This window comes from Dendrobates tinctorius, unplaced genomic scaffold (assembly GCF_039654945.1).
Source record: "Dendrobates tinctorius isolate UK_male_01 unplaced genomic scaffold, ASM3965494v1 ptg000270l, whole genome shotgun sequence".
NCBI lineage: Eukaryota > Metazoa > Chordata > Amphibia > Anura > Dendrobatidae > Dendrobates > Dendrobates tinctorius.
In genome coordinates this window covers 9,204,983-9,349,161 of record NW_027361937.1, presented here as the reverse complement: position 1 = coordinate 9,349,161, position 144,179 = coordinate 9,204,983, and the positions used below count along the sequence as shown (strand labels likewise).

The following is a 144,179-nucleotide window of genomic DNA, read 5'->3' as shown; positions in this document are numbered from 1 at the left end:
AGTCCTCAGCCTGTGAGGGGCAGAAACTTCGAGAGAGAGCATCAGCCCTCACATTTTTGGTACCAGGACGAAAGGTTATTAAGAAGTCAAACCTAGAGAAGAACAAGGCCCACCTCGCTTGTCTAGGATTTAATCTTTTAGCTGACTCCAGGTAAGTCAGATTCTTGTGATCTGTAATCACAGTGATCTTATGTTTGGCGCCTTCGAGGAAGTGGCGCCATTCCTCGAAGGCCCATTTGATCGCCAATAACTCCCGATTACCTATATCGTAATTTTTCTCAGTGGGAGAGAATTTGCGGGAGAAAAAGGCACATGGGCGAAGCTGAGTGAGTGATGCAGTGCCTTGCGACAGCACTGCTCCCACTCCGACCTCAGAGGCGTCCACCTCTACAATAAACGGGTGGTCCAGATCAGGCTGAACCAAAACTGGGTTGGCTACAAAGCACTCTTTTAACAAAGCAAAAGCCTGAATTGCCTCAGGGTTCCAATTGGTCACGTCTGCCCCTTTTCGGGTCAAATCCGTGAGTGGTTTAGCAATTTCGGAGAAACCCCTGATGAATTTTCGGTAATAATTTGCAAACCCTAAAAATCGCTGCAGCGCTTTTAGCGACTTGGGTTGCACCCAAGTTTTAATAGGTTGGATCTTGGCAGGATCCATACGGAAGCCTGTGCTTGAAACCACATATCCTAAAAATTGTACCTCCTCTGCAAAAAAAACACATTTCTCCAGTTTAGCGAACAGGGAGTGTTCTCGCAGTCTCTGCAGTACGGAGCGAACGTGCTGAGCATGTGTCACAGGGTCAGCAGAATAAATCAAAATGTCATCTAAATACACGACGACATACACCCCACAAATGTCCCTGAAAATGTCATTTACAAAGTGCTGGAACACGGCAGGTGCGTTACTGAGTCCGAAGGGCATTACCAGGTACTCAAAGTGGCCAAGAGGGGTATTAAAGGCTGTTTTCCACTCATCCCCGTCTCTTATGCGGACTAGATTGTATGCCCCCCGGAGGTCCAGTTTAGTAAACCAACGGGCTCCCATTAGCTGATTAAAAAGATCAGGGATGAGTGGAAGCGGATACTGGTTCTTAATGGTGATTGCATTCAATTCCCGGTAATCTATGCAGGGTCTGAGACCACCATCTTTCTTTTCTACAAAGAAGAAGCCAGCTCCAACTGGTGAAATGGACGGTCTAATAAACCCCTTTTTTAAGCTATCTGCTATGTACTCGTTCATAGCCTGACGCTCTGGACCTGAGAGATTAAATATTCTCCCTTTTGGGAGACGGGCATCTGGAATCAGATCTATAGGGAAATCATACTTTCTGTGAGGGGGTAGCTTTTCAGATTTTGCAATAGAGAAGACATCCTCAAAATCTCTGAAGGCAAACGGTATGTGGAGGGGTTTAACTTTAACTTGATTTACTGTTAGCGACATGCAGTTTTCCTGACAGTGTGAACTCCAGCGTAAAACATCGCCTAGGTGCCAGTCGATGACTGGATTATGCTGGCGTAGCCATGGCATCCCCAATATGACTGCAGCAGACAAATTATCCATCACAAAAAATGACATAACCTCGGTATGCAATGCTCCCACCGACATAGTGATTTTGTCAGTAACAAATTTAACCCCCTCCTGGACAATAGATGTGCCATTAATAGCCGTAGTTTTTATAGGGGCATTAAGTTTTAATAGGGGTACACCGAGACTTTTAGCAACCAAAGAATCCATAAAATTCCCTTCAGATCCACAATCCACATATGCGTTCACACACTGAGATTTCTGACCAAAAGAAAGGGCAATAGGCAATAAAACTTTAGCCGCATCTGCGGGCAATACCTGTGCCCCTGGGCAACCATAGCCAGAGTTGCCCAGAGGCCGATGTCTCAGTAGTATGGATCTCTGACGCTCAGCTCTCTCTCTGAAGGCTCCAGACTGCAGCATACTGGTGCAGGAAGATGAAAGTGCTCCTTCAGGCTGTGCACTGAACCAGGTGTTTAGGCCAGAAATCAGCTCAATCAGAAGAAGGGAGAGAAAAAAAAAAAAAAAAAAGTTCAGGGAGACTGCTTTTGTATATGGTGGATATATACACAAGAAGCAGTTTTTTTGTATGTGGCCGGATATAATGTGACGTCTGCCTGCGGGTCTGGGCTGCAGCCAGGCAACACCCCGAGAAACACTGATACCCTTTACCCCTATACAGGGATCTGGATTTATAGCAGAGCCCAGGAGGCGCTGTCTGAATAGGAGCAGTGACCAGAGCAGGACAGTCGCCAGAAAGGTGTTCCAATACGGGACACAAACGTGGAGATATGCGAGTCTAAACCAGTCGGACAGCAATGGTACAAAAACGGTAGACAGAAGCAGAGTCAGATTCAGGCCGAGAGTCATAAACCAGGAGAGTAGCAGAGGTACAGAATCGTTAGGCAGAGGCAGAGTCAGATTCAGGCCGAAAGTCATAAACCAGAAGAGTAGCAGAGGTACAGAATCGTTAGGCAGAAGGAGAGTCAGAAGTCCAGGTCAAAGTCAGAGTCAGTCAGAAAGTAATTCACACAGTAACACACAGGGGGAACCAAGAATATATCCAGCGGCTTGCAAGACCAGTCCCAAGGTATTTCAGGGATCAGGTCACCCCTCATAGGTTCCTGAACTGATGATGTCATCAGTACCGCCCCCAGGACCAGGCCAGATGGAGATGCAGTAACCTCTTGATGACTGACAGAGGGGCGGAGCCTGCGTCCACCAGATGCCTGCGCAGGTGCCCTTACTCTGTCAGCACCATAACTCCCGGGCGAGCCATAGCGCCTCCTAGTGACCACGACAGGAGTAGCAGACCCAGAATTTAACGGCGACGTGACAGACCGGCGCCTCCTAGAGGCTAAAGCCGGGACAGTAGGCTCTGAGCCTGACGTGACAGAACCACGGCCCCTTCCAGTGGCCGAGGCAGGAACAGCCGTCCCTGAGTCTGACGATAAAGTGGCGGTACGGCGCCTCCTAGTGGCCGCGACCGGAACAGCAGGCCCTAAGTCTGGCGGAAACGTGACACTTCCTAAGCATTTAAAAAGGTCCCTTAGTCTGTTTCAGTAGGCTCCACCATCATGGGGAAGGCTGCTGGCTTGACAGATGCCCAGAAGGCAGTCATTCATGCACTCCACAAGCTGGCTGTTCACAGAGTGCTGTATCCATGCATATTATTGGACAGTTGAGTGGAAGGAAAAAGTGTGGAGGAAAAAGGTGCACAAGCAATCGGGATAACCACAGCCTTGAAAGGATTAAGAAAAGACCATTCAAATATTTGGGGGAGATTCACAAGGCGTGGACTGCTGCTGGAGTCATTGCTTCAAGAGCCACTACACACAGACGTATCCAGGACATGGGCTACAAGTGTCGTATTCCTTGTGTCAAGGCACTCATGACCAACGCACAACGCCAGAAGCGTCTTTCCTGGGTCAAGGAGAAAACGAACTAAACTGTTGCTCAGTGTCCAAGGTGCTTTAAATTTGGAAATCAAGGTTCCAGAGTCTGGAGGAAGAGTGGAGAGACACACAATCCAGGTTGCTTGAGTGAAGTTTCCACAATCAGTGATGGTTTGGGGAGCCATGTCATCTGCGGGTGTAGGTTCAATGTGTTTTATCAAGACCAAAGTCATCGCAGCCGTCTACCAGGAAATTTTAGAGCACTTCTGCTTCCCTCTGCTGACAAGCTTTTTGGAGTTAGAAATTTCATTCTCCAGCAGGACTTGGTACCTGTCCACACTGCCAAAAGTATCAATACCTGGTTTCAAAACAACTGTATCACTGTGCTTGATTGGCCAGCAAACTCACCTGACCTTAACCCCACAGAGAATTTATGGGTTACTGTCAAGAGGAAGAAGAGAGGCACCAGACCCAACAATGCAGACGAGCTGAAGGCTGCTATCAAAGTAACCTGGGCTTCCATAACACCTCAGCAGTGCCACAGGCTGATCGTCTCCATGCCATGCCGCATTGATGCAGTAATTCATGCAAAAGGAGCCCCGACCAAGTATTTAGTGCATTTACTGAACATACATTTCAGGAGGCCAACATTTCATATTTTAAAATCATTTTTTCAAGCTGGTGTTATAAAGTATTCTAATTTACTGAGATAATGACTTTTGGGTTTTCATTGGCTGTAAGCCATAATCATTAACAGAAATAAAGACATGAAATAGATCACTCTGTTTGTAATGACTCTATGTAATAAATGAGTTTCACTTTTTGTATTGAAGAACTGAAATAAATTAACTTTTGGTGATATTATATTTTTCTAAGAAGCACCTGTATATACAAGAGTGCACCTACATTATAAATGAGTGCAGCAGTGATATATATATATATATATATATATATATATATATATATAATGTCATATGTAAAAGTTTGGGCACCCCTATTTAATGTTAACCTTTTTTCTTTATAGCAATTTTGGTTTTTGCAACAGCTATTTCAGTTTCATATATCTAATAACTGATGGACTCAGTTATATTTCTGGATTCAAATGAGGTTTATTGTACTAACAGAAAATGTGCAATCTGCATTTAAACAAAATTTGACCAGTGCAAAAGTATGGGCACCCTTATCATTTTCTTGATTTGAACACTCCTAACTACTTTAACTGACTTCCTGAAGCACTAAATTGGTTTTGTAACCTCATTGAGCTTTGAACTTCATAGCCAGGTGTATCAGATCATGAGAAAAGGTATTTAAGGTGGCCACTTGCAAGTAGTTCTCCTATTTGATTCTCCTATGAAGAGTGGCATCATGGGCTCCTCAAAACAACTCTCAAATGATCTGAAAACAAAGATTATTCAACATAGCTTTTCAGGGGAAGGATACAAAAAGTTGTCTCAGAGATTTAACCTGTCAGTTTCCACTGTGAGGAACATAGTAAGGAAATGGAAGAACTCAGGTACAGTTCTTGTTAAGCCCAGAACTGGCAGGCCAAGAAAAATATCAGAAAGGCAGAGAAGAAGAATGGTGAGAACAGTCAAGGACAATCCACAGACCACCTCCAAAGACCTGCAGCATCATCTTGCTGCAGATGGTGTCACTGTGCATCAGTCAACAATACAGCGCACTTCGCACAAGGAGAAGCTGTATGGGAGAGTGATGCGAAAGAAGCCGTTTCTGCAAGCACGCCACAAACAGTCGCCTGAGGTATGCAAAAGCACATTTGGACAAGCCAGTTACATTTTGGAAGAAGGTCCTGTGGACTGATGAAACAAAGATTGAGTTGTTTGGTCATACAAAAAGGCGTTATGCATGGAGGCTAAAAAACACAGCGTTCCAAGAAAAACACTTGCTACCCACAGTAAAATTTGGTGGAGGTTCCATCATGCTTTGGGGCTGTGTGGCCAATGCCGGCATCGGGAATCTTGTTAAAGTTGAGGGTCGCATGGATTCAACTCAGTATCAGCAGATTCTTGACAATAATGTGCAAGAATCAGTGACGAAGTTGAAGTTACGCAGGGGATGAATATTTCAGCAAGACAATGATCCAAAACACCGCTCCAAATCTACTCAGGCATTCATGCAGAGGAACAATTACAATGTTCTGGAATGGCCATCCCAGTCCCCAGACCTGAATATCATTGAACATCTGTGGGATGATTTGAAGCGGGCTGTCCATGCTCGGCGACCATCAAACTTAACTGAACTGGAATTGTTTTGTAAACAGGAATGGTCACAAATACCTTCATCCAGGATCCAGGAACTCATTAATAGCTACAGGAAGCGACTAGAGGCTATTTTTGCAAAATGAGGATCTACGAAATATTAATGTCACTTTTATGTTTAGGTGCCCATACTTTTGCACCGGTCAAATTTTGTTTAAATGCAGATTGCACGTTTTCTGTTAGTACAATAAACCTCATTTGAATCCAGAAATATAACTGAGTCCATCAGTTATTAGATATATGAAACTGAAATAGCTGTTGCAAAAACCAAAATTGTTATAAAGAAAAAAGGTTAGCATTAATAGGGGTGCCCAAACTTTTACATATGACTGTGTATATATATATATATATATATATATATATATATATATACACGAGTACAGCTGCGTTATATATACACACACACGAGTACAGCTGCGTTATATATACACACACACGAGTGCAGCTGCGTTATATATACACACCCACATGAGTGCAGCTGCATTATACACACACACACACACACACACACACACATGCAGCTGTGTTATATATATACACACACAAGTGCATCTGCATTATATATACCAGTGCAACTGGTCCAACCTCAACCCCTACCCTACCTCTTATCGAAAACATAATAATCTTATTAACATTACTTGCAGTCCCTCATCTCCATCTTTTAATTGTGCCCTCTGGAATCCACGGTCTATTTGTAACAAGCATCCTTTCCTGCACTAATACTTTCTGAACAACTCTCTTAATCTGTTGGCCCTCACTGAAACCTTGGATTCAGGATTCTGACACTGTCTCTCCTGCTGCCATTTCCTATGGTGGCTTACAATTCTCTCATTCCCCGAAACCCACAAACAGACATGGTGGTGGAGTCGGTATACTCCTGACCCCACAATGCACTTTCCAGGTCATCCCCCCAGTTCCATCACTCATATTCCCTTCTTTTGATGTCCACACCATCAGGTTCTTCCGTCCCCTCTTCCTCAGAGTAGCGGTCACCCACCCACTTCCTTGACCACTTTTCAGCCTGGCTACCGCACTTCATGTCCTCAGAACTTCCAACCCTTATCCTGGGAGACTTCAACATCCCCATTAACAGCCCTATTTCCACATCTGCATCCCAGCTTCTATCACTAACCACCTCTCTAGGCCTCTCGCAGCTTTCAACCTCTGAGACACACAAGGACGGTAACACCCTTGATCTGGTCTTCGTCCGGCTCTGTTCAATCTCCCACCTAAATAACTCACCGCTTCCACTCTCTGACCACAACATTCTCTCTTTCATGCTCACAAATCCTCGCCCACCCCAGCTCACTCCTACCTACCACACAGTCAGAAATCTACAAGCCATCAACCCTCAGACACTTTCAGATTCCCTACACTCATCACTGTCCCAAATCTCCTCTTTTTCCTGTCCTAATCTGGATGTTCATCACTACAAGGACACTCTTAGAAGCACCCTTGACCAAGTAGCTCCCCTCAGCTGCATTATATATACCAGTGAAGCTGCATATATATATATATATATATATATATACATATGAGTACAGCTGCGATATATATATATATATATATATATATACACACACACACACACACACACACACACACACGTGCAGCTGCATTATATATACACACGAGTGCAGCTGCATTATACTGTATATATATATATATACACGAGTGCAGCTGCAGTATATATATACACAAGCGAAACTGCGTTATATACACACAGACCCACACAGGAGTGCAGCTGCGTGATATACACACACACACACACGTGCAGCTGCGTTATATATACACACGAGTGCAGCTGCGTTATATATACACACGAGTGCAGCTGTGTGTGTTATATATATATATATATATATATATATATATATATATACACACACACACACACACACGTGCAATTGCAATGATTCTCCGGTGTGCCCTGGCACTGACACCTGCTGGCATACTGGCCAGCAAGTGCCTAGGGCCCCCACTGCTCCAAGGGCCCCCACTGCTCGAGGGGCCCCAAGTCAGTGGGTATGGGGCCCCTGAGTCAAGGGGGCTCGCCCTGTGCCAGCTAGCAGAAGCGGGAGACAAGTTCCTGTCCCCGCTGCTAAAGCGAAATGAATATTCACGCTTCTCCACGCCCATATGGTGATACGGTGCTGTGTGTGTGTGATGAGTTGCTATGTGAGTGAGTGATGCGGACCGGTGCTGTGTGTGTGAGGGGTGGTGCAAGGCAATGATGGAGGTGATGGGCAATGATATTGGTGGGGGAAGCAATGATGGAGGTGATGGGCAATGATGGCAGTGGGGGAGACAATAATGAAGGTGATGGGCAATGATGGCAGTGGGGGAGACAATGATGGAGGTGATGGGCAATGATATTGGTGGGGGAGGCAATGATGGCAGTGGGGAAGACAATGATGGAAGTGATGGACAATGATATTGATGGGGGAGGCAATAATGGAGATGATGGACAATGGTGGTGGTGGGAGGCAATAATGGAGGTGATGGGCAATGATGGCGGTGGGGAGGCAATGATGGAGGTGATGAAATGGACAATGATGGTGGGGAGGAGGCAATGATGGAGGTAATGGGCAATGATGGCAGTGGGGGAGACAATGATGGAGGTGATGGGTAATGATATTGGTGGGGGAATCAATAATGGAGGTGATAGGCAATGATGGCGGTGGGGATGCAATGATGGAGGTGATGGGTAATGATGGAGGTGATGGACAGTGATGGAGGTATTGGGCAATGATGGCAGTGGGGGAGACAATGATGGAGGTGATGGGCAATGATTGGTGGGGAGGCAATGATGGAGGTGATGGGCAATGATGGAGGTGGGGGAGGCAATGATTGAGGTGAGGGGAGGCAATAATGGAGGTGATGGGCAATGATGGTGGTGGGGGGAGGCAATGATGGAGGTGATGAAATGGACAATGATGGTGGGGAGGAGGCAATGATTGAGGTGATGGAATGGGCAGTGATGGGGTGGTGGGGGAGAATAATAGGGGTGGTGGGGGAGAAGGCAATGATGGAGGGGTGATGAGGACAATGATGGGGGTGGAGAGGGACTGCATTATACTTTGAGGGGGCTACATTATATTCTGATGGGGACTGCATTATTTTCAGGGGACTACATTATATTCTGGGGCGGCTACATCATACTATATGAGGGGGCTGCACTATATTCTGTGGTGGGGCTGCATTATTCTCTCAGGGGACATTATATTTTGGCTACATCATACTATAAGAAGGGGCAGCATTATGCCCTATTAGGGGGCTACAGTATACTCTATGGAGAGGCTGCATTATATTCTGAGGTGGGGCTGCATTATACTATATGATGTGGGCTGCATTATGCCCTATGAGGGTGCTACATTATATTCTATGGTGAGGACTGTTATACCTTATGAGGGGTTGCATTATATTTTGTGGGGTCCTGCATTATACCCTATGAGGTGGGCTGCATTATATTTTATGAGGGAGGCTACATTATAATCTATGAGAGAGGCTACATTATATTCTATGAGGTGGCTACCCCTCTATGATTCTACCCCAACCCCTGCTACATAATTAAGACGTGTACTACCCTATATTATACCCTGGTATTAGTGTGTTTTACCACACAATTGGTTGTCTTGTATTTATTTCTATGTAGCTACATAGTGGACCCCAAGAATGATTTTCTCTCGTGGGCCCAAGGTGCTCCAGTCTGACGCTGTGCACACACACACGAGTGCAGCTGCGTTATATATGAGTGCAGCTGCGTTATATAGAGTGGGGAAAAAAGTATTTAGTCAGCCATCAATTGTGCTAGTTCTCCCACTTAAAAACATGAGATGCCTGTAATTGACATCCTAGGTAGACAACAACTATGGCTAGTTTCACACTAGCGTATGGCAGAGCTGTGGAGGGATGCGGACTTCCTCCGTGAAGCTTCGCCCTACATCTGCATGCGTCCTGCGCACCCTATCTTTAGCATTGGGTACGCAGGCCATGCCGATGTTTGCGGATACCTCTGCATGCGTCGTTTTGATGGTGCGGCGACCGCAACAAAATCCAATATGTTGCGTTTGGCGCAGGTCGCCACACAGTCAAAACGACGCATGCGTAGGCATCCGCATACATCTATATGACCTGCATACTTTTATTCACTTAGTCCATTCAAAGATGAGGTTAGAAGGCCAGCATAGAAAAACAAGGCTTGCGTCTCAACGCGTTTCTGGTGACTTCGCACCCTTAGTTATGATGCAGTTGGGTTCTGTTTTTGTGACTGTATATAGATTGATCTCTCTGTCTGCCTACCCTATCTGCTGCTCGGTCTGATTGATCGTGTTAAAGGTCTCTACGGATGGTAGTTGTTATATGCACAAATTGTTACATGCACAATGCACATTTTTGTGTAGACAATGAATGATTATTTAGTGCAATATAGAGTATAAGTTCCCTATGAGGGGTAAAAACTTTATACATGCACCAAGCACTTTGAGACCCAAAAAAGGGCATATATATTAATCTTGGTGGCCACAATGCAGGTGTGTGGCAATAATCACATCTTGCTCCAATGAGAGTTATAAACAAATAAGGTACCCAAGTGATATATATTATACCTGACTGAACATACGCCATACCGCTTGAAAAGGAGGACTTATACCCAACATTGAACAGGTGTTGCCTGTGGGTATTTTTACTTGTCTTATGCTTTTTTGTGGTTTTTGATTTTGTCACAAGGGTGATGTTTGTTTTGTGTATAAATTTTTAAATCTTTTTGATTAAAAGTTATATTTTATCCATTTGCTCAACTGTCTCTCTCACTGCAGTCTGTACTCTGTACTTATGTTTTCCTTTCTGTTCCTTTTAGACTGTGCCGTGTTCCTGTCCCAGATTTCTCCTGTCTGGAGGTGTGGTACTGGCCATCTCAGCTGTTACTTAATGTAAGTGTGAGTGTCTGTACTTTTCAATTACTATGTTGCTCTGCCCAGTCTCACACTCTTCATCACTTTGTGTCTTATGTTTTACTTTCTGTTCCTTGTAGACTGTGTGGTGCTACTGTCCTGGATTAGTTCTGTCCCTGATTTCTCCTGTCCAGCGGTGTGGTACTGGCCCTCTCAGCTGCTACTGTCCTGGATTTCTCCTGTGCTGGATTAGTCCTGTCCTGATTTCTCCTGTCCGGTGTTGTGCTGCTGTCCCAGTGCTGTGCTGCTGCCCCGGTTCTGTGCTGCCTGACTGCTGTGCTGTTGGACTACTGCCTGTAATGTAAAGGCCCCTTTACATTTAGCGATGCACCAGCGATCCCGACAACGATACGACCCGGTCAGGATCGCTGGTGCATCGCTAAATGGTCGCTAGTGAGCTGCCACACAGGCCAATCTCACAGCGATGCAGCAGCGATACAGCGGTCGTTACTTACCTTTCAGACGAGGCGATCCTGACGTCCTGACGTCCGTGTCCACGCATCGCTCGTCGGTGCCAGCAGGAAGCCCAGCAGGAAGCGCCCGACGAGAAATGGAGCTGCGCGATCAGCGACAGACAGCGGGGGAGCCGGTCGGAGGTAAGTATCACACATAGCAATATCGTTAGCGATATCGCTGCTGCGTCACCAAATCGGTGATGCTTTAGCGATATTGCTAGCGATATCGCTATGTGTAAAACCCCCATAAGTCTTGGCGTCCATTGTGTTTTTAATTTTGCCTTTTTTCCTTTGGCTACATTGCTGTCAGCTCTTTACAAGTTTAACTTTTCTTATCTGTCCTTTTCTGTTATCTAGTGTTTCACTTGACTGCTGCCTGCTATTCCAACATGTCCTCCAGTGAAGACCAGAATGCTTCCCAGAGTGCACATGGCACTGATAAAGTAATCACATTTGCTATACTGATTGGTATGTATTGACTGTCAGTCCTACACTTATGGTAAATAATCATGTATTTTCTTTACAGGAACCTCCCAGTGTGGAAGAACAGGAGCAGTCGAGTGGAAATGAATCTTCCCAGGGTTGTCAGGCTCAAGTTCCTGAGGAGGAAAGATGGTGTGTAAATAGTCTTTTCATTACCATAGTTGTAATTGAATTTGGTTTAAGATTTGTATCTTTAAAACTATATGACTTAAAATTTATTTTTTACTTTTTTTTTTTTTGTTTCTTTGATGAATAGGTTACACAATGTGAGGATAACAAACCATTCATTGACAATGACCAACTGATTCCTCTTGTGCAAGAGTGAGTAGCGTTGTGGGACACCCGTGATCGTCAGAATTCCAACTCACGATTGATTCGACTCTGGGAACAAGTGGTCAGATTGCTGTTGGCTGATTGGGACCATGCCACCCCATAAGAAAGGATTTTCGTAAGTATTGCTATGTGGTCTGATGCGTCACTGAATCTGTAAATGTAGGTGCCTTGTTTAAAAAAAAAAAAAAAAAAAAAAATTTCTTCACCCTTCAGTGAAGAGAGTAAAAGTCTGTTGCTGTTCGATGAAGGATCGCTTCAATTAGGATATGAAAGAGGAGATTCGGGTTCAAAGTGGTGGTGCTCCAAAGATATTGAAATGCAAATACCATCGCATGCTGCCTTTCCTGAGGCCTGTGGTTGCTCGGCGAACATGAGTATCTTTTGTGTTGTATTACTATAAACTGTATGCATGGCCATATTGTTTTTACTATAGAAACATTTTTTTTTGGGTAATGTTTTTAATTTATTTTCCACACAGAACCTGGAGCAACACCACAGAACCTGGATCGTCCTCCGTTGTAGCGGCCCCTCATCGACCAGCCAACGAACAGTCCCAATCATCCACCAGCGATGGAGCAACCAGGCAGGCTTCACAGGCTGAGTAACAGGCAGCCCGTCCATCAGGTTTTCCCCTCTCCCAGCCCTCTGGCACTGGTTTTGTTGGGTCTTCTCGCCAGCGGCAGAGGGCCTGGGAGAGGTGAATCATACTCGAGTTTATTCACATACGCTTGATCTTCCAGGACGGGATGAGGTCGGTTGTAGAAAGACTGGATAGTGGGTTCTCTCAGGTGAACACACTTTTCCAGGAAGTCCACAGACACCTTGACCGCCTGGATGAAGACCTTCAGAGACCGGCACAACCTTTTTTTCCCACAACAGAGCGAGGCGTGTCGGAGAACCTGCTGGCTGCTTACAGCGAGGCCATGCAGCAGACACAAACCTACCACCCGCAGTCAGGATATCACCAGCAGGCACACCTTTATTTGCTTACACGGCAACAAGGGCCAGGACAGAATCAGTGGCAGAAGACGCCAGCATCACTGCACACTCTCAAGGACTTGGATACACGTCAGCCCAACAACTGATAACAGCACAAGTCAACTATCCTCCACCACCACAGCTGGACATTACGGCAGTTCCTCCAGTTCCCAGCTACACCACGGTACCGAGTGCAGAACCCCTGCAACATGCAGCTTCCACCACGCAGCTGAGTGCAGCAACCCAGCAACAAGCAGCTTTTACCACGCAGCCGAGTGCAGCACCCCTGCAACATGCAAGAAACAAACGCAGAGGGAACGCCAAAATACAGGTGCCCAGTACTGGCTCTGCTCAGCCTTAGCACCCGAAAGATTGGGAGAAGAAAAGGTCAACAAAAAAGAACCCACCACCTCCCAATGTTTCTCTGCATTCAAGCCTGTCTCTACCTTTTCTTGGGTCTCTTCTTCCAATGTGTATATCCCTTCCAATTTATATTCAACTCCTAATGTGTCATCTTCCCCCAATGTTCCATCTGCTCCCAATGTGTCATCTGCCGCATTATTTAGCCCCATCCATGACATTGTAGACCACAACATCCATGACCCAATCCTACATTTTATTGCTGCTTCCCCTGTAACCTCTCCATCACCAACTCATACCCAATCATCCCAGCCTGACACCCCCATGTCCAAAATGTCACACCATCGGAGATACCCTTAACCTAATACCAATTCAAGTTTATTGTTCAAATTAATATATGTAAAAGAAACAATTTTTTGTATTTTTGTTAGTAAAAACTGACTTTTTTCATAATCCCTGTGGTAAGTTTATCTCTATTTGAAAACACACGTGTGTAATGTATTTTTGAGTCAAGAAGTAACGGGTGTTTTAGAGGAGGTGTTATTATTAAAGTCAGCAAACATTACAGATACATTTTCTTAAAAGTGGCTTAAACCATTTTGTCTTGCCATGCCACACATCCAATATCTGAAACAAAGTAAGCAGAAAAGTTATCCCTCATTTGGAGAACTTCCACTGTAGTCCTCAGAGGGTGATCTTGGTAATCATCAGGAAAACACCAAAAACAGGCAGAGATGCTTACCTGAAGAACAGGCCTCAATACATCTGCACTAAACAGGGTGCAGCGGACCCAAGTAAAATGGAAACTGCACAGGTGCAAAATACCAAATGAGACAGCCAGTCTACAATCAGGGATTGGCCGTGTGGCACACCAGTGCATAAAAATAATCCGTATGTGGCAGTGTTCATACAGGGAATGTTACTAAGAGGCTGTGAACCACCTGATGCTCTGCATTCTCTGTGTCAACACTGCCACATACGGATGATTTTTATGCACTGGTGTGCCACACGGCCAATCCCTGATGGTAGGCTGGCTGTCTCATTTGGTATTTTGCACCTGTGCAGTTGCCATTTTACTTGCATCCGCTGCACCCTGTTTAGTGCAGATGTATTGAGGCCTGTTCATACAGGTAAGCATCTCTCCCTGTTTTTGCTGTTTTCCTGAATATTGGAGGATTTTTTCCTCTTTCTGTGGTTTTCATGATCTTGGTAATCATGCAATGTGCTAGCAACAGGTTCATCAAGTTCTAAGGGGTGTCGCTCTTTTGCCAGGATGTAATTGTGCAGAACAACACACGCTTTGACAACCTCATCAATTGTCTTAGTTTTTAGATTGATGGCTGTTCCCAAAATGCTCCATTTAGATGCCAGCAAACCAAAAGGCACACTCCACAGTTCATCGTCGCCTTGTCAGTCGGTAGTTTTAAATCCTTTTGGTGTGATTCAAGTCCCGACTCGAGAACAGTTTTAGGAGGTTGGCACACATTTGAAACGCCTCATCCCCAATCACAACAAACGGCATGTGTTCGGATGAAGTCATGGCGTTGGAAAATTGAAATTATTCCCATATAAACGTTGGCCCATGTCAGAGTCTTTGAAAGTCTGAAAGTAATTTCCTTGTCCAAATGAGCCAACATCAATAGCAACAAATCGACACTCAGCATCTGCAATCACCATAAGAACAATCGAAAAGTATTCTATGTAATTGTAATACTCAGATCCACTTCCAGCAGGTTTCATTATCCAAATGTGTTTGCCATCCACAGCCCCCAAAACAGTTTGGAAAATTACAAATGTCCTGGAACTTTGCAGCATTTTCCAGCCAGAGTTCAGTTGTGGTTTGGGGGAGGAATTCTTCAAGTAGAACTTCACATAAAGTATGACTGGTGTCTGCAACTATCCCAGAAAGGGTGGACACTCCAATCCAGAATTGAAAATGTAAAGATGATAAGGTCTCTCCGGTAGTCCGGAATCTGCCGAACAGAAAATGGAAAAAAAAATCAGTACATGGCTTTTTTAACAATACTACTAATGACATACGTTTCTTTTTCAAAATTACTTACCTCAGGGTCACCAACAGACGTTCCTCAGCAGGAATTGCTTGACGTAGTTGTGTGTCCTGCCTGGTGATGGATCCTCGGACACATAGCAGCAAGTCATTGAAGCTCTGTTCCGACATCCTCGTGTAGTCGAAAAACTTCTCCAGGTTTTCACGCAGCTCGGTGTACAATGAGTAGTTGACTCCATGGCTCTCTCGGACTTTAACGATGGGGTTTTGCCAATATCGACAACGACATTTTCTTCGTCTTTCTCTTCTTCACAAGCCACAGCAAAGGCAAAAGCCTATTTCAATGACAAATCAAGATTAAGGGTGTGTGCACATGCTGCGGATTTTGCTGCGGGTCCGCAGCAGAATCTGCTGCGTTGTACAGTACCATTTTACTCTATGTAAAATGGAAACCGCTGTGCACATGCTGCGGAATTTTCCGCGCGGTTTTTCTGCGGTTTCAAATCCGCAGAAAGAAATGACATGTCACTACTTTTCTGCGGATTCCGCTGCGGTTTACCATCTCCTCCATTGTAGAGGTGATAAACCGCAGGGCAAAATCGCAGCCTAATCCACAGTTAAACCGCAGGTCTTTTGACCTGAAATTTACCTGCGGATTTTACAGAATCCGAGGGGAGAAATCCGCAGCACCTAAAAACTGTGTGCACATACCCTAAGGCTGAGTTCACACGTGGCGTTTAATTCACGTTTCCGTGGCGGTTTTAACCGCGCGATTTTGCCACGAAAATGTGAAAAATAAGCATCCCATGCATTCCTATGGGATTCCGCAATGCTGTGCTAATGCTGCGGTTTTTACAGCGGCGGAATCTCTTCGCGGTAAAAAACACAGCATGCTCATTAATTTTGCGGAATCGCGGCGATCCCGCACCCATAGGAATGCATTTTTCTGCTTACTTTCCGCATGTGGCTGTGCACACCATGCGAAAAGTAAGCAGAACATTTGCGGATGGTAGCCACTGTCCGGAGGAGAGGAGACTGTCCTCCGGGCTTTGGGTACCATATCCCTGTAAAAAATAGAATTTAAAATAAAAAATATTGTTATTCTCACCTTCCGACGTCCCGCGCAGCCTTCCCGCCTCTCTCCACACTCCCGGTCCCAGTAAGCCTTTGCGAGCGATGACTTCTGTTCTCGCGGGATCGCGAAGTCTCGCGGTCATTCGCGCGACGTCATCGCGAATGACCGCGAGATGTCGTGATCCCGCGAGAACAGACATCATCGTGGTAATTGTCGCAAAGGATTACTGGGACCGGGAGCGTGGAGAGAGGCGGGAAGGCTGCGCGGGACGTCGGAAGGTGAGAATAACATTTTTTTTTATTTTTACATTCTATCTTTTTTACTATTGATGCCGCATAGGCGGCCTCAATAGTAAAATGTTGGTCACACTCGTCAAACACTATGTTTGACGAGTGTGACCAACCTGTCAATCAGTTCTCCAAGCGATGCTCCAGATCGCTTGGAAAACGCTAACAATTCTGCAAGCTAATTACACTTGCAAAATGCTAGTTTTTCCGTGGGAAAATCGCGGGAATTTAAAATGCGATTTATCCCGCGGAATGGAATTCCGGAATTCCGCGAGAGTTCAGCTACGTGTGAACCCAGCCTAAGATTGAAGCTCTCCACACTAAGATCCATCTTGCAGCTGGATACAGCAGCAAAAGATGAGGATTTCAGCTCTGCAGAGTCTATATATAGAATTCCCATGAGACACGCCCATTGTGTGTGGCTTACATCAAGAAAATTCTACTGGAAAAGCATTGTCCGCATACCCAAATTCTCCTAGAAATAACCAACACATGCGCATAAACAATGCAAATGCATGCAAAAACGCATTGCACACGCATTTTTTGGCATCATGCGTAAGCTTATGCGGATAAAAACGCAGCGTTGGCATGCATTTTGGCATGCGTCTGCGCATGCAGATGATACGCTGCGCACACAAACGCTAAAGTGCACATAGCCTAACTCTGCATTTTCTGCCTGCTGGGACACGTAAGCTCGGACTGCTACAGCTAATCTTGTTTGGTATCCGGTGCCAGTTTATTTGAATGTTTCTGGACTCGTAGCTCAGCACTGCTTCCGGACTCTCTTCTAGTTACTGCCAGCCCTGGTATGAACTGTGTCTTCTGACCTGCATTTCCCCAGTGAGTGCTACGCCCCTAAGACTTTGCCCACAGCAGAGCTGCAAATGAACTACTCCTAAGAGCACCCTGTTTGCTGTTCACTTAAATTGTTGTGCATGTGCTGCACCCACGTTTATTCATAGAAATACTGACTGCCTGCAGCGGAGCTGCAAAGGAACTTCTCCTGATATCACCTTATTTGCGGTGTTCTTGAACTTGCCCACATGTCTCACCTGTGTTTGTTTTGAATAATAAACACTTTATACTGCACTCTGGTTCAGCTGCCTTATTTGTCTCAAGCCCACAGATTCCTGAGTGTAACCCTATAATTGTTACAGGATTCACTAGCCATATAAGGAATCTGCTGAGACAAGGGCTACTGACCCTAAAGCCACGTCACACTAAGCAAGATCGCTGCTGAGTCATAAGTTTTGTGACGCAACAGCAACCTCGGCAGCGATCTCGCTGTGTGTGACACCTATCAGTGACCGCCCGCTGGCCAGCACGCATCGCTGTGGCAGCAGGAGACCATCGATCAGCGAGCTCTAAGCGCTGTAAGCAGACGCTGGGAGCTGGAATCCAAGGTAAACAGCGTGTAACTAAGCATGTGCGTCGCTTAGTTACCCGCTGTGTACCCTGGATACCAGCGTGCTCGCACTGGGAGCTGGTATCCAAGGTAAACAGCGGGTAACTAAGCGCCGTGTGGACAGGAACAAAAAAAGGTTAAATACCCCTTCCTATAATCACCAGGGTTTTTTGTGGACACATTAGCATGCATAGTTACCAAGAAAGAGTAGGAATCATCCATAAAAATCAGGTAGGGAGGGAAATTAGTGCTGTCGTGGAAGGTTCCTAGAAACCGAATTACTGGTAAGACTAATTCTATTTTCTACAGTAACCTTCCACGACAGCAACATCGACGTAATACCAACAGCTAATTTCTTTAGGGAAGGACCACAGCCTGCAGAAATCGTCTGCCAAATGTTAAATCCCTATTGAAACTTAGTCTGTAGTGTCTGGTGAACGTGTGGACAGACGACCAGGTGGCGGCTCTGCATATCTGCTCAGAAGATGCGTTCCCTCTCTCTACCTGTGCAGTTTCTACATCATGTGTAGAGTGAGCTTTCAGTGAGGTAGGAGGAGACAGATTCTGTGATGAATACGGCAGACACATAGCTTGCTTGATCCAGTTGGCAATCGTATTCTTTGCTGCCTTCCTGCCTTTATTCTGTCCGGCGGACTGGATGAATATATTTTGGTTGATCCACCAATCTTCAGTCTGTTGGAGATAAAAGAGAACCACCCTGCGGACGTCAAGGGTGTGAAAGACTTCTTCCTTAGAGCTGGAAGGATTTGGGCAGAATGAGGGTAGCACAATATCCTGATCTCTGTGAAAGTCTGAGACTACCTTAGGCATAAGGAGGGATCTAACTTAAGAATAATACTGTCTGAAGTGATAGTTAGATAGGGTTCCTGTACTGACAGGGCCTGCAACTCTCCTATGCGCCTGGCTGTAGTAATCGCAACTAAAAAGATGGTTTTGAAGGTCCAAACCCTTTTGCAGAAAGTCTAAAATTTGTGCTATATTGGGATGAAAAGGATCAGGGGTGTTTGGGGAACACCAAGATGAAATTCTTTTCCAGACTTTGGCATAGATGGCATTAGTTACTGGCTTTCTACTTCTCTGGAGGGTTTGGATTACTTTATCTGAGAGCCCTTTTGCATTCAAGAATCCAGCTTCAGTAACAGGCCGCCAGGTTCAATTTACGTAGGTCCGGATATAGTAGGGGGACCTTGGTGAAGGAGGTCGATCTTCTGAGGTAGAAGCAAGGGGCCATCCTGAGCCATGTCCAGTAGAGCACTGTATCAGCTTCTCCCTGGCCACATGGGAGTGATTAAGATTGTGGGGACTCAGTCTGTTCGAATCTTTTGTAGTGTTCTCGTCAGCATTGGTATGGGTGGGAATGCATATGCCAGGCCAAAGTTCCAAGGATGGGAGAAGCTATCTATTCCTTGTGTTCCATCTGCATGACAGAGGGAGAAGAATGTCTTCACTTTTGCATTTTGTCCATTGGCAAATAGGTCTACATCGGGACTCCCCCCATCTTGAAGTCAGAGACAAGAAGACCGCTTGGTCCAGGCACCACTCCCCCGGATGGATGTCTTTCCTTCTGAGGAAGTCTGCCTGGATATTGTCTGATCCTTTCAGATGTACTGCCGAGATGAATAATAGATGTTTTTCTGTCCAAGAAAAAATCCTTGCCGCAATTAATTTTAGACGGGCGTATTTCGTGCCCCCCATGGTGTCAGAGATAGGCCACTGTGGTCATGTTGTCTGAATAGATACGCACATGGTGATCTTGGATCAGGGCTGATCCGGCTTTTAATGCTTCCTCCACTGCTCTCTCAAATTTGAGGAGCTGGTGCTGATGTTTGGGGGCCACAGCCCCTGGAAGTAAGATCCCTCTACTACTACACCCCAACAACCTCTCCGACTGGAATCTGAAAGGAGTATCTTCAGGAGAAGCTGATCCTAGCGGACCCCCCCTCTGAAGATTTCGGTAGTCTAGCCACCACAGCAGGGCCGATTTCACATGTCTGGGAAATGGAATTTTCTTGGTCAGTGCACTTTGATGTCTTCTTGAGTATAGAAGCACATAAGTTCGTAGGACTTGTGTATGGGCTTAAGCCCAGGAGACCACCTGGATACACACAGTCAGGGATCCCAGGACGGACATTGACTCTCTTAAGGTTGGTGACCTCTGGTCTCTGAATCTGGTGGTCCTGTGGACAAGGGCGATTTGACGATCCCTGGGTAGGAAGGATGTCCTCTTCCCTGAATCCGAAAGAATCCCCAGAAACTTCTTCCTTGTGGAAAGATGAAGATCCGATTTTTCTAAGTTCGGGATCGAGCCCAGGGATTTCAGTATTTCCAGGGTCTTTGCCACATCTATGTTCAGAAGAGGGATAGACGGTGCAACGATAAGAAAGTCGTCCAGATATGGGATAATGCACACTCCCTGGCGTCGGATGAAGATTACTGCTTACGCCATGACTTTGGTCAACACCCGCGGTGCCGATGAAATGCCGAAGGGCAGGACATTGAACTGAAAATAGCTGACCCGATGAATGTGGGAAACTGCAAATCTGAGGTATTTCCTGTGGTCCGGACAAAATTGGCACATAATATGCATCCTTCAGATCTATTGTAGCCATTACCCAATTTCGTCCGATGAGCGGGATTGGCTGACTTGATTGATTCCATTTTGAATCGTCTATATTGGACCACCTGGTTTAGGGATTTCAGATTTATGATGGCCCTGTGCTTCCCCGAGGGTTTTGTTATCAAAAACAGACGACAATAATGGTCTCTTCCTATCTCCTGTTGTGGTACTTAAGAGATCACCTTTGTACGAAGTAGATCCTGTAGATCTTTTAGTAGGGAAATTTGGAGATGTGGTGACTGTAGGGAGGTGACTCTCAGGCATTGAGGGGGAGGACTCTCGAATTCTAACCTCAGTCCGTCCCATATCGTACGGAGAGCCCATTGGTTTGTGGAGATGGATTGCCACTGGTTGAGGAAGCGCGAGTCGACTCCCGACCGGAGGGCAGTCATTGTTTGTCTGGGGTTTGTTGGTGGTATGGGACAAGAATGTTTTTACCATTGCCTCCCTTGGGATAACTCCATCGCTCCGTTTTTTCCTTTCCCCTAAACTCTCTCTGAGAGGGATGGTCATGGGGGGGAGGGGAGGAGGAAAAAACGTTTCTTAGGATTTTTCTGCTCGGGAAGAAATTTCTTTTTATCCGTAGCCTTATCTAGGATATCATCCAGGACTGCACCAAACACATAGTGGCCCTGAAAGGGATATCATCCAGGACTGGACCGAACACAGTGGCCCTGAAAGGGAATAGCACATAGTTTAGATTTGGAGGTAAAGTTGCCCCCCATGATTTCAGCCATAGCGCTCACCTAGATGAATTGGAGAGGACAGTGGATCTTGCTGCTACCCGGATGGACTCAGCGGAGGCGTCGGCCAGGAAACCTGTTGCCTTTGAAGGAGGGGAAGGGAGTCAAGTATTTCCTCTCTGGAAGTACCCTGTGTAAGGTGATCTTCCAATGTGCGCAGCCAAAGGAATAGAGATCTGGCGACGCACGTTGAGGCCATATTCTAAGTAGATTGGTGGAGGTGTCCCAGGATTTCCTTAACGAGCTCTCAATTTTTCGATCCATAGAATCTTTGAGCTGGGATGAATCCTCAAAGGGAAGAGGATTTTTTGGCTACCCTGGACACCTGTACATCCACTTTCGGGATTTCCCATGAGGAACTATCGCTGTCCAGGGGAAATCGATTTTTTAGGTCTGAAGAGACGCTAAGACCTTTTTCAGGGAGGCCCCACTTGTGAAGGATAAGGTTCTGTACGTTTTCATGTATGGGAAACCCTCTCTGATCTTTGGGTTTCAGCCCCACAAACATTTCGCCCTGCACAGAGTATCTTACGTCCTCTTCCTCAACCCCCATGGTGCTTCTCACCATGCTAATCAGTTCTTCCATGTCTTTGGAAGAAAAGTAATATTTTTTGTTTTCAGATTTGGGGGCGGACGTGGAACCCGCATTCTCCCAAATGTCCTCCGAACCCGAGGAACGGATCTTGCCCGAGTCTGAGTCAGAATCCTTTTTCTAGAAGGATGGGGTTGTGGCACTGGGGCCTGGGAGAAGGTAGCCATAGAGGATTGAAACTCTGGTTTTATGAGGGTCTTGATGCTATCCAGGAGAGAGGGCTGTTCAGAACGTAATACCTTATCCGTGCAAGGCTGACAAAGCTTTTTCTTGTATGTGGAGGGGAGCCTGGAAGCGCATATCCTACATTTGCGGCTGGGTGTCTAATCCTTCTTAAGGGCAGGGACATTTTCTCTCTAGCAAGAGAGAGAAGGTATACTAAGCCACCTATAGGCTACAAGAACCTGGAAAGCAAGGGACCATCACCTGCTACTTACAGTAGGAGGGGGAACGCTGGGCTCTGCAGATGCAGAAAGGGAAAGTTTGTCGCCGTCCATGTCAGTGTGTCCACAGTCACTGCATCAGACAATGTCTTACCTGATGGCTCCCTCTACCATGATTTAAAGAAATCGAGGTTCCAGGGTAATTCTGTGCCTCCCCCTCTGGTCCGGTGGGGGGAAACGACGCCCCATAGAATGGCTGCCGATTCTGGGTATGCAGGCACCTGGCAGCTCTTGCCAGCGTGCGCTCCAGCGTGGAACGCACAGGAGGTGAATAGGAAGTTCAGTTGTGTCACATCCATTGCGCGCAAACTACCCGGAATCAGCACCACGGGGGGAGGAGGATGCCAGGGAGCTACAGGAAGACCCTGGCTGCACATCACTGCCCACGCTTTACCCCCCCCGAGGGAGCGCAGGAGAGGCGGGAAAGTCCCGAGTTCCGCATGACGCGCAGAGATGGGAGCAGCCACCAGAGAAGGAGAGCGGAGCCCCTTACCTCGGCTGCCTGGCATTTGTGAAGGTAACGTGGGGTGCCACAGATCGCCGGCAACGGCAGCACCATCAGAGACCTCTTCATGCCCCATAGAGGACAGGAGAAACACTGGTGATTATAGGAAGGGGGGATATTTAACCTCTTTGGGGAGATATCCTCCGATGCTGCTGTCGTGGAAGGTGACTGGAGAAATTAATGTTTGTCTTTCTTCTAAGTATTACCCTGAGACGAATGGTCAGACCGAGCGAACCAATCAGACTTTGGAGCAATATCTACGGTGCTACATCTACCATCTTCAGGATTATTGGTTGGAACTACTTCCTTTAGCAGAATTCTCTTACAATAATTCTCAGAAATGCCTCCACTATGGTAACGCCTTTCTTCGCTAATCTAGGTTATCATCCAAGCATCTTTCCTAGATCGCTGATGAATGTTCTGGCAGTGGAGGAGAGGTTGACTGCTATGAGGGAGAATCTAGAAGTCCTTAAGGAATCTTTAGCGTCGGCTCAAGAATGTTACAATAAATCGGCTAATAGGTTCCGGAAGCCAGCACCCATGTTTAAGATAAGAGACTCAGTGTGGTTATCCACTAAGAATCTAAGACTGAACGTTCCTTCACAGAAACTGGGACAGAAGTTCATCGGTCCTTTCAAGATCAGCGGTATCGTGAGTTCTGTGGCCTGCAGTAAAGCTGCCAAGAACTATGAAGGTACACCCAGTACTTCATGTCTCTCTATTGAAGCCCGTTTCTCCTAAAAAATTCCAGAGACGCAGTGTGCCCCTCCACAACCCATACTGGTAGATGGGCAGGAGCAATTCTTGGTGGAAGAGATTATTGATTCCAGGATCTGCAGAAATCGACTTCAGTATCTTATAAGATGGCAGGAGTATCCACCTGAGGACTCTTGGGAACCCGTGGCTAACATCTGTGCCCCGCAGAAGATTGCTCAGTTCCATCAATGATACCCTGAGAAACTAGGTCAGAGATCGTACTGAGGCCACTGTTAAGGAGGGAGTAATGTCAGGACTCTGGATTCCCTGCTTCATCTGTGGTACTTTTTGTCCTTTTCCAAGATGGGGTCTCATGCCTCGCTTCTGCTCATGTGATCCGCCTTCCCTGTCTTTATAACCCTGATTCCCCTCCCAATCCTTGCTTGTGTATTCTGCTTGAATTCTTGGCTTATGCTGCAAAAGACTTTTTCTTCTCCAGATGCTCTGGCTCCGCCTTCTCAGCAAACCTTCCCAGCTTGCAGTGGTGTCCATGTTACAAGCTGTTTTGCCTGTGTTAAGGGCACGTTACACATAGTGATATCGCTAGCAATATCGCTGTAACGTCACTGGTTTTGTGACGCAGCAGTGATATTGCTAGCGATATCGCTACATGTGATACTTGCCTCCGACCGGCTCCCCTGCTGATTATCGCTGATCACGCGAGAACGTCCTGGACCATTTCTCGTCGGGCACTTCCTGCGGCGCTTCCTGCTGTGACGACGAGCGACGCGTGGACGCGGGCAGGAGGACGTCAGGATCGCCTCGTCTGACAGGTAAGTAGCGACCCCCGACCGCTGCAATGTCGCTGGTGAGATCTGCCTGTGTGGCAGCTCACTAGCGACCACTTAGCGATGCACCAGTGATACATATCGTTGTCGGGATCGCTGTTGCATCGCTAAGTGTAACGGTACCCTTACTCTGCATTCTTCTCCTGCCTGCTAGGACACGTAAGCTCAGCCTGCTACAGCTAATCTTGTTTGGTATCCGGTGCCAGTTTTACTGTTTCTGGACTTGTAGCTCTGCACTGCTTCTAGACTCTTTTCTAGTTACAGCTAGCCCTGGTATGAACTGTGTCTTCTGATCTGCATTTCCCCAGTGAGTGCTATGACCATAAGACTTTGCTCACAGCAGAGCTACAAATGAACTACTCCTAAAAGCACCGTTTGCTGTTCACTTGAACTGTTGTGCATGTGCTGCACCCACGTTTATTCATATAAATACTGATTCTGCCTGCAGCGGAGCTGCAAAGGAACTTCTCCTGATATCACCTTATTTGCGGTGTTCTTGAGCTTGCCCACGCGTCACACCTGTTTGTTTTGAATAAGGCCGGTTTCACATTAGCGTCTTTGTGCGCTGCATTTGCGGTACATCTATGCGCATGCGTCATCCGCCCTATCTTTAACATGGGGGGCGCATGGACATGCGTATGTATGCGTTCGCATGCGTTTTCGAACGCGTGTCGTGTGGGTGTGTGCGTCTGGGCGTGGCTAACGCAACATGTTGCATTTTTCTGGCGTCGAAGTTCCGTCAAACGCATGGGCACGCTTGCGCACGGAATGCGTCAAAAGAACGCATTACAGTCTATGGGAACACATATGTGCGCAAGCACATGCGTTTGACTGCGTTCGCATGCGTTGTCTGAGTAAACAAATCCAGGAACTTGTTTAAAGCCATCCCCCAAAAAAACACATATAAAAATATGGGGTGGGCATTGCTAGTTCACTTCTCTACTGTACAGACTATTGTGAGGCAAGCTGCAAGAGGAGACCAGGAGACTACATTTTGAAATGTGAGTATACAAGCTAATGGATGTCTGCCTGTTTTTATCCCTGCAGTCTGTAATTATTTTTTGTCTCTTTCTGGCAGAATTCATCACCAACAGGAGGATGGCATCTGACTCCAATTCAAGTGGACATGAGAGTGAAGGGAGTACATTTTCTACTGTTGGTAAGTATTTACTGTCACGTCTACACATGTGGCATTTTTTTTTTTTATTCACAGAATTCTTCACGTGGAAAGGAAGACCAGCAGGAGCAGGCAACTCAGGGCCAAGAGTCGGTGGCAACACGGCGTGTAAGTATTTTTTTTTTATTTTCTTTTCAAAACTGTTTTATCTTTCAAACATTGAGGCTGTGTGCCCACGATGCAATTTTTAAGCGTTTTTGCCACGATTTTCGGCGCGAAAACGTTTAAAAGACTCGTACAGAACGCACCCCATGCATTCCTATGGCATTCCGCACATGCTGTGCTAACGCTGCGCTTTTTTCCGCGGCAGAATCGCATCGCGGAAAAAAACGCAGGATGTTCATTCTTTTTTGCGGAATCGCAAAGAATTGCCGCGATTCCGCACCCATAAGAATGCATGAGAACCGCTTACTTCCCGAATGTGGATATGCCCACCATCCGCGAAGTTAAGCGCCTCATGTGCGGTTGGTACCCACGGTGTGGAGGAGAGGAGACTGTCCTCCAGGCCCTGGGTACCATACCCCTGTAAAAAAAAAAAAAAGAATAACAAAAATCGGGATATATTTACCTTCCGGTGTCGCCCGGGCCTCCGCGTTCCCAGTAATGCCTTGCGGCAAGGCCCTGTGATGACGTAGTCTCACGTTACTCTAGTGGTCTCGTGAGATCGCTATAGCAACGCGAGACCAACGTCATCACAGGTCTCGCAAGGCATCGCTGGGAACGGGAGCGTTGCTGAGACTGCACGGGACGTCGGAAGGTAAATATACCCCGATTTTTTTTAAAATTTTTTTATCATTCTATCTTTTACTATTGATGCCGCATAGGCAGCCTCAATAGTAAAAAGTTGGTCACACTCGTCAAACACTATGTTTGACGAGTGTGACCAACCTGTCAATCACTTTCCAAGCGATGCTTCAAATCGCTTGGAAAGTGCTTGAATATTGCACGTGAAAATCGCGGCAAAATCGCGAACATAATCGTGGTAAAGTCGCACGGAAAAAAACGCGCGATTTCTGGGAAGGAGTCCGGTTTAAAACGCAACGTGGGCACATAGCCTAATGTGTTTCTTTCACTTCTAGGTTCCACAACGGGACCAGGAGGAGGAGGTCAATAACGACCTCCTCATCACATCTGTCCAGGAGAGGGTTCCGTTGTGGGATACACGGGATCCGCAGCACTTAGACCATGTGGTGATACGTCGGCTGTGGAATGAGGTGGCCAAAGCGATGTGGGATGGCTGGGACAACGCCCCAGCTAGGGCTCAAAAGGACTTTCGTAAGTATTGCAACTACGTGCCAGTGAACCTGTAGGCTGGGATTACACAACCGTGTGTGATGCGATAAACTCCTGCGAGTTTCTTGCATCACACACTGTTGTGTTATCCCGGCCTAAAGTGCATTTTTTTAATTTTTTTTTTCTCCTTACACAGTGAAGAAAGTCAAAATGGGGAGGGTGCAGCTGTGCTGTGGAGAAAATGGCTAGAAGGTTGGAGGAGTGTTTAAACTAGGGACGGGGGGGAGGGTATTCCTTTTATAGGAGGGGAAGACAGTGCAGATAGAGACCTGGGCACAAATAATGACATTGGGGGTGGGGGTGGCATGGGGATGGGGTTAGAACAGTTAATAATTTAAGAAAGAATAGAGGTACAGAGAGATACATAAAGTGCATGTATACTAATGCCAGAAGCCTCGCCAACAAAATGGAGGAATTGGAGTTAATGTTGTTGGAACATAATTATGACATGGTGGGGATATCTGAGACATGGCTGGACGAGAGCCATGACTGGGCGGTTAGTTTACAGGGCTATAGTCTGTTCAGAAATGACCGAACAAATAAGCGAGAGGGAGGCGTGTGTTTATATGTAAAATCATCCTTAAAACCCATCCTTTGTGATAATATATATGAGTCTAATGAAAATGTAGAGTCCCTGTGGGTAGAGATAAGGGGAGGGGGAAAATAAATTACTGATAGGGGTTTGTTATAAGTCTCCAAAAATAATGGAAGCAACAGAGAATATCCTCATAAAGCAAATAGATGAAGCGGCGACTCAAGGAGAAGTCATTATTATGGGGGACTTCAACTACCCTGAAATACATTGGGGAACCGAAACCTGCAGTTCCAGCAAAGGTAATAGGTTTTTGACAACTATGAGAGACCATTACCTTTCACAACTGGTTCAGGACACAACAAGAGGGGGGGGGGCACTGCTAGACCTAATATTAACCAACAGGCTAGACCGCATATCAAAAGTAAGGGTTGAGGGTCACTTGGGTAATAGTGATCACAAATTAATAGGTTTTCATGTATCCTTTAATAAGATGTGTAGTAGAGGTGTTACAAGGACACTAAACTTCAAGAAAGCAAATCTCCAATGGATGAGAGATGATCTTGGTGCAATTAACTGGGACGATATCCTGACACATAAAAGTACACAAAGAAAATGGGAGACGTTTATTCGCATCCTGAATAGGACCTGTGCACATTATATACCGTATGGGAATATGGGTTGAACTAGATGGACTTAAAGTCTTCCTCCAACCTTAATAACTATGTTACTATGTTACTAGATGGCGTTCAATGAAGGACCGCTACAATAGGGACCTGAGGCAGGAGGGCCAGGTTCGAATCGGTGCTGGAGCAAGTACCAGGAAGTAGAAGTACCATCGTCACCTCAGCTTTCTGAGACCGGTCCTTGCCCGTAGAACGTAAGTATTTCTTTGTTCTATTCCACTGTGTTGTTACCTGATCTGAATTTTTATATTCCACAGGAGTTGGTGAATGTAAAATTGTAATTGTGGGATACTAATTTTTTCCTTTTCTTTTCACAGAACCTGGAGCAGCACTGTAGAACTTGGATGAAGGACCGCTCCTGAGGCCGGTCCAACGCCATCGGACCCATCCCAGCCATCCCACATCGAAGCGGTAAGTGGGCCTGCAGCACAGTCTGGAGAACCGGCAGCCGGTCCACCAGGTTTTCCTCTGCCGCAACTTTATTTGGCTCTTCCTGCCAGCGGCAGTGGGGCTCGGACAGGCCACTTCATGCCCGAGTTCGTTCATTTGAGCTCAGCTTTCCAGAATGGCTTCAAGGCGCTCGGTGACAGAATGGAAAGTGGGTTTTCCCAGATTACCTCACGTTTCCAGGATGTCAACTGACACTTTGACATCCTGGAAGCCGAGCTCTAGAGACCGGCAAAACACTTTTTTTAGTGCCATAGAGAAGGGCATGGCGGAAAACCTTATGCCAGAACTCCAGCTGTCTGTGATGTGTACAGGCTATGCGGCAGGCTCGGTATGTGCAGACAATTACAGTATCTGCAGTTCCAACCATACCACCGCTTACACAGTTTAGCATACCGAGTTCTGCTGCATATCCGTGTATGGCCCACAGCTGCTCAACACCAATCCACCACCACAGGTGCTGCGGACCGCCACCACAACGTGCCGCCGAGTCCTGCTCCTGTGATGTCCACAGCAGCTAACGGCTGCTCGAGCCTCCACCATGACGAGTACAAGCACCTCAAGGAGGTCCACACACTGGCGGATCCCCCCAAAAAAAAATGAAAAAAAGCTGGACTGTCCAGCTTTCTCCACCCTCACCTCCCAATGTTTTGTCTAATTTTTCTTTCCCATCCCAGGTTTACCCTGACAATGTGTCCACCTCCAGAATCCCTGACCTTCCCTCGTTTACTCGTCCCTTCCCCTGTCACCACCGCTTCGCCCACCCCAACCCAATCGTCACAGGCCCAATTCCACTTTGTCCATATTATTTCCCCTTTGTACCGTCCACCAACTTAACATTTATTTTTACCAAAAAAAAAATTATTTTGATTTTCCCCAACGATTGGTCTTTGTGTCGTTTCGTCGCCGGCAACACACACCGTGCGCCATCTACACACAATGTTTTTGACACCTCATATCTCCATGTCAGATACAATCTGATCATCCTTTCTGTGTCTTTCATGGAGCTATGAGGTGTAAAAAACACAAAGAGGAGAGAAAATACTCTTAAAAAATTGTTAAAAAAAAGTCAGGTGAGGTGTCCGCAATGCTCATGTGGCCAGGTGTCAGCACTATTGGCCTCAGCATGAGATACAGTATCCTCGTCCTCATCTTTCCTTCCTGTCGTGGCTCTGGTGCAGGCGCACTGCTCTACCCTGACCTCTCCCGGCACCTGCGCACTTCAGGACTCTAATCTGCCCTCAACAGTGCAGAGCAGTGCACCGGAGCCACTACAGGAAGGGGGGAAGAAGAGGATGACATCGTATGAAGATGGGAGGCGTCGGACTGGACCGCGACGCCCATCGGACCGGATCGCCCCCCCCCCAGGTGAGTATAATCTAACGTGTTTTTCTTATCTTTCAGGTTACATGGGGGGGCTGATCTACAGCATTACAGAATGCTGTAGATAAGCCCCTGATGTCAATGCCGGCAGCTGATAGTCAAAAAAAAGGGTGACAGATTCCCTTTAAATGTGCGGGAGTCATTACCACGGCCAAATGCTCCGATGTCCACGGGTACAAAGCTGCAATGGCCATGAGCACTGTAGAAAAATATTTCTTATAATTAAAGTACTCGGCTCCAGTGTTAGCAGGTTTTGTAATCCTGATACGTTTGCCATCCACTGCTTCAATACAGTTGGGGAAATCGCAAACTTCCTTGAATTTGGCAGCTTTTTCCTTCCATAATTCCGTGGTGGGTACGGGTAAAAATTCCTCACGAAGAACGTCCCACAACGCCCTGCAGGTGACTGCAACAATTCCGGAAAGTGATGTTAAGGTCTCTCTGGTACCCAGGAATGTTGCAAACAGGGAAAGAAAAAAAAAAATAAGTACATTGCAGGACAATAAGAAATATGAGAGGCGTTTAGTTTGAAATATTACGTACCATAGTGTCACCAGCAGACGTTCCTCAGCAGGAATCGCTCTCTGGAGCTGGGTGTCCTGCCTGCTGATGGCTCCTTCAACGCGATGAAGCAGATAGTAGAAGCTGTCTTGAGACAACCTCGTATAGTTGAAATATTTGTCCGGGTTGTCAATGAGCTCTGTGAATAAGGAGTGGTAGGCTCCACGGCTCTCTCGGACTTACACGATAGGGTGTCGCCAAAAGCGCCCATGCCGTCTTCTCCATCTTTCTTCCGTTCTTCATCACAAGCAACAGCGAAAGCAAGAAACAAGGCGAGATCCAAATCCAGATTGCGGTAAAACGGTCCATCTGAAGATCCATCTTGACGCAGGATACAGTACAGGAGCAAAATGGGGGGATTTCATCTCTGCAAGGGTATATATACAGAAATCTAAATAGCAAAGCTACTAAAGAAGACTCAAGGTCTCCAAAAATTCATTTTTAAACAGCAGACAAAAAGACAGCAACATTTTCCTGCCCACATCTAGGAACAAATGCACTACAGGGTGCAGCCAGCCCATAAAGCAAGATGTTAGCAACACAGGTGCAAAATACCAGATTAACAGCCACTCTCCACCTACCCATTCCTGGAGGGGGTGACTGCCCAGTATAAAATTGCACAATAAAGGCCCGCATAGGGTGCTTTTCACACAAGGGAACTGCATAGTGTCTGGTTCACAGCCTATTAGTCACGCCCCTACTATTCGATTAGGCGGGCTAGCCAGCACACCCTCAATGCATCCCAGTGTGAACACCCCTCATACGGGACCAGACATGTCTGGGCTCGGCTACACCCTGAAAAATACAGTGCAAAAAGTAGAAAATTAGTGAGGTATTAGCTGATATTTTGGCCAAAATACGTGAGCCCGTAACCTGTGCCATAGGTCCCCACGCTTACGGGTCCCTACACTAAACTGAATAGCAAAGCCACTAAAGAAGACTCAAGGTCTCCAAAAATGCAGTGCATTTGTTCCTAGATCTGGGCAGGTAAGTATTGCTGCCTTTTTGTCTGCTGTTTAACTATATATACAGAAATCCCATGAGACACGCCCACTTGCGTCCCATTGGTTATCATTGAATTTCTTCTGGATTTTCTTTTTTTCAAACAAACGCATGTATCCGCGTCTTCAATGTTTCATGCAGAAACATTGAGACCCTCGGTCCTCCGATCCTGGGGTTAACCATTAGTACCCCCATGCCCACAAGCTCACATAATACCAAGACGTGTCCTGCAATTCTCACAAGGATTCCTTGAATCCACATACATTTAATCAGTCTATAATTGATAAAGGCCGGATGTCGCCGAAACATTTTATTTTGGACTGCAATAAAAAATCAACAAAATTTCTTCATAAGTTGAGTGCCTTGTTTTCTATTATATGCTATATGGTGTGGGAGATCTGCATGGAGGAATGGGCCAACATACCACCAACAGTGTGTACCAGCCTTGTGAAGACTTACAGAAAACGTTTGACCTCTGTCATTGCCAACAAAGGATATATAGCAAAATATTGAGATGAACTTTTGTTATTGACCAACTACTTATTTTCCACCATAATTTACAAAATAAATCTTGCCAAATCAGACAATGTGATTTTCTGGATTTGTTTTCTCATTTTGTCTCCCATAGTTGTGGTCTACCTATGATGTCAATTACAGGCCTCTCTCATCTTTTTAAGTGGGAGAACTTGCACAATTGCTGGCTGACTAAATACTTTTCCCACTGTATACCAGTGCAGCTGTATTATATACATGACTGCAGCTGTGTTATATATACACACACCTGCAGCCGCGTTATATATACACGAGTGCAGCCGCGTTATATGTACACGAGTGCAGCCGCGTTATACGTACACGAGTGCAGCCGCGTTACACGTACACGAGTGCAGCCTCGTTATATATACACGAATGCAGCCGCGTTATACATACACGAGTGCAGCCGCGTTATACATACACGAGTGCAGCCGCGTTACACATACACGAGTGCAGCCGCGTTACACATACACGAGTGCAGCCGCGTTACACATACACGAGTGCAGCCGCGTTACACATACACGAGTGCAGCCGCGTTACACATACACGAGTGCAGCCGCGTTACACATACACGAGTGCAGCCGCGTTACACATACACGAGTGCAGCCGCGTTACACATACACGAGTGCAGCCGCGTTACACATACACGAGTGCAGCCGTGTTATATATACACGAGCGCAGCCACTATACATACACGAGTGCAGCCACGATTGGGTATGTGCACACGTAGTTTTTTGGGTGTGTGGATTTTGGAGATAAAACCGCAGGTAAATCCTATCTGCGGTTTTGCCCTGCGGTTTTACACCTCCTAATGGATGAGGTGTGAAACTGCAGCGTTTCTGCACCAAACAATTGACATGCTGCGGATTGTAAACCGCAGCAAATCCGTGCTGAAAAATCTGCAGCATGTGCACAACGTTTTTTTTCCATTGAAAATAAAGGTACTGTACAACGCAGCAGAATCTGCTGCGTTTCCGCGGAGCCAAAACCGCTGCGGAAAAGAAGCAGATTTCACTACGTGTGCACATAGCCTTATACATACACGAGTGCAGCCGCGTTATACATACACGAGTGCAGTCGCATTATATATACACGAATGCAGCCGCGTTGTCTGTACAAAGCAGCTGCACTCGTATATATGAGTGCAGCTGCTTTGTACTGACGAGTGCAGATGTGTCGCACAAAGCAAATGGTTTCCCCACATGTACCAAGACGTGTAGGAGCCGCCGCTGCCATCAGCTCCCAGTTACCTCAGAGAGAGGCGGGCGCCGTCTCCCAGACAACTGGTGACGACTGACGAGCAGCTCTGCTGTTAGCCACGCCTCTCTGCCATCGTCATGCTGCCCCTGGTTTGTCGGGTTGGAAACCCCGTGCTAGTGTAAGGAGACTGCTGGCGGCCGCCATTTCGGGGAGTCGCAGGTTTGCCATTACACGGTCGGCATCTTCCCGCCCCGCAGGTCCCGTTATAGCTGTGCGCTCCCGGCGGCGCCCTCCCTTTTTGTCCTCCTGTGTCCCCTCTTCGTCCTGTGTACACGCGTTGTTCGCCAGTAACGACGCCCTGTTCTCTTGTAGATTCGACGCCATTTCTTTCTCAGCACAAACAAGGCCGCGGCCTAGGATCGATCAGCCCTAAGAGCATCCGGGGCTCTCCTGAGGTAAGTCCGCACTTCCCTGTACCGTCTGTGTGAGGCGTCTCCTGTGTCGCCGGTACGTTATGTGGAGAGGACAGCCGCGGCCACTGGTGATAACGTGCGGAGGGGGGTCGCCGGCCTCGCTGGTGGGGCGGGAGGTGGAGGTCGCCGGCCTCACTGGTGGGGCAGGGCGGGAGGTGGAGGTCGCTGGGCGGGAGGTGGAGGTCGCCGGCCTCGCTGGTGAGGCAGGGCGGGAGGTGGAGGTCGCTGGGGAGGCAGGGCGGGAGGTGGAGGTCGCCGGCCTCGCTGGTGAGGCAGGGCGGGAGGTGGAGGTCGCTGGGGAGGCAGGGCGGGAGGTGGAGGTCGCCCGGCCTCACCGGGGAGGCTACCGGTGTATGGTGGAGCCTATAAAGAGGTGAATACTGGCTTTAGAGTTGGCTTTTCTGTTTGCTATGTAAAGGTTTCAAAGTAACTGGCATGGTGACTTTTCAGAACGGGATAGTACCCAGAGGGTTCTTACATTGGCTCTAACCCTATTCACGCCACGCTCACATGTGCCCTGTCTTGATCGGCTGCCTGCCATCTCCTCTTTCAGAGCACGCTCTCTGCCAAGCGTGCATGTATATGGGGCAGTGGAAAGAAACAGCCGTTTATGGCTGGCTTTACTGTAGCGCATACATAAGGCTGGCTCTTTCTGGTTTCCATATGTTAACTAAAGCGTCTCCGTGCAGCCTAAGGCTATGTGCACACGCTGCGGATTCTGCTGCGTTGTACAGTACCTTTATTTCCTATGGAAATAAAAAACCGCAGTGCACATGCTGCGGATTTTTCCGTGCGGATTTGCTGCGGGTTACAATCCGCAGCATGTCAATTCTTTGTGCGGATTCCGCTGCTGTTTCACACCTAAGGCTGTGTGCACACGCTGCGGATTCATCCGCGCGGATTTTGTAAAATCCGCAGGTGAAACCGCAGGTCAAAATACCTGCGGATTGCTCTGCGGTTTTGCCCTGCGGTTTTTCATCTCCTCAATGGAGGAGATGGCAAACCGCAGGAGAATCCGCAGAAAGAATTGACATGTCAATTCTTTCTGCGGATTGAAAACCGCAGATTATCCGCGCGGAAAATTCCGCACCGTCTGCATTGCGGTTTTTGATTCCCATAGGGAATCATGGTACTGTACACCGCAGTAGAAACTGCTGCGGGTCCACAGCGGCCAAAACCGCTGCGGAACCGCAGCAAAATCCGCAGCGTGTGCACACAGCCTTATCATTATGAGGTGTAAAACCGCAGGCTAATCCGCAGATAAACCGCAGGACTTTTGTCCTGCAGATTTTACAACAAAATCCGCACAACCTAAAAACTACGTGGGCACATAGCCTAACAGGGCGCTGTGTATTATACAAAGAACCTTCAGCGCAAGTCATTTTTAAACATGTATGCTAAAAGCTATTGCAAGGTCAAAGTACAGCGTAGTGTGTGCTCGCTTGGAAAATATTGCTCAAGTCAGAAGACTTGAAGAGGGTTCTGTAAGTGGATGGACTTATAACATATGTTTTAAAGTGCCTTTGCTGGAAGGAGTAGGTTTACATGTAAATAATACCTGGTGTCAGAATGCAGTGCAGCTGTGAGCACTTTACTTCAGGAGCTCAGCTAATCTGTAGGGTTATCTGTGGACTTAGTCTGCTTTTTCTAGTAATAAACGGCAAAATTGGTATAGCGGCCGTTGACTATTACTCAATTTTCAAGTACCTGTGAGGGTATGTTCACAAGTAGCGTCTTTAAAGTTGTTGTTTTTTTTTGTTCCATGAAACTATTGGCAGGAAAAATGCTGCATGTGTAACACGTGTTTTTTTTTTTTGTGTGTCTGTCTTTAAGGCTGGGTTCACATAGCGTTATGGCAGTCCGTTTAACTCATGCGTTAAACAGACTGCGCTAACGCTACTCTTGTTTCTTATCGCGTTATACGATCGCGTTAGTGCAGCTGCTCCATCTGCGCTAGCCGTGACGGACCCTCGAACGCAGCAGACTGCGTCTGAGGGTCCGTCACAGCATGACGGCACATTGCAAACACATGCCGATTATGACATGTGTTAGCGATGCGCTACGTTATGGCAGTCTATGGATGCGTTACATCGCGTTAATGCCGCTTTGTAACGCAATCCGTTAAACGGACTGCAATAACGCAATGTGAACCAAGTCATTCCCCCCAAATCTGGATGATGCAGTGTCCTCTTTAATTCCATCGGCGTCTGTTGGCTATAGCAGCCTGATCAGAAGCTAGCAACATTTATGTGGTAAAATAACATTTTTCTTTCCTGTCATGCTGCTTTTTCTTAATTCCTGAAAAACAACCAAAGGGTATGTGCACACGCTGCGGATTCACCTGCGGGTATTTTCCCGTGGAAACGCAGGTAAAGTGACCTGCGGTTTGGCCTGCGGTTTCACACCTCTACTATGTTAAAGGTGTGAAACCGCAGCAGAATCCGCAGAAACAATTGACATGCTGCGGAAAAAAAAACGCAGCTTTTCCGCAGGTAAAAAACCGCAGCGTGAGCACTGCGGTTTTGAAAACCCATAGGCTAACATGGTGAAGTACCATGTCTGCGGAACTGCTGCAGTTCTGCAGGGCCAAAACCGCAGCGTGTGCACATGGCCAAATGGTTAATAAACTACCTGACAGCAGTTTTTAATATGTTGAGGGGTGCTGTTTTTAAAATGGTTTCACTATTGGGATTTGGATTTTACGCCATATATGTCCGGCAAAACTGAATAGGTCCCTAAAAAAAAAAAAAAAAAAAAAAAAGAGTGAATTTCCTTAAAAAATATGAAATTTCTGCCACAATTTTTAAATTTTAAACCTTCCATCATCCTAACAAAATAAAAAAAATAATTTAAAAATGGTGCTGATGTAAAGCAGATATGAGGGAAATGTTATTTTATGGCTATTTTGTGTGGTATGACTGTCTGATTTAAAGGGAATCTGTCACCCTTTTTTTTGCCCTATCAGCTGCCGGCACTGACACCAGGGGCTTATCTACAGCATTCTGTAATGCTGTAGATAAGCCCCCGATGTAACCTAAAAGATAAAAAAAACCCGTTAGATTATACTCACTGGAGGGGGCGGTCCGGTCCGATGGGTGTCACCGTCCAGTCCGGCTCCTCCCATCTTCATACCATGCCGTCCTCTTCTTCCCTTCCTGTAGTAGCTTTGGCGCAGGTGCACTGCTCTGCCCTGTTGAGGGCAGAGCAGAATACTGCAATGCGCAGGCGCCAGACCTCTCCCGACGCCTGCGCACTGCAGGACTCTGCTCAGCCCTCAACAGGGCAGAGCAGTGCGCCTGCGCCGGAACTACTACAGGAAGGGAAGAGGACGACATCATATGAAGATGAGAGGCGCCGGACCGCGACACCCATCTGACCGGACCGCCCCCTCCAGTGAGTATAGTCTAATGTGTTTTTCTTATCTTTCAGGTTACATCGGGGGGGGGGGGGGGGGGGGGCGGCTTATCTACAGCATTACAGAATGCTGTACATAAGCCCCTGATGTCAATGCCGGCAGCTGATATGGCAAAAAAAGGTGACAGATTCCCTTTAAAGGGATAATCAAAGTTTTAAAATGGGACATTTTTAGAATTTTTTGACAAATTTCGGATATCTTTATAAATAAACGCAGAAAATATTGTCATAAATTTGCCATAAACAAAGTACAATCTCAAAATTAATGACATATGTTAAAGCGTTCTAGAGTTATTACCACATAAAGTGAAACTGGTCAGATTTGGCACAGTCACGAAAGGGTTAATGCCCCAATTTCAATGGGTAGAAAATGAAGCAAATGTGCTGAAAATTTTAACATACTTTAAAGGGAATCTGTCATCAATTTTTTTTTTTTTTTGCTTATCAGCTGCGGCCCAGATGAAAGAGAAGAAAAATGTGTTATATTCACCAGGGGGTGGTCTGGTCCGATTGGTGTCGCGGTCCGGCGCCTCCCATCTTGCAGCGATGATGTCCTTTTCATTCCTGGCTGTCGCGGCACAGGCGCATTGTTCTTCCCTGTTGAGGGCAGAGCTGAGTCCTGCAGTGCGCAGGACCTCTTCTGGCGCCTGCGCACTGCATTAATCTGCTCTGCCCTCAACAGGGCAGAGCAATGCGCCTGGCCCGGAGCCGCGACGGCCAGGAATGAAGAGGACGTCATTGCTGCAAGATGGGAGGCACCGGACCACGACTTTCTCTGGACCGCCCCTGGGCGAGTATAATCTAAAGGGGGTTTTACACATAGCGATATCGCTAGCGATATCACTATAACGTCACCGATTTTGTGACGTTATAGCGATATCGCTATGTGTGATACTTACCTCCGACCGGCTCCCCCGCTGTCCCTCGCTGATCGCGCGAGAACGTCCGGCTCCATTTCTCGTCGTCTGCTTCCTGCTGTGACGACGAGCGACGCGTGGGCGGGAGGACGTCAGGATCGCTGTGTGTGAAAGGTGAGTATCGTGCGCTGCGTCGCTGCTGCATCACTGTGAGGTCTGCCTGTGTGCAGCTCACTAGCGATCATTTAGCGATGCACCAGCGATCCTGACCGGGTCGGATCGCTGGTGCATCGCTAAATGTAAAGGGGCCTTAACTCTTCTCTTTCAGGTAACATGGGGGGGCTTATCTACAGCATTACAGAATTCTGTTAGATAAGCCCCTGATGCCGGTGGCTGCAGCTGATAGGCAAAAAAATTGATGACAGATTCCCTTAAAAAGAAAATTAAAAACACAGTACCTCAGGCAAGAAAAAAATACAAATTAGCATGAGATTTTAGAAATCTAACATTGTGCTGCTACTGTAAAACACTAGTTTCACACACACACACACACACACATGCAGCAAAAACATTCTTACCATATGCTACTTGTGAGCAAGGTCCTTGGTTTCTAAGGTTGAATCTTACAACTAAAAACATGATTAATGCGCCAAATTTCTGCCCACAATGCATTTAGTGTTACCCAATTTCAGGATCTGGAAAATCTGTGTGGCAAAGTGTTGACTAAAGATTTGAGTTCTCGGCATATTTATTACTGTTGTAGATTCCAAAGAGAAAAGATATAGGTTTGTTTCAATAGGTTAATCCTAATGTGGACCTACGGGGTAAATCCATGTCAGAAATAGGAGTTTTTGACTTCTGCTGAGAATTTTTTGCGGAATCCGTTGTGGATTTGTGTATATCGAAGCTCCCGTACATTGCTTAATATAGGCTGGAGCGCAACTAATACTTAAATACAAATATTTCATTGCAGTATTAAACTTTATGTAGATGGAAGGGGTTTTCCTTAATTACTGTATCGCTGGGACAGGTTATCAATTTCAGATGTTTTCAGCTATTTCAGAAACCGGATATTAACTTCATGACATCCGGACATGTACGGTGCAAGTCTAAAGCGGTGGTGGGTGATTGCTGTATGTTACAGCCAGTGCCTGTCACTAACCATTGCGAGTGGAGCCGTGCTTCACTCCCGATTAGTCTGACAGCGGCATTTAACATGTGCCAGCTTGTGTCATTCTCTGTCCATCGGCGTGCCTGTGATTTGATTATGGTTCGCTGATAAGTTGTCATGACAGCCGGGGCTCAATGATGACAAACGTGCCTGTCCTTTACGTAGCTCCTTGGAAACCTTCCCTTTAGCCAGGCTTCAAAGGCGACCGTGGTTTCCGCTATATGCAGCGATGCTGTAGAGTCTGTAAGCCAATCCTCCGACCCTACCGCACTAGCTCACTGTGGAGCATGTCCATAAAGTGCAGTACAGATTCATCTCAACTAAAAACTTAGATCAATGAAAGAACAGACATCTAAAGGACAATTCATAACTCTCCAAAATCATGAGAGAATTTACAGCAAATACTGCATAGAACTATGTGGTGTCGCTGTATATAGCACAAGCTATCGGATGATCTCATCTTCAAGTCCTCCAAGGAGGCCAAGAGTGAAACAAAGTTTTAAGCATATAAGCCAAGAAAAAAAACTTCAAATCGCCCCTTTGGGAAGAAAGATATTCAGTATATATTAAAAATACACATGATATTGCTGCGTTCATAAGTCTGATCTATCAATATCTGAAAACAATTAACTCGATCGGCAAACACCGTAAGCAGGGAAAAAAATCAAGAACACGAAAATTCCTCTTTTTTTGTTTGCCACAATTCCACAAAATGCTGGAACAATCGATTAAAAAGTCAAGTCTATCCCAAAATGGCATTCATAAAAACGTTTTTTTCACCTTATTCAAAGGAGAAAGAGATGCGGCACTCACCTGATTAGCAATGCAGGGTTACTTTATTCGACCATTACAGGTCACACAATAAAGGACGAACATGAGGCATGCGGGGAAAAGACGGACGACAGCCGTTTCGCGTACACAGACGCTTCAACAAGTCCAGGCGTTTTTAAGTAAGAGCCACCTTGTGCACTACTAATGCTGCATTCTGTCAAGTTGACTTTTATTTAGGGTACCTTCCACCGCAGAAATAATCGTTATTAAAATTGGTCAGACATACCTGATATTTGACAGGGGTGCAGGTCTTTCCCCATCTGACAGACGCCTCACATCCATCACTCATGTCTTCCTACATTGTTTGCTCTGCCTCCACATCGTTCTTTTCAAATCCTGGAGCCTGCGCTGTACTATGTATTCTTGGGCTACTGCGCATGCCCAAGATTCCCATCCCCGCAGTGTGAATAAATCATAAGCGACTGCGGGGCGGAATCTCTGGCCGCGCGTCCACGCAGGCGCGATAGGAAGGCCAGGAAGTCATGAGAGAGGACGGGCAGCGGTAACTGCGCATGCCCAAGAATACATAGTAGAGCGCAGGCACCAGGATTTGAAAAGAACGACGTGGAGGCGGAGCAAACAATGTAGGAAGACATGAGTCATGGATGTGAGGCGTCTGTCAGATGGGAAAAGACCTGCCCCCCTATCAAATATCAGGTATGTCTGACCAATTTTAAAAACTATTATTTCTGCGGTGGAAGGTACCCTAAATAAAAGAGCCACCTTGACAGAATGCAGCATTAGTGCTGCACAAGGTGGCTCTTTTACTTGAAAACGCCTGGAGGGGGTGACAGGTTTCCTTTAATGAAAGAGTAGACTGCAACAGACAGCAATTAAGTAAATATGACAAAAACAGACAAATCGTGCTGTTTCCACAGTTGGGTCTAAACTTCTGCGTTCTAGGATTCTTTTATGCAGAGCAGGATCCCACATCCCTCCGGGGCCCACTCCATTTCGAAAGCAAAAGGTATTGTTATTGCAATATTTTGCTCTTTGAACTAAATCAGTGTTGTCATATTTACTAAGCAGTTACTGATGAATAACCTCATTAGAGCAGTTACCGATATCGATCTGTATAGTCATGGCCAAAAGTTTTGAGAATGACACAAATATTAATTTTTACAGTCTACTGCTTCATTTTTTCTAATGGCAATTTGCATATACTCCAGAATGTTATAAAGAGTGATCAGCTTAACAGCAATTACTTGCAAAGTCAATATTTGCCTAGAAAATTAACTTTATCCCCCAAAACACATTTCAACATCATTGCAGCCCCGCCTTAAAAGGACCAGCTAACATCGTTTCAGTGATTGCTCCATTAACACAGGTGTGGGTGTTGATGAGGACAGGGCCGGAGATCAATCTGTCATGATTAAGTAAGAATGACACCACTGGACACTTTAAAAGGAGGCTGGTGCTTGGCATCATTGTTTCTCTTCTGTTAACCATGGTTATCTCTAAAGAAACACGTGCAGTCATCATTGCACTGCACAAAAATGGCCTAACAGGGAAGATTATCGCAGCTAGAAAGATTGCACCTCAGTCAACAATCTATCGCATCATCAATAACTTCATGGAGAGAGGTTCCCTTTTTGCCAAAAAGGCTCCAGGGCACCCAAGAAAGACCAGCAAGCGCCAGGACCGTCTCTTAAAAGTGTTTCAGCTGCGGATCGGGCTACCAGCAGTGCAGAGCTTGCTCAGGAATGGCAGCAGGCAGGTGTGAGTGCATCTGCATGCACTGTGAGGCTGAGACTCTTGGAGCAAGGCCTGGTCTCAAGGAGGGCAGCAAAGAAGCCACTTCTCTCCAGAAAAAAACATCATGGACAGACTGATATTCTGCAAGAGGTACAGGGAGTGGACTGCTAAGGACTAGGGTAAAGTTATTTTCTCTGATGAATCCCCTTTTCGATTGTTTGGGACATCTGGAAAACGGCTTATTCGGAGAAGACCAGGTGAGCGCTACCACCAGTCTTGTCTCATGCCAACTGTCAAGCATCCTGAAACCATTCATGTGTGGGGTTGCTTCTCAGCCAAGGGAATGGGCTCTCTCTGTCTTGCCTAAAAACACAGCCATGAATAAAGAATGGTACCAGAATGTCCTCCAAGAGCAACTTCTCCCAACCGTCCAAGAGCAGTTTGGCGATCAACAATGCCTTTTTCAAAATGATGGAGCACCTTGCCATAAAGCAAAGGTGATAACTAAATGGCTCAGGGAACAAAACAGATTTTGGGACCATGGCCTGGAAACTCCCCAGATCTTAATCCCATTGAGAACTTGTGGTCAATCATCAGGAGACGGGTGGACAAACAAAAACCTTCAAATTCAGACAAAATAAAAGCATTGATTTTGCAAGAATGGACTGCTATCAGTCAGGATTTGATCCGGAAGTTGATTGAGAGCATGCCAGGGAGAATTACTGAGGTCCTGAAGAAGAAGGGTCAACACTGCAAATATTGACTTGCTGCATTAACTCATTCTAAGGCTAAGTGCACACGTACCGGAACTGTCGCGGAAATTACCGCGAGAATTCCGGAATTCCAGTCCGCGGGAAAATCGCATTTTAAATTCCCGCGATTTTCCCGCGGAAAAACTAGCATTTTGCAAGCGTATTTAGCTTGCAAAATGCTAGCGTTTTCCAAGCGATCTGGAGCATCGCTTGGAGAACTGATTGACAGGTTGGTCACACTCGTCAAACAGTGTTTGACGAGTGTGACCAACTTTTTACTACTGAGGCCGCCTATGCAGCATCAGTAGTAAAAGATAGAATGTAAAAAAAAAAATAGTGTTATTCTAACCCTCCGACGTCCCGCGCATCCGTTCCCAGTAATCCTTTGCGAAAATGCCCGCGATGACGTCAGTTCTCGCGGGATCGCGACGTCTCGCGAATGACCGCGAGACTTCGCGATCCCACGAGAAGGGACGTCATCGCGAGCATTTTCGCAAAGGACTACTGGGAACGGGAGCGTGGAGAGAAGCGGGAATGCTGCGCGGGACGCCGGAGGGTGAGAATAACAATATTTTTTATTTTTAAATTCTATTTTTTACAGGGATATGGTACCCAAAGCCCGGAGGACAGTCTCCTCTCCTCCGGACCATGGGTACCATCCGCAATTGTTCTGCTTACTTTCCGCATGGTGTGCACAGCCACATGCGGGAAATAAGCGGAACAATGCATTTCTATGGGTGCGGGATCGCCGCGATTCCGCAAATTAATGAGCATGCTGCGGTTTTTACCGCAAAGCGATTCCGCCGCGGTAAAAACCGCAGCATTAGCACAGCATTGCGGAATCCCATAGGAATGCATGGGATGCTTATTTTCCGCGGCAAAATCGCGCGGTTAAAACCGCCGCGGAAACGCGAAAAAAACGCCACGTGTGAACTCAGCCTGTCAATATAACCTTTTGTTACTCATAATATGATTGCAATTATATTTCTGTATGTGATAAAAACATCTGACAAACACACATAAAAACCAGAGGGCAGCAGATCATGTGAAAATATAATTGTGTCATTCTCAAAACTTTTGGCCATGACTGTACAGATCTGAAATTGCTTAGTGAAAGAGGAGGCAGTGCTGGTTTAGTTCAGAGCGTGAGATCTTGTTATATACAATGTCTTGCGCTTTCGCAATGTGTGCGCTTTAAGTCTGCACATAGCAAGTTTTATTAAAACCAGCTAAACTTGCAATTAAAATCTGTTTTGTCAAGTATTTAAGCATTTAAAGTGTTTGTCCAGGTTTGAAACCGAAGTCTTAAGACATTGTACAGGTTATCACGTGCAGTCACAATGTTTTGAGTGGGGCTGCTCTCGTCTAGTTGGAATGTGGGCAGAATTATATATTGCCTACTTGCAGTCACATTACCACTCTCACACCAATACCTGAGAATCCTTGCTGCGAGCTACAGTTGTGGCCAAAAGTATTGACACCCCTGCAATTCTGTCAGATAATACTCAGTTTCTTCCTGAAAATGATTGCAAACACATTCTTAGGTATTATCTTCATTTAATTTGTCTTAAATTAAAAAACACAAGAAGAATTGTCCTAAAGCCAAATTGGATATAATTCCACACCAAACATAAAAAAGAGGGTGGACAAAAGTATTGGCACTGTTCGAAAAATCATGTGATGCTTCTCTAATTTGTGTAATTGACAGCACCTGTAACCTACCTGTGGCACCTAACAGGTGTTGGCCATAACTAAATCACACTTGTAGCCAGTTGACATGGATTAAAGTTTACTCAACCTCTGTCCTGTGTCCTTGTGTGTACCACATTTAGCATGGAGAAATGAAAGAAGACCAAAGAACTGTCTGAGGACGTGAGAAACCAAATTGTGAGGAAGCATGAGCAGTCTCAAGGCTACAAGTCCATCTCCAAAGACCTGAATGTTACTGTGGCTAACCTCCCTAGATGTGGACGGAAAAGAAAAATTGACAAGAGATTTCAACGCAAGATTGTGCGGCTGTTGGATAAAGAACCTCGACTAACAGCCAAACAAGTTCAAGCTGCCCTGCAGTCCGAGGGTACAACGGTGTCAACCCGTACTATCCGTCGGCATCTGAATGAAAAGGGACTGTATGGTAGGAGACCCAGGAAGACCCCCCCGAGACATAAAAAAGCCAGGCTGGAGTTTGCCAAAACTTTCCTGAAAAAGCCTAAAACGTTTTGGAAGAATGTTCTCTGGTCAGATGAGACAAAAGTAGAGCTTTTTGGGCAAAGGCATCAACATAGAGTTTACAGGAGAAAAAAAGAGGCATTCAAAGAAAAGAACACGGTCCCTACAGTCAAACATGGCGGAGGTTCCCTGATGTTTTGGGGTTGCTTTGCTGCCTCTGGCACTGGACTGCTTGACCGTGTGCATGGTGTTATGAAGTCTGAAGACTACCAACAAATTTTGCAACATAATGTAGGGCCCAGTGTGAGAAAGCTGGGTCTCCCTCAGGTCATGGGTCTTCCAGCAGGGCAATGACCCAAAACACACTTCAAAAAGCACTAGAAAATGGTTTGAGAGAAAGCGCTGGAGACTTCTAAGGTGGCCAGCAATGAGTCCAGACCTGAATCCCGTAGAACACCTGTGGAGAGATCTAAAAATGGCAGTTTGGAGAAGGCATCCTTCAAATATCAGGGACCTGGAGCAGTTTGCCAAAGAAGAGTCTAAAATTCCAGCAGAGCATTGTAAGTAACCCATTGATGGTTACCGGAAGCGGTTGGTCGCAGTTATTTTGGCTAAAGGTTGTGCAACCAAGAATTAGGCTGAGGGTGCCAATACTTTTGTCTGGCCCATTTTTGGAGTTTTGTGTGAAATGATCAATGTTTTGCTTCATTCTCGTGTTTTTTCATTTAAGACAAATTAAATGAAGATAATACCAAAGAATTTGTGTTTGCAATCATTTTCAGGAGGAAACTGAGTATTATCTGACAGAATTGCAGGGGTGTCAATACTTTTGGCCACAACTGTATGTGCATTCTCAGCACGTGACTGCAGACTTTCATGGTAAACCTGCACAACTGCTTTAGTTTGGCAGCATGAAAATACAGTAAGTTCGCAATTGACTTGCCTTTATCTGTAGTCATTGTTCTGCATTGAGTGCTTTTCTTTCATAGTGTGAAGTTGATATTCATGGAGCTTGGCTACTAGCACCTGTCCAGACCTTGGCCAAGTGTGGGCAGTAGTTACATTCTAGGAGATGGGTTAACTTAACATTCCAGTCGCCTCTCCAGCCAATTTATTCCTATACAGCCATTAGCTGCTCACTATTGATGAGTGAGCATGCTCGAGTCCTAATCGAGTATTTTTGTCATGATTTTTGACATGCTCAAAAAAATGTTCTAGCCGCCGCTGTCTGTCTCTCAGCGGTCAAGCATTTTTATTTTTTTTTGAGCATGCCGAAATTACTTGATTCGGACATGAGCGTGCTCTATCATCACTACTGCTCATTTCCAGATAAGCTGCTGTTATAAATCTAGCAAAATAACCAGTCTGGAGCAGGTCTCCTAATCATGGGGTCTCAATTTCCTGAACCCTGTACTTCAAATGCTTGGTTATCTATATATGTAAATACAGTGATGATAGTTGTGTACAGTTCAGAACAAAGCTCTAGAAGCTGAATGTTACAGCAGAACTTGTGCAGGGATGCTACTTGGTACAGGGATGCTATTCAAAAGAACATTTGCTGAAGGCAAAGAGACTGCATAGCACTGAGCCTCAAGAGGCAACTTGAGAATACCCCATTATAAAGGAAATCTGTACCAAATGATATGTGCATGTTGCTTTTTCAAATACAAGTCCCGCAATATCTTTATATGGCCCATCCGTTCCTCCTTTATTAAAAAATCAATGGAATGATTAAAGTGAGGCTGTAGACTTAAATATTCTTTCAGTCCAGCACTATTCCCCTGCCAATGCCAATTCCTCCAGTATGACTGGCTTTTTTGCTTGACGTCACACACCATCAGTCAGAGTAAGTGGAGACGCTCGGTAAGAAATTAGTTGAAGTGACAGCCTTCAGCTTTACCAAGCTCTTTCGCCTCAGTAATGGAGGAACAGACTAGACATCTAAAGCAGGGTTCCCCAACTCCAGTCCTCAGGGCCCACCAACAGATCATGTTTTCAGGATTTCCTTTGTATTGTACAGGTGATGCAATAATAAGGAAATCCTGAAAACATGATCTGTTGGTGGGCCCTGAGGACTGGAGTTGGGGAACCCTGATGTAAAGGTATTGCTGGGCTTGTTTTTGAAAAAACTACATGCTCATATAAATAGTTTGGGAGGGAAGGTGGGCGACATCCTGCTGACAATTCTCTTTAAGTTACCACACATTCTGCAATCTCTGGAGATGTATATGTAAACTTGCATATCTCCTGGTACAGTACAATACCCTTGTACTTTTCTGGTGTAACACATGAGTGATCATTAAAATTGGTTATTTGTAATATCTTTAAGAAAAGAAAAATCTAAACCCCAACACTTGTCCAGCGGAAGTATCATGTAATGATTGAATTGCAGAACTTTTGGTAGATAAACTTGGTTTTCACCTGTGGAGTAAATGGGCCTGTATGTATTTTGTCTTAAAGGCAATCTGTCAGTTGGGTCAACCTTTTTAAGCCATGTAAATGAGTTTTTGAGAACTAATGGACCAGAGACAGCGCTCACTGAGAATCTGCCGAGAGAGATTTTTACCAGTGTGATACATGTAATAGACAGTCTGCTCTTCTGATCTATATGTCTCACACTGACTGCCACAAATACCAGCAATCCATGTTCAATCTTCCTTGGCTTAAAACATATCTAAATTTTGGAATTCTAAAACACCTGACTTTACATAATCTGTGATTTCTGCTTCTGTGCAATTTCAAAGACTTTCGACTTTTCTTTTCAGATTGACCAAAATGGCTGATGACTTTGATATAGAAGCTATGCTCGAAGCGCCCTACCGGAAGGTGAGAAAGATCTGTCACATGGTTTTATTTTTCAAGCTTAGTTAATTTTTGAAACGCGTGCAACAAATGTTAAACTAACACCACTGGAGCTCTCGTGACTTATCCCTTGGAGATGTTACATAACGTGAAAAATAAATATTTACTGTTGATGTGATGATTTTGTGCAGTAGTTTGACTTCAGCGTGATAAATAAATGCCCATCTATCTCTTTTTGTAGACTTGCCTAACGATATATCACCTCTACTCCCATGAATTCACCTTTGATTCCAGTGTGAACTGTCAATCATAAGGTAGTAATTGAGTGACGTATCGCTGTACCGTGGTCCCCTAGGTAAAAAGACTTGCCTATGAACTGCCGAGCTTCGGTTTGGCTTTGCAACAAGGTGAATAGAGTGGTTTTGGGAAAGATATGGGGTTCCAAGAAAAGAATATCCTCTTTCACCAGCCAAGATGAGGGCAGTTCAAGCAGATTTTACTCTGCACATTTTACTATATTTTGTAAATCTATATATATTTATTTTTTTTTTTTTTGTTAAAAGTGGGGGAAAAAACAGGTTGGAAGTTTCCAGCCTTACAGTAAATAAACCTGACCAGATTCTTGGATTTCCCACTAAAGCATTTTTTCCCCCTTTATCCCTTTTTTGTGAAATGACTAGGCTGTTATGCTGATCTGTACTTGAGGTTCAGCAAAGTTTTGTAACACAGATTTCATGTATTGTGCATTTTGTTTGTGTTGCATTAATGCAAGTTTCAATTTTGGAAATGTAAAATCTCCCTATCCTCACAATGTCTGGGGAATTAACCAGTAATGTGCATGCAAAAGCATATAAAAGCTCAGTATGACTGAGACCTCATTTGAAATATCCAAGTTTGAACTTGGATTGTGGCTCATTTACGACATAATTTCTCTACGCTTGTTTATGTATTGACAGTTATCCCCTCATAATGAAGATACTGGTCATAGTGTAAAGGCTTCCTCAGCCTTAATTAAGCATGGATATTTCCATGTTGCTAGGCATGGAAGTAGGAAAATGTTAGGTTTGACAGGTACATATTTGATGAATTTTTTTTCTTGGGAGTCAACGTTACTAAAGCAGTGTGAATCCCTGTTTGCTTCAGGGCGAGATGTGTGACAGAGGTGGCATCAAGCTCTTACAGTCCCAACCCACGAACGAAAATGGGCGAAGATCACAGGAATGGCATCGATCACAGGAATTGGATAGTGGTTGCTGCTAGCGTGGCCACTTTGGGCTTAGGCAAACGATAGCCTTGGTACTGACCAGAAGGACCACAGCACCTAAGCAATGTTTAAATCAATACAATTTTCCACATGTAGGCAAAACTACAGCATTTGCATTTTACAGTCACAGGATGCTCTACGACATGAACTGTTTTAAGTACAGACTACTAAACCAAATTGCACTAGTTAATTTTAGCATTTATAGACTTATTGACATTGTAGTGGAACTCTTAAACAAGTTCCCATGTATATATTTTTTTTTTTTTTTTAGCCTTACACACATTTTTTAGTAATTTAGTCATTAAATTTTTGTTTATTCTCTCATTCCAATCCCCTTTACCCTTTGCCCACTTGAATTATTTCCTCTTCGCCCTCATGATGTTCTTCTATCAACCCTGCTTAGGACGAGAACAAACTGAACAGTGCAAATGGACATGAAGAGCGTAGTAAGAAGTAGGTGTCACTGTATATTCTAATATTCTCTGTATCTTGCTATTATTGTTCATGTGTTTCCATTAAGTTGTTTGCCTCTTATTGACAGTATATACATTACACAACTTCTTATTAGAAATTGTAAATTATGTAAAAGTCAGTGATTGACCAGACTTCCATTATCTGCTCTGAAATCTTGTGATTCTCCTGCATATGATTATAGTGAATCTTATCGTTCACCTAAAGGTGCATGTTAGTTAAAGTTGGCCAGACCGGTCGATAATGTTTACGGAGGTCTCCTGACTCTTCTGCAACACATGTCAGGAAGAGGAATGAACTGCTAGTCCTTTTGTACCCCAGGAGATAAGCTGCTTGAGTATCTATTGTGTATTGTGATGTCTTAAAATTTAGTTTGACCATGTTTTGGTAAAACTGCAATGTGTTAAAGGTTTGTAGGAATATTTTTCTTCCTCTTTTAATTCCCTGTTTTGCATAGCGTAAAAATGTTTTTATATGTAATATTTATTGTACTGTGCTGCTGCCATTTTTGTTTGACTGGGAGTGGTGAGGATTCTAATTCTGCTTTTGTGAGGTTGTGGACTCAGTAAGCCAAACCTCTGACTCCTCAGTTTCCCAGACTCCACAGCACTGATTCACTACTGAGCATGTCCCTAAAGTTCAGCACAGATTCATCTCAACTAAAAGCCGAGATCCTTAGAACAGACATTTATAGAACATTTCTGAACTTTCCCAAATTCTTGTGAAAAAATTTACAGCGCATACTGCATTGTACCCAAATTATTATATATTTTCGGAGTCTGTCCATTTTATACCGACTTGACAAAAATGACTTCACAGCCCTGACTGTTCTAGCCTGTTACTGGACTTGGCAGTCTTGTACCGAATACCTTGGCATCAGTGTAGAGCAGTGATTGGCTGCAGCGGTTGTTTATTACAGTCGGGTCATAACTGGGAATGAAAAATCCTAGTGAATCATAAGAAACAAATACCAACATTTACATAACATGTATAGGCAATGTATGTGGTAGGCACTGTTGCTCAGCCAGCTCCATACTTGGTGGGTGTAGGCTGATATTAGCCTACAGCTGCTGTGATAACAATGTTTAAAGGGTAACAATCATTTTTATTAAACAGTACATATGAAAATAATTAAGAAATCTGCTTTCTCTGCCAGGACTGATCTTTCACTTTCAAAATTGTCAATTCACAGGTAAAATCTATATTCAGTGAAGAGCTACTTTCCAACTACTGAGATGGATGACCGATGCTACTGAAAAGATTCTAACTAGATAGAAGGCAGAGGAGGGAGGAGCTGGACCTAGAGTTCCTCCTCTTTCCCCTCGTCTGCATAGAATCTTACCGATAGCAGCTGCCATCTCCATCTTAAAATGCGAAAGTCTTGAATTCAGAATTTTAACAATGGTAGATCTGGGCAGAGAAAATAATTTCCCTGATATGTTACAAAGTTGCTTAATTATACATTTTTACAGCGCCATTTATTCCATGGCGCTTTACATGTGAGAAAGAGACAAATATAGACAAGTACAATAAACAAGAGCAAAACAAGGCACACAAGTATAGAAGGAGTGATGACCCTGCTTGTGAGGGCTCCGTCTGCAGAGGATGGAAGTGGATACACTAGGAGAGGGTATTTCTGATTGTGTGGTGGTTCAGTAGACTGAGGATCACTGCAGGTTGTAGGCTTGTCGGAAGAGGTGGGTCTTCAGGATCTTTTTGAAGGTTTCCATGGTAGGTGTCTGCTGTGTTGGGGTAGAGAAGTCTTGTATGTGGTTGTGGGAACAAGAGATAAGAGGGGAGTAGAGAAGGAAATCTTGAGAGGATCGAAGGTTGTGTGTGGGTGAGTACCGGGAGACCATGTCATAGATGTATGGAGGAGACAGGTTGTAGATGGCTTTTTGTATGTCATAGTTAGGGTTTTGAACTGGAGCGTCAGGACGATAGGAAGCAAGTGAAGGGCTTGGCATAGGGGAGAGGCTGGGGAATAACGGGGAGACAGGTAAATCAGTTGGACAGCAGAGTGTAGGATGGATTGGAGTGGTTCCATAGTAGGAGATTGCAGTAGTTGAGGCAGGAGATAAGGAAATGCACTAGTGTTTTTGTGGGGTCCATGGCCAAGGAATGCACGGATGTGGGAAATATTTTTGAGTTTGAGACTGCAGGAGGAGGCAAGGGCTTGGATATGTGGCTTAAGAGAGGGCAGAGTCGAAGATCACCCCGAGGCACCGAGCATGGGGGACTGGGGAAAGTGAGCAGCCATTGGCATTGATGGATAGGTCTGGTGGGAGGGGTAGAGTGAGATGGGGGAAAGATGATGAATTCTGTTTTGTCCATGTTCAGTTTGCTTATTTTAATGTGTACTATTGATTTATGGAAAAAAAAGACTTGTTTAACATCTTAAAAATTACCCATCAAAAAATCACCCTCTTTTCTAATATCTTGTTAAAGGCATTTGCATTCCATGGGAAGTGCGCGCAAATGGTATGCAATTTGCCAGCTTTCTGCTGAAAGCCGCCATCAGTCATCTGGAATAAGTTTCCAGCATGCAAAGCAGTGCTACATAGCTCTGCAGCACGGAAGTGATCTATCTGCCCTCAGCACATAGCTCATTTTTTTTGTTCTGTAGCATCATAATACATGCCCTGCTATTGGGACCATAGTTTTACTTTTTTAGTTTCTGCTGCCGCTCAGCAAATCTTCACTGTTCATGGCTGTTTTTTGTTCTAATCAGTGTTTTTGCATCAATAAGTGTGATTGTGATGGATTTTAAAGTGCTGCCATGTTGCAGAGAAAACTCGTCTAATAAAGTAAATATATGGCCCGACAGCAGCTTGCACATTTATCAGTCACTTGATATTACTGAACTATTCTCTCTGCACCAAGTGGTGAGAATCGCACAAACTTGGTGTTTAGTGAGGAGAGAATGTGGTATGAACGTGCTGCTGCTGTTGGGACAGTTATTTCGTTAAAAGCGTTCATTGCTGCTACACTACTTGCACCATACTCTGCAGATATTGGCTGTGTGTTACAATATTTGTGCACATAGCAACTTATGGCATTTATACACCAGTTGTGGCAGGATGGGGCCTGCTCATCAAACAATTCATAAGTTACACCACTAAAATGTGCTTCATCAAGACTGGGTGCACTACACCAGTATTAATGAATCGCCTTCGTTGTACAACAGCAGTGCGCTTCCTTTTTCTCCAGCTTCTGCATGTGTTTTGGATCGTGGGGTCGATGGCAGCGTGTGTTCTTTTAAAAAAAAAAAAAAAAAAAAAAAAAAAAAAAGCTAAACACCAGTATCTATAAAAACCCTTGATTTATACAAAGCACAGTAAATAAGTAAACATAAATATCTTTTGTTCTTGTATGTTTGCGTTGATGGGTATTCTTCTTATAGGTCTTGAGCAATCTTTCTCGTTGGCAAAAAACTGTCAATCATCAAGTTGGACTGCCCACTAGATTCCTAAGCAGAAGATGAGAAGGAATTGTAATGCAAAATTGCAAGTTTTGTAGGAAAGACTTAAATAATTCTGCCAGCTCCTAATTTTTATACCATGCTTTACACAAATTAGACTATGGTAAATGTACAGGATTTGTAAAAAAAAAAAAAATCTCTCTCAAACTTGCTGAAAACTGACAGTTATCTCATCATAGATCTTGTCACATCATTAGGATATGTCACCATGGTCCAATTGGCCCAGGGGCTGAGAAAACTTCCCTCCTAATGTCAGCGGTTTTTTTTTTAATTATTTTTTATCTATTACAATGCAATGGTAAATACATTTTAATTAATAATAAAGTGTCTGAAATTGCGCACTTTTTAAATTTTGTTTGCTATTTTAAGGCGAAAGAAAAGTAAAAGCAGAAGCCGCAGCCGCGAAAGGAAGCGTAGCAAGAGCAAGGAGAAGAAACGCAGCAGGGAGCGAGAGAGGAAAAGAAGTAAAAGCAGAGAAAAGAAGCGTAGTCGCAGTAAAGAACGGAGGAGGAGTCGGTCAAGAAGCAGAGATCGGAGGTTCAGAGGCAGATATAGAAGTCCATAGTACGTATATATACCTGTGTAGTATGTCCTAATTTCATTGAAGTAAGAAATTATCCGTAATTCCCTCTGCATCACTCTTCTAACATAGATTGATACTTGCTGGATTCTATTGCCATGGATGAAGCCGCTGTAAGACTATTGTACCAGATAATGGTCTGTCATCATAATTTAAAGTGCACCTCCTAAACAAATGGTTTTGGCATTCTGTTTCTGTACTATGGAGCACCAACTCTTTCACCCCCCCTGTCCCCTTTCAGAAGTTAGGCCGATACAGGTGCACTTGTACTGCAGTCACTTGAAACTTCTTGAATGCAGGTGATCTGCATTTGAATTGTTACTTCTAAAACACATTGACCGATCCAGTGATGATTTAGGTGTGTCATAGTAACAGGGGTGAGTAGTAATATATTTGATTACTTAATGTTCATGTATTTAGAGGTCGCATTGACATTTGTTATGCATTTGGCACTAAAGTCTAAATAAAGCTCGAGTGGTGCTACTTGCAAATGCACTGGCTTATGAAACCGTCCAAGAACTCATCACATTTTATAGGCATTGCATATTTGTTGTCCGTGCTTAGTGTTTTACAGGTAATTGCCAGTCAGAACAATGCGTTTTAAGTATTCACGCATTGGGTATTTAAGCTTTCAGTTTTAGATTTCCCTTTTATACTAAAGTCAACTTGTGATTGATGTCACTAGGTTAAAAAAAAAAAAAAAAGCTGTACAAACAATTTAAGGCCCTGTGCACACGGGGCAGATTCTGCTGTGGAATTTTCCACGCAGATTTTGCTAAATCTGCAGGTAAAATGACCTGCGTTTTACCTGCAGTTTTAGTGCGGATTTCCCCTGCAGTTTTCACCTGCAGATTTCTATAATGGAGCAGGTGGAAAACTGCAGCAAAACCGCGCAAAAGAAGCAACATGCTGCTTCTTTTATTCTGCACCAAATCTGAGCGGAAAAATCTGCAGCATGTGCACAGCGTTTTTTGTTTTACATAGCCTTAAATGGTACTGTACATCACGTGCAGTTCTGCAGGGCCAAATCTGCTGCAGAACTGCACAGAATCTGCACCGTGTGCACAGGGCCTTAAAGATTGTGGCTGCAACACTAGCCGAATTGGCTTTGCAATTAAATACAATTATAGATAAGAGTCGTAATTCTTTGCCAATTTTAGCAACTTTGCATTCTTTCTTTTTTTTTTTTTCTCACTTTCCTTAAAGCATGAATTATCACAGTGGATGTTTCTCAAAGTTAAAACTATAGTTTTTTTGTTTTTAACTAATGTGATTTTAATCTGTTTATAGTTCTGGACCAAAATTTGGTAGTTCCATGCGTGGTAAAATGGGAGTACAGCACAACTTGAAGATAAGGTAAGCAAACTGTTCTGTTATAATGTTTGGCCTTAAGAGTACCTTTAGGGTGTGTGCACACGCTGCGGCTTCTGCGGTTCCGATGTAATCTGAAAGAGAAGAAAAACACGTTATATTATACTCACCGAGGTGGGCGGTCCGTTCCGGTGGGTGTTGCGATCTGGCGCCTCCCTTCATGCGATGATGCCCTCTCCTCCCGTCCTGAAATGGCTCCGGCGCTGGTGCATTGCTCTGCCCTGTTGAGTGCAGGCATCGGTAGAGGTCTGGCACCTGCGCACTGCAGAATTCTGCTCTGCCCTCAACAGGGCAGAGCAATGCACCGGAGCCATTTCAGGACGGGAGAAGAGGGCGTCATCGCATGAAGGGAGGCACCGGACCGCAACACCCATCGGACCGGACCACCCATCGGACCGGACCGCCCACCTCGGTGAGTATAATATAACGTGTTTTTCTTCTCTTTCAGATTACATCGGGGGCTTATCTACACCATTACAGAATGCTGTAGATAAGCCCCTGATGTCTATGCCGGCAGCTAATATGCCAAAAAAAAGGTTTTCCTTTAAAGGTTTTCCTTTAAAGGGAATCTGTCACCCAGCCTTTGGCGGGCGATGAAAATGAGGTCGATCCGATGGGTGGTGTTCCCGATGTGTGCCACCTCCCCATCCTTGCCCGCCGTCCGCAGGTTATTGCTGAATTGGAGTAGATGTACGCCATTTTTTGCACGTGCGCTAAGCATTCATAGCTAGCGCACGCGCAGTATGCTTTGCCCAACTGCGGGCAAAGCCGGACTGCGCATGCGCCGGTTAACTAAGCCCCGGAAGTATTTTGCTGTGTTCCGGTGCTTAGATAACCGGCGCATAGGCAGTCCGGCTAAACGGCTTTGCCCGCAGTTGGGCAAAGCATACTGCGCGTGCGCTAGCTATGAATGCTTAGCGCACGCGCAAAAAAAAAAAAAAAGCGTACACCTACTCCAATTCAGCAATAACCTGCAGACGGCGGGCAAGGATGGGGAGGCGGCACACATCGGGAACACCGCCCATCGGACCGGACCGACCTCGTTTTCATCGCCCGCCAAAGGGTAGGTGACTGATTCCCTTTAAGTTGAGACAGCATCTGTACTTAGGATTAGCATTTTGCATGGATTAATGTGGAGAGTTTAATGAAGTGTGGATGTCCAGTATTGTAATTTGTTTATTTTGTAAGACACAATGTGTACACTGTTAACGCTATTTATTTATTTTTTAAAAGGCGTCGTTCAAAGAGCAGAAGCCCACAGAAGAGAGAAAAAAGCCCTGTAAGGTATGAAACTTTTTGTGCTTCAAATTCCTTCTGATTTGGTGAGGTGTATGGCAGGAATCATAAAGCCTCAGTGGGACCCATATTAAGTAAATGGGGCTCATAAGACCTAATTGGTATAAACCATGGCTTCTGATCCAAACCATGATTCATAAATATACAGTGCCCAAGGGCCATAATAGTATGTTTTTTGTTTTGTACAGACTGGTTCAAAAAGGATAGTGCAAAATTAGAGCATCCATATTCATAACCATTATAACATAACACAATTTTATTAATATGAAAAGACACACTGTCTTACCTATATACTACAAATGTTCAAAGTGATTTCCTTGGCATGGCAAGGTGCAAGTCCAGTTCTGTCCAGACACGTGCCACCATATCCTCAAATATGGACTCTATTATTTTAGTGATGGCTTGTTTCAGGTCAATTCACCATTCATGATCACTAAAATTTGCACCATACTTCTTGAATCTTCCTGTATTATACTAGGCTAAACAACTATAAAATGAAATGGTCTCTCTCAAACAAACTGATTAATATTTTCTCCCTTTTTGCCAACTTTCTATTTTTTTTATTTTTTTTTTAGAGGACCAATTGATAATCTATCACCAGAAGAAAGAGATGCCCGCACTGTATTTTGTATGCAGCTGGCAGCAAGGATCCGCCCAAGAGACTTAGAAGAATTTTTTTCAACAGTTGGCAAGGTAAGCAATATCAGCTTTAAGCATAATTTCTTGCCATGTCATTAGTGATGAGCGAGTATACTCGTTACTTGAGATTTCCCGAGCATGCCCGGGTGATCTCCCAAATATTTGGATATGTTCGTAGATTTAGTTTGTCGCCATAGCTGTGTTATGCGCGGCTGCTAGTCAGCCTGAATGCATGTGGGGATTGCCTGTTAGGAAATCACCACATGTATTCAGGCTGTCTAGCAACCGCAAATCATGCAGGTACGGCAACAGAAACTAAATCTCCAAGCACATCCAAATACTGAGATCACCCGAGCATGCTTTGGAAATCTCGAGTAACGAGTACAGTCATGGCCAAAAGTTTAGAGAATGACACAAATATTATATTTTCACATGATCTGCTGCCCTCTGGTTTTTATGTGTGTTTGTCAGATGTTTTTATCACATACTCATAATATGATTGCAATTATATTTCTGTAACAGAAGGTTATATTGACAGCTAGAATGAGTTAATGCAGCAAGTCAATATTTGCAGTGTTGACCCTTCTTCTTCAGGACCTCAGCAATTCTCCCTGGCATGCTCTCAATCAACTTCTGGATCAAATCCTGACTGATAGCAGTCCATTCTTGCAAAATCAATGCTTTTATTTTGTCTGAATTTGAAGGTTTTTGTTTGTCCACCCGTCTCTTGATGATTGACCACAAGTTCTCAATGGGATTAAGATCTGGGGAGTTTCCAGGCCATGGTCCCAAAATCTGTTTTGTTCCCTGAGCCATTTAGTTATCACCTTTGCTTTATGGCAAGGTGCACCATCATGTTGAAAAAAGCATTGTTGATCGCCAAACTGCTCTTGGACGGTTGGGAGAAGTTGCTCTTGGAGGACATTCTGGTACCATTCTTTATTCATGGCTGTGTTTTTAGGCAAGACTGAGAGAGAGCCCATTCCCTTGGCTGAGAAGCCACCCCACACATGAATGGTTTCAGGATGCTTGACAGTTGGCATGAGACAAGACTGGTGGTAGCGCTCACCTGGTCTTCTCCGAATAAGCCATTTTCCAGATGTCCCAAACAATCGAAAAGGGGATTCATCAGAGAAAATGATTTTACCCCAACCCTCAGCAGTCCACTCCCTGTACCTCTTGCAGAATATCAGTCTGTCCATGATGTTTTTTTCTGGAGAGAAGTGGCTTCTTTGCTGCCCTCCTTGAGACCAGGCCTTGTTCCAAGAGTCTCCGCCTCACAGTGCGTGCAGATGCACTCACACCTGCCTGCTGCCATTCCTGAGCAAGCTCTGCACTGCTGGTAGCCCGATCCGGCAGCTGAAACACTTTTACGAGACGGTCCTGGCACTTGCTGGTCTTTCTTGGGCGCCCTGGAGCCTTTTTGGCAACAAGGGAACCTCTCTCCTTGAAGTTCTTGATGATGCAATAGATTGTTGACTGAGGTGCAATCTTTCTAGCTGCGATACTCTTCCCTGTTAGGCCATTTTTGTGCAGTGCAATGATGACTGCATGTGTTTCTTTAGAGATATCCATGGTTAACAGAAGAGAAACAATGATGCCAAGCACCAGCCTCCTTATAAAGTGTCCAGTGGTGTCATTCTTACTTAATCATGACAGATTGATCTCCAGCCCTGTCCTCATCAACACCCACACCTGTTAATGGAGCAATCACTGAAACGATGTTAGCTGGTCCTTTTTAAGGCAGGGCTGCAATGATGTTGAAATGTGTTTTGGGGGATAAAGTTAATTTTCTAGGCAAATATTGACTTTGCAAGTAATTGCTGTTAAGCTGATCACTCTTTATAACATTCTGCAGTATATGCAAATTGCCATTAGAAAAAATGAAGCAGTAGACTTTGTAAAAATTAATATTTGTGTAATTCTCTAAACTTTTGGCCATGACTGTATACTCGCTCAACACTACATGTCATACTTTGTAAAATCAGTAATATTTATATATATATATCTTTTTCTTAGGTCCGTGATGTAAGGATGATTTCTGACAGAAATTCCAGGCGTTCTAAGGGGATAGCTTATGTTGAGTTTGTTGAAGTTGGCTCTGTACCTCTGGCAATCGGTTTAACAGGACAGAGAGTCTTGGGTGTTCCTATAATAGTGCAGGCTTCTCAGGTAAGTTACTATGCATGCAGTATGGTTTCGCTGAACTTTGTATTTGACTACATATGTATCCAAATGAAGCAAACGAGTTGGAGTTGACTAAAATAGTTCTACAACTGGATAATGACACAAATTCATAAAGGGCTTTTAAATAAATAATGTTAAATACTTGGTAGAAGACTTCTGAAAAACAATGAATTTTTTAAATACAATTCATCTTCAAAGTTGCATCTTTTTTATATTGCAGAATTACTTAAATAGCCTGATCCCTGAACTTATTTGCACAAACACATATTTCATCCAGCAGCAAGTGGCTCTTCTGGGTGAGCATCTGTGGATGTGAGTTGTGTGCAGGTACTGGGGAGCCCACACATAATTTTAAGTAGTGCTCCCAACACTGCAAAAAAGGCAAATGAAAACATTCATGAGACAGGCATAGTTGTTCTATGCAGCTGTCTCCCTGAAATTCCAGTTATGTTGAGCATTCCCATCTCATGCTTCTGTATCATTGCTTGCCTGCACTATATGGCTGAGACCCCACAGTGACAAGTGAGCATTCCTGCCGCACAGTTCTATATAGCTGTCTGCCTGCACTATAGCTGTGATCCCATAGTAACATTGAGCATTTCTGCCACACGGTTCTATATAGCTGTCTGCCTGCACTATGGCTGAGAACCCACAGTGATAGTGAGCAATCCTACCGCCGCCACACTTTTCTATATAGCTGTCTGGCTGTGCGGTATAGGCCAGGAATCACAGAAGTCACAACTGTAACTCTTTGCCATAGTGCTGGCAGATGGCTGCATAGAACTACATCTTCCAGACTCTTGAACCTTCCTATTTACACCCTAGTGTTATGAGCACTACTCAAAATGTGCTCACTGCTCTCAAAATGCAGTACAACTTGTTCAATTTGATGTAGCTGCTGCAGATCATTTCAGATCTGCTTATATCCTCTACATTAGACTATATACACTTTTTAGAAAGGACATCCTACACTTTCTTGATAAGCATCAATTAGTGACAACTAGAAGTGAGCACATTTGGAGAGAAACGTGACAATATTTTTAATTGTGTGGGGGGTTTTGTCTTACAGGCTGAAAAGAACAGAGCTGCTGCAATGGCCAATAACTTGCAGAAAGGCACTGCAGGACCAATGAGATTGTATGTTGGATCTCTTCATTTTAACATAACAGAAGACATGCTGCGTGGAATATTTGAACCATTTGGCAGAGTGAGTGTAAAAGTAAACAAATTGTCACAAATGTTTTTTTTTTCTATATTGCTATCTTTTCTGATTGTAACTTTTTTTTGTGTAAAGATTGATAGTATTCAGCTGATGATGGATAGTGAAACTGGCCGCTCAAAGGGATACGGATTTATTACTGTAAGTACTACTTTTACCGGGTTTTAGAATAGCAAGTTAAAGCATTCAGATAGATAATTTTAATTTTTCCTTATCACTTTTAGTTTTCTGATTCTGAATGTGCCAAAAAAGCTCTGGAGCAGCTGAATGGATTTGAACTGGCTGGTCGTCCCATGAAGGTTGGACATGTGACAGAACGCACTGATGCTTCAAATGCTAGTTCATTTTTGGATAGTGATGAGCTTGAGCGAACTGGAATAGACCTTGGTACTACTGGTAGACTTCAGCTGATGGCAAGGCTTGCAGAAGGTATGAATTATCAGAAATTTACTTTAGCCGTCACTTGTTTTATACATTTTTATTAAAAACCCATATCGGTTTTACTTTGACTTTATTACAAGCAATACTTTATGCAAATTGTGATGTTTCAATATTAAGTTAATGTATAGCCAAAAAGTCACCACTGTTTTTCTTTACATAATAAGATAAGTGTAAGGTTATGCACATGGGAAGGAGAAACAGATGCTACAATTACTAAATGGGAAACTGCTGGGGAAATCAGACATGGAAAAAGACTTGGGCATCTTAGTCAAATAAGTTTGGGAAGTTTGGTACGGATAGGTGGGATACATAGTATGGAAATGACAGCAGGGCGAGTTCTGTCCATACAGTGAGGTATATAATCTGCATGACACTCTTGGCAGTAGTCAAGTTAGGACTTCATTCAGTTTTGGAGAGAACGTAGTCATCTGTTCAATCTGGGGGGGTGGGAGGGGGCAAGGATGATGCCGCTAGGTAAACCTGGATATGTCGCACTGAAGAGCTAGAAGAACTTCTAGAAATTTCACTGTTTGTCAGACACGCCACTGTTGCATGCAATTTTCTAACTGGATTAAAAGCTTGCTGCTATGCATATTGGTGCAAGTCTCAGCGGTGTGACAGCCCCCCCCCCCCATTGATTAACAAATTATTTCCTGACCGCACTTTTAAGACTGTCGATCATGCTGCTCTTGCCTTTGCGGTTTGTTATGCGATTTATAGTAAGGTAGCTCGGAAACTGGTACTTTCCATTATATCCATAAGTGTGTAGCCTTCTCCTTTGCCTCATTGGGGGTCACAGGACCATGTGTGTATGCTGCTGCCGCTAGGAGGCTGACACTACGTGAATGCAAAAAAAAGTTAACTCCTCCTTTGCAGTATACACCTATTACTGGCTCCAACTCGAACTAGTTCATGCTTAGTGTCCGTAGGAGGCACTTAAAGGGGTTGTCCGGGCTTTTCACATGTCAGTGCATATCTGGGCTGCAGAATTATGACAATAAGTAATTTACTTTGTCACTAGTTTGCACGGCTTTCTAGATATTCTGAACAGAACTTCCAAGGGGGGGGGGCTGTTATGGCATTGAAATGAGAACTAGTCGTAACCTCCTACTCTACTCCAAACATGCCCTCTATAGCAACAACCCCACCCTCCATAGCTACAGGCCCTCCCCGACCACATGAAGAAGCCCTCATCACACAATAACGAATTCTTCCCCTCCAGCAGCCTCAGTGCAGAGAGCTGCTCCTCCCCCAGACACACGCTGAACAGTGTTCTATGGAAAGTGAAAGTAGTGAGGAGTGATAATCGTCCTGTATTCTGGGCCACTCCATGATTACAATACATAACTCATTATCAGTAATTCCTTCCCTCACTGTCCCAGGCTCCTGGCAGCAGTGAGAACAGACTGTGTGATGGGGGTCTGCAGCTTCTAATCTGCACAGGGGATGGCAGTCACTGATGAAATCTGTTGTGTGAATGAGACAGCTGTGTGTCACTGATATCTTCACACAGCAGCAGATTTGGTGCAGTGTATGTGCGAAGCTCCACCAAGCTCCAGTTACCAGCACCACCCACTGCCCACTCATTGGCTGGCAGTAAACTGCACCTGCACTCATCTCTATCATCATTCCAGCATTGGAAAGAACACGGCAGTGATCCTGTATTTGTGAAAGCAGCACAATACATACATACACCCCCCAACACTTCACACTGTTACAGCTGCTGATTGGACAGGCTGCTCCCATCAGTATTTGTGTCATTAGAGACACAGTGCTCACACATACACTGCACCAAATCTGCTGTGTGAAGACATCAGTGACAGAGAGCTGTCTCATTCACACAGCAGAGGCTTTGTCATACAACAGATTACATCGGTGACTGCCATCCCCTGTGCAGATTAGAAGCTGCAGACCCCCATCATTGGCCATCACACAGTCTGTTCTCACTGCTGCCAGCAGCCTGGGACAGTGAGGGAAGGTATTACTGATGAGTTATGTATTGTAATCATGGAGTGGCCCAGAATACAGGACGATTCTCCCTCCTCACTAGTTTCACTTTCCATAGATAACTGTTCAGTGTGTGTCTGGGGGAGAAGCAGCTCTCTGCACTGAGGCTGCTGGAGGGGAAGAATTTGTTACTGTGTGATGAGGGCTGCTTCATGTGGACGGGGAGGGCTTGTAGCTATGAAGGGTGTGGTTGTTGCTATAGAGGGCATGTTTGGAGTAGAGTAGGAGGTTACAACTAGTTCTCATATCAATGCCATAACACCCCCCCCCCCCCCCCTTGGACGTTCTGTTCTGAATATCTAGAAGACCGTGCAAACTAGTGACAGAAAGTAAATTACTTATTGTCATAATTCTGCAGCCCAGATATGTGCTGAGATTATGTGAAAAACTCGGAGAGCCCCTTTAAGTCTGGTCTTCAGACCATAATTTTTTTTTTTTTTATTCCATGTTTTACTTTCAAGGGTCCGACCTCCCCAAACCAACAGGCGGGAACGTGTATTGTCGCCCCCACGTACCCTCTCCTGCACCGTGGATAGGAGGGGGTACATGGGGATTTCTCGTTCGCCTTATTGGGGGACACAGAGACCATGGGTGTACGCTGCTGCCACTAGGAGGCTGACACTATGCACAAAAAAAGGGTTAGCTCCTTCTCCGCAGTGTTCACCCCACCGACCGGCAGGAAATTCCTCAGTTTAGCTTAGTGTCAGTAGGAGGTGGACACGAGTCTTTCATTAGACCCATATCTACCTCGATGTGCGTCGTTCCTTTTCAGGTTTCCGGAGGGATACAGTGTGAATGGTCACTACTGTACTCCCACAAAGAGACTGAGTACGGCGTGTACTGCCACCCCGTATCCTCATAGCTCTCAGTGGCGGGACCACAGCTTAGCACGGGTTGGTGCCAGCGATCAGGAGAGTCCTCGCCCCCCGCCTTCCACCCACTCGCCTACCAGAGCCTGTCGGTCGGATGAGGCGCGGATACCACAAAGACGCAGACAGCGTGGGATATATCAGGTACCTTTATTGCAAACGGAGGTGAGTATGCAGTCCAAGACGCGGCCCCCTGGCGGTTTCAGGATTCTTGGGAGCGGTCGCCGAGGGAGTACTGTGGAGTCTCTGCGCCGCCCGCGCCTCCCGGCGGCCGCCGCATTCGTACGGGCCCCGGCTGTTGCGCGGGCCTTGTTCTATGCTTCTCCACCTCCTTCTTTCTTCGGCGTTCGGCAGGGGATCCAGGTGATAGGTAGGGAGGTGGCTGCGGCGACGCTGCGAGACCTCCGCGCCGCCCCGCGCTGACAGGCGGCCGTCGCCATTAATTTAGTCCCCGACTTCATTTCGGGCCTTCTGACTTCGCGGCCACGCCCCCCGCTCTCTCTCTCATAGGCGGGCTTCTCTCCCGCCCGTTCTAGGACCACCCACCGCCTCTCAGAGCCTGCGGTGGGCAGCGGGCGGTACCATCTTTGCCTCAGCAGCTAGCTCCGCCCATCTTCGTTTGAAGGCGCGCGTTTATCCTGGTTCCCTCAGGCTGCCGCCATTTTATCAGCCTGTTAACCGGACACAGAGGGATTCTACGTTCTCCTCTGCTGGGGCCCTGCATCTTCAGACGAGCCGTGTATCAGCACCTTTGGGGACACCACATCGTGAGAAGCTCTGCAACTGCAGACTGACACCCTTCTCTGCCTTCTGTCCCCCAACCTTCCAGCATTTCCGCAGGTTTTTCTCCTTCATTATCCTAACTCTAAGGCTGAGCATGGCCGTCCGCCTGCCCCCACCCCTCTGCCTGGACTGCAGCAATCCCATTCAGCATGACTCCGTCCAGGAGCCACCTATTGCGCCACGTGAAAGCGAACCCCCCCATTCCTGGTTGGGCCTCGTCTTTCACAATCTGTGGCAGGCCTCACCAGGGTGTCTTAGTCCATAGTAGCCGTCCTTGATAAGTTGCCCCTGGACACTTCTGCAGGGTCCAGCAGGTCACATGAAGCTCCCTCTGAGCCAGCCAGCAGAAGCCGCAAAGGCCCAGACAGGATCTCCGGCCGGGATCCCCTCCTGGCCTCACATCCCCACATAGTCCTTCCCAGCAGTCGCCCTCCCGTGCCTCCTGACCCAAGTCAGGTGAAGCGTTCTCGGATGTGTCATCCGAAGGGATCTTAGAGCTGGACGCGGACATGAAGGTTACGGTACAGAACCTCATTGCTGCGATTAACCACACCTTCGAAATCTCCCGACTCCCCTGCGAAATCCTCAGAACAGGAGGTTTCGTTCAGACGGGCAGAAACACCTTCCAGGGTCTTCGCCTCCCTCTCTGAGTTTGGCAAGATCCTTACCAGGGAAAGAGAAAATCCGACCAGGCGCCTTCAAACAGGGAAGTGCCTCGGCGTGCTGTACCTGTTTGCCAAGGAGCTCACCAACAACTGGTCTGCTTCCCCCTCGGTAGACGCACCCGTGTCCAGACTCTAACAGCACGGTCCTCCCGATTTCAGGTGTGGCGTCACTAAAGGATTCGGATGATAGGATTATAGAATCCTTAGCAAAGCATACGAAGCGGCGGCTGCAGCGGTGCTAAGCCCAGCCTTCGCTTCCTCTTGGGTAGCGAAGGCCATAGCCACTTGGGCAGAGGATCTCTGCAAGGGCATCCTAGGTAAGGCCCAACCAGAGCAATTGGCCGAACTGGCCAACCAGATCTCCCATGCAGGGGATTATCTGCTCTCTGCCTCCTTGGATGCCGCGTCTTGCGCAGTTCAGGCGTCAAGCAGCGTTGTGGCAATCCGACGTACAATTTGGCTCAAGGCTTGGCAGGCGGATTTGAATTCAAATAAGTCTCTTACCAATCTGCCTTTTCAGGGAGCGCGTCTCTTCGGATCCCAGATGGATCAGATTATTAAGGACGCCACTGGAGGCACGAGTTCCCTCCTCCCTCAGTCCAAGCCTCGCAGACCTCCGCTAAAACGTCAGTTTCGGCCCTTTCGGACATTCCACCATTTCAATACAGCAGACAGCTTCTCTAACCAACAGAGAACGCAGGCACGCCAGGATAGTAAAAAGGTGTCTTTCAGACCCACTCCCTCCTGGCGATCTCGCTCCTCCCAGGGCAGATCCTCCAGATCTGGACAGTCCACATCAGCATGACTATCAACGAACCCCCGAGAGTCCTTCCCAATTGGGAGGTCGACGTCTTTTCTTCAGAGATGGCTGGCTTGCCTCAGTAGAGGACGCTTGGGTCAGGGAGGTGGTATCATCAGGATACAAGATAGAGTTCATTTCTCGTCCCCGGGACAGTTTCTTCGAGTCCCAACCTCCAAAAGATCCTGCCTTAGTTCTGGGGTTCTTTGCGTCCATCGCCTCTCTCCTCACTTCCGGAGTGATCGTGCCCGTCCCTGCGTCAGAACGGTTCACAGGGTTTTACTCAAACCTGTTTGTGGTACCGAAAAAAGGGCGGTACAGTTCGCCCCATCTTGGGCCTCAAGTTACTCAACAAGACAGTCCGACTGCGTCATTTCCGAATGGAGTCTCTGGTCGGTAATCGCTTCCATGGAGACGCAGGAGTTCATGTGTTAAATAGACATTCAAGATGCCTATCTACATGTTCACATATTCTCCGGCCATCAGAAATTCCTGCGATTCGCCAGGAACATTACCAATTCGTTGCACTGCCGTTCGATCTCGCCACCGCACCCAGAGAATTTACGAAGATCATGGCAGCGTTGATGGCCTTGTTGAGAATCAAAGGTCTCGTTCTTTTTCCGTACCTCGACGACATTCTGATCGAAGCTCCATCCTTTCATCAAGCTCGCAAAAGTTTTACCATCGTCCTCGACACCCTGTCCAATTTCGGGTGGCTCATCAACAAAAGGAAGTCCTCCCTTTTTCCGACACGTCTTGTGTTTCTGGGTCTATTGTTCGGCACACGTCTATCGAAGGTTTTCTCCCACAAGAAAAGATTTGCTCCCTGCAGCGGGATGTGCGAGCGCTGCATATCTTACGACTTCCATCTCTCCGGACAACCATGAAAGTCCTGGGAAAGATGGTGGCAGCGACATAGGCGGTTCCCTTTGCCCAATTTCACTGTAGACCCCTCCAACACGCCATACTGTCTCGGTGGAACAGGTCTGTTCTTTCCCTGGACCGCCCATTTCGTCTTTCATACCGGGTCAAGCAGTCCCTCAATTGGTGGCTAATGTCTCCTCTCATCTCCCTAGGACGGCCATTCCTTCCCATTCACTGGCAGATTGTGACAACAGATGCCAGCCTCCTCGGCCGGGGGCAGTGTTCCGCAGTCACACTGTTCAGGGTCGATGGTCGATTCAGGAGTCAGCTCTGCCGATCAACGTCCTCGAGATACGAGCGATTTATCTGTCTCTTGTTCACTGGGAGAGGCTTCTCAAGGGCCTGCCTATCCGGATTCAGACACAGTGCCACAGCGGTGGCATATGTCAACCGCCAGGGGGGGACACGGAGTGTCTCAGCCCTGGCAGAAGTGTCCAAGATTCTTCATTGGGCAGAGCTTTCAGTCCCGGCAATATCCGCGGTGCACATTCCCAGCGTGGACAACTGGGCCGCCGATTTTCTCAGCCGCGAGGGTCTCGTGGCGGGAGAGTGGTCCCTACGTCCGGAGGTATTTCTTCAGCTTTGCCGTCGTTGGGGAACCCCGGACGTAGACCTGCTAGCTTCTCGCCTCAACAGGAAAGTCCCACAGTTTGTATCCAGGGCTCGAGATCCTCTCGCAGTGGGCGCCAGCACTCTGGCCATTCCTTGGTCGCAGTTCAAGCTCCCCTACCTATTCCCTCCTCTGCCTCTTCTTCCCAGGCTGTTGAAGAAAATCAAGGCGGAAGGAATTCCAGTCACTCATCGCCCCGAATTGGCCCAGAAGGGCTTGGTTCACGGACATCGTCAACCTTCTCGCGGACGCCCCCTGGAAGCTTCCAGACAGGGCAGATCTGCTGTCTCAAGGTCCGATTTGCCACTCCAAATGTCGGCCACTCAATTTAGCGGCGTGGCTTTTTGAAACCGAGGTTTTGAAACGATCAGGCTTTTCGGATCGAGTTATTCATACTATGATCCGGGCCAGAAAGCCATCGTCTTCCAAAGTTTATTACCGTACCTGGAAGGCCTATTTCACTTGGTGCGAGTCCACCGACTTTCTGCCCATGCATTTTTCGCTCCCTTCTGTCCTGGCGTTTCTTCAGGCAGGGCTTGATGCAGGCCTTGCCCTCAGCTCTTTAAAAGGTCAAGTTTCGGCGCTGTCCATTTTATTTCAGAAGACGTTGGCCTCCCGTCCTCAGGTCAAAACCTTCCTTCAAGGAGTGGCTCATACGGCTCCTCCGTACCGAGCGCCCGTAGATCCTTGGGATCTTAATCTGGTTCTTGAGGCTCTGCAAGGTCCTCCCTTTGAACCTCTCAGGGAACTTTCCCCTATCCCTCCTTTCATGGAAAGTAGCCTTCCTAGTGACCATCACCTCCATCCGGCGCGTGTCGGAATTGGCGGCCCTCTCTTGCCGCTCTCCTTTCTTGGTACTCCTCTAGGACAAGGTAGTTCTGCGGCCTCCGCCCGCTTTCCTTAAAGTGCTGTCCACTTTCCACCTGAATGAGGATACTGTTCTCCCGTCCTTTTGTCCGGGTCCAGCTCGTCCTCGGGACCGCTCCATGAACAAGCTGGACTTGGTCAGGGCGATGAAGGTCTACCTAGCTAGGACGACTTCTTTGCGGAAGACAGACTCTCTCTTCATCCTTCCAGATGGAGTGCAGAGAGGTCAGCCGGCCTCCAAAGCTACTATTGCTCGCTGGATCAGATTGGCAATTTTGGAGGCCTACCGGGTCATACATCGATTGACCCCTCCGGGAATTAGAGCTCACTCTACCCGGGCAGTGGGTACCTCCTGGACGGTGCGCCACAGAGCTTCCGCGCTGCAGCTTGCAAAGCTGCAACCTGGTCATCGGTTCACACATTTGTGAAATTCTACAAGGTCCACACCTACGCTTCGGCGGATGCCAGCCTAGGTAGAAGGATTCTGCTGGCAGCGGTGGTGAGTCCGCAGGCCTGATGGAAGTTTGCTTTCCCGCCCCAGGGACTGCTTTGGGACATCCCATGGTCTCTGTGTCCCCCAATAAGGCGAACGAGAAAACAGTATTTTTGGGTTGCTTACCGTAAAATCTGTTTCTCGGAGCCTTCATTGGGGGACACAGCACCCTCTCATGTTCTGCAGCTCCTGTTCTTATGTTTGTTGGTTATTTACAGTTGAGTTGTCTGTTCTGTTTTTCAATCTATTCTGTTACTTCTCCTACTGCTTTCTCACTAACTGAGGAATTTCCTGCCGGTCGGTGGGGTGTACACTGCGGAGGAGGAGCTAACCCTTTTTTTGTGCATAGTGTCAGCCTCCTAGTGGCAGCAGCGTACACCCATGGACTCTGTGTCCCCCAATGAAGGCTCCGAGAAACAGATTTTACGGTAAGCAACACAAAAATCCTGTTTTTAGGGGCGACTGTTCCCTTCAGGGCGCCGATCTCCCCGCACCAGCAATAGATGGGAACATGGAGTGTCGCCTCCACGTATCCCCTTCTGAAGCCAGGCTACAGCCGGACAACAGCCCTGTCTCATCCTAGGGGAGCAAACTCCTGGGATGTACAGAGGCTCCAATGGCGTCTGGGTGGCCCCCACTGCATCACCACTGATAAGACCAGATAGATAAAGGGAGGATGGATTGAGGGTGCCTGCACTGTCTGTTCTGCAGTCCCCTGACCTGCAGTCAGTGCGGTAGCTCTGTTTCTTCTCCCCTTCCACTGTGCTTCTTCTCGGCAGTGAGTATATGAATCAGATGGGGGGGCTGGGAGGGCTCCTGCAGTGTGCGCCGCGGCTCTGGTGTTCGTCCCTGGCCTGCGCCGGAAATTTAGTCCCCGGCATCGGCCCGTTGTAGGCCGAAAGCCGGTAGCTCCGCCCCCAAGAGGGCATCACGACAGCGGCTCCGTCCACCTGATTGGTGCTTCTCACTCAGGGCTTATTTTTTGTGGGACGAGTTTTACTTTTAAACGACACCATTGGTTTTACCTTGTCGTGTACTCGAAAACGTGAAAAAAATTCCAAGTGCCCTGAAATTGCAAAAAAAGTGCAATCCCATATTTGTTTTTTGCTTGGCTTTTTTACTAGGTTCACTAGATGCTAAATCTAACCTGCCATTATGATTCTCCAGGTCATTACGAGTTCATAGACACCAAACGTGTGTCGGAGCCCACCTCAAAGCGGGGATCCTTACCGATGACGTACTATTCCGTCATCGGTAAGGAAGGGGTTAAGCAGAGCTACACTGCTATATACTCTTGGCCGTTTTGCTCTGCAGAGCCTTATGCAGCTGCGCTTCTATATATCATAGCCTTTCCCTGCAGTATTCATTTGAACATTAGCCATTTATTGTCCCCTATTGGACAGGGATACAGCATGTCTCTCCCTAAAGTATCTGAGAAGGCCAACAAAACAGTGTTCACCTCATGTACCACCTGTCAGGCTGCATTGCCACGGGCACAGAATACTCCACTATGTGAAGCCTGTGACCCCGAATGTGCTCAGGAGCCCCGCCGCAACCTATCCCTGTCCTACTTCCCCTGAGTGGGTTTCGTCACGGTCCTATCTTTACCAGATGGATCCTCCGTTAAAGATCCCACAGCCCACCTGATAGTCTTGCCCGTTTGGTTTTTGAACCTTCGGGCTTGGCACTCTCCCCCCTCCTTGGCCCCAACATGGGTAGCTAAAGCCATGGTGTCCTGGGCAGATTATCTGAATAGAGCCATACAGGGTAGTGATCCCCCCCACCCCCGGTGGCCAGATCCGCTGCTTATCAGATCTTTTGCCAGGGACTATTGTGTAAACACATCCCTGGACGTGGCTAAGGCTAGTTTCACACTAGTGTATGGAGGAGCTGCAGAGGGATGCAGACTTCCTCTGTGAAGCTCCGCCCCGTCCCGCCTCTGTCGGCATGCGGCCTTCGTACACATCTTTAGCATTAGGTACGCAGGCCATGCCGCTGCAGCTTACTGAAAGAGACCTTTCTCTTTCCTTGTCTCAGTAACATCAATCAGGCAGGTTTCGGAGTTGGCTGCTCTGTCCTGCCGAGCTCCCTTTCTGAATTTTCACCAAGACAAGGTAGTTCTCAGGCTGTCCCCGCCCTTCTTGCCAAAGGTAGTTTCCTCCTTTCACCTTAACGAGGACATTGTTCTACCCTCGTTTTTCCCGGCTCCGGTACACCGTATGGAGAAGGCTCTTCACACTTTGGATCTAGTGAGAGCTCTCAGAAGGTACTGTATGTCTCGCGGACGGCACCCTTTTGTCAGATGGACGCGCTGTTCGTTCTCTCTGAGGGTCACAGGAATGGACTTTACGCTTCAAAGTCGACAATAGCCAGGTGGATTCATTTGGCTATTCAGGAATCTTACCGTGTCACAGGCAAGCCTATCCCAGCGCGGATCAAGGCACACTCCACTCGGTCGGTGGGCGCTTCTTGGGCCATTTGGCACCAAGCGTTTGCAGAACAGGTTTGCAAAGCTGCGACCTGGTCCAGCCTACACACATTCTCGAAGCCCTACAGTGACCACACTCAGGCTTCAGCAGATGCGGGCCTGGGCAGACTGACTCGTAAAATTCTTTTCTCCGAGCCACTCATTGGGGGACACAGCACCCACCCTGTTGGCCTGATGGTTATGTTTGATCTTAGGTTTGACATGTTGTATATTTTATGGTTATGATCTCCTACTGTTTGGTCACTGAACTGGTTTGAGTTGGAGCCAGTGATAGATGCGTACTGCAGAGGAGGAGCTAACTTCTTTTTGTATGTCAGCCTCATACACCCATGGTCCTGTGTCATCCAATGAGTAGCTCTGAGAAAGATTTTACGGTGAGTACACAAAAATGCCGGTTTACATTTTTATTTTTTTATTTTTTTTTCTCTTGACAGGCACTGGATTGCAGATACCTCCTGCTGCACAGCAGGCATTGCAGATGAGTGGGTCTTTGGCTTTCGGTGCTGTTGCAGGTATGGTCTCTTTTAGTCACTTTGGCTTTTAAAGTGTACCTTAAGTTGCATAGAAGCAACAAACTTCAATTTTGTTTTGCATACTTGTTTTTTTTTTTTTTTTTGTACTGGGCTATCTGGTTCTAAACTGCGGCACAGACTGGCCACGGTTTTTGAGGGCTACATATTACCCTGCCAGTAGATGGTTGCCCATACAGGAGCCTGCTCTGTTGCATAATCTTCCACTAACGATGGCCGTGCAGACTAGCCTATATTTTTTTTTTTTTCTTTTACAAAACTGAAGTCACTTTAATTTAACTTTTGCATTCCCTTGCAAATTTCTTTTGTGGGTTTTTTTTTCTCTCACCCACCCATCCACCTCAACCCCTTTTTTCAAGAGCCCATAACTTAGCTTTCACAGACCTAGCCAGGCGATGGCTTGTCTCATATGGGGATGAATTGCATTTTTGAATGTTCATTTTGCCATATAATGTACTGAAAATATGAGAAATTCCATGTGTTGTAAAATGGTAAAGAAAAGGCAATTCTGCTTTTGTTTTTATGGCTTTCATAGTTTAATAATGCCAAGTCATTTTTTTTCCAGGTGATTTTGGTGATCCCAAACTTCTTAATTATGGAGCGGTGGATTTTATAAATAAAGGTACAGAATGGCTTAACTAAAAAAAAAGCTACGTGGCCATATAAGTATTTTGAGTGAGGGGAAGGGTGATAATAATCCCTGAAAAATATGCTTATTTTACGTTGTGATGTAGCTTTTGTGTTTATAATTGTGGGTTTTTTTACATACAGATCTTCAATCAAGAATTTCACAACAAAGTGAAGGTTTGTATTTTCCTGCCTTGTCCCCCTCTGTTTACTCTCCACGATCAGTTGTAGTTTGTTGCGTGCACTATATGGCTACTTTTTGTTGTCAGACCTGTAGGATGCTTGAAAAAATAAGTCTTTTAGCACCAAATACTCACATAATGGATTTTTTCTAATATACCGTATTGTGGACTTGCCACAGATTTCTGCCATGGATGTTGAGGGAAACTTGCATGAAGTACAGTCCAGTGATGTGTTTACACAATGTTCTGTACATCTTGCTGAATTATAAATTAGTGCACTTTTGATTTAACCCTTGGGTGATTTTCTGGGGGTTTTTTTTTGTTTGTTTGTTTTCTTCCTTAAACATAACTTTTTTTTTTTTTTTTTATTTTGCCAGCCACATAGCTTTGAGGGCTTGTTTTTTGCGGGATAAGTTGTACTTTTGAATGGCCTCGTTCAGTTTATCGTGATGCACTGGAAAGCAAGAAAAAAATTCCAAATGCAATTCTACAATTGTTTTTCAGTTTATAGTGTTCTCTGGATGGTAAAACTGTCCTGGCAATATGATTCTCCAGGTCAGTACAAGTACTATACCAAATTTAGTTTAGTTTTTTTTTTTTTTTTAAAGGGAATCTGTCACCCTTTTTAGCCCCTATTAGCTGCCGGCATAGACATTGGGGGCTTATCGACAGCATTCTGTAATGCTGTAGATAAGCCCCCGATGTAACCTGAAAGAGAAGAAAAACGCGTTACATTATACTCACCGAGGTGGGCGGTCCGGTCCAATGGTTGTTGCGGTCCGGTCCGGCGCCTCCCTTCATGCGATGACGTCTTCTCCCGTCCTGTAATGGCTCCGGCGCAGGCACACTGCTCTGCCCTGTTGAGGGCAGAGCAGAGTCCTGCAGTGCGCAGGACGGGAGAAGAGGACGTCATAGCATGAAGAAGGGAGGCGCCGGACAGGACGGCGACACCCATCAGACCGGACCGCCCACCTCGGTGAGTATAATATAGCGTGTTTTTCTTTCAGGTTACATTGGGGGCTTATCTACAGCATTACAGAATGCTGTAGATAAGCCCCCGATGTCTATGCCGACAGCTAATAGGGGCTAAAAAGGGTGACCGATTCCCTTTAAGGCTAGTTTCACACTAGCGTTTGAGCGCAGCGACGGCCTGCGCACGGCCGCCGCTAAGCCGCGCCCCCGCCGGTAGCTCCGCCCACCGCCGCATGCGCCCTGCGTCCCCTATCTTTATCACAGGGGGCGCAGGCCGTGCGCAGTATGCGTTTGGCGGCGCATGCGCCTTTTTGACGGTGCGCCGACGCAACCAAACTGCAGCAGGTTGCGTTTGGCGCAGGTCGGCGCACCGTCAAAAGGACGCATGCGCCGCCAAACGCATAGGGCGCAGGCCGTCGCTGCGCTCATAAACGCTAGTGTGAAACTTGCCTAAGTGGTGAACAAAAATTTGCTTATGTCGCCAGTTTCTGATACTCAAATAACTTCATTTTTCATGCTATGTGGCTGTGTGAGGGATTATTTTTTGCTCCCTGAGCTGACTTTTTACTGAAACTTTCTTGAGGTGGATACAATTAAATCAGCCATCTGCCAGGAAAGATACAGGCTTGGTGTGAGTGCCTTCATCAAAGGCAGATGCACAACTTTTGACGTATATGTACATCGAAGGACGTGAAGGGATTAAAAGAAGAAAAACTCAAACATAACCCATAACCAGGATAACTGAGTAGTGGAAAAAAATGAAATAATTATTTACACTTGTCATCGACACAGAATTAGGCGAAAGGATAGATAATGTGAGCATTGACTGCAGTTTTACATTGCACAATGTCTATCATGCATAGGCAAAATTATGCAGCCAGACATCTTCCATGTCAGTATTGGCATTGAAGGAGACTATATGGAGATAGTTTTGCTCAGTCTGTTAGCATGTTACATACCAAAACCATTTATTTAAGGGATTTTATTCAAAATGTATGTGCTTTTTTTTTAAAAAAAAAAAAAAAAAGTAATAACATTTTGTACTTTACAGCCCTTGCTGCTGCCGCTGCTTCTGCTGCTGCCATCTCGTTGACATCATCCACTTTACCAATTCCTGCTGCGGCTACTCAGCCACTTGCCACACAATGCTTCCAGCTGTCAAACATGTTTAACCCACAACAGTAAGTAACTTTGCTTTATATTACTCATGTTTGTCCACTGAAGCAGAGGTTTTGCATATTACTTTTGCTATTCTATAACACTCTCTCACTCTGTATTTTAGAAAATCATTAGATTCTGCAGTATGATAACAATCTGAACAATATAATGCAATATTGTACAGCTGAAAATTTTTAAATTTACATTTTGGAGCCTATCTACATAAAGATGTATATGAAGGCACCCTTAAAGATATTTAATTTGGACAAAACAAGGAAATGTCTCTTATCTGTGTGCTCTAAATATTTTTACTCAGACAGCACACTTAAAATGTAAATTAATAAGGCTGTTCAGATGACTGCTTTTTCACAGACTGAATTAAAAAATGAATATTAATATATAAACTCACTACACTTGTCTGAGACTCATTGAAGTTTATAGTCTATAGATAAGAAAAAAATACTGCATATGGAACATCTGTATTGCATTTAATTTTGATGGATATATTTACATTAACATGTAAAACAGTGTTTGGTTTATGTACATTTTAAAATGTATAAAAACCAATGTCAAGCAGACATGGCACACGGATGACGATAATAGTCTAACCCCAGCCTGAAACCTTTTTACACAACCTTGTTTTTTTCAGGGAAGATGAGCCTGGTTGGGACACAGAGATAAAGGATGATGTAATTGAAGAATGCAACAAACATGGAGGAGTTGTTCACATTTATGTAGATAAGAGTTCACCACAAGTAAGTTCCTGACCTTAGAAAATGTGTTGCTCAGTTTACTTGCATATCAAAGTAAATGGTAAGCTGCATAATGACCTAGCAGTTTGGTCTTCATCAAATCCTGTGAACAATTAAAACTGTGTTCATTTTGTAACTGAAAAAGTAAAAAGTTCACCAGAGCTGCCAATAGTTTGTTTACCGTTCTGCATATATCAATCGGATGGTGCTGTATCCTATCCGGCTGGGAGTTGGCACAAACTGGTAAGAAGGGAAGTCCAGCACAACCATCCGTCGGTAAAAAAATATTCCATTTTATTAGTAATCCATTAAAATTGGAAGAAAAGCTAGTGAATGTTTTTTTTTTCACGGACAAGATAGTTGTGCTGGACTTTCTTCTTAGGTGTTCATTTTGGTTGGTCTTTCTGACCTAGTAATGTCCTTATTTATAGAGGTTCACATGAGAACACAAAAAGGAGCCACCTATGGGGCGCAAATAGGTGCCATCTTTAAAACCCCTATAACCAAAGACATTAATAAATGTAAAATAAATAAGATCTCAGCCTTTTATTCCTGGCCGTTCCAGCACCACAACGCTGATGCGTTTGCATTGGGAGTAATATGTCAAGGGTTTTTTTTTTCATTATTTTACATATTGATGATCTTGTGCATCGTTTGCATTATTTTGGATAATTTTTTTAAACTTGCAATATAAGTTGCTTTCATAGCTTAGTGTAATTCATTGTCTTGCTGTAAAGTGTTTTTCGCATTGTCTAAGAATTTCTTTACTAATCTTTGCCTCTCACTTTACAGGGTAATGTTTATGTTAAATGTCCAACCATAGCATCTGCAATTGCAGCAGTTAATGCTTTGCATGGAAGGTGGTTTGCTGGTAAGATATTATACTTGGCAATGTTATAAGTAGTTGAAAACTTGTAAGTTACTGAAACTGATCAGTTTTTCTTCTCCATAGGTAAGATGATTACTGCTGCATACGTTCCTCTTCCAACTTATCACAGCCTCTTCCCAGATTCCATGACATCTACTCAGCTTCTGTTTCCTGTTCGTCGATGATTCTGACCCAGGCTATTTTGTAAATAGGATATACTATACTTTTCAAAAGTGTGTTGTAGGGATTCTTTTATTTAGATGCAGTTGGAAGGGAATGGGTGTACTGTATTTTGGTGTACAAATCTAAAACCTTAATGCAGTGTATTGGCTAAACTGCATTCAATCTGTTAATTTGCTGTGCTGCCTTACTGTCCAAAAGGAAATAGGACAGCAAAAAGTAAAGGGCAATGAAATAAATACCTGAACTGTTATTGTGTTGAGGATAGAAGTACAAATCACAAAACCTGTTACAAAAGTTAAGTGCTTTAACATGTTTCTCAAAGTTAGCAAATGAGGAAAAGTGAAGAACTGCAGTTTGTCTCAAATGATTACATTTTATGTATCTGTGAAATTTTTTTTGTACATAGTTCTGGTATTCCTTCTATTACCAAACAAAATCTCAGATGTTTCCAGGCAGGAAGAGTTTGTTAGAAGCCTGTCAGGGAAGGCATTGACATTTTGCTTGGTTGCATATAATCATTTTTGCTCTTTAAGCTCTGTGAGCTCTGAAATAATTTTATTTTGTTAATTTAGTGTGTTTGACGAGACTGCTTAATATTTCTATCCAGCGACTTTCATATTTCAATTCTTTGTAAAGAAGCTCTCAAATAAAATTCTTTGAAACAAATGTCCTATTTTGATCTAATTTTTTTTATAGTCCTATAAGACTTTTTGCTGAGGTATGTGTTTTGCTTCAGCAGTTGGGTAACTGAGCTGGATTCACAAAGTTGACTTTTTTAACCCCTTAACAATGGTCGTTAAAGGGCCTAATTCATCAGTGACTTTTTTACAGCATTGTGGAAAAAGTATAGCACCGCCCAGTGGCTGCAATTTCAACAGGTGTCACCTGTACATGACAGCTGACCAGCGCCAAACGCAATTTGGTTGCGCTCGGCACACTGTCAAAAGGACGCATGCGCCGCCAAACGCATACTGCGCACGGCCTGCATCCCCAGTGATAAAGATAGGGGACGCATGCAGCGTCATGCGCCCGTAGGCGGAGCTACCGGCGGAGGCGCGGCAGGGGGCGGGGCTTAGCGGCGGCCGTGCGCAGCCAGACGCTGCGGCCGTAAACGCTAATGTGAAACTAGCCTATGTCCGGGATAGGCATCCGCACCGTCGCAGCTACAGCCACAAAATTCGGCACAGTCACACGTCTGGACCCCGAGTGTCCTAGGCTATGTTGTGAGGCGAAATTTTAACCCCGTGCGTTCCAATTCACCAAACCATTTTGCCCCTATCTATATAATGGGGAAAAGGTGTGTAACCAGCCCCGCCCCTCATTATGTCATAATGGTTGCCATGGCGACGCTGATGTCATAGGTTGCAAGCCCCGCCGCTCATTATGATGTCATAATGGTTGACTATGGGATGGAGGATATGTATGACGGGTATATGGGCACGGGACTATGGGATGGAGGATGTGTGATGGGTATATGGGCACTGGATTATGGGATGGAGGTTATGTATGACGGGTATATGGGCACGTGACTATGGGATGGCGGATATGTATGATGGGTATATGGGGCTGTGGGAAGGAGGATGTGTGATGGGTATATGGGTACTCGACTATGGGATTGAGGATATGTATGAAGGGTATATGGGCACGGGCCTATGGTATCATGAATATGTATGATGGGTATATGGGCACGGGACTATGGAATGGAGGATAATTATAATTTGCTATAACTAACCACAGTTAATTACTATGCCCGGACACATATATATTGTACACATATTATACACAGCTCTGGCAAGGGTTGAGCACTGCGAAATTTTCGGTGTGGGTGTATTTTTGAGTGAAATGTAGACTGCTCTTTTAATAAATAAATATATATATATATATATATATATATATATATATATATATATATATATATATATATATATATACACACACATACAGCTATGGAAAAAATTAAGTTACCACTGCACAGTTTTATAAAAATCAGCTTCTCTACATGTCTGACAGTCATTCCATTCCAGTGTCAGTTGAATTTCAACCAGAGTACACCTCTTTCTACTTAATGTGCTCCTGCTTAGGTAATCACCTGAACCAGATTATATTTAACGAAGGAATGTATAAAAAACCCTGCTGTGGTGTTCATAATCCTCTTGCAGTAGGATAAGCTGGATGGCAAAACAAGTGCTAGTAATATCCCAAAAGTAAAAGGAATGAAAAAATAACTTTTAACCATGTCAAAGAAGTTGAAAAGAAAAGTCTTGAGTGAGGAAAAGAAGGGCTCAATTCTGGCTTGACTAGCAGAGGGATATAGTGAGCATCATGTTGCCTCCATCCTTAAAATTTCTAAGACGGCAGTCCATTACAACAATATCAAGCAGCAGACATTGAGGACAACAAAGCTACAGACTGGCAGAGGGTGAAAACGACTCTCCACTGACCGGGATGACCGTCATCTTCGAATGTCACTCAGCAACCCCAAGATGACATCAAGTGACCTACAAAAGGAATGGCAAATGGCAGCTTGGGGGAAGTGCACGTCAAGAACTGTTTTTAACAGGCTCCTAGAGGCAGGGCTTAAGTAATGTAAAGCTAGAAAACAGCCTTTCATCAATGAGAAGCAAAGAAAAGCCAGGCTGAAGTTTGCCAAAGGCCATAAGGATTGGACCATAGAGGACTGGAGTAAGGTAATCTTCTTTGAGTCTAATTTTCAGCTTTGCACAACACCTGGTCATCTAATAGACGGAGACCTGGAGAGGCGTACAATGTACAGTGTCTTGCACCCACTGTGAAATTTGGTGGAGGATCGGTAATGATCTGTGGATGCTTCAGCAAGGCTGTAATTGGGCATGTTAATCCTTGCGAAAGACGTATGAATCAAGCCGCATAAAAGGTTATCCTGGAAAAAACAGTTGATTCTTTCTGCTCAGGCAATGTTCCCCAACTCTTAGGACTGGTTTTTCCAGCAGGGCAGTGCCCCATGCCAGACAGTTAGGTCAATCAATGTGTGGATGAAGGACCACTACATCAAATCCTTGTCATCTTAAGCCCAATCTCCAGACTTGAACCCCATTTAAAACCTCTGGAATGTAATCAAGAGGAAGATTGATGGTCACAAGCCATCAAAAAAAACTGCTTAAATTTTTGTACCAGGAGTGGCATAAGGTCACCCAAAAGCAGTGTGAAAGACTGGTGAAAAGCATGCCATGAAAGCTGTGATTAAAATTCATGGTTATTCCACAAAACATTGATTTCTGAACTCTTCCTGAGTTAAAACAGTAGTATTGTTTCTAAATGTTTATGAACTTGTTTTCTTAGCATTATTTGAGGTCTGCAAGCACTGCATTTTTTTTGTTCTTTTGACCATTTCTCATTTTCTGAAAATAAATACAAAATTTAGTGCTTGGAAATTCGAAGACATGTCAGTAGTTTATAGAATAAAGAGTGATTTGCATTTACTCAGAAATATACCTGTGGGGAGAAGAATCGGACAAACAAAGTTATGCAGTGGTCTCTTGGTTTTTTCCAAAGCTGATATTTATGTGTGTGTGTATGTATGTATGTATGTGTATGTATATATATATATATATATATATATATATATATATATATATATATATATACACACACTGGCCACTTTATTAGGTACACCTGTCCAACTGTGTGTTAAGACTTAATTTCTAATCAGCCAATCACATGGCGGCAACTCAGTGCATTTAGGCATGTAGACATGGTCAAGACAATCTCCTGCAGTTCAAACCGAGCATCAGTATGGGGAAGAAAGGTGATTTGAGTGCCTTTGAACGTGGCATGATTGTTGGTGCCAGAAGGGCTGGTCTGAGAATTTCAGAAACTGCTGGTCTACTGGGATTTTCACGCACAACCATCTCTAGGGTTTACAGAGAATGGTCCGAAAAAGAAAAAAAATCCAGTGAGCGGCAGTTCTGTGGCCGGAAATGCCATGTTGATGCCAGAGGTCAGAGGAGAATGGGCAGACTGGTTCGAGCTGATAGAAAGGCAACAGTGACTCAAATTGCCACCCGTTACAACCAAGGTAGGCAGAAGAGCATCTCTGAACGCACAGTGCGTCGAACTTTGAGACAGATGGGCTACAGCAGCAGAAGACCACACTGGGTACCACTCCTCTCAGCTAAGAACAGGAAACTGAGGCTACAATTTGCACAAGCTCATCGAAATTGGACAGTAGAAGATTGGAAAAACGTTGCCTGGTCTGATGAGTCTCGATTTCTGCTGCGACATTCGGATGGTAGGGTCAGAATTTGGCGTAAACAACATGAAAGCATGGATCCATCCTGCCTTGTATCAACGGTTCAGGCTGGTGTTGGTGGTGTCATGGTGTGGGGAATTTTTTCTGGGCACTCTTTGGGCCCCTTGGTACCAATTGAGCATCGTTGCAACGCCACAGCCTACCTGAGTATTGTTGCTGACCATGTCCATCCCTTTATGACCACAATGTACCCAACATCTGATGGCTACTTTCAGCAGGATAATGCGCCATGTCATAAAGCTCGAATCATCTCTGATTTCTTGAACATGACAATGAGTTTACTGTACTCAAATGGCCTCCTCAGTCACCAGATCTCAATCCAATAGAGCATCTTTGGGATGTGGTGGAACGGGAGATTCGCATCAGGGATGTGCAGCCGACAAATCTGCGCCAACTGTGTGATGCCATCATGTCAATATGGTCCAAAATCTCTGAGGAATGCTTCCAGCACCTTGTTGAATCTCTGCCACGAAGAATTGAGGCAGTTCTGAAGGCAAAAGGGGGTCCAACCCCTTACTAGCATGGTGTACCTAATAAAGTGGCCAGTGTGTGTGTGTGTGTGTGTGTGTATATATATATATATACACACACGGTACGGAAAGTATTCAGACCTCTTGGTCATGGGTGTTTGGACCCTTTGCTCAGACACTCATATTTAAGTCACATGCTGTCCATTTCCTTGTGATCCTCCTTGAGATTGTTCTCCTTCATTGAGGTCCAGCTGTTTGATTGAACTGATGGGACTTGATTGGTAGAGGCACACATTTGTTTATATAAGACCTCACGGCTCGCAGTGCATATCGGACTAAGTGGGAATCGTGGGGCCGGGGAGCTCGGGGACGGAGTTGTGGCGGGGCACAGATCTGGCCGAGGTTGCAGGGGGATTTGTCGTGCTCGGGGTTCCTGGGAGCACAGTGGCCTCCATGATACTTAAATGGAAGAAGTTTGGGACCACCAGAAGTCTTCCTAGATCTGGCTGTCGAGCCAAACTGAGCAATCGTGGGAAAAGAGCCTTGGTGAGAGAGAACCCAATGATCACTGTGACTGAGCTCCACAGATGCAGTAGGGAGATGGGAAAAAGTTCTGCGAAGTCAACTAGCACTGCAGCCCTCCACCAGTCAAGCCTTTATGGCAGAGTGGCCCGACGGAAGCCTCTCCTCAGTGCCAGACATATGAAAGCCCACATAGAGTTTGCTAAAAAACACATGAATGACTCCCAGACTGTTCTGCCATTTCTGTGCAGCAAGATAATTTTAAGGGCTGTTCCAGCTATTGCCAGTAAGTGTCATAGTTGCCCTTATTCATATGTTTGGAATCTTCTGTTTTCCTAAATGGTTACCTGTTCAGAACCACCCTTCTTCCTTCCCTGGTCAACAACATGTAACCATTTCAGCCGGTCTTCTGAGTAGCTCACATGAGCTCAGCTCTCTGCAAAACCACTGCTTATGACAAGGATTCTGTTTTTACCTGAATCATCCATAATTGTGTTCAACAATCTCTGATATCATCTACAACTTTGTACAACAACCCCTGATCTCATCTACTAATGTGTTCCCCAATTTACCATCTGTTATCTCCCATTGTTGTCCTTATCATCCCAATAAATATAGACTTAAGCACCCATACAGTCATGTTACTGGGAGTGGATGAAAGGTTTAGCCGTATGCTGGAATCCACACAGCGTCGTACGTGGAAGAAGGCAGAACACAGACTATGAGAAATAAGATTCTGTGGTCTGATGAGAAGATAGAACTTTTTGGTGATAATTCTAAGCGGTATGTGGAGAATGCCAGGCACTGCTCATCACCTGCCCAATACAATCCCAACAGTGAAACGTGGTGGCAGCATCATGCTATGGGGGACAGGACGAATGGTTGCAATTGAAGGAAGCATGAATGCAGCCAAGTACAGAGATATCCTGGATGTAAACCTTCCAGGGTGCTCTGGACCTGCTAACAAATTGATTGTGCTGAACTGAGAGTTCATAAAAATTAAGTTGATAGGATGAATTATACTGATTGCATAATGGTTGTGCTGATGGTGTCGATTAAATATACACTAATAGCTATATATCTAATGGTGGAAATTAACTTTATATACACATATAATCAATTTTCAGGTAATATTCCTCTGAAAGCGTGGCATAGGTAGATGGGACAATGAATGGGGATTATTTCACATCCTCAAGTAGGTTCTTTCCCTGTTTTTTCGTATAAATTCTTTATTTTCTTTTTCTTCTGGATTCTGAAAAATGAATGACATTTTATCATATTGGTAGAACTAGATCATCTGTATATACATATGTTGAAAATAACTTTATTATGTATTATTGCTCCATGAACTTTGAAACTGTTACATGTCAGAAGGTCTTTTGGCGCCGTGTTTGAATGTATATAAACGATGTAACAGCACTGTCTTCACATGTCTCTGTGGTAATTTCCTGAAGAAGTCATAGGCTTTGAAATGCATTGAATGAACCTCCAAAGTGTGTTACAACCATATCTGGATTCGTTTTGTCACAGCGCATATATTTATTATAACTTTTAAAAAGGAGTGCTACTAGGCACTAACCAAGGTTCTAAAACTTTTGTATCTTCCTATTTTTTTTTTTTCATTTTTAAAATGTGAAAAATTGCAATATATGTATTTTTTGCCTAAAATGCAAAACAAATGTGTCATCTTTAACTTATCTTTTATAGATCATTTCATCTTCAACCTGCTTAACTGTTCACAAGAACATTAATTTTGCCCAGGAGTGCCCAAAGTTTTACTTGCTGCTGTAGGTGATAAGGCAAAAGGCTTCTAACTGCTTGAAAAGATTGCACTAATACATTTGGCAATACGGTCCAAGACTCACATATAGAAAAGCTGTGGCAGAGAAGTGCCTCACAGGTGTCACCACTGACAGTGGCTTCCTCAGGTGCCTGTCAGTGTATATCTGACAATTGTTACTTATAGATCAAAATTGGGGTTATGCACTTATTGAGAAAACAGGTAGGGACAATTGTGTAAACAATCTTTGTTTAACCCCTTACCGCCAGCTGATACATCTTTTAACGGCGGCAGTTAAGGATACTTATTTCTCAGCACCGCTTTTTAACAGCAGTGAGAAATAAGGTTATAGCGCCCTCCAGGGTCAGAATTTTCTCTGGGGAATCGACTACCGGGGGTAGTTGAGACCCCAGAGAACATGATTCGGGTCGGTTTTTACCGACTCCAGTGTTACGATCACCGTTTTTCACAGAATAACGGCGACCGCAAAAAAAATATAAAAAGTCAGATTTCCCATTTAATTTCTCTCTCCTCTGATATGATCTAGCACATCAGAGGAGAAACAAATGGGGTCCACCGAGCCTCCCCGGTACCTCCAGGGTCCACCCTACTGCATTCCCCGATCCCGGTCATCTGTGTTTTCTTCCGGGAAGAAAATGGTGGGCGCATGCACGGTATGGACCCAGATACATCCACATTATGGGTAAGATAACCAGGACTTAGGGGGTATTTATGGTTACAGTGCACTGGACCCTGGAAGTATTGATGTCTTGTACTTAAGTATACTTCTCACCCTTTCTCCTGGTGTACCTTCCCATTTGATTTAGTTGCAATTAACTAAGCACTTTATCATATAATGTATGTGGTATTGTCTGGTTGACACTTGGGATATCTATCTGATCTCGCTGAACATGTAAATCTACAGTACTTTCTATTGGTGATTTCTTACTGTTTGTGAATTATGTAATTTTTGTAATCTATACCTTTTTATGTATTTTGGACCTTGACTCCTCTCTTTTCTGTGAATACAAGGATTTAATTTGGGAGTGTCCGCATTTGTCTTTCTGCTCCCCCACTTGGTGTTGAGCCTGTTTGACAGATATATTGTTTCCATAGTGGGTTGTATTTATCATTCAAAGTCTGAAGGGTCTGGGAAGATCTGATAAGAATCTTTGCGATGACTTAAGCCGTTTTCGTCCATGGCTTGAGTGTTCATTATAACTTCAGCCATTTCAGCTGATCTCAAGTAATCAGTGCAAGGAATAGGGTAAAATACAGACATGAAGTCCCGAGAAGCTGGGGGGAAAGTCCTGGCTTAAAGAAGACGTACAAAAGGTCCAACTGCTGCAGGGGGTCTCCTCTGACAAAGCAAAGGCGAAGCAGGCAAGCGACACACAAAACCTGAGCGAGCACTGAGACACAATGCCCCCACAATGTTCTTCCATATAAGGATTGTGGAAGCCACTGTGCTCTTGGCAACCTTGAGTGCTGCAGAGATTGTTTTGTGACCTTGGCCGGATCGGTGCCTTGCCACGGTTCTGTCTCTGAGCTCCTTGGCTGGTTTTCTTTGGCTTCGTGGTTGTCATTTGGTCTGGCAAGCTCTGTGAGCTGTGGGGTGAGGTGAGTGCCTTTACCATCAGGTCTTATCAGTTTGATTAAGCACAGCTGGACTCCAATGGAGTAGAACCTATGGGTGTCTGGGTGAGGGGACTGAGTACTTGTGACCGTGTGATATTTCAGTTTTTCTTTTTTGGTGAGTTTGCAAAAATTTCTACATTTGTTTTTTTCACTCAAGATGAAGTGCAGAGGAGTGTACATTGATGAGAAAAAAAAAATTAACTTTTTTGAATTTACCAAATGGCTGCAATAGTTTGTTTACTGTAAGTGATATCTGTAATTTGCATGTAACCCCTTCTCATGTACAGCACCATGGAATCAATGGTGCTATATAAATAAATACCCACTGAACCCTTATGCCCTCCTCACCCTCTGTTTTTTAACTGGTACGTCTGCTGAACCCGCTTAATCCAGAATACCCACTGAATCCTCATGCACTCCTCACCTTGTTTTTTAATTGGTACGTCTGTACTGTTTTTTCCCCGACTTTAATTCCATGTATCATACTTCAAACTTAAGGTACTGTCACACTAAGCGATATCGCTAGCAATATCGCTATAACTTGTGACGTTATAGCGATATTGCTAGCGACAGCGCTGTGTCTGATACTTACCTACGACCCGCTGCTTATCGCTGATCGCGCAAGAACGTTCAGGACCGCTTCTCGTCGTCTGCTTCCTGCGGCGCTTCCTGTGGAGCCGGGCGGGAGGACGCACGGTCGCCTAGTGTGACAGGTAAGTAGCGACCCCCGTCTCCTGCGATGTCTCTGTTAAGATCTGCCTGTGTGGCAGCTCACTAGCGACCACTTAGCGATGTACCAGCGATCCTGACCGCGTCATATCGCTGGTCGGGATCGCTGGTACATCGCTAAGTGTGACAGTATCTTTACTGTATGCATATTGATATGCCCATGCTCCTCACACCTAGTCTTATCCTTCCATCTTATCCTGCCTGTTTGTTCAGCTTTGATGCTAGTCAAATGTCCTATTAACTGCAATCTGTTTAATTGCTCCCTGCTGTGAACTGTCCTCCAGCCCCCTCCTCCTCCCCCTCTCACCTGGCTACATTTCTTGGACATTTGAATAGTATAAGTTGAACAGAACAGGTCAGCTATGACCTTGCTCAGATTTGACATCATTTGTAGTGACTTCTTTAAAGTGATCAGAAATATACCAGATATAGTCCAGAAATCAGTCAGAAGGTAAGAATAATCACTGTTTTCTTATTTTACTTGCCTTTCTTTTCATACCCTGCTATTTAACCATGCTTACATTTGCCCTCACTGTTTTTGCTCCACTAATCTTCACTCTCCTCTGCCATCCTCAAACCCCTGCACCCTCGAACCAAATAACTATCTCCCCCTCACCTCGCTTCATCGGCAGACCTGCTCCTTAACTTCAGACCTCTCTGACGAAAATACAAGTCAGGTCAGTCTCTTTCACCCACCTGCTTTCCCTTTCTCTGCTTCTCACTGCTGGCGACATAACCCCCCCCCCCCCCCGCCTCATACATCCCACTAATCGTCACACCTATCTTTCTCACACTAAGAGAAACTACCTCAATCCCTCACACTTAAAACCTGTGCCACTGACCCCCACCCTCTCTCTGGAGCACTTTGGAATGCCTGCTCCGTCTGCAAAAAGCTCCACGTGATCCACGACCTATTTACCTCCCGCTACCTTTCCTTCCTGGCCCTCACTGAGACCTGGCTGACATCTCCTGACACGGCCTCCCCGGCCACACAGTTATTGCGGCCTCCACTTTACCCATACTCATCGCCCTGGCAACCGACATGGAGGAGTGGGTTTCCTCCTTTCTAAAAACTGCTCCTTCAACCCTATCTAACCCCCACCCTCCCTTATCCTCCCTTTCGAGGTTCGCTCTGTCCGTATCTACTCCCTCTAATCTCCAAATGGCTGTCATATACCGACCACTGGGCTCAGCCACTGCCTTCATCGACCAATACTCCACCTGGCTCCTCCACTTTCTGCTGACATCCCCACCATAATCATGGGGGACTTCAACATCCCCATTGACAGCCAGCCTCCAAATCCCTGTTACCTCATCCTTTGGACGTACTCAGTGGTCCTCCACAGCCACCCACACAGATGGACATACATTAGATCTCTTCACCCACCTCTGTTCCCTACCCAATCTCACAACCTCTCCCTTCCCCCTATCTGACCACCACCTGCTCACCTTCTCGTCCTCACCTGCCCCCCCATGTCCAGCCACTAGCACTCCCTCACAGAAACCTCGCACACCTAGACACAAACTCTCAGACTCTCTACCTCTGTCCTCCATATCTTCACAACACGGACAGTGCCACTGCGTTCTACAATGCCACCCTCACATCAGACATAGACTCAGTCACCCCTCTCATGCATGGCAATGTGCAACATCAATAGGCAACCCTGGCGCTACAACCTCACCAAAATCTTCAACAGGCATCCAGGGTCTTGGAGCGGCGTTGGAAGAAAAAACGCCTGCCAGACGACTTCACTGCTTTCAAACAAGCTACACTTGCATCAAATCAGCCCTCACCTCTGCTAAACAGACCTATTTCACAAACCTTGTATCTTCATTATCCCACAACCCAAAACAACTGTTCAGCACATTTAACTCTATCGGCCCACCACTGCCACCTCCAACTCCACTCATCTCTGCTGATGACTTTGCCACCTACTTCAAAAACAAGATCGACCAAACAAGGCAAACCTTTACTGTTCCACCACCCCAACCGCTCCACATACCAGACCTCTGCCCTTCCCTAAAAACCTCCCCCTCAAACATCACTGAAGGAGAGCTTAATCATCTCCTTTCCAAATCACACCTCACCACCTTTGCACTTGAACCCATCCTTTCCCACCTGTTCCTCAACCTCACTAACATGATCATTCCAGCCCTAATCCATCTCTTCAACCTATCCCTATCTTCTGGTACCTTCCCCTCTGTCTTCAAACATGCCACCATAACACCCATCCTCAAAAAATCAAACCTTGACCCAACTGCTAACCTTGACCCAACTGCTATGCACAGTTATCGCCCCATATCACTGCTGTTTGCTTCCAAACTCCGTGAACAGCATGTCCATGCTCAATTTTCCCCCCACCTCTCATCTAACTCCCTCCTTGACATCCTCCAATCTGGCTTCTGCCCCCACCATTCCACTGAAACTGCCCTGATCAAAATTACTAATGACTTACAGCCAAAGCTAACAGACAGTTCTCCATCCTCCTTCTCGACCTGTCCTCTGCCTTCGACACGGTTGACCACTGCCTACTGCTACAAATTCTTCCCTTGGCATCAAAGACCTTGCCCTGTCCTGGATTGCCTCATACCTTTCTAACCGCACATTCAGCGTTTCCGACTCCCACACTACCTCCTCATCCCGCCCCCTCTCTGTTGGAGTCCCCAAAGGCTCTGTCCTGGGGCCCCTACTTTTTTCCATCTATACTCTTGGCCTAGGACAACTCGTAAAGTCCCATGGCTTCCACTACCAGCTGTATGCAGATGACACTCAGATCTACCTCTCTGGCCCAGATGTCACCTCTCTGCTGTCCTGAATCCTGGAGTGTCTATCAGCCATATCCTCCTTTTTCACCTCTCACTTCCTAGAACTCAATGTAGACAAAACTGAATTCATGATCTTTCCTCCATCTCATGTATCTTGCCTACCCGATCTATATATTATGGTAAACGGAATCACGCTCTCCCGCACCTGAAATCCGCTCTCTCCTGCACCTGAAATCCGCTGTCTCGGAGTATCTCTCGACTGTCCTGTCCTTCAAACCACACGTCCAATCTCTTGCCCCCTCCTGTCGCTTCCAACTCAAATATTTCCAGAATCCGTCCCTTCCTCGGCCCTCAATCTACTAAAACTTGTACATGCCTTCATTATCTCCCGCCTTGACTACTGCAACACTCCTCTGTGGCCTCCCTGCTAAAACTTGCACCACTCCAGTCTGTCCTCAACTCTGCTGCCCGACTAATCCACCTCTCTCCTCGTTACTCCCCTGTCTCTCCCCTCTTCAAATCCCTCCACTGGCTCCCAATTCACCAACACATCCAGTTCAAACTACGAACACTGACCTACAAAGCCATCCACAACCTATCCCATCCCTATATCTCTGAACTAATCTCCCAATATCTTCCCTCACGTAATCTTCGATCCTCCCAAGACCACCTACTCTCCTCCACACTTATTTGTTCCTCACACAACTGCCTCCAAGATTTCTCCCAAATATCCCCTATCCTCTGGAATTCCATGCCTCAACACATCTGATTATCCACCACCCTCAGATCCTTCAACACATCTGATTATCCACCACCCTCGGATCCTTCAAACGTAACCTGAAAACCCATCTTTTCAGGAAAGCTTATAGCCTGCAAATAACCATTCTGCTGCCTCACCACCGCCTGAGCTGCCGCCTCAAAACTACCAGAGCTACTGCACCCCCGACCTTCTGTCTCTTCCCCACTATCCCATAAAATGTAAGTCTGCAAGGATGGGGTACTCTCCCCTCTGTCCCAGTCAGTCATTGTAAATTTGTTTACTGTTAACAATATCTATATCTTTGTATATAACCCCCTTTCTCATGTACAGCACCATGGAATTAATGGCGCTATATAAATTAATAATCAGACCAATATGGTATGGCAGGAATACCTACAGTCTAAATGCATGATTGCTCCTAAATATATCTGGCCTAGACTAAGGGCCCCGTCACACATAGCGACGCACCAGCGATCCCGACAAGGATATGACCTTGTCTGGATCGCTGGTGTCACTACTAGAGTTGAGTGACTTTGGTCGGATCGGGTTTCGTGAAACCCGAATGAAACAAAATAAGTTTCAGATGAAACTCGTCCGACTAGAGCAAAAAAAGTCGGAGTTTCGTCCGACTTTTATTTCCCATTGACTTGCATTGGGGTCGGATTTCGGACGAAACTCCGACTTTGTTTTGCACTAGTCGGACGAGTTTCATCTGAAACTTATTTTGTTTCATTCGGGTTTCACGAAACCCGATCCGACCAAAGTCGCTCAACTCTAGTCACTACATAATCGCTGGTGAGCTGCCAAACAGGCAGATCACAGCAGCGATCAGGACAGCGATGACGCTGGTAACAAGCGTGCATGTCGCTTAGTTACCTGCTGTGTACCTTAGATACCAGTGTTCTGGTGCAGGGACCTGGTATCCAAGGTAAACAACAGGTTTCTAAGTGCCACGCTGTGGTTAGATACCAGCACGCTGGTATCTAAGGTACACAGCAGGTAACTAAGTGACACGTGCCCTTAGTTACCCGCAGTTTACCTTGGATACCAGCTCGCTGATCGCTGGTCTCCTGCCTGCCACACACAGCGATGCATGCTGGCCAGCGGGAGACCAACGATCAAAAAAATGTCCAGGGCTTTCGAGCACGATCAGCGATACCCAGCGGGGGGGCCGATCGCTGATACGTGTCACACAGCGATATCGCTGGTGAGATCGCTGTTGCGTCACAAAACTTGTGACTCAGCAGCCATCTCGCTAGCGATCTCGCTGTGTGTGACGGGGGCTTTACTAGCAGCTACACTGATCATGGCAAGGTTTACCAACGTTTTAGATCAAGGATAATGCTATAAATAAATTACCTTGTGACTTAATTGCGGTCACCAGTTACTTTCATGTTCAAGTTGTTTACTATTTTACTTGATAGCTGGTTCTTTCTATTACAGTGCTTATGATCTTTACTATTTTTAGGTCTAGTGTAAGCATGTTTTGTGAGATGTTTTCTCTGTCCAGCCCTATATTTACCACCTTATATTTATGCTGCTATTTCTATTCATCTCACATGAATACCTTTGTATTTAGTCTATTACATATGTGCAATAAAATTTATATTTGTCTAATATCCTCTCTACTTCATTGTTGATCTCTAGGTTATATATATTTATATACACATATATAATTATTTGCTGATATGTTTTATGACTTTAGTAGTCATTTGTATATTTGAGGTCTGACCTTCCAGGAAAGTAACCTGAAAAGCTCAAACGGAGACTCTTGTAGGCAGGGCTGTGGAGTCGGGAGTCGGAGTCGTGGAGTCGGAGTCGGTGCTCATTTTGGTGGAGTCGGAGTCGGTATAAAATGGACCGACTCCGACTCCTAAAATATATAATAAATTGGGTACAGTAATTCAATGCAGGATGTGCTGAATATTTTTTCATAGGAGTTTGGGAAAGTTATGAAATGTCCTATAAATGGCTGTTCTATTCCTGATCTAAGGCTACATTCACACACAGCGTTTTTCCTGTGTTTTTTGAGGATACGTTTTTCAGCTGCAAAAGCTGATCATCTTTTTAAAAAACCGCATCACCTGAAAGGTTTTTGAGCTCATAGATAATGTTTTCAATAGCAAAAGCAGATTAGAAATCTGCTCTATCTATCCATTTATCCATATCTGTCTATCCATATCGTATCTGTACCAAAAAGAATGAAAACCGGGTAGTACACCAATATATATTCTGTTCTATCTAAATATCTTGATTATTGGATCATAAAAATGAAATGCCTGAGGTTCACATTGTACTACAATAAATTTTTCACTTAAATATAAGCAATATGTGTGGGAGTCGGAGTCAGAGTTGTGGAGTTGGAGTCGGAGTCGGTGTAAGGGAAATTGAGGAGTCGGAGTCGCAGGTTTGGCTTACCGACTCCACAGCCCTGCTTGTAGGTCCTCGAGCACTAGATTAATATCCCAGTAAGGTCGGTAGTGGGAAAAACTGAGTGAACAACTCTTTGATGAATGTCTTAAGCTGTCGGCGAACAGCCAGATTCCTTTGAAAAAGAATAGAAAGGGCAGAAACTTGTCTCCTAATTAGAAGTAAGGGACCGTCCGGAATTCAGACCTGACTGTAGAAGGGACAAAATGGATGTGAAGTGAAAAAACCATCGGAGCCACCCGATGAGTCCCACATGAGCGAAAAAAAATGCAATCTATGTATGATGGTACATGTCAAAGGATGAAGGCTTCTTTGCTTTGATTATGGTCTGTACGACCTGATCTGAGAACCCAGCCGACTTAAAAACTGCGGCTTCAACAGCCATGCCCATTAAATTGAGTGACCTAGAAACTGGTGAAAGAGGGGTCCCTGCAACAGAAGGTTCGGGAGATCCGTAAGTCTCCACTGCGTATCCACCAGAAGGTTGATCAACTCTGCGCACCAGGGACTTTGTGGTCTGTAGTGATGAGAATGACAGATATTCCTTCTTCCTTTATCCTTTTGATTACTTTGGGAATCATCGGTGGGGGTGGAAACAGGTATGGAATGGAGACCGTGTCGAGGGTATTGCTAGTGCATCAGATCCGAACTCTAGAAGGTTGTGAGATTGGGACACCAAACTCGGGAACCCTGTGGTTGTCTGGACACTATGATGTTGACATCCGTGGTCCCCTATCTGAGACAGATCCTATAAAGGACTGACGGATTCAGCGACCATTCGCCTGTGGCGAGACTCTCGGCCGAGAAGTCTGCCGCTCAATTTTCGATTCCTAGGATGTGCACCACGGAAATTGATGGGACATTCTGTTCGGTCCAAGACAGGATTCAAGCGACCTGTGAAGTCACTGCCTGACTTAAAGTTCCCCCTTGATGATTGCCATAGGCCACAGCCATGTCATTGTCGAATTGGATTTGGGTCGGATATCCGTGGAAAACTTCCAGGATTTCTCCTTAGTTGACCACTGACCCCGGACCATCCAACCTTGGAACATTGCTCCCCTGCCGAGAATACTGGCGTCCGTTGTTACTGTCCTCCTCCGAGTGGGCAGAAAAGACTTCCCGAGATGGACCGATTGGGGACACTCCCTCCATTTCAGGGATAGTTTTACCCGCGAGGGGTTTGAGACACCAATCTAGGGAACAAGACGACCTGTCACATTTAACGAGAAGGAAGAGTTGAAGAGGACACATGAAGAATTGAGCAAACGGGACTGCTTCCATTGAAGCAACCATCTTGCGTAGGTCATTCATGCAGAAGCTGAGGGAGCGAGAAGAGAGACCAAATCCCACGCATAAGTGCTGAACTTTTCTTTGGGTAGGAAAATCTTTGGGCGGTGTCGAAAACCATTCCCAGGAACACGACATACCGGAATTAGAGACTATCCAGCCCAGACGGGAAAGAATGTTAGTGTGATCTGCACACTATGCTGGTATGTCAAGGGTGTTGCGGCCTTGAAGAGTATGTCTTCTAGATAAGGGAAGACAAGGGTGCCCCTGCTGCGTAGAATTAATATTATTTATTTATATAGCGCCATTATTTCCATGGTGCTGTACATGAGGTGTGTTACATACAAATGAATGGCCATCGCTGTCTCCATTATTTTTCTAAATGCTCTGTGGGCATTGGCTATGCCAAATGGCTGCTCTGTGAACCGTAAGTGAATTCCTTGTTGAATGTCCATCGAGCAGAAGTCTTCCGTCTCCATGGAAGCAATCACAGATCAAAGGGACTCCATCTTGAAGTGATGCAGGCGCACATATTTGTTTAGTAATCTGAGGATCCGAATGGGTGAACAAAACCGTCCATCTTGGGGACCACAAGTGGGTTTTAATAAAAACCTGAGAAATGCTCTTGTGTGGATACGGAGACAATAACGCCACCTTGGAGAGGGAGTCGACAGCCTAGAAGAAACTCTGAATGAGACAGGCAGTCTTCGGTGAATGAGACTCGAAAAAGGAAATGAAATCGAGGGAGAGTGGAAAACCCTGTCCTGTAACCTAGGAGACGACGTCTTGGACCCACGGCATCGTCTACTACAGAATGCCATTTGACCTGGAAATGAGGGAGACGAATGGCCCACCCTTAGGGATTCTGGGGGGGCGAACTGTCATGCTGAGGAGAATCTGTTGGAGCGTGACGTGGCTTGAGCATGTCTTGAGCGCCAGATTAGGGCTGGTTTTAACAGAGGGCCCATTTTTTTTTTTCTTTGTTGAAGCACCAGGGTTCTGTTCTGTCAGGTGAAACTCTGTGGTCAGAACCTCTGAAAGAAGGGAGAGGGAAACAGTACGCCATGGCGAACATTTGGCTCTATGTTGGAAGAGACGTACTCCAATGGCATTGGAGATATTCTTGTCCAGCTCCTCTCCAAGGAGTCAAATTGTGGGGAAAAAAAAGACCACTGAGGGACCTCTTGAAGCAGGGTCCGCATTCCAGGCCGTGAGCCAAAGGACCATGTGGATAGTGTTGATGTTGCTGTCTGCTATGACTGAACAGACGGCTGCATCGAGACAAGCGGACAAGAGGTATCTTGCTTTGTAGCCGATCCAGTCCGCTAGGTCTGCCAGCTCATCCGCAGGGGCACCAGAGAAGATACTCTGGCGGAGATGTTTTGCCCGGGCGGAGACTGCCTTGGCTACCTAGGAAGCCTGGAAGGACAGGCAGAGGGTAGACCTGCGGCCTCAAAGGCGGACTTGGTCAGAGAATCAATGTGTCTATCAGAGGGTTCCTTAAAGGAGGACCTTCGGACAGAGGGGGTATAGTATTTGTGGCCAGCCGGGAGAATGGAGGTCCACCAAGGGAGACACTGCCTACATGTTAAGCAGGTCAGGTAAAAAAAGATACAGGACGCTCCTGCCTTTTCTTCTCCAGGCACGCTTGTCTGGGTGCTGCCATTCCACCGCGAAGATCCTGTTGAGTTGATCTCGTCGTGGTTTGCAAAGGCACGAGATGGGTGCTTCATTTCCCTGAAAAGCAGTCTGCTCAGAGATCTCTGAATTCTTTAAGAGTCTCATTAATGCTGATGATAAACAAACCACCGTGTCACGCAGTTTGGAGACCTGTGCTGAGCTCAGATCTGATCTGACTCGGATCTGACTTGAGCGCCTCAAGAGTGTCTGACGGAGATGATGCCGTAAACTAATGTGGGCATGCCTTTTGGAACTTCCGGCCTTCCTGCAATGAGGATTCCTCTGGGTATGCGAGGGGTTAACAGCCGACGCAACCAAGGTAGGCAATTGTGACCCGCTGACAGGCGTTAGGATTAGGATGCCGTTCCCAAACAGAGACCAAAGTGTGAGATACTTTGGTTAAGTCAGCTGTCGACTGAGATAGAGGTGTCACCCACTCAGGAGCGGGAGCAGTCTCGTTGCGAGCAATGGGGGGGCTCCGGGGAAGACATTAGATGGCCAGAAATTATGGCAGAAAGATGAGGATAGACCAGAGGTCAACTTCTTGTTATGGGCAGATGGAGACTCCCTGGGTTCAAATATACATTGTTTATGTATCACCAGAGGGGGAATATACAAATTTCTTTCCTAGAGGAATCTGGACCAAGGAACCTTGTGCTGCCAAGCCGTTCTGATAGGCCGATGGGAGGTGGCTAGCTGGAGCGTCTGATAGGGGGGATAGCGGGGGCGTGACCTAACCCTGTAGTAGGCTGAGTTGGAGCCAGGGACTAAATTTTGGCCGGAAGCCGCAGGGGGAGGGAGCGTGGTAGGCACTGCAGACTGCCGGCGGGGCCGGGAAAGGAACCGCTACGGGGCCGGAGGCGACTATGACCCTGGTCAGACATTCGGGATGTCATATATAAATTAAATTATTTTTATTTATTTTTTTTTAAGAGGAGCCCCCGCACTGCCGCATGGACAGACCTGTGCTGGAGATCCCGCATCCTTCTTGACAGAAAAGGCGCTTGAAGACGGACTTGCGTGCCGACTTCTGGGCCACTGGACATCACTGGTAGCCGTAGTACAATTCCGTCTTCCTCCCCTGATCGATCGGCTATGGAAGGCGGGCGGCGCAGGGGGTGTATTGGCAAGGACCAGTCCACATCCTTCTTCCTACCCCTGGGCAACCGGCTATGGAGGGCGGGCGGCGCAGGGGGTGTATTGGCAAGGACCAGTCCACATCCGTCTTCCTACCCCTGGGCGACCGGCTATGGAGGGCGGGCGGCGCAGGAGGGTAGTGGTAAGGACCAGTCTGCATCTTCCGTCTTGCGGATGCCTCAAACACGCTTGAAGTGTTAGGAGGCATGGGGTCCTGCCTGCCAGACACGAGAGGGTACAGTAGTGACTCATTCCCACACTGCTCCTGGTCTCTAGGGGGGAGAGCGGAGTGACCAGTTACACTCCGTTGCCCAAATCACAAGCTGAATCTGAAAAATAGAGATTATTAATTAAAAAAACAACAAAACCTAAAGGTAGATACGGGGCTGAGAGCAACCCGTGTCCACCTCCTACTAACACTAAGCTAAAACTGAGTAACCTTCTGCCAGAAGGAGGCATGGGGTCCTGCCTGCCAGACAGGAGAGGGTACAGTAGTGACTCATTCCCACACTGCTCCTGGTCTTTAGGGGGGAGAGCGGAGTGACCAAATCACAAGCTGAATCTGAAAAATAGAGATTAATAATAAAAAACAACAAAACCTAAAGGTAGATACGGGGATGAAAGCAGCCCGTGTCCACCTCCTACTAACACTAAGCTAAAACTGAGTAACCTTCTGCCAGAAGGTGGGTATATACTGCTGGGGAGGAGCTAACCCTTTTTTTTTTGCATAGTGTTAACCTTCTAGTGGCAGCAGCATACATCCATGGTTTCCTGTGTCCCCCAAAGAAGCGAGAGAGAAAAGCAGTTTCGCCACTGAAAACGCAGAGTTTGTGGTAAAACAAAAGTAAAGTACACATTGCTATCGTCACATCTGGCACAACCCACTTTATAAAACACTTCGTTCAGTATGGAGAACGCCATAAAAAAATACACGCCAAAAGTGTCTTTTTCATCATAAAAAGCTATCAAAAAGTAGTAATATGGCTCATTCGGCAAACAAATAACAGCTCTCAGAATGTCGATGCATAAACAAATGCATTTTTGTAAAATATTGTTTTTAGTCTATAAAATATCAAAGCATAAAAAAATAAATCTGGTATCGCTGTAATCACACATCCCCGAATAAGAAATCCCGCTTTATAACTTATGCTGCACAGTGAACAGTGCAAAAATTAATATTCTTGTACTGCTGTCTTTGTTCATTCTACCTCCCAAAATTCTAAATAAGACTTTGCTTACATTTATCCTGCGCTCTTTGCTGAGCGTTTACGTCGGGGTTTTTCAGGTAACTTCCCCAAAACAGATTCAGAAAAACCAGAGACTGAACCACTCACTTATGAGGCAGATGGGGTCACTTTGGACAGGTCTACGTGCCTTCGGTGTCACAACATTTTAAGTGGTTTTTAAGTTCACAAGTTTGGGCAACCACAGATCTGTGCATCCCTAAACAGATGAATACCACTGGAGCAGATGCCACACAGAGTATGAAGTGTCTCCATCTGCTTCATTATGGTAGGTGATTCCATCTGAATTGCATTTTTTGTGGGAGTTACATGGAAACCATGGTGTAAGTGCTCTATGTAGAACACAAGAATGTGATCCCAGCCTTATACTGAAAGCAATACATAATATTTTTCTATTTCAATGTGTTTCCAATAAAAACCCTAAGTTATCCTGCACAAAACCAGCCCCCACTCAGGTCTATCACTGGAACTATAGGGGTTTTTCCACGTTACTGGTAGAGAAAAGACTCTGGAAAAGTGACATGGCTCCCTCCCCCTCAAATAAAATCCAGTGAAATCTGTGCTAGCAAATGCCCCCCTACTGAGCCCCACTGTGCCTAAACCACAGTAGGCAGCCACTTGTTTGGCATTATTATAGCGGGGAGAGAGCACTTAAAAAAATTTACGGGGTGCGTGTCTCCCAAAAGCACAAGCTGGTCACAACGTATTGGGGCCCTACAATGAATGGGCACTAAACTGGCATATTTTCAATCCCTCAGAATAAAGCATAGAGTGGATGTTACAAAATAGTCACTGCAGCCGTAGATGAATTCATTGCAAGTTCTAGAATGGGGTCACTTTTTCTGCTGTTCTAGCATCTTCAGGGCCCCCCATAAAATGTCTCCCAGAAACTATTTTTGCAAAATTTCGTGCTCCTAAAGTCAAATGGCGCTTCTTCATTCTCAGCCCTGATGTGACATGACAGTAATTTCTATGTTAATACTCAAGAAAAAAAATTGTGTGCAAAAAATGGCCAGGATCACCATGAATACATTTAAAATATTAGAAACAATTTATTTTATTAAAGCACAGGATAACACAAACAAGGTACAGACCACATGTTAAAAGCCATTAAAAAACCATTGAAGGTATAATCCATAACACCTGAAGGATCGGTTAGGTACCTTGCAGCTATCTCCACTGTGTGCACCAGATGTATCAAAAATAATGCAACATTTTACAAATGACAATCAGCCAATAGTCTAAATAAAGTGAATTACCCCAAAAACAGACAAAATATTCAAGTCCAGTGGCTAAAGCTGCACTGAGAGAACCCCGATAGAGCAAATGTAAAAGACCCTAAACAATGGGGTCAGTTGAGCTATAGGTTTATATAAGGACTATAGCATATGGTAAAAAGCCATTGAGGGGTAAAAGAAGGCAGCAAAAAAGCCTGTAGGTGAATGCGGAGATACAAATACTCGTCACAGCATGGTGTGTGGAGAGAGGAACCCCATGCTAAGCGTGGCTCCCTCGGGAAAAAGTAATTTCTGACTACATATGAGGCAGCACTGCTTTCAGAAGGAATTGTGCAATAAATTATGGGGTCCAGTTTTAACTATTAACCCTTGTGACAAATTTGCAGCAAATACAAAAATTACATTTTTACAACTAAAATGTAATTTCGACTCAACGTTCTAAAATTTTGTGTGGCACCTACGAGTACAAAATTCTACACCCCTAGATGAATTCCTAAGGCAGTTAAGTTTCCAATATAGGGTTCTGCTGCTCTTGCACCTCAGAGGCTCAGCAAATGGAGTCCACAATCTATTCAAAAGGAGTCTGCATTCTTAAAGCCAAGTAACGGTCCTTCCCATCCGATCCCTGCCATTTGCTCCAACAGTAGTGTTCAACCATATATTGGGTACTGCCCTATTCATGAGAAATTGCATAACAAATTGTGGGATACAACGTCTCCCATTATCCCAAGTGTAAATTATAAATTAAGTGCCAAAACAGTATTTTAGTGGAAAAATAAATTTTGCATACAGCTAAATGTTTTGTGAATAATCTTTAGGTTAAGATTCTCCGTACACCCCTAAATGAATCCTGTGAGGGGTCTACTTTTCAAAATGGGGTCACTTGTGGGGAGATTCTGCGGTTTTCGCATGTCAGGCTCTCCAAATGTGGCACACTATCCCGGACAAATGACTCTTTTCTTTCCATGCCCCTGCAATGTACCCAAACAGAAGCTTTTGACCACATCATTGTGTTTGTGAGAAATTGCATAACAAATTGCAGGGTCTGTTTTCACTTATTATGCACTGTGAAAATTACAAATTTAGGGCTAAAATATTTTCGTAAAAAAAAAAAAGGCTAGGTTCACATTTTCGGTTGAGTCCGCAGCGTATCATCCGCAAATGCATGCAAAAACGCATGCATGCGTTTGCGAACGATAGGCAAGTGCTATTTACCTGGCAAATTTTTGAATTTACACAAGCCACGCCCAATGGCTATGTCATGTAAATTCTTGCGAATGCAAAAGCAAAGCGTATGCATATCGTTGCGTACACTTGTGTTTCCATAGCTAGTAATGCTCTTTTTTACACACGTCATCTGCTGTCATCCGCATGCGGATGACTGCGGATATTTGACGCCGCAGGTGGATGACTGCGGATATTTGACGCCGCAAAAAAATGCAACAAGATGTGTTCGGCGCGCTTTGCCGCATACCGCGAAAAGACGTAACCGTACACACGCATATTCATGACTTTAATGAGCGGTACCACGTGACCGTTGAAGGAAGGAATAGCTGCCGGAGACTGTGGGAGAAGCAGGGCTGCAGAGACCGCGCCAGGAGGGGGTAAGTATATGCAATATTCACCTGTCCCCGTTCTACCACCGTTCGCTGCTCTGGCCTCCGCGTCCTCTGGCTGCGATGTTCAGGTCAGAGGGTGCAATGACGTAGTTAGTTGCCGCTGTGCCCTGTGCCCGAACAGTCACTGACAGAGGACCTGGAAGACGGAGCGACGCGCAGCGATGGAATGGGTGAATATCTCAAGTGTTGGGGCTCTGAGCTAGCGGTGACACCAGCACCTGTCCCCCATAGCGCGCCAGTGTCCCCGCCTGCTCAGGGCACCTGCACCTGGCCCCCAGCGACGAGAGGTGAGTGTCATTTTTTTTTCATTTGCAGCTGCAGCATATGGGGCCTATTCTATGGACCATCTTATGGGGCATAGTCTATGGAGCATCTTATGGGACAGCATATGGGGCATAATCTATGGAGAATCTTATGGGGCAGCATATGGGGCATAATCTATGGAGCATCTTATGGGGCAGCATATGGGGCATAATCTATGGAACATCTTATGGGGCCATAACCTTTAAGGAGCAGCATTTGGGGCATATTATTATATGGAGCATCTTATGGGGCCATTATTAACCTTTGTGCAGCATTATATGGGGTGTATTTTGTATGGAGCATCTTATGGGGCCATCATGAACTGTATGGAGCATTACAGTTGTGGCCAAAAGTATTAACACCCCTGCAATTTTGTCAGATAATGCTGTTTCTTCCTGAAAATTATTGCAAACACAAATTCTTTGTTATTATTATCTTCATTTAATTGTCTTAAATGAAAAAACACAAAAAGAATTGTCCTAAAGCCAAATTGGATATAATTCCTCACCAAACATAAAAAAGAGGGTGGACAAGGCATTATGAAGTCTGAACACTACCAACAAATTTTGCAGCATAATGTAGGGCCCAGTGTGAGAAAGCTGGGTCTCCCTCAGAGGTCATGGGTCTTCCAGCAGGACAATGACCCAAAACACACTTCAAAAAGCACTAGAAAATGGTTTGAGAGAAAGCACTGGAGACTTCTAAGGTGGCCAGCAATGAGTCCAGACCTGAATCCCATAGAACACCTGTGGAGAGATCTAAAAATGGCAGTTTGGAGAAGGCACCCTTCTAATATCAGGGACCTGGAGCAGTTTGCCAAAGAAGAATGGTCTAAAATTCCAGCAGAGCATTGTAAGAAACTCATTGATGGTTACCGGAAGTGGTTGGTCGCAGTTATTTTGGCTAAAGGTTGTGCAACCAAGTGTTAGGCTGAGGGTGCCAATACTTTTGTCTGGCCCATTTTTGGAGTTTTGTGTGAAATGATCAATGTTTTGCTTTTTGCTTCATTCTCTTTTGTGTTTTTTCATTTAAGACAAATTAAATGAAGATAATAATACCAAAGAATTTGTGATTGCAATCATTTTCAGGAAGAAACTGAGTATTATCTGACAAAATTGCCGGGGTGTCAATACTTTTGGCCACAACTGTATATGGGGCTCCTGATTCAATATGGATATTCAAAAACATTTAACCTACTGATGTCTCAATTAATTTTACTTTTATGGGTATCCATTTTTATATTTGATATTTACCAGTAGCTGGTGAATTTTCCACCCTAGGCTTATACGCGAGTCAATATGTTTTCCCAGTTTTTTGTGGCAAAATTAGGGGGGGGGGCTTATACTCGGGTCGGCTTATGCATGAGTATATACAGTAATTATTTTAAGGCTGGAGAACAACCTCTCTACACTAACTTAGATTGGTGGCAAAGCAGTAACCACATGGGCAACATCTCTAACAATTTCAGGGTGTAAAGGAGTTGCCTCGTGCACAGTCAGTTTTGATGAACAATTGAACTCTTCTACTTCTTTGACCATATTTCAGCAACATTTTTCACTTGCTCTCAATCTGTTTTCTATGGGAATGTAATTTTTTTTCCCTGCGGCAACGCTTTGCCTGCTCCATATCGTCCAAATGCTTTTCGAAATCAAACTCCTCTTCTGATGAGGATGAAGAAACAGCAGCAGCAGCACTGGCAGGACCCGAGTCCTCTTGCTCTTGGCCATCCTTTAGCCTACTGATCCTAACTGCTACCTCAATCAGAGCTTCTTTTCCTTTAGTACGCTGTTAATCATCAAGCAGTATATGATGACTCGGGTCCACATAAACAGCTGTCAGAAGAATTTTATTTTCTAATAGCAGTGTCTCTCTCAGTTTCATTGAAGCAGCAATGCTATCTGCGATTAAACCTCTTCTTTGGGATAGGCAAAACAACAAGTTCTTCCACTCCTTTATAAAAATGCCAGGAGTTAAATCCTCAGCTTGTTACTTTTTAGTCATTGTAAATGGGTGATGAAGCAATTCCTTCAATTCAGCCACCTGTGTCCATTGATGTAGTGTTATCTGAGGGTTGGCCATATCTACAAGAAAGGGTTTCAGCTCAAACAATCGCTTAATCATTAAATAGGTGCTGTCCCATCGAGTGGCTTGAACCACAATTGCCCCTTTTCCATTACGTCTCTTCAAGATGGAATCAATTTTAGGGGTTCTGGCAGCAATAGCCAATTTCCTCACTTTGCTAATCAGAGTTCCAGCATGTCCCTTTTGCAGACTATCTCTTATTGCCAGCTGCAGCATGTGCACAGCACAGCGCATGTGATGAATAGGAAAGAGGTGTGAAGCAGCTTCAACAAGGTCATCTAATTGCTGTTTTTCTGTAGTAATATCTGTTTGTTCCTCCGTTATGGGAACTGGACTGTGACCTTCCATCTCCAACATACTGAATGTGAAATGTTCTTCTAGCTGCTGTTCACCTTCATTATTCTCATTCATAAGTTTAATTGTACATACATGTTTGAAGCATTATCAGTTACAATAGCAAGAACCCCTGTTGTTTTGTGAGTTCATAATCTTGCAGATCTTTTTTACACTAAGGTCTAGAGAAACTGGCTACTGTGATGAGCTTTAGTATCTGTTACTACCAGTGTCTTAAGGCTATGTCACACTAGGCGAGATCGCTAGCGATATCGCTTAAGCGACACCGATATTATGACGCAGCAGCGACATCGTCAACGATGTCGCTGTGTGTGACATATAGCAGTGATGTGGCCCGTGCTGCGATGTCGCTGATCGTGCATGAATGTTCTGGACCGTATTTTGATCGTTGGCGTCCCGCTAGTGAGCCAGAATCGCTGAGTTTGACAACGACGAGCGACCTCGTTGGCGACTCATATGTCAGCGGCACTACGTATTCTTTAGTTACGCCCCTCAGCTCCGACTGGCGGCCACAACATCACCTCAGCAATAAATGGGAACGTAAAACTGCGCCCCCATCCATTGCTCCTGAGCGCTTTGTGGATAAAACTTCAATGTTCTGGTGCTAGTCCTTTGTGCGTTGTTGCGAAGATTACTATCGTGTGTGGGTGGTTTTGCGATCCTGTCAGTCGCTACAGCGCTTCATCTTTCTCATTTTTGGATTTCCCTAGCAAGGTACATATTGTTTCTGTTGTTTTGTAATGCGTTCCAGTTGTTTTAGCAACACAGTTTGTATTTTTGGCTGTTTACCTCCAATAAATATATAGATGTGTTGTGGGGCTTTTTTTTCTTTTGCCTGCAAAAAAAACACTGCAATTGTAAGATCTTTGATGTTTTTGAGTAAATTTTTTAGTTAAATTTACATCCTCCATAACTATGGATAACCTTGCAATCATTTCAAAGCCGCGCATCCCCCCCCCCCCCCCCGCCATTTTAGGCTTTTGTACGCTCTCTGTTTTTCCAATATTAACAAATGCGATGTAAAGAAAAAACAATATTTTTTGTTTATGAACTTTATTAATTTACTTTTCTTTACTGGGCAGGTTGCACATAATGTACATGACCACCGCAGAGCGTGTGATTGTGGCAGCAGATTTACTGAAGGAGGGAGATCGACAAGAAGAGGCACGGGTGGAACAGAGGTGCTCCAAACGAAAGCGTTGCATGTGGACCAGAGAATGGCTGGAGCAGAGGTCCAAATTCACACACATGCATCTTGTGAGGGAGTTGCAGGAGAAGAATCCGCAGGATTTCCGAAATTATCTACGGATGTCAGAGGATTCATTCAAACTCCTACTGGAATGTGTGAGGCCACTCATTGAACGGCATGATACACGGATGCGTGCAGCTGTTTCAGCAGAGGAACGTTTGGCAGTCACGCTGCGGTTTCTGGCAACCGGACGTTCAATGACAGACTTGCAATTTTCTGCTGCTGTTTCCCGATCACTCCTCAGCGTTTTAATTCCAGAGACCTGCAACGCCATCGTTCGCAGTTTGCGCAGCTACATACCTTTTCCAAAAAACGTGGTGGAATGGCATAAAATAACCACAGATTTTGAACGTATTTGGCAGTTCCCAAACTGTGGTGGTGCCTTGGATGGCAAACATGTGCGGATCACGCAACCAGCCAACAGCGGATCCTTCTTCTATAACTACAAGGGCTACTTCAGAGTGATCCTCATGGCCCTTGTTAATGCCAATTATGAATTTATAAACGTAGACGTTGGCATGAACGGGAGGGTTTCGGACGGAGGCGTTTTGGAGCACACTATTTTTGGGGAACGCTTGAATAACAATGAACTGCATTTGCCAACCAATATGGACACCACCGCCAACCTTAACTTTGTATTTGTGGGTGATGAAGCCTTTCCCCTTCATGCGCATCTTGTGAAGCCGTACCCACAAAAGACTTTGACCAAGGAAAGGCGTATTTTTAATTACAGACTGACAAGGGCATGACGCGTTGTCGAGAATGCCTTCGGCATTATGGCTAACCGCTTCAGGGTTTTCCACACTCCAATCAACATGAAGCTGGAATCTATAGACTCTGTGGTGTTGGCCTGTTGCGTACTGCACAATTTCCTTCGGCAGCGCGATGCTGTAGCTTACAGTCCGCCAGGCTTCATGGACTCGGACAGCAATGGTGACGTGGTGCTCGGAGAATGGCGTGACAATGATCCCGCTATTGCAGGACTGCAACCTGTGAATCATGGCAAGACCAAGGACGATGCGAAGGCCTGCCGAGACAATTACTGTCAATACTTCAACGGGACCGGTGCTGTGACTTGGCAGCATCAGATATAGTCGTAATTGAAACATTTTTTTGTTTTATCTTTATTTATAAATGTTGTTAATAAAAAAAATAAAATTCGTTTAAAAATGCCATTGTGTTATTTCTATTAATTTTACAATATGAGAGAAGGGCATGGTGTGAGGGCTAATGATGGGTGTGAGAGGGGAGTAATGTGAATAAGGAAAAATGAGGTGTGATAGGGAAGGGGTTGGAATGGGGTGAAGGCAAAGTAATTGGCGTGATGGGGAGAGGAGAGTAATGTGGATAAGGAAAAATGAGGGGGTGTGATAGGGAAGAGGTGAGGAATGGGGAGAAGTAATTGGCATGATGGGGAGAGGGGAGTAATGTGGATAAGGAAAAATGAGGGGTGTGATAGGGAAGAGGTGAGGAATGGGGAGAAGGCAAAGTAATTGGCGTGATGGGGAGAGCGGAGTAATGTGGATAAGGAAAAATGAGGGGTGTGATGGGGAGGGGGGAGTAATGGGAAGAAGGCATAGTAGGTGGTGTGATGAGGTAAGGGGTGTTGTTATGAAAGTCACCGTAGGAGGCAAAAACAGAAATACTAGCTAAGTCCAGAAAACCAGAGAAGTTGGCAGCTATCGGATTGCAGACCCCTGAACCTATCAACAACAACTAGCAGTAGCCGTGGGGGGTTCCTACGGTGCCCTAGACCCCTCGATCACAGCCGGAGAACTAAATAGCCTAAAGACAGAAAGGGAAATCTAAACTGCCCCAGAGCAGACCCCAAAGCAATTGGCAGCCCCCAACATATAATGACGGTGAAGCAAGATGAAAAAACACACAGATAGAAAGATAGGCTGAGCAAATGATGGGGCCCAAGCTAACTAAATAGGACAGGATAGAAAAGCTGCTGTCTGCAATCCGCCAAAACCCTATCAAAACAAGAGCCAACAGACTGATAGGGAAAAAAGCCCTGAAGACGCTAGGCTTCAAAAAGACTACATCAGTACTCAGGTATTTTCTGAAGACAGAGCAAAAAGGAATTCAGCTCACCCCAGCAGGGAATGGCAGAAATCCAGAAAAACAAGGCAAAACAAAACCAAAACACAAATGCAAAAAGCAGAGCAGAAAACTTAGCTTTTGAGGAGCAGGAATCAGACTGGTCTCTTAGAATCCCTCTGAGAAATCACCAGCAAGGCAGAAGGGCGTCGGCTGCCTTATATCCAGTCAGCAATTCCAGTCACCCAGTCATCATCATCCTGCTCAGGTGCTTGGTAATCAGCCTCACTACCTTCCTTCACCAGAAGAGGGAGTTCATCAGACCTCAATGGTGAAGGGGAAAATGAACTCACAACAGTACCTTCCCCTTGAGGGGTCACCGAACCCTCATCCACGCCACCAGGGCCATCAGGGTGAGCCCGATGAAAGGCACGCACCAATCTTTTGGCATGAATATCAGAGGCAGAGACCCAGGAATTATCCTCCTGACCATAACCCTTCCACTTAACCAAATACTGGAGTCTCCGTCTAGCCAGACGGGAATCCAGTATCTTCTCTACCTCATATTCCATGTTACCTTCAACCAATACAGGGTCCGGAGGTGTCACCCCAGGAACAACTGGTTCAACAAACCTCTTCAACAAGGACTTATGAAACACATTATGGATTTTAAATGATAACCAAACCATATCACCAACCTTAAACTGGGGACCAATGGTCCTATGTTGGTTGGAAAACCGCTGGGCCTTTTCCTGGGAGAGAGATAACTTATCCACCACTTGGTCCCAGATCTGGTGCATTCTCTCCACCACAGTGTCAACGCCTGGGCAGGCAGAAGGCTCCACCTGCCCTGAAGAAAATCGAGGATGAAACCCAAAGTTACAAAAAAAAGTGACATCAAAGTGGCAGAACTAGCTCTATTATTTAAAGCAAATTCGGCCAAGGGCAAAAATGAAACCCAATCATCCTGATCAGCGGAAATAAAACATCTCAAATACGACTCCAAGGTCTGGTTTGTTCTCTCCGTCTGCCCATTGGTCTGAGGGTGAAAAGCAGAGGAGAAGGACAACTGAATTCCCAGCTTGGAACAGAAAGTCCTCCAAAATCTAGACACAAACTGAACTCCTCTGTCAGATACAATGTTCTCAGGAATCCCGTGCAAGCGAACCACCTGTTGCAAAAACAGGGGCACCAACTCAGAGGAAGATGGCAACTTAGGGAGTGGTACAAGATGAACCATCTTAGAGAACCTATCACAAATCACCCAAATAACAGTCATTCTCTGAGAGACAGGCATATCAGAGATGAAATCCATTGAAATATGGGTCCATGGCCTCCTGGGGACCGGCAAAGGCATCAACAACCCACTAGAGCGAGAACAAGGTTTAGACCGGGAGCAAGTCCCACAGGACTGCACAAAATTCCTGACATCACGAGACAAGGCAGGCCACCAAAAAGACCGACTCACCAGATCTCTAGTACCAAAAATACCTGGATGACCAGCCAATGCAGAGCAATGAACTTCAGACATCACTCTCTTCTTCCACTGGTCAGGAACATACAACTTTCCACTGGGACAACGCTCAGGTTTGTCCTCCTGGAACTCTTCCAGAGCACGTCTCAAATTGGGCGAGATGGCAGAAAGAACTACCCCTTCGCCTAAGATGGTAGCAGGCTTGGTCATCACAGGAGAATCAGCAAAGAAGCTCCTAGAGAGGGCGTCTGCCTTGACATTCTTAGTGCCAGGAAGAAAAGAGACCACAAAATCAAAACATGTAAAAAACAAGGCCCACCTAGCCTGTCTAGGGTTCAAGCGTTTGGCCGACTCCATGTAAATCAAATTCTTGTGGTCAGTGAGGACCACGACTTGATGTTTAGCTCCCTCCAACCAATGTCTCCACTCCTCAAATGCCCATTTCATGGCTAACAGTTCCCGATTCCCCACATCATAGTTACGTTCAGATGGAGAGAACTTTCAGGAAAAGAAAGCACAGGGATTCATTTTAGATGTTACAGGATCCTTTTGGAACCAAACAGCTCCTGCACCAATCTCAGAAGCGTCTACCTCTACCTGGAACGGGAGTGAGACATCAGGTTGCCGCAAAACCGGGGCAGAAGTGAATCTTCGCTTCAGCTCCTGAAAGGAAGAAACAGCCTCCGGAGACCAATTCAACACATCAGCACCCTTCTTAGTCAGATCAGTCAATGGCTTGGCAATACTAGAAAATTTTGCTATAAATCTCCGATAAAAATTAGCAAAACCCAAAAACTTCTGGAGGGCCTTCAAAGAAGTGGGCTGAACCCAATTATAAATGGCCTATATCTTGGCCGGGTCCATTTCAATAGTTGACGGAGACCAAATAAATCCCAAAAATGAAATCCTCTGTACCCCAAAAAGGCATTTCGATCCTTTGACATACAGGGAATTCTCCCTCAAGATCCGGAACACAGTCCGAACATGTTCCACATGAGAATCCCAATCCTTGGAGAAGATCAAAAAATCATCCAGATAGATAATCAAAAATTTATCCACAAAGTCCCGGAAAATCTCATTCATGAAGCACTGGAAGACAGAAGGGGCATTAGTGAGCCCAAAAGGCATCACCAGGTACTCAAAATGTCCCTCCGGAGTATTAAACGCCGTCTTCCATTCATCCCCCTGCTTAATGCGGATAAGATTATACGCCCCCTGAGGTCAAGCTTGGTAAACCAGCAAGCACCTTTAACTCTGGAGAATAGATCTGAAATCAGGGGTAACGGATACTGATATTTAATAGTAATTTTGTTGAGGGCACGATAATCAATACAAGGCCTTAATGAACCATCCTTTTTGGCCACGAAAAAAAAAACGGCACCTAAGGGTGAAGAGGATGGTCTAATATGGCCCTTCTCCAACGCCTCCTTAATATAGGATCGCATAGCCTCGTGCTCGGGTACAGATAAATTGAAGAGCCGACCCTTGGGAAATTTACACCCCGGGCTCAGTTCAATTGCACAGTCATAACTCCTATGAGGAGGCAAAGACGCAGACTCATTCTCACTAACTACATCATAAAAGTCCGCCAAATAGTCAGGAACATCATGCGACTGAGGAGAGGTGGAAAAAAACGGAGCCTCACTAAGGGCACACCGACAACCCCAACTCACCACAGACACAGATTTCCAATCCAAAACTGGATTATGAATTTGCAACCAGGGAAACCCCAGAACAATGGTATCATGCAAATTATGCAACACCAAAAATCTGCAATTTTCTTGATGGTCTGGGGCGACCCACATTACCACCTGGGTCCAAAACTGAGGTTTATTTTTCGCCAAAGGAGTAGCATCAATCCCCCTCAAAGGTATAGGCGTCCGCAGAGGTGTCATCGGAAATCCACAACGTTTAGCAAAATCCAAGTCCATTAGGTTCAGGGCTGCTCCCGAATCCACAAAAAGCTTGGCGGAAAATGTGGACAGGGAGCAGATCAGAGTAATTGCCAGAAGAAACTTAGGTTGAACACCACCCACAGAAAACGTGTGTGCAAAACGTTTCTCTCGTTTAGGACAGACAGAAATAATATGCGAGGCATCTCCATAAAAAAAAACACAGCTTATTACACCTTCTGAACTCCTGACGTTGCTCCCTGGACAAAACTCTATCACATTGCATAGGTTCAGACACTTGTTCAACAGGTGGCAACACCTCTCGTGCAGTCCTGCGTTCACGTAAACGCCGATCAACCTGAATGGCTAATGACATAGAATCGTCAAGACCAGAGGGAACACAAAATCCCACCATAGTATCTTTTACGGCTTCTGACAAACCCTTCCGAAAGAGAGCTGCCAAGGCATTATCATTCCAGGTAGTAAGGACCGCCCACTTTCGGAATTTTTGACAGTACAATTCTGCAGAATCTCGACCCTGGCTCAATGCCAACAGGGTCTTTTCAGCCTGATCAATAGCATTAGGTTCGTCATACAACAACCCCAAGGCTTGAAAAAATGCGTTCACACTAGTCAGAATAGGATCATCTGGTTTCAAAGAAAACGCCCAATCCTGGGGATCGCCACGCAGCAAAGAGGTGACAATTTTAACCCGCTGCGCAGAGCTCCCTGACGAGTTAGGCTTTAAGGCAAAAAATAATTTACAATTATTTTTGAAATTCAAAAATTTAGACCGATCCCCAAAAAACACATCAGGAGTAGGGATCTTTGGTTCAGCAGCATGTGAATGAGCAAGGTAGGCGGAAATTCCCCGCACTTCCGCAGCGAGCTGCTCCACACGATCAGACAATTGCTTTATCTCCATTGAGAGAAAAAAAAATTCCCCCTACGGCCTCAGAGATATAGAGGAAAAAATATACACTTTTTTTTTTTTACAATTCTTTCCTGCTATTAAGTACCCTAGGATCTGCGGTATGGCTGGTGATTCTGTTATGAATGAGTTACCGTAGGAGGCAAAAACAGAAATACTAGCTAAGTCCAGAAAACCAGAGAAGTTGGCAGCTATCGGATTGCAGACCCCTGAACCTATCAACAACAACTAGCAGTAGCCGTGGGGGGTTCCTACGGTGCCCTAGACCCCTCGATCACAGCCGGAGAACTAAATAGCCTAAAGACAGAAAGGGAAATCTAAACTGCCCCAGAGCAGACCCCAAAGCAATAGGCAGCCCCCAACATATAATGACGGTGAAGCAAGATGAAAAAACACTCACACAGATAGAAAGATAGGCTGAGCAAATGATGGGGCCCAAGCTAACTAAATAGGACAGGATAGAAAAGCTGCTGTCTGCAATCCGCCAAAACCCTATCAAAACAAGAGCCAACAGACTGATAGGGAAAAAAGCCCTAAAGACGCTAGGCTTCAAAAAGACTATATCAGTACTCAGGTATTTTCTGAAGACAGAGCAAAAAGGAATTCAGCTCACCCCAGCAGGGAATGGCAGAAATCCAGAAAAACAAGGCAAAACAAAACCAAAACACAAATGCAAAAAGCAGAGCAGAAAACTTAGCTTTTGAGGAGCAGGAATCAGACTGGTCTCCTAGAATCCCTCTGAGAAATCACCAGCAAGGCAGAAGGGCGTCTGTTGCCTTATATCCAGTCAGCAATTCCAGTCACCCAGTCATCATCATCCTGCTCAGGTGCTTGGTAATCAGCCTCACTACCTTCCTTCACCAGAAGAGGGAGTTCATCAGACCTCAATGGTGAAGGGGAAAATGAACTCACAACAGGGTGCATTTTGGATACATCCAATTTATCAGAACAATGTGTTGTTAGAGAAAACATGTAATACCAAGACATGCAAGTTCTGTTGCGTCGCCAAAGAGACCGCTGTATAACTATGACGCATCTGCGTCCCCGAGCGCCATGACGTCATGACGCTCTGGTGGGCGGCGTTACTGTGTCCTAGACGACACATTGCTGAAAAACATGGCGTCACAGCGTACTGTTCCATGGGGGGAGCCTGAAGTAAGATTTCTCATCAGAGAACTTGATGCACGGGACTATGAGTGTGCAACACATGATCGTCCCATGTTGCACAAAAAACGTGTTTTGAAAAAAATTAAAAAGGGACTCTTGCTCAACTTTGGAGTGGACAACAACGCAGATCAGGAAGAAGTTAGCGGATCTGCGTTACTGCTCGAGTGAGCGCATAGCCATCATTCGGTCTGAAAACCTAAGGTGAGAAGGTGAGTGTGGTTTAGACAGGATGTGGATTTCTTTTTTCTTTTGTTAAGTTGTATGTTGTCTATGGATGATAACTTTTCCACCCCATATCTGACGTAGCACCTTCACCTTTTGACAAGTGTCAGCTTCTAAACACACAACATGAGGGCATTTGCTGTATGCAAAATTGCTGGGGCATTGTAATGTGTTATAATGAAAATGAAAGTGAAACCTAGAAGAAGTGTGAACAGGTTTTTTTTTTGGGGGGGGGGGTGTTGATTTTACATCAATATGCACAACCTAAATTATTTGTAAGTTTATGGTAAAATTAAAATGTAAATGTTACTCCTGGATTATAATATATAAAAAAAAAAAAAAGTTTGATTGCTGTAGGTCACAGCAGAACTGTAAACGAATACAACATAACATAACAAATTGGGAAGAAGAAGAGTTGTTATTATGTAATAGATGTTTGCGTTATGCAAATCCTGTTGACCATTTAACAACTCGCTTAAAAGACAAATGTTCGGCCCGGTTTATTTTTTTACAGAATGATAGACTGCATTTTACATTCAGATATCAATGGAATGTTTTTCCTATCTGTAGGGCCACCCTCACCATCCAGCCCACCATCGCGGTCAGCACCAACAACAGCCCCACCATCTCCAGGGGATCAACGTGTCACACCACCAACCCCTTCGCCTGTTGCCATCCCATCACCAGCATCACTCAGTGATATAGGCGCTGCCTCTCCATCTGGTAATCCAATTATAGCAAGGATTTATAATTAAATGGAGAAAAAAAATGGGTACTTATATGTTTTCCTTTGGAAAGGATGGAGGGTTGTCGTGTAATATTTACTTTTTGGTCCCATAGCTGTTGGTGCCACTGGTTCGGGGTGGGCTATTAGCCCCTCACCAGACGGAACCGAGCGACCACAATACCGTAAGTATAAAAACAAGAACCATGGAGCTTTGGTTTGTAGTGTGTCAATAATTGACAGGTTTACGTTTCTCATTTCTTCAACAGACATCCCCACTGCACAGGCCCTGCTGGCAGCACACCGGCGGATGAGGGCAGCTATGGCTGTCACTCTGGCAGCCATGGACGTGCATGGACAGATGCTGGAGAGGTATCTGGCGGGCCAACAACAGGGTGGCAGTCCGTGATTTTTTTTCTTTCTATGTTTATGTTAAACTGTTGGTTGTGCAGTTCTATCCATACAGAAAGTTTTTGTAATTTTGAAAAAAAAAAAAATCATATATAATATATGTCACTAATATATATTTATATATTTGAAGTTCATATACGCGGCTGTGTGTGTCATTTTTAGGGACAAAGATTGGTTAGTTGGAGTGACGTCAGAGTTCATGTCTACGGCCATCTTTTTATTGTAGCATACTAAAATGTTAAAATACAAAACAAGAAAACCAGACCACTATTCATTAGAAATATAACATTTTTATTAAAAAAAATTAAACAATTTGAAAAAAAAATATATATACACTAAAAAAAAAATGTAACAACAATATCTGCATAACTAGAATTGTTGGTAATATGGGTCGTTTTCATTACCACGATGACTTAGCGGAGTATAATAAAAAGGTGGGGAGCAAGGCTTTGGTTCTGCTGATGGTCCCTCCTCATTGTAGGCTCAAGAGACTCAGGATTGTCCGGCCAAGAGTATTGACGTCTGTCCATGAAAGCTGTCGTGTCTGTGAGTTTCCCGGTTGCTGCTTGACTCAAAACTTCAAGCACAAGCCTTTCAGCATGAACAGGCTGAACTGGGTCGAGTGTAGGCAGCTTCTCATTACCATAGTACGCAAATCTGGTCAGGTTCTGAGGTGTAGTCAGAATTTTTTTGGCCAATTGGATAAATTCAGGGGTATCCGTGGTGGGGGCCTTCCTTTTTCAGAAAATTGGAGTCGCCTCGGCATAGATGTGGATGGTGCAGATGGGGATGATGTCTCAACTGTTTCCTCCTCTTGCACCGTTGCGATGCTGTGTTGTTCGGGCGTGAGTAAGGGAGGTGAGATGACTGCCTCTTCTGTGGCCTGTGTGAACAGAAAATACATGTTACATGACAAAGCAAAAGAAATTTAGCTTCACACTATAACAGCCAAATACAGCAGCATATTTGATAACAGCAATAGTATCAATGGTTATTAACTGTCCTTCAATGGTAAGTGAAATACATAGGCCTCAAAAGTAAAGCTTGATTAATTATCATAACTTTTGCTATTGTGTTAAATTTTCCTTACTTATTAATAATTTATATTACAAATGGGCATGTGCATTCCTATGTGTAGTACATGAAAGTTACTTACATCACCACTTACATCAACGACAGGTGAGTCCTGCTGGATCACTGGGTCAGGTGCCAACATAGATGCCATTTGTCTCGGTACTTCTTGGTCCCTTGTGAAAGAAAGAAGTTCAAAGTACCAAAGTTTGGGGACATATACATCTTCTGACCCGGCTCCAGACTTGGTTGAATTCTCGACTTTGTTCAGTTCTTTCCGGTATACTGTGCGGAGGGCCTGAATTCTTTTTTTGACAGCTGATTCATCCTCAGGCTCATTGGGGTAATGGTTTTTTGAAAGTTCCACAAGTTTTTGGTAAGCCTCCTTCTTTTTCAGCCTGTTGCTATAATCAGCCGACTTTATTCTCCATAAGCAAGGCATCGAGCGGTACATCTCAATGAAGTCCCTCAGGAAATCTTGCTTATCAGCCATCTGTAATAAAAAAATAATTATGTGAGAATGGGACAATAGAAGTAACATTTGTTTAACTGAAAGGGATGGTGAATTAAAATGCGTACATAGCCTACAACTTATAAAACACTCCCCGGATCATTAAGTGGTGGAGGTGGGCGCGGCATGAAACTAAAATGGCTGCCCCACAAAAAAATTTGTGATGGACAAAAACAGTTTACACATCTGTATACAATGGTGGTGGTTGGCGTGGCAGAAAAAAAATTAGCTGCACAAAAAAATTCCAGAGATGGCCGACAACTGTTAACACAGCTGGGAAAAAATGGCAATGGTGGATGGGGCAGAACAAAAATGGCTGCCCCAAAAGAAAACAGTGATGGACAACGTCGGTTAACACAGCTGCATAAAATGGCGGTGCTGGGAGTGGCAGAAACAAAAATAGCTGCCAAAAAAAATACTGAGATGGCCGACAACACAGCTGGGAAAAAATGGCAGTGGTAGGCGCAGCAGAAAAAAAAAGGCTGCCCCCCAAAAAATCCATAGATGGCCGAAAACAGTTAAGGCCGCTTTCACACTTGAGGCTTTCGGTATCCGGCATGGTGCGGCGAAAAACCGGACTGCCGAATCCGGCGCCTGTTATGACCAGATCCGGCTTTTTCCCCATGCTGCTTCATTGCTGCCGCATTGCGCCGGAAAGCAATGCGGTGCGTCCGGTTTTTTCCAGATCCGGAGAAAATAGCCAGTCCGGAGTCTGGAAAAAACGTTGCATGCAACGTTTTTTCCCAACGCCGGATCGGTTTTTCGCACTGCGCATGCCCGGAAACCTCTGCCAGGAATATATCCGGCAGAAAGAAGGATCCGCATGCGGCCGGATCCGGCAGTCCGGTTTTTCGCTGCCCCATGCCGGATACCAAAGCCTGAAGTGTGAAAGCGGCCTAACAGAGGTGCTAAAAATAGTGATGGTTGGCGCGGCAGAAACAAAAATGTCCGAAAGATGTGATACCGGAGGGCGGTGGCAGGAAAACTACCAAAGCTGCTGTATATAAAGAGAAATATACATATAAAATATTAAATAAAGTTCAAAAAATTAAATGGCTAAAAAATTATAAAATAAGAAAAATAAGTGCCTACTTTATAATACAGTGTAGAGATCCTGAAGGAATGAATAAATCCTGGCCAAACGCAACAGCGCCACAGAATGGATCGCGGGAGTTGCAAAGCAGAAAGCTAGCTGGACGCAATTTGGATCACTGCTTGAAATTTGTATGAACCACTGCGCTCTACAACAATGGAAGGGAGCGCTACTACGTCATCCTTTAATTGCGCGGTCGTCCAATCACCAAGCGAGAGCTGTGCCATAAACTGTCATGCCATACACTGACCACCAATCTGTGCAGAGGGGCGTGGAAAAGGTAGCGCTCATTCACGCCTATCGAGGTCGGGGTCTTTTACAATACATGCAGCGTGACAGGTCCCAACGACTGCCGAGGTCGTTATACAGATCGCTGATTGCTGATGTGTCGTTTATGAGATCTTCGTGTTTGGAAGCTAACTAGCGACCATATAGCGATGTACAAACGATTTCTGCCAGGTTGTGTCGTTGTCGAGATCGCTGGTGCGATCGCTTAGTGTGACAGTGCCTTTAGTAACAATTTTTTTGTTGTCACAAACATATCAAATGTTGATAGCAAAATAGTTCACTCTGATATGTGCAGGCATCCATTTTAAGAAACACAAAGAGTCTCTTGAGTCTTTTTAAGATCTTCCTTTTGTTTAAGGGCTTCTTCAATCATTAATTTTCTAATACTTTCTCTTTCCAGAGAAACACAGTTTGCGGGCCATTTCTCCATTAAGAGCTGTAAAAGCTGGTCGTGCAAATAATGATAATGGTACACCGTCCTTCACAACAAGCTCGATGAGCTGTCTTTTAAACACATCTGTCATTGTTACAGTAACTTTGCCACTTACAAAATATCTTGTAACTGATGTTTGAGACTCTCTTTCCTCCTCCTTTGCCTGGCCGGAAGTTCTGGGCTCTAGTTTCTTGATGCTGCTGTGATGTTTTTCAATCACAGCTTTGTAAACTTCAAGGTGGCAGCATTGTAAATGTCTTTTTAGCTCTTGACAGAACATTTTTATCACTGCCTGAGTATGCAGTGATTTTGGCATCACAGCATGTGTTTTCATCTGGGTCACTTAGGCTACTTTCACACTTGCGTTGTTTTGCACTGCGTTTTTGCGCATGCGTTTTTTTCCTATACTTAACATGGGTGCGCATTGTCATGCGTTTGTACGCGCATGCGTTTTTGTAGTGTGCGCCTGGGCGCACAAAATGCATCCTGTTGCATTTTTTGTGCGTCCGACCTGTCTCAAAAGAACGCATGCGCATGAAATTCACCCAAAAACACATTAAAGTCTATGGGACCGCTGACGTGCGCATGGTCATGTGCACATCAGCGCAAAAAAAAAGAATGCATTTTTTGCAAAAACCAAGAAAACGCATAAAAACGCATGATGCATTTTTTATTCACGTTTGCCCTGTGCCAACAGCGCAGCGCAAAAAAACGCATGTGTGAAAGTAGCCTTATACACTGACACACAAAATGTTTATCTTGAGTCACTGTGAAATGCTCAAATACAGTTGACTTCATAAGATGCTTCTTAGACATTTTGTAATTATGTAAATTCGCTCTAAAAATTTTGTCCTGTAAAAAAAAGATATATTGAAATTCTTCAAGAATAGGGAATCATGCACTGTATAATTTAGGTTAGAAATAAAACAATCTTTGCATAAATCAATAGGACAGATAAGTTTAAAGTTTGTAAAATATGTTGTTAGATAGCTGTACTCTGAATTTTCAATGTCAGGCTTGTCTCAGGGTACAGCTCACTAAATGCTTCACATATTTCTTCACAGTCTATGAAGAGGGGGGGAGTATGTTTGTGCTGAATCATATTCTAGCACACACACAAATATGTCCTCATCGATCCTGTTACTGTATTTCCAAATTTGAGATGTTAGAAAAGTTTTTCCCCTTATATTCTACTTTATGTATAGTGTATATAAGTCACCAGAGCAGCTAATTTCTCCAAACAGGAGCTAAGAGGAAAAACAAACTAAAACATCAAGCATACAGAGACAACATATACTAGACTGTTATGAATGGGTCACCGAGGAGGATAGCTGGCCCAGGCTAAGCCACAGAAAACCAGAGGTTGGTAACTAAGTGGATTGCAGACCCCTGATCCTATCCACACAACTAGCAGTAGCCATGTAGCGTACCTACGATGATCCTAGATGCCTCGGCACAGCCGGAGAGCTAACTAAGCCTAAAGCAAGAAAGGGGAAATCTAAACTGCCCCGGAGCAGACCCCAAAGGAATAGATAGCCCCCAAACATATATTGCGGTGAGACAAGATGAAAACACAAACGCAGGCAGGAAAATAGACTGCGCAAATGATGGGGCCCACACTGACTAGACAGGAAAGGAAAGACACTGTCTGCAATCACGCAAAAACCCTGCAAAAAGTCCAACACTTCTGATGCACAAAAAACACTGAAGTCGTGCGACTTCGCCCCACTATATCAGCACTCTGGTATATTCTGAAAGCAAAGCAAAAAGAGACCAATATAACAGGGGACAAAACAAACTGGCACAAGCAGTAACATATGGGCGGTGATTCAGCACAGCCCCAGCCGGAGCTGGCTGACCCGCAAAAGCAAAGATAGACAAAACCAGATCAAATCCAAACAGAATAGCAAATGAACCACTTAGCTGAACCATGCAGGGACAGAGCAGGAGACTTCAGACCTCAGAAGGCACAGGAAGAAAATCACCAGCAGGGATAGAGGGAGTCAGCTGTCTTAAATCCCAATCTGAAACCCCAGATCTCCAATTGTCATCCTCATTATCAGGTGGCAAGCCTCTGTCAATCAGATCAGCTCCACTACCTCCAGTAACCACCAGAGGGAGCCCAGAAAGAGAACTCGCAACCCCTCTGTCAATCTGACCAGCTCCACTACCTTCAGTAATAACCAGAAGGAGGCCAGAAAGAATTCACAACACTGGACTATTTATTTTTGCACAGTTTATTGAAAGTTTAGATATGCTTTAAGAAGTACTTACCTTAATCCTGCTTTCCTGTTCACTCCAAAAGTTCTGAGATTAGTGCAGGCATTCCTTCCCTATGTGTTTATTTTTTCCCCTTATCTGTAGACGAGGAGCTTCACTACTTATCATGAACATAAACTGCAGCACAGATTCATCTCCGCTAAAAGTCTACATCTTAGATCAGGAATAGGACAGACATTTATAGGACATTTCATAACTTTCCCAAATTTTTAAGAAAAAATATTCCTCACAAACCGCATAGAACTACTATACCCAATTTATTATAAAGGGTGAGCCATTTATATGGATACACCTGGGTGAGCCATTTATATGGATACACCTAAATAACATGGTAATGGTTGGTGATATTAACTTCCTGTTTGTGGCACAATAGTATATGGGAGGGGGAAAACTTTTCAAGATGGGTGGTGACCATGGTGGCCATTTTGAACTCGGCCATTTTGGATCCAACTTTATAAATGGCTCATCCAGGTGTATTCATATAAATGGCCCACCCTGTATATTGTCAGAGTCGGTCCATTTTATACCGACTCCAACTCCACCAAAATGGGCTCCGACTCCACAGCCCAGATGGAGAGCCCAACAAATGCTCTCCATGCATGTGTCCTGACAGCTGTGATAAGAAACAAAGAAATGGGGGCACCACCGAAAGGATAATTAAGGGGATCCAACCTAGACCTAAATAGTACATATGTTTAACAATAAGGAGAGAAAGAAATAGGCCATGAGCAGGGGATCACCCTGAATAGGACATAGCATATATAATACAAATTTTATTAAACACAGCAAACATTCTTAAAAACATTAAAAATGGTCACAAATGTGACACATGCACAAATAACACAATGCTCATAATAGAGCAACCCACCTGCTACCAACTATCACCCTCACTGAGAATGATGCCTATATCCCTAGGTACATGTAAACAGGATTCTCAATAGGAGAATTAGTAAGACCACACACAGGTAATATAGAGCATATGAGTCAGAAACACCAATAATATACAAATACAATGAAAAAATGATGCAATTCCAACCCAATAATTACAAAAAAAGAGTACAAGGGATAATGTAAACCCAAGAAAGTGCTGGTCACTATGAGGTGTACAAAAAAGATAGAAATGCACACTAAATAGACCTCATATATGCGTAGAGGTACCCCAGCCCAAGATCAGGCATAGGGAACATCAAGTACCAGATCAGCCAGACCATTAGGGGCTAGAGAGGGTCTAAGTGGACAGAGAAAATTTCCATAACCACCCCAAATGATAACCACACATACAAATCAGCACAATACAAAACCCATGAGACGTGAAGTAGGGCAGGTAGAGCTAGAGACCAGACGCATGTCGCCACTCCAGGGTTAATCGGTCACATGACCGCAAGCGTCCCCTTGATTGGTCTTTCTCATTTATTCGTGACGCGCGCTTTGTCTACTATATGCCGACGCCTGCGCAGTAGGCTACTGCAGGCGCCTGCGCAGTTGCAATATTGAGCTCTCTCTCACTTCCTGTATTCAGGATGTGTGCCTTGTCTCCCGGACACCGACGCTTGCGCAGTTGGCATTCTGTGACGTCACATGCCGCTGCTGTCAGCCATAGCTATGGATCAGTGACTAACCGCTGACACTCAGGTATATCAGATGTTAACCCTGTCATGGTAAGCAGCGGCGCAGCTGCTCCCTTTCTACTAATTATGCAACCATATATATTGACACAGCTTACTGGCAATCTGTACCCCTGACGAAGCCACCTAGAGTGGCGACACGCGTCGGGTCTCTGGCTCTAACTGCCCCACTTCACTTCTCATGGGTTTTGTATTGTGCTGATTTGTATGTGTGGTTATCATTTGGGGTGGTTATGGAGATTTTCTCTGTCCACTTAGACCCTCTCTAGCCCCTAATGGTCTGGCTGATTTGGTCCTTGATGTTCCCTATGCCTGATCTTGGGCTGGGGTACCTCTACGCATATATGAGGTCTATTCAGTGTGCATTTCTATCTTTTTTGTACACTTCATAGTGACCAGCACTTTCTTGGGTTTACATTATCCCTTGTACTGTTTTTTGCAATTATTGGGTTGGAATTGCATCATTTTTTCATTGTATTTGTATATTATTGGTGTTTCTGACTCATATGCTCTATATTACCTGTGTGTGGGCTTACTAATTCTCCTATTCTCCTATTGAGAATCCTGTTTACATGGACCTAGGGATATAGGCATCATTCTCAGTGAGGGTGATAGTTGGTAGCAGGTGGGTTGCTCTATTATGAGCATTGTAGTATCTGTGTATGTGTCACACTTGTGACCATTTTTAATGTTAAGAATTTTTGCTGTTTGCTGTGTTTAATAAAATTTGTATTATACAGTGGGGAAAAAAAGTATTTAGTCAGTCAGCAATAGTGCAAGTTCCACCACTTAAAAAGATGAGCGGCGTCTGAAATTAACATCATAGGTAGACCTCAACTATGGGAGACAAACTGAGAAAAAAAATCCAGAAAATCACATTGTCTGTTTTTTTTTTCATTTTATTTGCGTATTATGGTGGAAAATAAGTATTTGGTCAGAAACAAGCAATCAAGATTTCTGGCTCTCACAGACCTGTAACTTCTTCTTTAAGAGTCTCCTCTTTCCTCCACTCATTACCTGTAGTAATGGCACCTGATTTAAACTTGTTATCAGTATAAAAAGACACCTGTGCACACCCTCAAACAGTCTGACTCCAAACTCCACTATGGTGAAGACCAAAGAGCTGTCAAAGGACACCAGAAACAAAATTGTAGCCCTGCACCAGGCTGGGAAGACTGAATCTGCAATAGCCAACCAGCTTGGAGTGAAGAAATCAACTGTGGGAGCAATAATTAGAAAATGGAAGACATACAAGACCACTGATAATCTCCCTCGATCTGGTGCTCCACGCAAAATCCCACCCCGTGGGGTCAGAATGATCACAAGAACGGTGAGCAGAAATCCCAGAACCACGCGGGGGGACCTAGTGAATGAACTGCAGAGAGCTGGGACCAATGTAACAAGGCCTACCATAAGTAACACACTACACCACCATGGACTCAGATCCTGCAGTGCCAGACGTGTCCCACTGCTTAAGCCTGTACATGTCCGGGCCCGTCTGAAGTTTGCTAGAGAGCATTTGGATGATCCAGAGGAGTTTTGGGAGAATGTCCTATGGTCTGATGAAACCAAACTGGAACTGTTTGGTAGAAACACAACTTGTCGTGTTTGGAGGAAAAAGAATACTGAGTTGCATCCATCAAACACCATACCTACTGTAAAGCATGGTGGTGGAAACATCATGCTTTGGGGCTGTTTCTCTGCAAAGGGGCCAGGACAACTGATCCGGGTACATGAAGGAATGAATGAGGCCATGTATCGTGAGATTTTGAGTACAAACCTCCTTCCATCAGCAAGGGCATTGAAGATGAAACGTGGCTGGGTCTTTAACATGACAATGATCCAAAGCACACCGCCAGGGCAACAAAGGAGTGGCTTCGTAAGAAGCATTTCAAGGTTCTGGAGTGGCCTAGCCAGTCTCCAGATCTCAACTCTATAGAAAACCTTTGGAGGGAGTTGAAAGTCCGTGTTGCCAAGCGAAAAGCCAAAAACATCACTGCTCTAGAGGAGATCTGCATGGATGAATGGGCCAACATACCAACAACAGTGTGTGGCAACCTTGTGAAGACTTACAGAAAACGTTTGACCTCTGTCATTGCCAACAAAGGATATATCACAAAGTATTGAGATGAAATTTTGTTTCTGACCAAATACTTATTTTCCACCATAATATGCAAATAAAATGAAAAAAAAACAGACAATGTGATTTTCTGGATTTTTTTTTCTCAGTTTGTCTCCCATAGTTGAGGTCTACCTATGATGTAAATTACAGACGCCTCTCATCTTTTTAAGTGGTGGAACTTGCACTATTGCTGACTGACTAAATACTTTTTTTCCCCACTGTATATGCTATGTCCTATTCATGGTGATCCCCTGCTCTTGGCCTATTTCTCTCCTTTTTGTCTGACAGCTGTGATACATGCAGCTGCGGAGCCGAACAGCTGATCAGCCGGCACACACCATGTATCCGTGTTCCCTCTGCAACTTATTCGGTAAGCGCTATAGCTTCCAAATAAGCCCTGACCTGATCAAATTCGCTCATCTCTAGTGAAAATAAAAAATTTGGTGGTAAAAGTTCCCAGTTCCTTCACTTTCAAGCCTAAGTCGTCTTCTCATCCATCCTCCCAGGGGATGGAACAGGATTCTACAGATAAACTGGCTATGTTGATGGTGCCGTGAGCAACGTTTTGGTTTTCTTGACCATGAATTGAAGTACCTGTATTATTGACTCCTTGCTAGAGATGAGTTGCATACTATGAAAACAGGAAAAAACATATTTGGTTGACTCCTTGCTACACTCATCATGAGAGCTTCAAACTAGAGCCTAGAGCAATACATGTTGGTAAATATACGGCCAGGAAAAATGTGCAGCTAATGATTTCTTTTGAGAAGCCTGCTATTAGAAGTGGAAATAGAACAAAAAAACAAACTGAAAAACAGGAGCAAAAGCAACTGACTACAAGCTAAAATGTGTCTATACAAATGCACAGAGAATGGGAAACAAGGAAAATTGGAGCTCCTTACACAGGAAGAGAAATATGATGTCATAGGCATCACTGAAACTTAGTGGATACCCATGATTGGATTACAAACCTTGAAAGCTACAACTTATTAGAAACAGGATTAATAAGAAGGGAGGAGGTGTGGCACTGTTTGTTAGGAAAATGTACATCTTCACAGAGATCTAAGCTTCAGAGACTGGTAGTTCTGTAGACACTGGGTAAGAATTCAAGGAGAGAACAGAAAACACTATAGTAGGTGTTTACTGTAGGCCACCTGGACAGACTGAAGATATGGGTTAACTTTACATCAGATGTTCTTAAAAAAGTACACCATAGTGATTATGGGAAATTTTAACTACTCAGATATTTGTTGGGAGTCTCTCTCAGGCTGTGTTCAGAAAATTCTCATCTTCTTTTGCTAACAACTTTATCTTTCAAAAGGTAGAAGAGAGAACAAGAGGATATGCAATCTTGGAACTAATTTTTACTAACAGGTAGGAAATGGTTGAGGAAGTTAAGGTGGCTGGGAATTTAGGAGGCAGCAATGATGCAATCCTCAAATTTTGCATTACAAGAGGAAGAAGACCAACAAGGACTCAGACTTTAAGGTTGGACTTCAGAAAGGCAGATTTTAATGGACTAGCAAAGAGAGTAGGAAAGGTCCAATGGCTGGATGTTCTAAAGGACAGAAATGTCCAAGAAGGATGGGAGATTTTGCTAAATAAAGTTCTCACTGCACAATCTGTAACAATCCCGAAAAGAATGAAGAATTTGAAGCATTTAAAAAGACTAGGGTGGATGAACACAGAATTTAATCACTTGTTAAAAAGGAAAAAAATGTATATCAAATGGAAAGAGGGGGGCATATCTAAAGAAGAATATAATGCTGCTTGCAGGGAATGCAGGGCAAGAGTTAGCAGAGCTTAAGCCAGTAAAGCTTGTAAGAGACCAAAAGCAGAAGAAAAGGATTTTGGGGGTGGGGTATGTCAAAAGCTAAAGAAAAGTCAAAAGATGCTATAGGATTTTTGCAGGACGAAAAGGGCGAAATTCTCAAAATGATGTTGAGAAGGCCGAACTTTTAAATTCTTATTTTGCATTTATGTTCTCTAAAAAAGTAATTGTAACATCAACTTATTTTCTCGGTGCCATCGAAGGAATAAAAGAATCCATACTAACCATAAACAGAGAGATGGTGAGGGAACACTTAGCTAATTTAAATGAATTTAAAAGTTCCTGCTCCAAATTAATTATATCCTAGGGTACTGAAAGAGTTAGCAGAGGAAATTGCAGAACCAGTAGCCAGAATCTTTGAAAAATACTGGAAAACAGGAGAAGTCCCAGAAGATGGTAGAAGGGCAAATGTTGTTTCTATCTTCAAAAAAGGAAAGAAGACTGAGCCAGGAAATTACAGGCCAGTGAGCCTTACTTCTATACCAGGAAAGATATTTAAACAAATTATTAAATAACATGTTTGCAGTACTTGGATAAGAATACCGTAGCTAACCAGAGCCAGCATGGGTTTGTAGCAAACAAGTCATGCCAAACTAATCTAATTTCCTTCTATGATGGAATCACTGACTGGGCGTTTCATGGAAATGTAGTAGATATAGTACATATTGACTTCAGCAAAGCATTGAAAAAATGACTTATCTTTGGGGTCATCTGAAGGCAATTGCCTATGCCAGAGTTCCCCAACTCCAGTCCTCAAGGCCCACCAACAGGTCATGTTTTTAGGATTTCCCTTGTATTGTAGAGGTGATGCAATTATCACCTCTGGGCAATACTAAGGAAATCCAGAAAACATGACCTGTTGGTGGGCCTTGAGGACTGGAGTTGGGGAACCCTGGTCTATGCTGTGAAGATACGAGATATGCAGCATCTGAAACAACGGATACTGGAAGCCTGTGCTAGCATTTATTTAGATGTATCCATATAAATGGCCCATGCAAAAAAGATTGCCACATCACTGAACATAATGTACTGTGTAAACTGAGGGTCCTGTTCCTATTTTTGTTTTGCCCATTCTGCAAATGCAGCACGCCAAACCCAGTCATCCTAATTGAGATGCAGCAGCTGGATTTTGTAAGGGTGCCATTTGTGAGTAGCTAATATCTGCCGAAGGGATGTTTGACTGACGCCAGATCGGCGCGCTGAATTTGCAGGATGGGCAAAACAAAAATTGTAACAGGACCCTCAGGTAGACTCTATCGTATAATGCACTCCCTATAGGCAGACTCTAGTATAATGCACCCCTAATAGGCAGACTCTATACTGAAGAATGCACCCTCCCATAGGCAGGCTCTATAGTGTAATTAACTCCCCATAGGCAGACTCTATAGTATAATTAATCCGCCAAACACAGGCAGACTCTATAGTATACCCTCCCTCTCTCATCAATGCGATCAGCTGTATCGGCATCCAGCTGATAAAGCTGAATTTGCGATGATGGGCGGGGGCCCCGCTGCTGGCACCGAACTCCCCCACCTGCTCAGGGGCCTCATAGCGGCAAGGTGGCAGAGCAGGGAGATCTTGCCTCCCTGCTCTGCCACAGAATGTAACTATGCGCGCTGTGCATGCAGATAGTTACTGTGGCGTAGCTTCGGGTGGGCCCCTCAGAGCATGGGGCCTAGGGTGACCGCCCAGCTGCCTCCCCGGTAGCTACGCTACTGGCCTAAACCATAGCAAGCAGCCATGTTTGTCATTACTGTAGCCCAATTAACAATTTACGGTTGCGTGTCGCCAGAAACACAAGCTGGGCACAATGTATGGGGGCTATAAACTGCATATGGGCAGTAAACTAGCATATTTGCAATTTTTCAGAATAAAGCATAGCGTGGATGTTACAAAATAGTCACTGCAGCCATAAATTAATACAATAGGCTCATTTTGGGGGGTTTTCTGCTGTTTTGAGAGCACCAAAAATACTTGATTAGGACGCGAGCCTGCTCTCTCATCACTAGTTTAGTAGAGACGTAAGGCTCTGACCAGGTCCAGCTTATGAAGAGACCTTTCCAGGGGACAGGCAGAAGGAATGACAATATCCTCGTTTATATTGAACGGGAAGATTACCTTTGGGAGGAATGAAGGAACTGGTCGTAGGACAGGGAAAGGAGAGCGGCAAGAGAGCTGCTAATTTTGAGACCTGTCTGTTGGAAGTGATCGCAACCAAGAAGGCAACTTTCCAGTTATTTCCTCCTAACCCAAGATAGCACCATGAGCTGCTGCTATTGTGGGCTGCAGGAAAAGCAGTCACTGGCTACAAATGCCTATCACTGTGGTGAAGTGCATGTGTTGTTGCACTTCTTCTTACCGCCAGTGTGTCATGTGGCTCCTCCATCTTCGCAGGTCCATCACATCGTCAGTCTTCTTCTCAGCCGGGAATTTTCTCAAGGACAAGGATGAGTAGAGTAGAAATCTCTGTGCTGAGATTTTCTTCAGCCAGTGCCAATACCGAAGATCCATTCTTCGATTTTCATAATGGGTGATCCTCGTGAATCCAGATGGTCTTTGCGTTCTGCTGTAGATCTTCTTCCAGGAATTCAGGAAGAGATCTTGCTCAGATAACATTTGAGTTGGTGTTTTAGGGGTTTTCTAGGTGACAAATGAAAACCCTCTAAAAGCGGCCTGTTTATTTGGGGGTATTGATGATTTTCTAGTCTCTTCTGCCTCCCCTTCATCCAGCCTGAATGTTTCAGATTGACAATGAGGTCTAATTGGCTAGAAAAAAAAATAGAAAATAAGTATGTAGTAATGATTAAGTACTATAGTACATAAAAAAATTAATCCAGAAGTGGGTAGAAGTTCTCCACATTTACTTACTACAGGGATATGTGGTAGGGGCATCCAACAGAGACCCAGTCAACATGCTGGAAAAAACGACGATGAACACTAAAAATCTGTATACGCTCCAATAGTGACGTAACTATTGAAAAATCAAAACCCATGGTCAAATGGGAAGAAGATATGCATATATGTTTTTCGCCAGAGTCATGGAAAGAAGCAATTGAAATAACATACAAATAAAATGTAAATGCTAATATTAATGAGAATTATTTTAAAATCTTATCTCGTTGGTTCTATACACCTGTCACATTAAAGTTTGATTTTTGAGGACAGATCGGACTTATGCTGGAGGAACTGTACTAAAAAAACTAACATATTACACATTTTCTGGTCATGTCCTAAAATAATCAACCTGTGTAAAGAAGTAGTTAATTTATTGAGCAATATTAACAACTCATTAGTTCAGGTCATAGAATCATAGAATCATAGAATCGTAGAGTTGGAAGGGACCTCCTGGGCCATCTGGTCCAACCCCCTGCTCAAAGCAGGATTCGCTAAATCATCCCAGTCAGATGTCTGTCCAGCCTCTGTTTGAAGACTTCCATTGAAGGAGAACTCACCACTTCTCGTGGCAGCCTGTTCCACTCATTGATCACTCTAACTGTCAAAAAGTTTTTTCTAATATCTAATCTGTGCACACTGCAGCCTGCAAGCCACATCCAGCCCCCCTGAGTGTTTCTGTGTGGCCCCCCTGACACAGCCCGAGGGCTGGAGTCCTCACCTTTTGTATGTGAGAGTGAACCCTTACCTCCCTCTTTGCTCCCAGCTTGTACTGTTGCATGTCCTGTGCAGGACAGGTAAGGGCTACATCCCCCATAGTGCTCCCCCTGTGATCTGTGGCTTATCAAATCCACTCCATAGACTGCAATAAGGATTCCCACCCCATCCTGTCAGCTCCTGACCATATGTGATGTGGATCTATGCATGTGGAGTAGAGGTGGGAGAAAACTTTTTTCCAATATTCCCAATTTATTGCTTGATCAACTGCTATTTCGTGTTACGATAAGCTTTATTGCAACAAGTATTGTTAGGCTATGTTCACATGAATGTAATATTTGTCCAAGTGCTGTCTATGAAAAAAAAAAGAAACCCGACCTCAGACAGAGCACTAGGAGCAATGTTATGGAATTGAGCTATTTAGATTATAGCTTGAAAACGTCTGTGTGAGAAATGTCCCAGCACCCATTCTGTTTTTCAGATCAGACTCACCTGTTGAAGTTTATGTGTGTGCAAAAATAAAAAATTGGATCTCATATGAATCGTCCATATAGCATCCGATTTTTACGAATACATTTCAATTACTAACACAGGACACTATTTCTTCTTTAAAATTTCATTCACTTCTGATGTCTAAAAATGGATGCCATACAGATGACAATACAGATGGAAAATCGTCTTTTTCTATTTGAAAATAACTATATTTTTTATATGCTCATGTAAACTTCATCACATAAGCAACTGCTTGTTATAATAGTGACAAAATTAGTATTATGCAGAATTAAGGGTGATCCGAAAACCAAAGGGGTCTTTCATACTAAAATTAATTCATAATCTAATCACTTTTCTAATATATTTCGGTTAAAAAATTTCTACCTTTCCCTTTCTACTCTAACTTCCTGTCTGCTTGTTTTTTGGGGTTTTTTTTAACTTCCAAAGACATTTGTTTGAGAATCCCAGTAAATTTTAGGGTACTCACATGGGACATCATCAGGGGGCAGAGGATGCGGTCACTGCCTCAGCTGCTTTCCCCACCATGAAAAGAAGTGTCATCTGTTTCAGAGACTGGAATGGTCCCTTGCCAGGTCATCTCTTCGCCTTAGAGCCAGCAAGGGAGCGCACTGTCACTGTGCATTCAAAGGAATATAGCACAGAAAACTCATACTGGGTATGCATAAGGATTTACATAGGACGTATTATCAGGTGAGCAAGACTAGCCGAACCTCCAAAACAGACATCACTAATTGCGCCTAATGTCAGAGAGGGTGCAGTGTCTGCCCCCTGATGACGGCTCAATCGTGTATCCCAGCATGCACTGGTGAATCTCAAGCAAAATGTCATGGGACGTTAAAAAAAAGACAGGAAGTCAGAATGTAGAGGGTACGTTAGGGAATTTTTCATTGAAGTATATTAGAAAACAAGATTAGATTATTACACTGAATAGACGCACATTTAATATGAAATTCACCTTTGGTTTTGGACCGCCCCTTTAAGTTCAGCCAATTGGTTTGGCCCTCCACAGCAGTGCCAGTTTCTCATGTGGCCCCTTGGGAAAATTAATTGCCCAGCCCTGCTGTAGCTGAATTGTCTCCTCAACTGGTTTTGTTCTCGCTTGATTCAAATCGACTCCCCCCCAAATTAAATATCTCGCAAGCCATCTATTTGCTGTAACAAAAATACTTATAGCATCTAAGTGGAAATCAATAGATATTCCCTACATTCCAGAAATAATGAAAAGAATGTCTACCTATAATTCTTTTGAACATTCTTAAGAAATAATTATTTAAAAAAAATACTATTCCACATGGTCATCTTGGAACCTATTTCTTTCCTCAAGTCGGAATGCCCCCTTTTAGGTTAAAAGCTTTATTATATGCCAAGAAGTACAAGTACAATTACATATTAAACGAAGCAAATAGAAAATTGTTTTATTATACATATTGTTCCAATAAGGATGATGCCCTTGTCCCTACTCTCCACGTTTATCTGATCCAGCCTTCTCCTATGCTCTTTTCTTTCCTTTCCCTTCCCCTCTACCTTTCCTAACTTTTCCTTCCACATTCTCTTCCTCTTGCATTAACCTTTTTTTCTCTGTTGATTCTTCTTTGAATATATCTTCTTACTTGTTTAATTGAACAAGTTTTAGATCACTCTGTTATGTTTTATTATTCACCTTATTGACTAGATCTATAATCACCTTCACAAAAATTGCTAAAAAATCCCCCAAATAAAAAGAATACAGTATTGTTGAAAAACGATGACCTCTGATGTTTTTCTTGACTGCTAAGTGCCTGGCAGGATCTTTATGGAGAAACTGAAAAAAGAGCAATATGTGTAAGATTTAGAATACAACCAGTGCAATAAAGCCTGAAACTAACAAATGTTTTTCGTAGACATGTATAGTATGGCATTACGGCTTACGCAAATAACACACTGACCTTCTTAATGATGTTCTCTTCACACCGGAGTGCATTTCATCAAATAGTGCAGAATGGTGCTTGCACTCAATGGTAATCATTTTGCTTAAGAATCTGGCACGAGAGACAATGACTGAATGTGACATGTTGTGGAGATGACAGGAGGCTCTTATACTAGTAGTAGAACTAATATTATCGGTCTATAGAGTTATAGGTTAAATGCTTTATATATCACACACAACCATAGATTTACAGGAAATAATTGTCAGATTGTTGGGTTCCCTATCCATTAGCACCATCTCCATTCCCATTTTTCCTCACCAGCATGTCTGAAATCGATCATGTCCACCTCCATGCCTCATAATTATGGTAAGACAAATGGGAACATGCTTGTTTGATAAGCGTTCCATACAGGGCCTGTCTGGTCATGGGCCACTTGGTTGCTATGTTGTTAACAGAATTGGTGTTCTCAAGACACCCATACGAAGAGTTGTGATGGAGCACATAATAGTGACTCCGTCATTTACCCCAGCAGGCCTTGGGTATCATTAGAAATATTGGTCTTGTAGTAAATCTTGCTTTCCTCCATCCATGGTAATATTAGTAATATATCCCATCTGGTGCTTGGGACGGGGACAACATGGGCCTGTGTGATTTCAAATGCCAGGACTGAATTTCAGCCCCAGTCTGTACCTGGTTCCATACATCTCCTCCTCACCGCGGACATGATGATGTGGAGGAACTGCTCATTGGATTGACCATCTTTGGACATAGGAATAATTGACAGTCTAAGGCCAGGTTCACATAGCGTTGAATGGACTGCATTAGCGCTACTCACATAACGCGATCGCGTTATGTGAGCCCGCTAGCACAGATGCTTCATCTGCGCTAGCAGTGACGGACCCCCGGACGCTGCAGCCCACGCCCGAGGATCCATCACAGAATGAAGACACGTCGCTAGCGCATGCCGATTTATGGCATGTGCTAGCGATGCTCTCCTAATGGGAGTGAATGGCAGCGTTAATGGATTGCATTACATCGTGTTATGCCGCAGTGTAACGTAATCCGTTAAACGGACTGGATTAACGCATGGTGACCACAGCCTTATGGATAGGTGATAAATGATATTAGTGCTAAAGTCCTTCAGAGCTAATGGAGACCATGTATAATTTACAATGATGATAATGGATATTTCTAATGAAAATGCAAGTACATTATTATATTTCAGAACCTGCCCATTGTCATTTAGTAATAATGCATCTCAGGTTGTGAGATGACATTTTACCTTGCACTGGGGATGTCAAATTTCTAAGAAGTCCCGCAGCTCATGTATTCTAGTCCAAGTAGAACAAGCATCTGTTACATAGAAGAAACAAGGGGAGAGAAGACAGTTACCAAATCTTGGCAACATCTACATATAGACCTGCTATAAATGCTATGACAAGGGCCATATAAAAATGTAGCTATTCTCCCCAAGAAGCGTTCCATGGCTGCATATAAATTATTAGGAATATGGAGGAACAATGCATGAAATGACCCATGAGCTTATAAGGAGTAATTATTATGGAAGCACTACATGGAGGCCAGATGATATCGCATCGGGAGTGCGGTAATGTCACGATGGGGGCAGGCTTTGCAGCGTTGAGAATCTCCCCCCATGTGCTCACCCACCTATCCACTCTCTCTTTCCCCATGTGCTGACTTCTCCCGTCTGTTCTCTCTTCTTTCACCTGTCTACCACATGTGCTATCCCTCTTGTCTGCTGTCTCTCTCCTTCCTGTGCTGTGTTCACCCCTCATGTGCTGTCCTGTTTGAGCAGTCTCCCCCTATGCTCTCTCTCTCACCTCTGTGTCTGACCGTGTACAGAACATACCACAGCTCCTGGGCAGGGGAGGAAGCAAAAGACAATACTGACATTACAGCACAAGATCATAGAGGGTACATTTTGTGAGGTAAAATATTGTTTAAAAACAGTCAGTAAAATATTGGTGGTAACGCGCAAGAGGCTGCGTGAGTGTGTGTGTATGGTGCAACAGTGTTCCACTGGTGGTACTGCGCAATAGCTTGGTACCAGCAGCAGTTTCCATATTGAGACACCCATCACTTGGGTATCCCAATATGGCGGTCAGTGAACTTCCTCCGCTTGGAATTCTGGGATACGGTGACATCTGGACAGAACAGGAAATGAAAACCATTATAAGACCATTATATAAATAGATGCAAAGTGGAGCTGTAATACTGCTGTACATGAGTTCTTACTGTATATAGAGCAGTGTTATGAATGAGTCACCGTAGGAGGCAAAAACAGAAATACTAGCTAAGTCCAGAAAACCAGAGAAGTTGGCAGCTATCGGATTGCAGACCCCTGAACCTATCAACAACAACTAGCACTAGCCGTGGGGGGTTCTTACAGTGCCCTAGACCCCTCGATCACAGCTGGAGAACTAAATGGCCTAAAGACAGAAAGGGAAATCTAAACTGCCCCAGAGCAGACCCCAAAGCAATAGGCAGCCCCCAACATATAATGACGGTGAAGCAAGATGAAAAAACACTCATACAGATAGAAAGATAGGCTGAGCAAATGATGGGGCCCAAGCTAACTAAATAGGACAGGATAGAAAAGCTGCTGTCTGCAATCCGCCAAAACCCTATCAAAACAAGAGCCAACAGACTGATAGGGAAAAAAGCCCTGAAGACGCTAGGCTTCAAAAAGACTATATCAGTACTCAGGTATTTTCTGAAGACAGAGCAAAAAGGAATTCAGCTCACCCCAGCAGGGGATGGCAGAAATCCAGAAAAACAGGGCAAAACAAAACCAAAACACAAATGCAAAAGCAGAGCAGAAAACTTAGCTTTTGAGGAGCAGGAATCAGACTGGTCTCCTAGAATCCCTCTGAGAAATCACCAGCAAGGCAGAAGGGCGTCGGCTACCTTATATCCAGCCAGCAATTCCAGTCACCCAATCATCATCATCCTGCTCAGGTGCTTGGTAATCAGCCTCACTACCTTCCTTCACCAGAAGAGGGAGTTCATCAGACCTCAATGGTGAAGGGGAACTGGGTGCTGGATACAAGTCTGCGGCCCACCTCACTGACATATCCCTGCCCGCCCACGGTGGACCCTGACAGTGTTGCGGCCTTGTTTGCCTATGCTCCTGACTAGGGGCTCAGCGGAAGGTGCCGGAGACCGACTGCTGCCTCCAGAATACGGACCGTCATTGCCCACAGAATCTCCTCGGACCAACACCACGGCAGCCATTGCCGGCACTATCACCCCTCAAGCAGTGCCTGCAATTTGAAGGATTCCTGACACGATAAGTGCACCAAAGAACTTCTGTCCTGTTGTTTATCAACTCTTCATATCGCTTATATTTTGACTGTTGCTCCCCCAGTTAAGCCTTCAACTCCCTGTGAGGAGTTAACCCCCTGTTACATTAAAATTGTCAAACTTGTTAACCCTTGCTCTGCCTTCTGTCTGTCACTGCATCCCGCAACCTGCTTGCACTTGGCGTAGCCGGCAGGATGCAGTTCACAGGCATGGAAGTGACAAACCAAGCAGCTGTGGGTGCTCCAAGGGCCAGTATACCGCTGGGGGCAATGTTGAGTAACCTCCCAAAGTTCACAGAGAGCAACACTTTACTGTGGGATTGGACTGAGTGGGTCAAGGATATGTTGAGAATGCACCCCATGACCCCCGCGATGCAGGTAGAGATTGCCATGATGGCCCTGTATGGAGAGGTGAGGTGCTACATCATGTTCCGGCCCCCGCATGAGCGAGACACCTTTACCAAGGTGTTACAAATCCTAGAGGAGATGCACGGGGACCCCATGAACGTTGGAGAATTGCACATGCGCTTGTTTAGCCGTGTCCAAAAGGGAGGGGGAGTGGGTGACCCAATATATGAATGCGCTGCAGGAGATCCACACTGCTATCGCTAAGCAGGATAATGTAGGCGTAAGGCCTCCTGACAGTTTTGAGAGACCAGATAGTGGCAGGCTTCAGAGATGTGCTGCTTAAACAGGCTTTGCGGGTTAATCCACGTATATCCTTTCTGGAGGTTGGGGCAGAGGCGCGCGCACACGAACAAGAGCAGGGAGTTACAGGGAAGGTCCGGAGAGGGGAGGTATCCGCTCCTCTGGCAACTGAACCAAGTTGGGTGAGTGAAATCCGGAAGGAAATCCAGGACATGCGAGAAGAATAGTCCGACTTAAGGAAGAAACCTCCCCTAGCCCCGGATCCCTCCAGAGCTCAAACCAATCCTGCGCCTCGCCAGGAAAGGAGAAAACCTCACACAGAAGGACCGCCAATCTGTTTTGCATGTGGAGACAATGGACATTATGCCCGCGGACACGCCCGTTAAACTAGCGGGCTGCGTGGCTGGGGGACGTCACCTGGAGCCTGAGCAATCAAGAAGAAAAGGAAGTCCCACAAGTTTAGTGTCTCTGAGTCCTCTTGTATGGGCCAAAATGGATGGTCGGGCCGTCCGCTGTTTAGTTGATACGGCTCACAAGTAACTACTATGCCGAGACTTATATCAGACATCATTTTCCTGAGGCGATGCTGCCTGAGTGGGGCACAGCAATTAAATAGACAGCGGCTAGTCAGTTACCCATCCCGGTCGCAGGGGTGGTCTGGATGCAAATCACTGTGTGTGGCAAAGATGTGGGCCGGAAGGGAATCGTGTTAACTGCCGGGGATCCAGGCAAAGGTCCCACTGTGACTTTAGGAATGAATGTGTTGAAAGAACATGGGAGCATCCTGGTCAATGGGTTGGCAGAATTGTTCCCGAATCGATGGAGCCCTCACACCCCCAGAAAAAGGCATTTCAACAGCTGATACGGGTGGCCCAGACCCAAGAGACGTCAAGTGAAGGAAAAACATTGGAGAAGGTGGTCGTTACAGCCGCTGTCATCCTTATTCTCCCACCAGGTCAGACTGTGCTCACTTTGCCCATGCGAGCCTGTACCCCTCTTGAGGGAGTAGAAGTTCAGATTGAACCCGCTTTAATGGAACAACTACCTCCGAAGATCCTCATTGCACGGACATTAGCCACCGTTCAAGACGGTAAAGTGCAGCTGCTCTGTGTCAAGCAAAGGCCTGTTTCACACATCAGTTTTTCACCATCAGTCAAAATAAGCCAAAATTTGAAAATGGTGGATCCGCCGTTTTTTCCCATTGAGATACATTAGTGGCGGATTTTGGCGGATGGTCGTCCGTTACGTCCGCTATTCGGCGGATCCGCCAGATTTTTGGCGGATTCTGTCTGAGGTGAACGGACTTTGCAACGTTTTTTGGCGCCGTCAAAATGGCGGGAGACGGCGGATCCGTCGTCGTCTGCCATTTGATAGAATGGCCGCCTACGGGCGGCGGATCCGGCGGGATCCGCTATTTTGCGGAATCCGCCGGCAGAATCCGCTTTTTCGCACTGAGCATGCTCAGAAAAAAGATACTTTTCCAGACTGTCTAAAACTATATAAAGGTGGGCTAATTAATCATTGGGCCCAGACATCCGGCACCAGCAACAAGAAGAGAGAAGAGACAGCCTACCTGCCTGCCTGCCCAGCACCAAGAGGCCTGCCACCACAAGAGGCCTGCTAGCACCTGCCCAGCTCCAAGCCAGGACCAAGAGGCCTGCCAGTGCCAGCCAGCACCAACAGCCGGCCAGCAAAGCCTGCAATTGTGTAAGTATAAAATCTATTTGTGTGGGGCATGTCTGTGTGTGTTTGTGGCTTGCCTGCCTGTTTGTGTGGCCTGCATGTTTGTGTGTGTGGCCTGTGTGTTTGTGTGTGTGACCTGCCTGTGTGTGTGTGACCTGCGTGTTTGTGTGTATGGCCTGCCTGTGTGTGTGTGTGTGTGTGTGTGGTCTGCATTCCTGCATGTATGTTCGTGGCCTCCCAGTGTTGCATGTCTGTGTGTGTTTATTTTTATTATGCTTTTTTTCATACTTTAATTGTTTTTCTGTTGCATGTTTACTGCATTTTATTTTCATAGTACTGTAATTTTATTTGCATCTAGCTGAAGAGCCCAGCGCTGCCCGGGCATAGTAACTGTGGTTAGTTATAGCAAATTATAATTATCCTCCATCCCATAGGCCCGTGCCCATATACCCATCATACATATCCTCCATCCCATAGTCGAGTGCCCATATACCCATCACACATCCTCATCCCATAGTCGAGTGCCCATATACCCATCACACATCCTCCATCCCATAGTCCCATGCCCATATACCCATCATACATATTCACCATCCCATAGTCCCATGCCCATATACCCATCACACATCTTTCATCTCATAGTCCCATGCTCATATACCCATCATACATATCCGACATCCCATAGTCCCTTGCCCATATACCCGTCATACATGTCCTCCATCGCATAGTCCAGTGCCCATATACCCATCACACATCCTCCATCCCATAGTTAACCATTATGACATCATAATGAGCGGCGGGGCTTGCAACCTATGATGACATCAGCGTCGCCATGGCAACCATTATGACATCATAATGAGGGGCGGGGTTTGATACACACACAACTTTCCCCCATTATGTAGATAGGGGCAAAATTGTTTGGTGAATTGGAACGCGCGGGGCTAAAATTTCGCCTCACAACATAGCCTAGGACACTCTCGGGGTCCAGACGTGTGACTGTGCAAAATTTTGTGGCTGTAGCTGCGACGGTGCGGATGCCAATCCCGGACATACATACACACACTTGAGCTTTATATAATAGATTGTGCTGTGATTGTGTTATGTGTATTGTTTGTGGTGTAACTGTGGTATTGTATGTGGTGTAACTGTAGTATGTTTTCTGTTTTTTTATTTTTCATTTATTGTGGTATTTAAAATAAAGAGCAGAGTAGCTCCTACTTGTGAAAAAAAATAAACTAAAAAAAAACATTAATAAAAACTGTTTATAAAAATTGTCCGTAGTATTAGTTTAAAATCAGCTAAAATAAAGTTTTCTTATATGTGCAAAAAAAGGTAAAATAAAGTGTTGGTGTTTGGTATACAAGTGTGGTTATACTCTCAAGTGAGAGATTTTAAGGGAATTTACACACAAACACTTGGGTATACTCTCAGTGAGAGTTTCAGGGAATTACACACATCCAATCACAGTGTGGTTACACTCTCAGTGAGAGATTGTCAGGGAATTACACACATCTAATCACAGTGTGGTTACACTCAGTGAGAGATTGTCAGGGAATTTACACACATGCAAACACTTAAAAATGTGGGTATACTGTCAGTGAGAGTTTCAGGGAATTACACATTAAATACCAATGGAGGATTTTTTTTGTTATTAAAATTATATTTATACTTGCAGATCAGTTCAGGAAGTACTGCACACCCATCAGGCCACAGCAAACCAACCAAACCGCAGCAGAGCAGCCAGACCGCAGCAGAACCGCTTAGGAAAAACTTCAGTTTTCCCAGTAAGTATAAATGCCTGAAAGCTCTTGTAATCCTTTGTATAGTAGCTTAACAAGTGTTTTTATACTTGCAGATCAGTTCAGGAAGGACTGCAGCAGACCCACCAGGCCGCAGCAGACCAAATGATTTCTTCTGCGAGCTCCCCCTCACATCATCAGCGAACTGAGGTAATATAAATAATGGGGGGTTTTTTACTCTTATTTTACAGGTAAATTTTTTTTAAGCCTATATGCATGTATTCTGTTTTCACGGGAAGCTGAATCTGAGGAGCTTACAGGAGGAGACATGCAGGGTGGAGAAATGCAAGGAGGGGGCGCGCAGAATGTAAGTTTAGCACATACAAAAGCTCACATTCATGCATAATGCTACAGCCAACACAAACAGTCATCACAGCACACACACACAATAACTCCACATCTAGCCAACCACATACCTTTTTTTTTTTTACAGTCTTCACAATCCGGTGCCCGCACTAGAGCGACTCCCAGGACATCCCAGCATCGTCGAGGTGATGCTTCTGGTGGTCGGCGCACAGTAAGTAATCCTTTATTTGGTTGATTGATTAAGCTCATGTGTTTCAATTTAATAATCTTATTTTTTTTCCACAGGTTTCACAGCGTGCTCCCCAAATACCAGTGGAAGAGGGGATAATCATAGATGTGGATGCCCTCATCGAGGCTGTGCAACCACGGGAGCCGCTGTGGAACGTGGGAAACGGCTTCCATGCCGACCAACCAACCACCCGACGGCTATGGGATGAGGTATCTTCAGAGGTTGTAGACAACTGGGAGGAGGTCGATGCGAGGGCCAGGGATTTTGTGCGTAAGTATTCCAATTTCAGTAACTTAATATTACAGCATGTGAAGTTTTTAATACTAACCACTTTTTTTTTTCTCTCTTCACAGATGACAGGGTTATAATACGGTGGCGGTTGCTCAGGGATCGCTTCAAGAGAGACTTCAACAAGGAGATGCAGTGGATCGAGAGGACGCAGGAACACCCAGTATAAACATTACAGAGCCCTGTCGTTCCTCCGGTCGACGATGGTGAGCAGAAGGTAAATATTCCACACACCATTTCTGTAGTACAAATGTTTCCATGTTTAACCTAATTTTTTTTTTTCAGCAATGCTAAATGAAATGTAAATATATTAACCCCTTCACCCCCAAGGGTGGTTTGCACGTTCATGACCGGGCCAATTTTTACAATTCTGACCACTGTACATTTATGAGGTCATAACTCTGGAACGCTTCCATGGATCCCGGTGATTCTGACATTGTTTTCTCATGACATATTGTACTTCATGTTAGTGGTAAAATTTCATTCAAATAACTTGCGTTTATTTGTGGGAAAAACGGAAATTTGGTGAAAATTTTGAAAATTTTGCAATTTTCCAAATTTGAATTTTTTTGCCCTTAAATCACAGAGATACAGCACACAAAAAACTTGATAACTAACATTTCCCACATGTTTACTTTACATCAGCACAATTTTGGAACCAAAATTTTTTTGGTTAGGAAGTTATAAGGGTTAAAAGTTGACCAGCGATTTCTCATTTTTACAACACCATTTTATTTTTAGGACCACATCACATTTGAGGTCACTTTGAGGGGTCTATATGATAGAAAATACCCAAAAGTGACACCATTCTAAAAACTGCACCCCTAAAGGTGCTCAAAACCACATTCAAGAAGTTTATTAACCCTTTAGGTGCATCACAGGAATTTTTTTGAATATGTAAAAAAAAATGAACATCTAACTTTTTTTCACAAAAAAAATACTTCAGGTTCAATTTTTTTTATTTTACCAAGGGTAACAGGAGAAATTGGACTGCAAAAGTTATTGTGCAATTTGTCCTGAGTACGCTGATACCTGATATGTGTGGGGAACGACTGTTTTGGCGCATGGCAGAGCTCAGAATGGAAGGAGCGCCGTTTGACTTTTTCAATGCAAAATTGGCTGGAATTCAGATCGGACGCCGTGTCACGTTTGGAGAGTCCCTGATGTACCTAAACAGTGGAAACCCCCTACAAGTGTCCCCATTTTGGAAACTAGACCCCCCAAGGAACTTATCTAGATATGTGGTGAGAACTTTGAACCCACAAGGGCTTTACAGAACTTTATAACGTACAGCGGTACAATTAAAAAATCATATTTTTTCCACAAAAATGATCTTTTCACCCCAATTTTTATTTTCCCAAGGGTAACAGGACCCTAAAAGTCATTGTGCAATTTGTCCTGAGTACGCTGATACCCCACATGTGGGGGTAAACCACTATTTGGGCGCATGGCAGAGCTCGGAAGGGAAGCAGCGCCATTTGACGTTTTTGGCTGGAATTGAGATCGGACATCATGTCGCGATTGGAAAACCCCTGATGTACCAAAACAGTGGAAACCCCCCACAAATGACACCATTTTGGAAACTAGACCCCCTAAGGAACTTATCTAGATGTGTGGTGAGAACATTGAACCCCCAAGGGCTTCACAGAAGTTTATAACATAAAGCCGTACAATTAAAAAAATCATATTTTTTCCACAAAAATGATCTTTTCACCCTCAATTCTTATTTTTCCAAGGGTAACAGGACCGTAAAAGTTATTGTGCAATTTGTCCTGAGTACGCTGATACCCCACATGTGGGGGTAAACCACTATTTGGGCGTAAACCCCTGATGTACCTAAACAGTAGAAACCCCCCACAAGTGACCCCATTTTGTAAACTAGACCCCCCAAGGAACTTATCTAGATGTGTGGTGAGCACTTTGAACCCCCCAGTGCTTCACAGAAGTTTATAACGCCCGGGCGTGAAAATAAAAAATTCATATTTTTTCCACAAACATGATCTTTTAGTCACCATTTTTTATTTTCCCAAGGGTACCAGGAGAAATTGGGCCCCAAAAGTTGTTGTCCAATTTGTCCTGAGTATGCTGATACCCCATATGTGGGAGAAAACTACTGTATGGACACACGTCGGGGTTCGGAAGGGAAGTAGTGACGTTTTGGAATGCAGACTTTGATGGAATGGTCTGCGGGTGTCATGTTGCCTTTGGAGAGCCCCTAATGTACCTAAACAGTGGAAACCCCCACAAATGACCCCATTTTGAAAACTAGACCCCCTAAGGAACTTATCTAGATGTGTTTTGAGCACTTTGAACCCCCAAAGGCTTCACAGAAGTTTATAATGCCAGGGCATGAAAATAAAAATATCGTATTTTTTCCACAAACATGATCAATTAGTCCCCAATTTTTTTATTTTCCCAAGGGTAACAGGAGAAATTGAACCCCAAAAGTTGTTGTCCAATTTGTCCTGAGTACGCTGACACCCCATATGTGGGAGAAAACTACTGTATGGACACACGTCAGGGCTCGGAAGGGAAGTAGTGACGTTTTGGAATGCAGACTTTGATGGAATGGTCTGCCGGTGTCATGTTGCCTTTGGAGAGCCCCTAATGTACCTAAACAGTGGAAACCCCCACAAATGACCCCATTTTGGAAACGAGACCCCCTAAGGAACTTATCTAGATGTGTTGTGAGCACTTTGAACCCCCAAGGGCTTCACAGAAGTTTATAATGCCCGGGCATGAAAATAAAAAAATCGTATTTTTTCCACAAACATGATCAATTAGTCACCAATTTTTTTATTTTCCCAAGGGTAACAGGAGAAATTGAACCCCAAAAGTTGTTGTCCAATTTGTCCTGAGTACGCTGATGCCCCATATGTGGGAGAAAACTACTGTATGGACACACGTCGGGGCTCGGAAGGGAAGTAGTGACGTTTTGGAATGCAGACTTTGAGGGAATGTTCTGCGGGTGTCATGTTGCCTTTGGAGAGCCCCTAATGTACCTAAACAGTGGAAACCCCCCACAAATGACCCCATTTTGGAAACGAGACCCCCTAAGGAACTTATCTAGATGTGTGGTGAGCACTTTGAACCCCCAAGGGCTTCACAGAAGTTTATAATGCCCGGGCATGAAAATAATAAAATCGTATTTTTTCCACAAACATGATCAATTAGTCCCCAATTTTTTTTATTTTCCCAAGGGTAACAGGAGAAATTGGACCCCAAAAGTTGTTGTTCAATTTGTCATGAGTACGCTGATACCCCATATGTGGGAGAAAACTACTGTATGGACACACGTCGGGGCTCGGAAGGGAATGTGCGTTTGGAGAGCCCCTGATGTACCTAAACTATTGAAACTCCCCACAAGTGACCCCATTTTAGACACTAGACCCCCCCACGGAACTTATCTAGATGTGTGGTGAGCACTTTGAACCCCCAAGTGCTTCACAGAAGTTTATAACGCTCGGACGTGAAAATAAAAAAATCATTTTTTTCCACAAAAATGATATTTTTGCCCCCAATTTTTTATTTTCCTAAGGGTAACAGGAGAAATTGGACCCCAAAAATTGTTTTGCAATTTGACCTGAGTAGGCTGATACCCTACATGTGGGGGTAAAACACTGTTTGGGAGCATGGCAAAGCTTGGAAGGGAAGGAGCACCATTTGACTTTTTCAACTCAGAATTGGCTGGAATTGAGATCAGACGCCATGTTGCATTTGGAGAGCCCCTGATGTGCCCAAACAGTGGAAACCCCCAATTCTAACTCCAACCCGAACCCCAACACACCCCTAACCCTAATATCAGCCCTAACCCTAGCCCTAACCCTAGCCCTAACCCTAACCCTAGCCCTAACCCTAACCCTAACCCTAGCCCTAACCCTACCCTAACCCTAACCCTAGCCCTAACCCTAACCCTAACCCTAGCCCTAACCCTAACCCTAGCCCTAACCCTAACCCTAATGGAAAAATGGAAATAAATACATTTTTTTAATTTTATTATTTTTCCCTAACTAAGGGAATGATAACGGGGGGTTTGATTTACTATTTATGGCGGTTTTTATGTTTGGCAGCTGTCACACGCTAAAAGACGCTTTTTATTGTAAAAATAGTTTTTGCATCACCACATATTGAGAGCTCTAATTTTTCCGTATTTTGACCCACCGAGACATGTGAGGTCTTATTTTTTGCGGGACGAGTTGACGTTTTTATTGGTACCATTTTCGGGCACGTGACATTTTTTGATCACTTTTTATTCCGATTTTTGGGACGTAGAATGAATAAAAACCAGCGTTTCATGAATTTCTTTTGGGGGGGGTGCGTTTACACCGTTCCGCGTGCGATAAAATTGATAAAGCGGTTTTATTCTTCGGGTCAGTACGCTTACAGAGATACCTTATTTAGGTCGTTTTTTTATGTTTTGTCGGTTTTATGCAATGAAAACTATTTTATATAAAAAATAATTATTTTTGCATCGCTTTATTCTGCGAGCTATAACTTTTTTATTTTTTCGCTGATGATGCTGTGTGGCAGCTCATTTTTTGCGGGACAAGATGACGTTTTCAGCGGTATCATGGATATTTATATGCGTCTTTTTGATCACACGTTATTACACTTTTTGTTTGGCGGTATGATAATAAATCATTATTTTTTGCTTCGTTTTTTATTTTTATTTTTTAAGGGGTTCGCTAAAGGGGTTAACTAATGGGACGGTTTTATAGGGCGGGTCGTTACGGACGCGGTGATACCTAATATGTGTACTTTTATTGTTTTGTTTTTTTTTTATTTCTAAAAAATGGATTTATTTGGGGGAATAGTTTTTTTTTTTTTCTAATTTATTTGGCGATTTTTTTTAATTTATTTTAACACTTTTTTTTTTTTTACTTTATTAAATAGTCCCGGGTGGGACATCACTGTCCTGTGACAGATCGCTGATCTGTCACATCACAGATCACTGTGACAGATCAGCAATCTGTCACAGGCACTGCAGAAGGCTTCCTCATGCCTGCGCTTTGCAGGCACTGAGGAAGCCAGCTTCCTGCAGGCCCCCGAAGGCCCCCGTCGCCATCTTGGATTCGGGGGCCTGCAGGAAAGGAGCCCCCCGCAGCAGTGCTGCACATTGCGCTGCCGTGGGGGGCTCAGGGAAGCAAGGAGGGAGCCCCCTCCCTGCCGATGCTTCCCTTTAACCCCCGGTACACCGCGATCATGTTTGATCGCGGTGTGCAAGGGGTTAACGTGTCGGGGGCGGTCCGTGACCGCCCCTGACACATTGTGCCGGGTGTCAGCTGTGATAATCAGCTGACACCCGGCCGCGATCAGCGGCGCTCACCACGTGGGCGCCGCTGATCGCGGTAGACGTACTATCCCGTCCATGGGCATAAGGGCCCGGGTCCCATGGACGGGATAGTACGTCGGATGTCAGGAAGGGGTTAATATTTTTTTTTTCTCTTTTCTAGCACCATCTTCAGCACTCGGGAGCCTGCTTCTGAGTTGCCTCCCTCTGGAGTGATCACTTCGGAGACCGCCACCGGTGACCACATCGAGGTATCCGACCCCTCTGTACCTTCCCTCTTGTCTCATCCCTCTATCCCCTCCACCAGCACTGGAGCAGCAGGGCAGTCTTCATCGTATGAAGCTGCAGGTGACTATTTAAAGTTCTCTATACCCCATCCATCTGACACTGCCGCAACATCTCGACCAACTTTTGGTTCTGGACGGCAGCGTCAGAGAGATCAGGAAAGGGATGACCTAGTCTGACTGTTTGAATCTGAATTCAACCGTTCAGAATGCATTCCGTATTTTGGGGCAACAGTTAACTTCTGGGTTGAACATGATCAAAGTATCATGGAACTCAGAAGTTACATAGAACGGTTGAATGCAGAGTCAAACCAGACGCCGAAACATATTTTTTTTCATTCAGTTGTCCGGCAAATGGAAGGTTTAAATACCAGCAGATGCATGTGATGCAAGCCTGTCACAATGCT

General features: G+C 44.9%; 2 protein-coding genes across 9 annotated transcripts; both read left to right on the top strand.

Annotated features, from left to right (window-relative positions):
• The first annotated feature begins 33,377 nt into the window (after positions 1 to 33,377).
• RBM39 (RNA binding motif protein 39) lies at positions 33,378 to 76,865 on the top strand. Of its 8 annotated transcripts, none has more exons than XM_073559397.1 (19): positions 33,378 to 33,528; positions 33,682 to 33,764; positions 47,437 to 47,497; positions 49,141 to 49,190; positions 53,059 to 53,253; positions 54,560 to 54,625; positions 55,874 to 55,924; positions 56,512 to 56,629; positions 58,595 to 58,747; positions 59,832 to 59,969; positions 60,057 to 60,122; positions 60,206 to 60,410; positions 71,362 to 71,439; positions 72,023 to 72,079; positions 72,229 to 72,261; positions 74,290 to 74,419; positions 75,046 to 75,151; positions 75,941 to 76,019; positions 76,101 to 76,865. In XM_073559397.1, the coding sequence occupies exons 3-19, from the start codon at positions 47,447 to 47,449 to the stop codon at positions 76,199 to 76,201; spliced, it is 1,677 nt and encodes a 558-aa protein (XP_073415498.1). In that variant the 5' UTR covers positions 33,378 to 33,528; positions 33,682 to 33,764; positions 47,437 to 47,446; the 3' UTR covers positions 76,202 to 76,865. The 8 variants fall into 8 exon arrangements, with proteins under 8 accessions (XP_073415498.1, XP_073415497.1, XP_073415503.1 ...); XM_073559396.1 differs by having other exon boundaries at positions 33,445 to 33,566; XM_073559402.1 differs by adding an exon at positions 47,715 to 47,787 and having other exon boundaries at positions 33,480 to 33,764.
• A 4,462-nt stretch (positions 76,866 to 81,327) lies between these two features.
• LOC141069651 (uncharacterized) lies at positions 81,328 to 112,756 on the top strand. The gene is made up of 4 exons (XM_073559394.1): positions 81,328 to 81,765; positions 112,075 to 112,227; positions 112,345 to 112,413; positions 112,498 to 112,756. Exons 1-4 carry the CDS (start codon positions 81,411 to 81,413, stop codon positions 112,635 to 112,637), a joined length of 717 nt encoding a protein of 238 aa, XP_073415495.1. The 5' UTR covers positions 81,328 to 81,410; the 3' UTR covers positions 112,638 to 112,756.
• Positions 112,757 to 144,179: the final 31,423 nt, after the last annotated feature.

Bases quoted from the DNA above. Each gene is read 5' to 3' on its own strand.
- RBM39 (XM_073559397.1), top strand. From the start codon at position 47,447: ATGGCTGATGACTTTGATATAGAAGCTATGCTCGAAGCGCCCTACCGG. The intron at 47,498-49,140 runs GTGAGAAAGATC...AACCCTGCTTAG, and splicing joins TCGAAGCGCCCTACCGGAAG to GACGAGAACAAACTGAACAG. The intron at 54,626-55,873 runs GTAAGCAAACTG...ATTTTTTAAAAG, and splicing joins CAGCACAACTTGAAGATAAG to GCGTCGTTCAAAGAGCAGAA.
- LOC141069651 (XM_073559394.1), top strand. From the start codon at position 81,411: ATGATACTTAAATGGAAGAAGTTTGGGACCACCAGAAGTCTTCCTAGA. The intron at 81,766-112,074 runs GTAAGTGTCATA...TCCTATCTGTAG, and splicing joins GGCTGTTCCAGCTATTGCCA to GGCCACCCTCACCATCCAGC. The intron at 112,228-112,344 runs GTAATCCAATTA...TTGGTCCCATAG, and splicing joins AGGCGCTGCCTCTCCATCTG to CTGTTGGTGCCACTGGTTCG.